This window comes from Triturus cristatus, chromosome 12 (genome assembly GCF_964204655.1).
Source record: "Triturus cristatus chromosome 12, aTriCri1.1, whole genome shotgun sequence".
Taxonomy (NCBI): Eukaryota; Metazoa; Chordata; class Amphibia; order Caudata; family Salamandridae; genus Triturus; species Triturus cristatus.
In genome coordinates this window covers 340,875,517-341,019,695 of record NC_140595.1, presented here as the reverse complement: position 1 = coordinate 341,019,695, position 144,179 = coordinate 340,875,517, and positions in this window count along the sequence as shown.

The window sequence follows — 144,179 nt, the reverse complement described above, 5'->3', positions numbered from 1 at the left end:
GATCAACTACTGTTGATAATTGACACATTTTTGGGGAATTTAGCAGATCCCTTACTGAAGGTATCAATGCACCAAATATATCACCTACTATTTCAGCAAAACTTGCTCTTTTATATCTAGTTAGTCCACTACTGTCATTATTGCTTCCAGTGATTCTTTTAACATGATAGACTTTAGGGAATACTATTCCAAAATAGCAACTCCCATACCAGTGATCAGGCAACCAATAATAGGCTTTGTTTCCACAAATATAATAAATTCCAGGAAATACTGGATCAGTTCCTCCTTTTAGTCCCCAACCCCCAGTTACTAAGAATTTGTGTTCACATTCACTGGAACCAATAAATACGTTGTTATATTCAATAGCAGCATGAGTCTTGCCAGTTTCTAAAATCTCTTCCTTTTCAGCCCATTTAGGTATCTGAGGTTTCGGTTCAGAGGCTCTTCTTTGGAAATCCTGTCTCCTATTTTCTACTAAATTCAAAAATATATTTTCTTCTTCGTGTAAGTTACATGTTAAGTTGCGGTTATGTGCATCAGCTATATCTATTGTTTTCATTGTTAGGAAATATTCACCCATGAGCTGTGAGTCTCTAGTACTAAGGACAGGGTTCATGCTCTTTCGCATGGGAACTTCTGAAAATATTACATCTACATGTGAATAATAATACTGCAACTTTCCAGTCCTATAAAATAAACTAGCTAGTACACTACATGAAATACCATAGGTCAATGGTAAATGATGATAAGTTACTCCTTCAGCTACTGAGCTTGGCAATTTCATGCAAACATAGCAATTAATAACTTCCATAGTTTCTACATAATGTACTAAAAGATTTGCAAATACATTTAAATCAGTTTCATTCGTATCTACAGTGTGATGTAAATCTAGCTCATCTGGTGTTTCTAAGTCTACTCTATCTCCTTTAAGGTTTGCAACTTCTGTGTGTGTGTGTTAGTACCATTTTGTTTGTCGATAACCATCAAATAGGGAATAGCTATTGCTAATACCACCCATATTATGAGGACTAATATTAAACTACATATACAGATCCTACAACACTTCTTTATACAGCTTTGTTTTGGTTTTCCGGCAACATTATTATCAGACATCTTGAGCAAGAAGATTATATCTTCTTAACTTCAGAACCTTGTATGAGATAACACCTTAGTTCCTTTTCTCTTTCAGGTCAGTCTCACTTCTTCTTTAACCTGTTCACCATTCAGTTCCTCATCACTTTCTTAATTTAAATTGCGATTTTCAAAGTCTTCAAGAATGACATATGTCCATTCAGGACCCTGGAACTTGTTAATTAATGTCTTTAATCTTTGACTCCTTTGCTTTGGTATTACTTTGGAAGGTCCAGATTGACTAGTTACTTCATTTACTTGGTCAGGTTCCTCGTTGATTGTCTTAAGTCGCTATCTGAGTCTTCTGATAATGTTTGGCCATTTATCACCCTTTCGACTTCTCTTAAATTTCACTGCACTGCCAGGTTCATCAAGACTCCTTTTATTTTCTTTAGATCTTAGCACAACTTGATCAGCTTCGTCTTCGGATTTCCCTCACTATCTGACCTTGTCCAGGGCTTATTATTTCAGCCTGTTCTTCCTGGATGGGTTCATCTACCTCAATCTGACCCTGTTCGAGATTAGTGATGTCTGTTTTTTCTTCTGTATCCTGAACATGCGTTTCTATGCCTATCTGGTCATGTTAAGGTATTTTTACCTCTTTACCTTCTTCTGCCTGAACGGTTTCTCTAATTCCTGACTGTCCCTCCTCAGACTCTGGAACAGTGCTTTGTCTTTCTTCTGTCTGAGTATATTGTTCCCTCCTTATCTGTTCCTGCTCAGGCTCCCTAACAATCATGTCCCTACTTTCCTGAGCGACTTCTTCTATACCTGTCTGGTACTCACTCTTTTCTTGTCTATCTAACTGTGTTTGACTTCTAGTTCTTATAAGTACTTCAGGAATGTCCACCACTGGGATCCAGTCATCCTGATAAGTGCTCGGTTGATCTTGGGTAGCTACTTCAGGATCTTCTATAGGAAGTTCTTCAGTTGCACAACCTTCAGCACCACCTATTTCTGGTTTCAATTGTAACTCTTCTTCTTTAGGAGCTGGCACCCTTTTGGTGTGGCTTGCATGAATCCAATTAGGCAACCCTGCAAATGTTACAGCTGTTGAGGTAGTCAGAATAACTTGATGAAGTTTATCCCACCTTGGTGCTAGGCACGATTCTCGAATGTGATTCTTCACAACTACCCAATCACCGAGATTCAGATCATGTGAGTGGCTCAGCTGTCTGTTGACAGCATCTTCCCCGACCTGATGAGAGATAGAACGCACTCTGTCAGCCAACTCTTTGCAATATTCCAAAACCAAGTCATCAGTTATATTCAACAGCTTGTGTCCTGGTACGCATGCTTGTCTCATTGCTCTTCCCATGAGTATTTCATGGGGACTCAATCCAGTATTTCTGTCTGGAATACTTCTGAGTCCCATCAGAAAAAGGGGAAAAGCATCAGGCCATTCCAGTGGGGTGGATGCACACACCTTTCCGAGTCTTGACTTGATTGTGCCATTCAACTGTTCTACCACTCCAGAAGCCTCTGGACAGTAAGCGCAGTGCAATTTCTGTTCAACTTTGAATGCTTCACAGATTAGTCAAATTATTTCATTATTAAAATGTGACCCTATATCTGATTCAATCGTTACTGGAAAACCAAATCTAGGAATGAGTTCTCTTAATAACAGTTTGGCCACTGTCAAGCTGTCATTTCTTCGGGTCGGGTATGCTTCCACCCACTTTGAAAATAAACAAACTATGACAAGTATATACTTCAACCCTCGACAAGCAGGCAGTTGAATGAAATCTAACTGGAGTCTCACAAAAGGACATTCTGCCTTTCCAATCTTTCCCATGCAGACCACAGTTTTCCTGCCAGGGTTAATTTTTTGACATATTAAACATCTCTGGCAAAAGTTCTCTGCTACATTCCTGAACTTTGTGTTAAACCAATCTTGTCTAAAGAGTCGAATCATTGCATCCCTGCCCACATGTGTGTCTCCATGGTACATTCTAGCCATGGGCGCAAGCATTACTGGTCTGCCATCATAACAAAACCACACACCATCTTCTGCCCTTCTCTGACATCCTATTTTCACCCACTCTTCCTTTTCTCTCATGTCTACTGCATCCTGCAGACCTTTCACCTCCTCTCAGGTTCCCACTCCTGCAAGTAGCATAAGTTGGCAGCTGATTCCACAAGTTTCGATTTTCTTATTTAAGGCAATCTTATGCCTGGCACAATGTTGGGCAACCTGGTCAGCACATATGTTACTGGCTGTCACATAGTCATTTCCTGATTGGTGAGCTGCACACTTGACCACGGCTACCTCTTATGGTAATTGAATTGCCTCCAGTAATTCTTTCACAAAAATTCCATTTTTAATAGGAATCCCTGAAGAAGTCAGGAAATCCCTCTGCATCCACAATTGGCCAAAATCATGCACAATCCCATAACCATATTGACTGTCAGTATATATGGTTACTCTCCAATTTTTCCCAATTTTACATGCCTTAATTAAGGCGATCAATTCAGCAATTTGTGCAGATTTGACTTCTGGTAAATAGGATGCCTCGACTATTCCAGTTAATGTACATACAGCATAAGCAGCACTCAATCCCCCATCCTCATGTCTCATGCAGGTGCCGTCTACAAGCAGCTCATATTCTGCATTTTTCAAAGGTTCTTCTTGTATGTCAGGACGTGGTTTGGTGCTAAGTTCAGTACATTCTTGCTCAACCTCATCTCTTACTTCCTCTTCATGTGGATCAGGTAGTAAGGTAGCTGGGTTAAGAACAGTACATCTTACTATTGTCACATTTTCAGCCTCTAGCATTATTCTTTCATATTTTGTCAGCCTACTATGAGTTAGGTACTGTGTTCGGGTTCTGGTCAGTAGAATCACCACTGCATGAGGAACATACCCCTTGACAGGGTGTCCTATCACAATTGACTCACTCTACTCTATGCTTACACAGGTTGCAGCAACGGCTTTTAAGCAACCTGGTAATGCGCAGGCCACAGGATCCAAGGTAGCAGAAAAATATGCCTCTGGCCTTCTCATTAATCCGTGTCTCTGTGTTAGGACTGAAAGTGCACAATTACCCGCTTGTGGCAGAATAATGCAAATTTGTTCGAATAGTCAAGAATTCCTAAAGCAGGAGCTTCACACAAACATTCCCGCAAATTTCTAAAAGCTTCCATGCTTTCGTTATCCCACTCTATGGGATCTTTCATTCTTTTTCTGGTCAGCTGTATCAATGGTTTGGCTAGTAACGCAAACCCCACGATCCACTGTCTACAGTACACTACGACTCCAAGGAACATTCCTATTTCTTTTTGAGTTTGTGGCAACTGCATTTGACTTATTATTCGGATTCTTTCAGAGGTCACCCTTCTAACTCCTCTCTCTATTTGATGTCCCAGGTATTTAACTGAATTTTTACAAAACTGAAGTTTCTCAGGGGACACTATATGTCCACCTTTTGCCAAATGATTTAACAATGCAATTAAATCAGTGACACAGTCCTCTCGTGTGTTTGACGCCACCAATAGGTCGTCAATATACTGCACCAGGAATGACTCTCTTGGCAATACGAGAGATTCAAGGCTTCTTTTGAGAATCTGATTAAAGACTGAAGGACTTTCTGTATACCCTTGAGGCACACGATTCCAAACATAAACATGCTCTTCAAATTTAATCAAAAATAAAAACTGGCTATCTGGATGCAGTGGAATGGAAAAGAATGCATGATATAAATCGATCACTGTGAACCATCCTGCTTTCCATGGTATCTGATAAAGAATCACAGCTGGATTAGGCACTACTGGGCAGCATGGTACAACAATCTTGTTAATCTTCCTATGATCTTGAACCGCCCTGTATTTTCCGTTAGGTTTCTTAATACCAATTATAGGTGAGTTACACGGGCTACTCATTATTTCTTTCAAAATGCCTTGTTCAACCAATCGCTCTATTTCTGCTGCAACACCTGCCTTTACTTCTGGACTCATTTTGTATTGTCGGGTGTTCTGGTAGACAGTACCTTCTTTTACAGTCACTTTTACGGGATCTACATTTGCCATTAATCTTATCTCTCTTCCAGTAAAATCCCATATTTCTGCATTTACAGTCAGTTTGACTTCTGCAGGTAATTCATTTTGTGTCATCATCATGTATTATTCATTTACTTCTGTTCCCTGTTTAGCGAACATGAACTTGTAAACCCCATCTTCATCTGGGTTTTATATTGCAACACCATCCGGTGTGCAAAATAAAGTGCAATTCATTTTGCACAACAAGTCTCTTCCAAGCAAATTTACAGGGCTTGAATCGCAGACCACAAACTTATGCATTTCTTTAAATTTGCCAATTCACACCTCCATGGGTTCTGTGATTGGAGTGCTAATCCGTTTATTTGAAACGCCTACTACTTGAATCTCTTCTCCCGAGAGGGGCAGGTTAGGAATGTCTGCTGTTCTCACAGTAGACCTGGTAGCGCCAGTATCCAACAAGAAGGTAATATCATTTCCCTTTACTTTACCCTCTATGTAAGACCCTGACTGATCTACCCGTAGGGATTCACCAAGTACGCACTCTCCTTCCTCCCCCTCGGGCACCGTCATTCTTGATCATAATCAATCAGTGAGTTCTGCAAAAGAAACAGATGTTACAAAATGTTTCTTACCACTTTCTTCTGGAAATCCGGCGTCCACACTGTACTTAGCTTTACTCACAAAATTTGATTTAGGGGCAGGTGGCAATTGACTCTGAAGATCTATACCCTGTTGCTGATGACTCATTAACACCTCATTCTGCTTCTGTGGATTTAAATTTTGATTCGGGGCATTATTAACTTGTATGGCTTTACACTCGTTCTCCCAATGTCCCAACTTCCCGCACCCGTGACAAGGGAATTTTTTCTTAGCCTTTTCCTGATTTAATCTTCACTGTGGCTTTCCCCCATTATTATCACTTTGACCTTGTGCTCTTCCCTGATTTTCTGATTGTTTACTTAATTGGAGCTCTTGCTGTTCAGCTAATTTTACTTGAGCCCACATTACTTTTTCTTCTAAAGCTTTTCGTTTGCTATCAATTTCGTCCCCACAATATATTGCATATTTTAAAATTTCATCAATGGGCTTTGACTGCCAGCACAGCATGTGCTGTTTAATCATTTGAGATATATCCAATCTCAGCCCAGACACAAACCGGTACACAAAATGAGTCATGTCATTATTTTTTAAACTTTCAAATCCACTATACTGTTTGAACACCTGTAAAAGACGTTCATAGTAGGCATGTACAGACTCATCCTTTTCTTGAGTTGTTCTGTCTATCTTTACCCAATCAGTTTCTTTCGGGGAATTTTACTTTTCAGAAAGGTGATTACCTGATTATACTTTTTCATTACATCCTCTGACGGGGCACCTGTTTTACCATCTCAGGGATATTCCTCACTAGGCCAATCCACAGTAATTGTACATTCTGTCCACAAATCTGCAGGTACTACTATTTCAAACAAACCATCCAGATCCTTCAATAAAACTTTTGAAACTTTCACAAACCTCTCAACTTGTCTGTACCACTCTACTGGTTTTTCTCTCAATTTTGGGAAATCATTTGTAAAAGACAAAATATCCTGTCTTGTCCATGGCACATTTATGTACCCCCCTCCGGGAACTTCTCTTATCGGATACAACCTCTCAGCTTTTTCTGTTTCTTTCATGACATATTCATATGTCGTTTGATTAATCCTGTGCTTCTTCCTTTTTCTTTGCCCATCTAATTCTCTATCTTTCAAGATCTCCCCATTTTTGTAACAAAAATAACAACTCTCTGATCTGCAACTTTATTCCCGACACATTCATGTTTTCCAAATCCTTATCAGAAAATTCTGCTCTATATGGTTTCGGCAACACCTTTGATTTCCCTATGTCAATTACCATTTCTGATGCCAAATTAGTCAGCTTTTCATGGAATACCTTGGTATTTCGTGTAATACTTCTACATATAAACAGTAATTCTTCTTCACTGTATGTGTTTACCTGTCCAGACCCACATTTCCAGCAACCATTTCTTCCAATTCCACTCTCAATTTGAAAATGTCTAGTATCTTTGGCTGAGACTTTGGCTTCTCTATTTCTTGAGACCATCTCGCTATATCTTCTGGGGTTACTATTGTGGCACTTCTAGTTCCTAATGATGTCTCTAATCTAACTTCCTTTGAACAACTGAGCAAAGTTCTTTTTGGGGTTTCCATTATTGGCTCACTTATAGACAAATTAATCAATGATATTACTGATTCACATTCACTGGCTTGATCATCTATGATTACCTTTTCTTTCCTAGGTTCTATGCTTGGAGTAGGCATTGCAGGAACTTTAGGACAATTTGATTTTTCTCCACAAATGGAACTACCGAACCTATGGTAACTGGTATGGTCAATGCTTCAGGATGTGCATTTATCGGAGCTATTCTCTGAATCAATTCATCTCTGTTTTTATTTATTGCTTCCCTTTCTTTCTCTTGAAGTACCCTATCTGCGGTGTCATGTACTATCTGTGGAACCAAGGGTGTTCCTATCATCGGGGCACTAGGGATCATTCTATTAAATCCTTCATTATAAGGTGTAGAACTTTTCATCAATACGTCCTCTAAATACCCTTCTGCTGTTTCTCCGCTATCTATCATGTTTAGGTGTTTAGTCTTCTCTGTACATTTACTTCCCATCTGCTCTTCTGATGTTAACACAGGATATAAACCTTTTGCCACCATGGCCTGTCTCCATTGTTTCATTTGACTATCTCTAATCTCTCTGGGAAGTTTTAGGTAATATTTGATTAAATGTCTGCTACTTCGTGGTCTGTCATGTTCAAAAGCTTGTATCTCCCATTCTTCTAAAGCCTTATATTGAGTCAGTCTAGGCCTGGGTACTAACTCATTCATTCGTGTTCTCAAATTGTACAGGATTCTTCCATTAAAGCTTCTGTACTCAGGAAATGGTAATATTCCATCATGTTTTGTGTATTCTATCCAATTTTCTGACCACACACAGGTATGATGATACCCTCTCTCCACCATCATGTATGATGCAGACGTATTTGAAGGAGGAATGAGAATCCCCTCTCTACTCTTAATGGGTTTATCCTTTTTGAAATAATTCTTAACTTTTTGCATGAAAGTAATTTTTCTCTTTTCTCTATACAATGCGTGCTTGTGCTGATTAAGGTATTGCTCGTAAGCAAACCCTACAAATCTTCTATCTGGTCGAGTCCGTGTTAAGGTTGGATCGAACATGCAAAATCCACTATCTATTATTATTCTCTGGATCTCTATTTTGATGACCAATCAAACGCTTTCTTTAATTCTAAATATTCTCCAATACCAGCACGTTTTCTAGTCTGCGGACCAATCAATTTTTACTCTGCTCGCTCACTCAGCCAATGCTTGCGCTGCTTTTCTGTGACTTCAGTATCGCTCTTTACAACTGATCCCTCCTTTACAATTTGCGCATCCACTACACGCCCGCTGTTTCAACCAATCCCAGCGCGGCTCTCAGTGATGTCAGTGCAGCACCCGCAACTGACCCCCCCTTCACAAGTTATGCTAAAACGTATTTTCCCACAAACTTTTCACACAATTTTCATTAATTAACAACGTATAAACATTCGCAATTGTGTCTGACCCACTAATTCAAAGAATAGTAAAATTTCTTTCACTGAGAGTAAAACCCTTCCGCTTACTCTTCACTCACTACGAGTACAACCTTTCCGGTTACTCTTCACACAAGCATCAGAGAACCTGCTACTCCTTCAGTATTACCCTTTCTAGGTGATATAATGCCAAACTTTCACCAGCGAACTCCTCGCTATCAATTATTCTCACTAGAATAGAAGAAATTTTCCCTAACTTAGTGCTTCCAGTCCTGCGTAACTTGCTGCACTTTCTCGATCCAGACCAAAAACCTCACTGCAGTGTGGCTTCCATTCGCCACCCGCTATTCAATATTCCTGGGAATTTCCAGACAACATGAAACAATACATAACGGGTTTTGGTTAAAACATAAATCAATAATTCAAAATTTCAAACACAATCCTCACCTAACTAACTATACCAACCATGCCTCTGCTACCAAGTAAAACTGATCCAGCGGAGTTTACCAGCTCTTCACATTCATACATACAAAACTCGTTTGGACCCATATACATTCATACACACAATGCGCTGGCAAATATCCACTGGTCATCAATTCTATCTTACACTAGGAAACCTTTACACCAGACTTTTTACCATTCCTGTCTCCTAAGTAAATTAACAGGGAGGAAAATACAAAAATGCATTTAACTTTTATTTTAAAGAGCCACAGACTCAGAAGGAGTTTTAAAAGTTTTTCTGAATTAATAATTTTGTAAGTCAAATCAAATACACATGAATATACCAGAAATCTCCATCAGGTAAAATAGTACAATTAGCTTATAATCTGTTGCATTAATAAGTTCTTGCAATGACAGCACCTGAGAAGAGAAAGGACAGAGAGCAAGTACGGAGCATTTACCATACAGATATATTTACCTAGAATGGTGTGAGGAACTGGACATCAAGAGTCAAGAACTCAGTACAGGTTCGGGGCAGGGAAAGGTGACCTCTTCTAGTGCAACGCCAGCGTTACACCCCTCTCTGGTGCTACTCTCTCCGGCTATGGCGCGTCCGGACCCTTCCCTAGATGTGCCTCCTCGGTTTCTTCTGCGAATTTTCCCTAGTGTTGGATTCTTCAGTCAGATTGCAGCAAAATCGGGCAGCATCTCAGCATAGCATCAGCATCTCAGCATCAAGTGTGTCTAGCTGTCTATAACTTACCTCTGTTATATCAAATTCAAGTGTATGATCCACCCCCAAATACACACCATAACAAGTGCAATATTTTTCTTTAGTCTATTGTCTAATCCCCCGCCCCTTAATTTTAATACCCACAAGCTTTATTCCAACCAGCATTTTATATGTGGATCGGAAAGTCTTTATACATTGTTGCCCCTTTTCTTCCTCTAGTAGGGTCAGAAGTTTGGCTTCTCACGTCCTTGTCGGCTTAGTGTTTGGCAGTCAGTCAACTTGCATCTCTTATTCCAGGGCAAGCAGTTATGTGCGCATGTGTAGAAATCACGAGGGAACAGAGACGTGGTCACCTTCCAAGGCCCAAATACAAACTATTAATAAAGTCAGAAAAGAACACATTAGAATGCAATCTTAAATGAATTCACTGTATAACACTTACTTCTACTCTAACCCCATTTACTTAATATCTCTTTTGCATTAATAGCTTAGTAGAACTTGCATGGGTTAGTTTCAGCTCGGCATGTGCATTAGTATGAAGCGGCCATATTAGAATCTATTGCGCAGCTGCAAGGATTTCCCCCCAAGCGACAGAAGAACGTCACACCACGTGATGTGGTAGACGCATGCGCAGAAGATTTCCCACGTTTTCGGCCGTCATTTTTAGGACACTCGGGTTACTTATTAAAACAGCACATAGACGAGCTTCCTCTATATATGATTATGTAAAATATGTTGCAAAATTAGTACTCACGGACAGATTGGTTATAGTATTACAGGTTATTTGAGAGAATTGCATACAAGCAAGTTTCTTTAGATGTGAAAACCTTGCTCCATCAGCAGGGGGTTGAAAATTGTGTCCTACCTAATGAATATTAATTAAGCAAGTGATTCTGTGAGCCCCTGCGATTTCCTATTTTGCAAACCAACCTATTTCTACAAAAGTCAGCAAGCAAAATCTGAATTGCAAAAAGTCGTTGCGCATTTTGTGACCACTTTTTGAGATTTGGACCACACTACAACTGGACCTACGTCTCTAAAAAGGAACAGATTACAGAAACCTAAAGTGTCTCTCAAAGGATTCTTAAGCAGTAAACATCGTTTGCAATGCATGCGATACAACACATGCCATTATAACGCCGTCATTGTAACAACCGTGTTGTTACATCGCACACCATTACAATGCAAGTATTTACAACGACTTACTGTGTTGGGAGTAGAAGGTGTTGGATTTTAAATCCAATACCTTCCCTACTGTTGCACGGACTGGAGTTGGAATAGTAAATTATACTATTTCAGACTCCAGCACCCCCTACAGCAAGTCCTTGTAATGACTTGCGTTTAATGGTATGCATAGTAGGAAGCGGTAGTTGTAAAGGCATGCATTCTAAACACGTGCGTTCTAACGTGTCCTATTTGCTTGCACTTAAGTTCAGCACAGGGATCACTAACAGGAAGAATAAAACTGCCTTAAATTAAATGTTAAAAAATCATAACCTACAAGTGGCAGCGAGGTCAGCAGTCAGTTTAGCTTTGAAGTTAATAATAGTGAAAGTATAGTACATTTTTTAAATTTAAATCTCAAATATTCATGAAGGCTGTGATGGGTGCTTTCCAAAGGATGTAATATCTGAGTGTCACCCTCTAACAAGGACATTTCAAACAGGTAATGGGCCCATTTTAGCTACAAAAGATGGGCATGCTGCCTTTCTGACTTTGCTTGAACATTGTTATTTCTGCAAACATTCCATCCTCGGATACAGATTGGCGCTGGAAATCTGCCTGAAAGTCCCTTCGCTGAAGCAGCTGCTTATTAAACTTGAAAAGAATTTAGATTGCGAACCATTTAGTGTGAAAAGATTGGTTTGTAATGTGCCCCCATTGATGCGATCCGCACAACAGAGGTACAGATTCCATTCAATAAAGTAGCCACACAGCAATCGGAAGATTACCCTGTTGCTGCCTCATTTAATCCACTGCTTTCTATTTAGGTACCATTCATGCGCTGAAATGCATTTAATGATATCCTTTTTAGGGCTGGTTTGCTTAATTTCTAACAGTTTAATATAAGACATGCAGGCTGCAGAATTCGGAAATCCAGTATACCTCTAACGAGTACAAAAAATGGGAAGCTATATAATCCTGTTTGGAAGTTATGGAAAGAAATGGTTGTCAAGCACAATTACATTTTTATTTTGATGGGATAAGAACTGGAAAGAATTTTAAAGCGTCTCAAAAGGCAGTGTCTAAGGAGATGACGGTGGAGTTCATGAAGGGACCAGCCTGACATAAATAAACCAGAGGTAAAAGTACAGAAAAGGAGTTTAAAGTCTTTATAAATGCCATTTTTCAAATAATTATGAATTGAAATCCATTGTGGATGACACTTGAATTTATATAGGTGAGAATGTGTCAATAGGGTCCAAATAAAACGAATGGCGTTATTTGTAACCAGTAATGGCGCAGCGTTATAGGAAAGGTCTGGTGATAAGAGTGTTGGATATTTTATCTGCTGGTACCAGTTACAAACAAGCCCAGAATTTACAGTTGTGGCGTTATGTTCATTTTCTAACTGTGTTTTTGCATCTTCACTCTTTATGTTAGATCCGTGCTTTTCTAGTCTGCTTCACTGCTTTGTACTAATATCCTTAATTTTTGACAAAGTATGTTTGGCATGTTTGTTTAAAGGTAATGATAATAATCCTACGTGCATACTTGTTACATTGATTATCTAGTTAACATTTAAGTGGAATGTTTTTTCCTTTAAAATGTATGATTTTATAAACTTGTTAGAATCAATCTACCTGGAAGCCCCTGCCTGATTGTTTAATTCGCAGTGTTTCCACTATCAACGTGTAAAAAAGTGTAAAGCATAAGAATGAGAATTTTGGCCAGATTAGTCTGTTGGAGGCACTGTTCATTCTCTGGGAATAAAAAATGTATGAGAGGGAAAATAACAAAGCTGATTCAAGACTCTCAAAGAGATGGATGCTTAATCTGTGCGCTCCTGCTCGGACTAGGGAGAGAATTATTAATACACGGAAGTTCAAATCCCCATGCAGGGAGCCCAGTAAGGTAAGGCAAGACTATTACTCCTGCTCAATACTCCTTTCACTGAGCTCCTGCATTTGAACATTAGAAAAAGCATTTCAAGTGCAACAATAGTCAGACAACACAATGATGAATGGAATGTCTGATTTCATGTCAGCCACTGATGTGCAAAATATGATTGACTGGGATATCGCCCAAGTAATTACCAGTGGCTGAAATTAATTCAAGCATTCCATCCGTCACTTTTTGTATACTTCAGTGTGTCGCCATAAGTGGCAAGAGTATGCAAGATGGGGGTCCCGTGCTCACTCTATCACTGGAACCAAGCTAAACCTGGCTGATGCGCATTTACAGGTTTTAATAACTAAACTGTAGCCCATGCTGGGCGATGGAAATTTTTGAACATTCAGCACCCACTAGGGGTTATACTACCAGTTTTGTGATACACTGCAATATCATACAACCTGTGAGACCAGTTACAGAGACTTTATAAACGAATTGGTGGCCTTGGTAGCTGTTTGTTGGGACCATGCACCCCCCCACATCCACGAGGACTGCCCCCTCCTAGGGCAAATTATGTTTTAAGTACTGGGGCCTATGCAGCTCCCTGCAGCCCAAGGGACCACTAACTTCCTGAGGCAATTTGTTCAAATAAGGTGGGCTGCCCCGGTTACCGCCACCTCCCTGGGCCTGAAATAAATTACTGCAAGGGGGCCAGTCACAGTGCCTGGGGACCATCACCTCCCCTGGGCAGACATTATATGACGGAGGGAGCCTGCTAGGCCCCCCTCGTGGATCCATTGATACCCCTGGGACCACATTCGCCCCCCCCCCGGGGCCGGCTCCTGCTACATTACGAGTTTCCCACCCTTGGAAGGTAGCTGTTTGCTTTTGCTTGGTGGGAACTGGCAGCTCCCACCAAACAAAAGCAAACCTAATTCTGCTTTCTGCAAACCAGAGCTGTCAAACAGCTCTGGCTTGCAGAAAGTGGAGGCTTCATCTTTTTGTCTGCACACAGATATGCATGCAGGGAAACAGATGAAAACATTTGCTCTGATTGACAGGGACCTGCCTTTAAACAGCATGTTAGCAGCTCCCTATGTGTAAAAGCAATGCCGTCTCCCACAAGACACGGAGTGAAGGCAGGGCCCATGGGGGCCGTCAATGGCAGTGGGTGCCCTGGTTTGGGGCCAGGGCACCTACAATTGAGGCCGGACCCAGGGGGATGGGGTCCCCGGGGCTGAATTCAGCTTGGTGAGGGGGGCCATCTGGCCCCCTCCCATATTCAAAATAGCCCTGGCCCCGGGGGATCCTGTCCCTGGGCCAAAATTGGCCCAGGGAAGAGGGGCCAAGCAGCCCCCTCTGAAAAAGAAAAAATATTTTAAAAAAGACTGGCAAGTTGTCTGAGGCCACTCACCGTTTCTTAACCACTCTGATTCACTGCAGGTTGGGGGATGAAGTCCTCTTAGGTCCAAAGGGTCCTTGTGGGTCAATAAGCCTTCCTGTTACTTCTAGCAAGTTCCACACAGTGGGATTGTTGAGAGGACTTCAGAGGCCATGCCCCCTTTTTCCACCACTCTGTAAAATTGTGTCTTGGTGCACTGCTGTTTGATGGATGAAGTCCCCTTGGCTCCGGAGGGTTCTTGGGGGCCAACAAACATTCCTGTTGCCTCCAGTAAGTCCCACACTGTGGGGTTGCTGAGAGGTCTTTGGAGGCCACGACTCCTTTCTCTACCACTCTGCAAATGCACCTCCTGGTGGGGGGGAAGAAGTCCACTTGGCTGCTGAGGGTCTTTGGGGGCTAACTAACCCTCCTGTTACTCCTGTTAAGTCCCACCCAGCAGCATTGCTGAGAGGATGTCAGAGGCCATGCCCCCTTTCTCCACTACTCTGCAAACACACCTCCTGGCATATTGGTGGTTGGGGGATGAAGTTCCCTTGGCTCCAGAGGGTCCTTGAGGGCCAACTACCCATCCTTCTACCTTCAGTAAGTTCCACAGGGCACAGTTGGTGTAAGGACTTTGGAGGCCACACCCCCTTTCTCTCTACCATTCTGAAAATGCACCTCCTGTTGCAATACTAGTTGGGGGATGAATTCCGCTTGGATGCTGAGGGAGCTTGGCGACCAAGAAGCCCTCCTGTTGCCTCCAGTAAGCCCCTTACACTGGGATTCCTGAGAGCTGGTCAGAGGCCCCGCCCCCTTTCTCCACCATGCTGCAAATGTGACTACCAGTGGGTGACAGGGTGGAATCTAGAAGATGCATTGTGACTCCAACACCAGCACATGTGAGAATATTCCTTTTTTCTCACACCCCCATGGCTCGCACTCTCGCCTGGATAGATTTCTATGCACGCTGGACCTACTTTCATCTATACCACCTATTTAGGCAAGACAATTTCAGACCACAACCCACTTGAATTGACCATTAACTGGGGTCAGGTCCCCTCCCTGATCCCGACTTTGCACCTCCAGCCTCTACTTTTGGAGGCCCCTGTGTTAAGAAACACTATATTTTTTTTTAACAAAATTATATAGGAAACAATTTATAAAAGAGCAAGATAATGTACAGACAATTGAACACTTCTTATGTGTACCCCCATCAATCAATTATGACTAATAAAAGACCTTTCTTTCAATAAATCTCTTTATTTGTTATTTTGTATATTCTTTTTAACAGTAGAGGGTCATTTCATCTTCCTTATTTCTTTATAGCCCTTCTTTCTGAATGTTTAATATCGTCAAAATTATATTATTTCATGTCCATTCAGACGAATGCATTTATATTCCACATTTCAGATACAAAAGAAAGGAAACAAAAAAAGGACAGAGGGTAATCATTAATTATGAATTATGGCTAATATTAGGTCTACGCGCGTTTCGGCGTTCAGCCTTCCTCAGGTGGCCATATTTTTGATAACTCTTCCAGATGCTCATGTAAGTCTAATGTTTGCTGGTTAATCGTTTCCGCCAAACTGAAGGCGTGTCAGTGAATGCTCACTTTCCGGGTTATGCTACCTCGCCATTGGAGAGTGTTAGCGTAATACGGGCGGACAGCAATTAGGTTATCCCACCAGAATCACAGCGTTTGGTTAAACCGCTCGTTCTCTTAAAGATGCAGTACCGCCATCAGGTCATCGTCATTTCGTCTGGGTTCCGAAAGCCGCGTCGAAGTGGGCTTTACGTCGACGCGGCTTTCTGAACCCAGACGAAATGAAAATGACGATGACCTGATGGCGGTACTGCATCTTTAAGAGAACGAGCGGTTTAACCAAACGCTGTGATTCTGGTGGGATAACCTAATTGCTGTCCGCCCGTAATACGCTAACACTCTCCAATGGCGAGGTAGCATAACCCGGAAAGTGAGCATTCACTGACGCCTTCAGTTTGGCGGAAACGATTAACCAGCAAACATTAGACTTACGTGAGCATCTGGAAGAGTTATCAAAAATATGGCCACCTGAGGAAGGCTGAACGCCGAAACACGCGTAGACCTAATATTAGCCATAATTCATAATTAATGATTACCCTCTGTCCTTTTTTTGTTTCCTTTCTTTTGTATCTAAAATGTGGAATATAAATGCATTTGTCTGAATGGACATGAAATAATATAATGTTGACGATATTAAACATTCAGAAAGAAGGGCTATAAAGAAATAAGGAAGATGAAATGACCCTCTACTGTTAAAAAGAATATACAAAATAACAAATAAAGAGATTTATTGAAAGAAAGGTCTTTTATTAGTCATAATTGATTGATGGGGGTACACATAAGAAGTGTTCAATTATCTGTACATTATCTTGCTCTTTTATAAATTGTTTCCTATATAATTTTTTTGCTTTAAAACCCTGAGATAGGAAACTAAATTAGGGGTACCCTTGTTATGTTACAATATATTAAGAAACACTATAGCCACGTCAATCACCTCCTACTTTTCTGACAATGAAGGCATGGTCACAACGAGATCCATAGAATGGGAGGCCCTTAAAGTGACAGTCGTGGGGCCTCAATGGGAGCAGTGGTGGGTGCAAGTTGGGAGGTCACCTAAGATATTACTGAGTTGGAAGTGACAATGCAATCACTAGAAGTAGCGCCCAGGCTGACGCACTTGAGGAAGAGAAGCTTCAAGATGCCAGAGTGAAATACACAGAACTGCAAGAGTGCCCATGGCTAATTGACTTGAATGCATAATCTATGCATTCGCACGCAGAAGCTGATAGATCTGGTACATTGCTGGCTTGTATAATATGGCCTCAACCTTCCCCCACGCCCATACTAACAGTACACACTAGGGATCACAAACTGGTTACCACACAGGTTGAGATTATTGAGGCGTTTTAGGATTATTGTACACATTTGTACGCAGCCCCTCTCCAGCGCTCGCTGGGGTCCATGGATGCGTTCCTTGTGTTCATACCACTTCCTATTATTCTGCATGCATCGATCGCAGCTTGGCAGCTCCTGTTACCCAAATAGAAATTCAATGAGCTATTAAAGGGCTCTCCCACACTAAAACACGGGCACTGGCGGCCTCCCTATTGAATTTTACTCCACGTTTGCGACACAATTGGTCCCCAAGCTGCTACAATTATATGAAACATCACTGGAGGAGGGAACTCTGCCCCCCACAACCAGGGAGGCGATAGTGACTTCCTTATTAAAACCTGATAACCCTCCTACGGACCTTTCCTCCTATAGGCCCTTGTCTATTCTCAACACATAATACAAGATACTTAGTAAGATATTGGCGTCACGTCTATTTCCCCTCCTTTCCGGGCTGATCCACACTGACCAATGCGGTTTTATACCACAGCGGAGCACTTCCTTGAATATTCTTCGCCTCTTCAGCTTAATAAATACGGCTCAGAATCCCTTTTCCTATGCAGGATGTTTGTCCTTATATATACGACAAGCTTTTGATACTCTAAGCTGGTCTTATATGCTCGCGACATTGGAAAAATATGGGATTCCCCCCAACTATTGTTGTTGGCTAAAATTGCTTTACACCATGCCACCAGCATGAGCAAAACAGGTTACAACATCTCCCCAGCATATCACATATTATGAGGGACATGCCAAGGTTGTCCCCTTTTGCCATTGCTATTTGTTTTGCCGTTAGAGCTCCTTGCCCAACATTTACACCAAGCAATGAGAACATATGGCATTTCAATAGGCCAGGTCACACACTTGGTATCTCTCTATGCCAACGACATTCTGTTGTATTATAAAGACATGCACATAGACTTGCTGCCCCTAGCAGCTCTTTTGACTCGATTCGGCTCTGTATCGGGGCTACACCTGAATGCGTCAAAATCTATAGCCTATTCCTTTTACAATAATTACAATCTGCCCATTTTACAATTTTGCCCGGTACAACTAAAGATAGAACCAGCCGCCTTTCAAAATACTTGGTCATTGAGATATATAGAACCACTCACGAACAATTGGAAGGAAACCTGGTCTATACAATTAACTCCCTAAAACCACAGGTTGCCTTTTGGATTAAATTGCCATTGACCAGTGGCCAAAATGCTAATGACTCCTATATCATTTTGTTCACCTCCCAGTGGTGGTTTCTGCTTGGATCTTCAAAGCTTAGACCCCTTATTGACAGGTCTGATATGGGGATCATGACGCCACCAGGTAGGCCTCGCTAGTCTACAGTTATCTTGGTCCATAGGCGGGATGGGAGCCCCGGACTTTAAGGCGTATTGCATAGTCGGACAATTGCAATGGCTGGCATATTGGCTAGTGGGCCATGATCTGTTTGAAATTTGGTATTCGGCTCAGAACACTACAGTTACTACTTTGCCCAGAAGCTGGCAGAATGAGGGATACCCCCTTACTTCTCCAGACGGCGATACACTACTGGAAAGTAGCACTGAAATACACAAACACACTCATCCCATGGGTTTTGGAGTGAAGGTACTGCTGGCCTGTCACACTTATCCAAACGTCCCGCTTGGTCCAATAGCGAAGCATGTCTCCTGGGCCTGTCCTCACTCTCCAAGAAAGCTGTGGTATTGCACTGCTTTATCGATCTTTCCCTAATATTGGACAAAATAATGCTCACACAGCACTGGAAATTCCTCTCAGCACCGAGGGAGGGAGCATGGGGGAGGAAGTCATTCATTGCGCAAAGGCGGAAAGGGAGGCCCTATAGAGGGAGGAATATAGAGGACTCCGGAGAAAGCCAATCTCAATGGACTGGGCCAACTTACTAGAACAATTTAAAGCTTATTCCACTGACGATTAGTGAATATACGAAACGACCCACCCTATCATACTTGATCACAACCAATGGGAAAGATCATAGTGGGTGCTTTGCTTCGGGGCTTTTGTCCCCTACTTTCCTTCCCCCTTCCCCACCCTCCTCCGCCCCCCAACATGTATATGGCCTCTCTTAGAGAAACACACATATCAATCCATCCAGACCACAAAAGCAAGTTTATGGGGGACAGAGTTGAGCATTTTGCTCGAAATAATACAACATGTCATATCTTTCTTATAATGGTTCCTGCTGTCGCATGTATATGATCATACATAAGTCATGTTCACGGTATACGATACTTGTACAGCTCCAAATTACATGCACAATATGTTTGTTTTAGATATAACTACTGTTGATCAATAGATGCAGATATATTACTGTAAATGTGAACAGCACTTAAAAACGAATAAACTATGTATTAAAAAAAAGTATGCCTCCGCAATGGACTGCTTATGACCTCACATATAACATCACTCATGACATGACATGATTCGTGTTGTGCATGGAATGTTTTGGGGAGATCTGTCAAGCAGGAGCTGAGAAAAAGGGGGGTCTAAACCAATTTTTTCCCAATTTTAATTCCTATAGAGATTTTTTGTCGTAACCACAGACTGAAACGCTGGCCAGAATTACACCAAATTGGGCATAAAGATAGCTATTGTTCCAGAAGGAACCCTTTATATTGATTGGTGTAAATCTGTTCAGTAGATTTTGAGATATTAAAAAACAAGTTTGTATATATAGGGACGCAGATCCTCCGTGCATTCAACATATCTGTGCTGAAATCTGATTGGCTGCCAACACTTCAACCAGGCCTGTTAAGCCATCTTGGGACTCAGTCCCTCAAAAAACTTTACAAAAAAAGAAAATGGGATAGGGTAGGAATACCCTGACCCCCCTGACTGTGATCCTGGGGTCTCCTAATGACCCCAACAGGGCCAAAAGCTATTTTTTAAAACAGATTTTGCCACAGGAATGCAATTGAGCTGTGAAACTACAGCAAAAATAAAAAAAATCAAGCTTGGGCTCCCGTGCTTTTTTCTCATGAAGTCAGGTCTCGGGGGCATTTATTAAAAAAAGAGGGGGTTGCACAGGGCTCTGGGGATCACCACCTCCCAGGGGCAAACAAACACTGATGAGGGGTCTGAGGTGATACCCCCGAGCCCCAGGGACCTCCACCTCCCTAGGGCTAAATAACACAACCTTTGGGGAACTGTGCATCCAACAGGGCCCGGGGACCACCACCTATGTAATATTTGGACCACCGGGGCCAAAAATGTTTTTAACTAATGGGAAAGGGGCCCCTCTCCCAGGTAGTGTTTGGTCCGTGGGACCACCATTTCCCTGGGGTGGCCGTGCACAAGAAAGGTGGGGGGCTCCATGGCCCCCAACTGGAGCCATATATGGCCCCAGGGACCACCACCTCCCAGGGCTGGCTTCTGCTATGTCCTGGGGTTCCCACACCTGGGACATAGCTTTTTGCGTTAGCTTGTTGGGAGCTGTTACAGCTCCCACCAAGCTAAAGCAAACACTGTGGTTTCTGTGGGCAGGAGCTGTCAAAGTGCTCATGTCCTCTGGATGCAGAGGTTTCATCTCCTTCCCTGCCTGCGGACATGCGGGCAGGGAAAGAGATTAAACAGATTGCTCCTTCACAGAGGGAGCTGCCTTTCCCGCAGCCTCCTCCATGCAGCAGCAATGCCAGCTCCCACAGGAGGGGGGAGGCAGCTGGGACCATGGGGGCTTTGAGGTTTCCCACGTGGTCCCAGGAATAGAGAGAACAAAGAAGCAGAACCAAGCAGAAAGAGGCAGAATAAAGGTCAGAAAGAGGCCGAAAAAAGGTAGACAAAGAGCAGAAAGAGGCAAGACAAAGGTGAGGAACAAGCAGAAAGAGGTGGAATAAAGGTCAGAAATGAGCAGAAAGAGGCAGTATAAAAGTCAGCAACGAGCAGAAAGAGGCAAAATAAAGGTCAGCAATTAGCTGAAAGAGGCAAAATAAAGGTGAGCAACAAGCGGAAAGAGCAAAATAATGGCGAGAGAGGAGAAGAAAAAAGCAGAATAAAGGTCAGAAGGGAGCAGAAATAAGAAAATAAAGGTCAGAAATGAGCAGAAAGAGGTAAAATAGAGGTCAGAAACCTGCAGCTAGAGGCAAATTAAAGGTGAGAAACGAGCAGAAAGAGGCTAGGTAAAAGTCAGCAACTAGCAGAAAGAGGCAAAATAAAGGTGAGTAATTAACAGAAAGAGGCACAATAGAGGTCAGAAACCAGCAGCAAGAGAGAAAAAAATGAGAAATTAGCAAAAGAGGCAAAGTAAAGGTCAGCTACACAAAGAAAGAGGCAAAATAGAGGTCAGAAACCAGCAGCAAGAGGCAAAATAAAAGTGAGAAATGAGCAGAAAGAGGCAAAATAAAGGCAAAAGAGGGGGAAAAAATGAACAGGAAAGACAATTGGAGGCAGACAAACGAGCAGGAAAGGCAATACAGATTGCAGAAAAGAAGAAGAAAAAACAAAACCGAATAGAAGAGGGCAAAACAGAGAGCACCAGACACTCACACACCCACTCACAGACATACTCAAACACTTGCACAATGACTCACAGACCCACTCAGAGACTCAAACACCCACATACAGACTTACTGCAACACTTGTGCACTCACTCACTGACAAAGGTTAGTGGTAACATTTAGGAAATAAAATTGAAAACACCTTAGAAATTCACTTCACAAAGCTTACAGGGATGTTATAATTAAGACATAGTATTAATAAAACCTTACAGAGTTTTGCCACTCTGCACTTTGCTTGGAACGAGGTGTTCTGCAAAAACTCGACCAACTGCCATATGAGCGGAGTTTACCAGCGCGCTTACCCTTAGACTTCATCCCCAAACAATAGGGTACTAGGAGGCCTGCCTCTGATGGGGTCTGAGCAACCCGACTGTGTGGAATTACTAGTGGGAACAATAGGGGTTCTTGGCCCCCAAAGACCCTCAGCAGACAAAGGGACTTCATCTCCCAACCAGCAGTGCACCAGGAAGCCCCTTTGTAGAGAGGATGAGATGGGGAGGGCTTCCGATGAGGTCTGAGCAATCCCACTGTGTGGAATTACTTGTAAGAACAATAGGGGTTCTTCCCCCCAATGACCCACAGCAGACAAAGGGACTTCATCTCCCAACCAGTAGTGCACCAGGAGGCCCCTTTGCATAGAGGTTCAGCTAGGGGTGGGATCTCTGACAAGGTCTGAGCAATCCCGCTGTGGGGGACTCACTTGTGGCAACAATAGGCGTTCTTGGCCTCCAACGAGACTCTGCAGCCAGGGGGACTTCATTCCCAACCAGTAGTGCACCAGGAGGCCCCATTGCAGAGTGGTTGATAAAGGGGGCAGGGCTCAGATGAGGTATCAAAATTAATTTGGCCCGTAGGTCCCCCCATTATGATAAATTTAGCCCTGGGGAGGTGGTGGTCCCCGGGTTGTCTGCAAGGCCCTCCTATTTCTAGGTAGTTAGCCCTTGGAGGTGGTCCCAGGGGCCTGGGGGGCTCTGTGCAGCCCCCCAATACAAACATAAGGCCCATGAGGTGGTTGCCACTGGGGCATTAAAATGCCCAAGGAGGGGGGCCCGTGCGCCCCTCCATTAATATATATGCACATGCCCCCACATCCGGGGATATTTCCAAAACATGAGCGAGCCTGCGCTTGTTTTTTTTCTTTTTTTAAAGTGCATTTATGCAGTGGCCCCGGGGGACCCCAAGAGTTGATTGTCAGGGTCCGTCTACCCTTTCTCCTTTTTTTTGCAAGTTATTTTTTGGCACTTGGTTGAAACTAAGTTCCAAGATGGCTGCAAACACTTCCTGGTTAAAGTGTTGGCAGTGAATCAGAGCTCTGTATTTCCCCACACAAGCTTGTGACTTTCAACAATTAACAAGAACCTGCAGCCTTAGATATCACTGTCGTGATTCTCTTACATTTTTCAACAACTACAGATTTACACCAATTAACTCAAAGCGTCAGCTGCATAACCAATCATACCTTTCTGCCAAATTTGGTCTAATTCCGTCCAGTGGTTTGGGCTGCAGGCTTGACTAAAGGTCCTATGGGAATCATCATGGTAAAACAAACTTTTTTGACTCCCCTCTTTCTCAGCCCCCGCTTGATAGATCATCCCAAAACTTTCCGTGTGCAACAGAATTCCCTCGGGCACTTTTTGGAGAAAAGGTTGTGAAGATTCGTCAAACGGTGCTGAATTTATAGGCATGTCAAAAAGTTATTTTCCTTTGGAAACATGGTCCTAACTATAACTACCTACTGGCGACTGCCAGTAAGTAATATGTATATGTAAGCAGAGGATACATCTGTACATTCCATCCATCAGGCCAGGTGACTATTTGGCATATTGGGGAGAGGAGTTGGCCTAACGGCTAGGGCGCTCGACCTCGGACCTGGGGAACTGGGTTTGAGTCTCGGTAATGACGCTGAACATCCTGTGATTCTGGGCAAATCACTTAATCTCCCCGTGCCTCACAAAAAATGAATGTGTGTCCTCATGTAACTTAACGGATTCGGATCAAGTTCGCGCTATATAAAACTCTGTAAAAAAAAAAAATATATATATATATGTTTCTAGAAGGAGATAAAATGCAAATGTGTGTATGTATTAATGCCATTGTTTCTCTCCTCGAAAGTAAAACCTGCAAATTTACAATTGATGCTGAAATATAACTATTGATTGTAAAGTATTTGTCATGATCCCAATAGAAAACTGCATCATGTGAATATTTGTCATATTTCTTTGCATTCAAATTTGAGACATTACAACTACTCACATGGTGGGTAAAAAAAAGCACAATTATAGATTTAATGACTTTTAGAGAAATGCAGAATAAAAGGAATAATGAACTATAGAGCTTAAGCATGAGCCAGACATGGAAAACTAATGGAAATCGCTGAGAAATAGAATGCAAAGACTTGCTTCTACCAGAGCAAGATCTAATCAAATGAGGGCTTCATCCAGAACTGGTGCATGAATTAAACTGATGCTCAAGCAAGTGTGCGACAATTCACATTTCTTAAGAGCCGCTGAATTTCTGCTAATGAGGAAATAGCACTATAGCATTACTTCTGAGGCCTGCAAAGGCAGGGTACGTGTCTACCACGGCAGACTGGTCAAGTGAAGCACGTTTATTACATTTCTTTTTTTTACAAAATACGTTTGACCTATAAATAGCATGGTGTGACGTAAAGCCCACTGGAAAAGTAGATGTCTGAAGCCGCAAAGAGTCCAGACATTTTGCGGAAAGATTCTGCTAAACAAAAAAAACATTTTTAGCTTTACAGATGGTAATTTACTGCAAAAATCTACATTCGGTGCTTACTCAGAATGTTCAGGTGCTTGTTTCCAGTCCAGGGAGTACCTGGCTTGGCAGTTCGGGCTGGACTGTACCCATGAGGCACAGGGTCAAGACTGATTTGCATATGGCTGGGTTCAAACTGGAATTGCATGGTGAGCACAAAAACGATGGATTTAGACCCAGATCTCTGTACTGGGGTAAATGTATGAGATTCTTCTGCATTCTGTCCATCAACTGTTGTTTTTGCATTTGTCACCCTGAGTGGGAAGGGTATGCCCAGACGTGGGTCCCGTGCTCTCCATGCCACTGGAATCAAGCTATCCTGGCTGAAGAGGGGTGAAACCCCGAAACCGGTACTAGGATGCTTGTTTCGAAACCAGGGAGGACTTGGCTTGGCAGTTTGGGCTGGACTGTACCCATGAGGCACAGGGTCAAGACTGATTTGCATAGGGCTGGGTTCAAACTGGAACGGCACGGTGAGCAAAAAAATGATGTATTTAGGCCCAGATCTCTGTACTGGGGTGAATGTATGACATTGCTCTGCATTCTGTCATCAACTGTTGTTTTTGCATTTGTCACCCCGAGTGGGAAGGGTATGCCCAGACGTGGGTCCCGTGCTCTCCATGCTACTGGAATCAAGCTATCCTGGCTGAAGAGGGGTGAAACCCCGAAACCGGTCCTAGGATGCTTGTTTCCAGTCCAGGGGAGGACCTGTCTTGGCAGTTCGGGCTGCACTGTATCCATGAGGCACAGGGTCAAGACTGATTTGAATATGGCTGGGTTCAAACTGGAATGGCATGGTGAGCAAAACAACGATGGATTTAGGCCCAGATCTCTGTACTGGGGTGAATGTATGACATTGTTCTGCATTCTGTCCATCAACTGTTGTTTTTGCATTACACATAATGTAGGGCATTACTGTTGTATTTTGCAGGTAGCATTTTTTTAAGAGTGTGATTTTAGGTTATTATGACAGTTTTCAGCAATATACTGGATAGGTTTAACATAAAGGTCCCAATTCACAATGACAGATTGTGAAAAAAAACATAGGTGCCGCTGTAGAAGAAACATTCACCTGAGGAGTCTCTTGAAGCTATCCAGAGATAGTGAATCTTCATTGCTACTCATTTTATTGACATCGGAAGAAAGAAAGACTCGGCAGACCACTGAAAAATAGTCAAGTGAACAATGATTAGAGATCTTTGGAGTGGATGTAGTTGGCCACAGCGCCAATTGGTCAAACATTCAGATGCAAAATTTGTTAATTTCACAAAGATTGGCAATTTTTTGAGTTTTAAGGAGAGCATTTTTTTAAATATAAAACCAAGCAGAGTTTATGACAACAAACATACTGAATTTATACACGAACAGTTCAAGATCACAGAAAAGAAACAAAAAAAGTGGTGGGTGTATCATTCCAATTGATCTTAGCCAATGGTACTAAATTTAGATTGGAATCCAGGCAATTGTTTTTTGCACCCCATGCCACCTCAGACAGGAACCAGCCATATGCAAATCAGCCTTGCACCTGCTCCAATAGGAACAATCCAGTCCTGAGCGATCAATTGTTGCTGAGGTTAATTTGGTGTTTATTGCAGTAAAACAATATAGAGCTATGGTAGAAATATTCCAAAGGATATTGTATGTACTCTATGCTAAACACTACACAGTAGTTGTTCTGTAAAGGCGAACCCGGGCACACATAGGCATGTGCACACACACACATCCCCCACATATAACTGAAATCCGCCATATATTATAAATGGCAACACTCTAATGAACCCTTTACTTATGTGCAAAACACTGTTAACAAGAACCTGCGCAGGAGTTGTAAAGATAATTTCCAAGGTGATGAAAAATGAGGCTCTGTATAAACTGAATGCAACTATCATGTAGAACACATGGCACAGGGTCACTGATGCTGTGAATGTGCTGGGTAAGGAATTGTACACAGGATCTAAGATCAAGAAAGGATGTACATCTTGAATATTGTGTATGCAACTAAAGTGTCTCTCTATTTCTGTATCTCTGTATCCATGCCCTTGGCTCAGTATCATTTTCTAATTTCCAACCTCCTATGACATCTATGTCCATCTCTCCCTCTCTCTCCCACCCAGTCTATGCTCTCTAACAATCTTGCCATGTTGTTTCAATGTGACTGTCCCTGTATATCTCTTGGTGTTATCTTCTTTCCTCTTCTTATCATTCCAATGCTTTTAGATCCTTGTCATCATCTCCCTCTTATCCATTCCCTAACTGTGACCCTGTTTGCTTCCCCCTGCCTCCTTATCTCTTTTTCTCCATTTCTGTTTCCTCCTCTCCCTTTGCTTTATTGTCTTTCTGATAGTCTTTTTTTAAGCACTAGTACTTCCAAATCGGGGCACTTGGCCCCAAGCATCTGTATGTTTTTCCATAGTGGTTATATTATTGGCAGTTTCATTAGGCAGTCAAGATAATTTCCTACTGCATTGATAAAACATGCAAGCACACATATTTAATGAAAAAACACAGTTAAAGTGCAGTTACGTTTACAAAACAAAATCTAAAAGCCACTGAAATTTGCCTGTTACACTGTTTTTTTATGATTTCACATATTATACCCCTAGTAATATGATAAATGACATAACTGATGAGTTTACTGAGTAAGTGAAGCTTGCAGCCAGTGCTGGTGTACATTGGTGGGTGATACTAGTACCTTGGATGCTGAGCTCCTTGAACTGATTGATTGATTGAGTGCCTGAGTGGGTCTCTTATTGGGTGTGTGATTGTCTGAGTAGATGCATGAGTGTCTGGGTCTGTGATTGGGTGTGAGTGGGTGTATGGGAATGAGTTCATCTGTGACTGGGTACATGAATGTCTGAGGGGATTCTGCTCATTTTCTGACTTTTTTCTCCTCACTTCTGACCTTTATTCTGCCTCTTTTCGTTCATTTCCGACCTTTTATTGCCTCTTTCTGCTCGTTGCTAGTCTTTTTCCACTCTTTCTGCTTGTGCCTTACCTCTATTTGGCCTTTCTCTGCTTGTTTCTGACCTCTATTTATATCTATATATATATATATTTATATATATATATATATATATATATATCTATTACCTACTGGCAGTCGCCAGTAGGTAGTTATAGTTAGGACCTATTTTCCATAGGAAATCCGCAACATTATATTTGGAATAACGTTGGCGCCGATTGACGAATCTTGGCAAAATTTTCCACACTTTTGGCCAGCTCCGGTCCGCTCCTATCCTGAAAATTTCACGGTGATTCGTCAAGCGGGGGCGGAGAAAAAAGGGGGGTCCCAAAACATGTTTTCCCCATGCATTTTCCCATTTCTCCTGAGGATCTGAATTGATGGGATCCTGATGGGCCTGTGGCGCTTGACGAAGATTGGTCCGTACTAGAGGGAATGTTTGGCTGTGCTTGGTTGAGCTCAAGGAAGAAGTGGAGCTTGTGTTTATGTTTTGAGTAGTGTGTATTCTGGGTAATACTCCCCAGTGCTGAGCCCCCTTTACTTTCCTTGGCCTTCAGTGCTGGTGGTTTTTGCTCTGCTCTCACCCCCTTGTTGTGTAGTGCCATCCATGACTGCTTTTGTCGAGCATGCCTTGGATGAAAGTTGTGAATCCACTGACGTCCTTGTAGAGTTTAATCATTGAGTCCCTTTGGGGTCACTGTTGGTGTTAAGATGTTGTACTGCTTTCAGGAGTGGTTTCTGAGGGGATTTCCCTACTAGTTTCAGCATTTCATGTGTTATGCTGAGTATAGGAAATATGGTCTGTTAGCCAGGTTGGTATTCACAGGTTTTTGTTTCAAGATGTTCTTTTTTGGCTCCTTTTTGGTGTTGTACTCTTTCTCATTCAGCCAGTTGGCACGTGGTCCTTTTGTTTGGTTAGTTGGTGTTGCAAAGGGGCAGTTATTTCTCTTCTAGGTCCAATGGTTGCTTCACTTTTTTTGTATGTCGAAGTCCTTGTCACCGTGTCTTGGCTTACAAAGCTGCTGTTCCCTGTGTGAGACTCTTCCTGGGTCATTCCTTGACAAATGACTGGAACTGGCTGAAGGTCTTTGTGAGACGATGAGCAGTCACTTCTCATGGTTGGACCACTGTCTAGTATTGTTTTGTTTGTAGCTTTCAGGTCCTCTAGGACTTCCCCCCAAGACTTTGGGGAGGGAGCCTAATGTCTCCAGAATTGGGGAGCATGTACATTTTGGGGTGAGGTTCATTGTGCTGTCTTGTGCTCTTTTAATCCATTTGTTCAGGTCTGCTATTTTCTGGTCTATCTCAGACACATAAGTTGTGTCTGCGTTCAAGACCTCGATTTGAATGTCATTTTTGAGTGAGTGGTATGCTAGCGCATTGACCATTGTTTGGATGGTCCTTAGCAGGGAGGACTAGGTACCATTACCCTGTTGGTCTGCTGGTTTCCCGGCGGCTGAGAGATGCGGACTACCCTGTGTAGGTTCAGTTGGCTCTGGTGCCTGGTTCTGCAATTCGAGATATGTGGGCTTCCCTGTGTGAGTGCAGTTCCCTCTGGTGCGTCTGTGCCTTCAGTTTGGCCCTTTAACCAATCAGTCTCTGCTGTGTAGGATGCCAGGAGGGCATCCCATTCGTCCTGTGTGAGGCTGGATAGTCAGATCTTGGTTCTATTTCTGAGTTGGTGCCCAGTTGTTTGGTTATTTCATAATTTGGACTGGTACCTGTCTTTCTTTTGCTCCATGTTCCAGGCCTTGTCTCATCCTTAGTCTTTTCCTGGGGTGAGTTGTGAGTCCCATTGAGGGGACTTTGCCTTGTGTTCAGTCCTGACCCTGGATTTGATTGCTGTTGGTTGGGCTCAAAAGGCAATAATTCTGGACTCCCAGGGGAGATTTGTAAGCACAGGCTGCTGGAGTCCAGGTAATTGCTTAAGGCTGCCACTGCAGGACTGATATAGCCATCCCCCTTTGAGACCCATTTTTTAATGTTCAAATTTAAACTGGTCTTGCATCATGGACTTTTACTTGATGCTAAGTCTTGTTTAATGTTGCAGGCCTTGTCGCCTACATGAGGGCTCGAATGTAGACTGGCAAGGATGTTCATAAAGGAATATAGCACATTAATACGCGATGCATTACACCGCGTGCTTTTACAACACAGTTGTTACAACGACCGCGTTGCTAGTACGTGATGTATTTACATTGCAAACCATTACAACAACGTCCAGTAGGGGGTGCGCTGGACTTAGGAATAGTATTATTTACTATTTCTACTCCAGTTTGCGCAACAGTAGGGAAGGTATTGAATTTCATTTCAAATACCTCAGCGCCCCCTACTGGAAGTCGTTGTAATGGTTTGCGATGTAAATGCATCGTGTACTAACAACGCAGTCGTTGTTACGACCGTGTTGTAATAGTACTGCGATGTAATTACAATACTGTAATCGCTGTTTCCCTTGGTTCATTAACCAATTTAATAATTGTCGGTGTGAGGGGGACAGGGAGCCCAATGGTTTGGGGGGTGGTTGACAAAATGACACCGGCTGTGTCTTTTAGTAGCTGGAATTGTTCTGTGATCCTGGGCTGGTCCCTTAAAGTCCTTGAGCCCGCGGGGCTGTGTCAAAATAGGTGTTATGCTGGTTGTGGTCTTTTTCTGTCTATTGTTGCCTTGTTGCGGTGTCCTTCTTTGGTTCCCTGACCTCATAATGGAGCAGTTCCTTATTGCCCGTCAGGTGAGCCTTTTCCCTGTTCTCCCTGCTAGGGGGCTATTGGGGTAGTGCTGAGCTTTTCTTTGTTAAGCCACGCTGCCCTTTATGTGCCTACAGCGCCTGGATTGCGTGATTCCTCAGACGGGTTAGAAGGGTGATAAAGCTGTATGGCTATAGAGTTGTTTCTCTAGGAGTCCTTATTAACCTTGTGGCTTGAGGCTCCTGTAGTCAGCAAGGTTAGCATGTTGTGGTGGCAGATTGAAGTGGGGGCAGGTTGCTGTGCCAGTGTTGTGGCAGTGTGGCAGGTGCTTCATGGTAGTGGGTGCGGACCTCTCCAAATGCACAAGCTCCACCGGCCTAATGCCAGCCACCTCCTCATAGACGGAAGGAGCCACACCCCACCCGCTGCTGCACCACCCGGGCCATTGCCATTGTATGCCAAGGTGGTTTTGAAGCATAGGGCACGGCTCTCGGCCCTCAATCTCGGCTCACCCGGCCATGACTCGTACAATGCAGCCTATTTCCAATGCCACCTCACATCTATGCGTCTCATGCCAGAGTACCTTCTTTGCAGGCTTCAGGTGTTGCAGAACACAGCAGCCCGGATCCTCCTCAGTCTTTCCCCAAGGACACATATGTTCTCATACCTGAAATCTCTGCACTGGCTTCCGATTAAAAAAGAATTAATTTAAATCCCTGATCTAGGTCCTGAAAGCTCTGCACAATTTGGGAGCTGGCTAGTTAAGAGAAAGGATTCATGACTACATCTATTTAGAAATCTACGCTTCTCCTTTGCGCATCTGGCTAGAGTGCCTCAAATTCATTGAGCCGGAGCTGGTGGCAGTTCTTTTTCCTATCTCAGGCCGGTCACATGGAATAAACTGTGGAGCTTCGAACCACAATGGAACTTTCCTCTTTCAAGAAAAAACTAAAAACATGGCTTTTCCAGCAAGCCTACCAGGACATGCACAGATATTGCAGGCTGCCGAAAGCAGCCGGCACTCTTTTGAGTAGCTGTGCACCATACAAACCTGCTAACAAAACATAACATAACATGTGTGAATACAGACGTGAAAGTCACTTTGCTTTAAGTTGAAGAGTTCATTGGTCATATAAAATTATGAAGCGTCATATTGAAATACAGCATCAGAAAAAAGCTGATTCATTATCTCAATATAATTGATCAGAATGCATGTCTTAACATTCCTTTGTCGGTATGACTAATACAATGGCCCTTAAATAAGACTGCCTCCAATATTCGCACTATAATGCATTCAATTAGAAGATGTGTATCAGTGATCATACTGCAAAACAAAGCAACATTACATTTTTTATGAATAAATGATAAAGCACAAAACGATACCTTGGAAAATTCTAAAAATCACATTAAATCATAAATAATGGCCTAATGGGCATATCAAATGAAGCAATGTGCATCATTTTCTATACTCACATTCAAATGATTGGCAGGGAGGACACATTATAAGTAAATATCTTACACTGTTTGAGGAATTCAATTATTGAATATAAAACCCAAGTGGACATACATTCCTAATATAAAGAGGTACTCATCTTAATTACTATAAAGGCATATATTGTCATCAATTAATCCCATAATCAAATGAATGAGTCATAGTTGTACTTGATGTAGAAGCTTTTTTCAAAGCATCTCCAAACCAAGATCTTCAGAAAATAGACAGGAACAGAAATATATATACAAAAATAGATATAAAAATAATGTTAGAGTTGCCCAAATTATATCTCATACATCTTAATCATTTCCAGATCGATGAATGCTCAATTCTTCTTACCAGTTTAGACCTGATGGACTTTTGGTCCCCGAATACATTAAATAGCTTGACTTCAAATGTCTTAGGGCCAATTGTCTGTCAACATGTCTAATGTGCTGCCTGATTTGTTCTAGCATTTAGAATCTTAGAAAATCTGGATGGCTACTGTGCCCCTTTTGAAAGACCTGGTAACCGGATAGGACCTACTATTCTATATATTAGGCCTCAGGTGTTCCAAAGTGCTCCTTTCTTTCCTGGATGTACTGTACTTCAAGCATATTTGATTTCACAAGAGCACTTTAGCAAATACAACCCATATTCTTCATTACAATTTTTCAATGGCTCACAGCATATGATTTCATGTTGCAGCTATTTCCGCATACCTTACAATTATTAAATGTGAAGAATACAGGAATTTGGGTATTTCTAGTCATTATATCTGTAGTAAATTAATTTCTTATTGGTCTATCTCTCAGTGACCTATTTTGCCTGAAGATAACACTGAGACTAGCGATGACAGTTTTTCCAAGGTCAAGTGAGAGTAGAATAGATTTTTCCAATTGCTTACAGACCTCAGAAGCTTGCAGAATGAAATATGCAATGCATTTGATATTGTTGTTTCCTTTCATACCAGAATTCCATACAAATTGGATATCTTATAAATTCCCAACTTGCATGAGGAGCATATGGACAGGGAAAGAAACCCAAAGGTTGCTTCGGTATCCACACCCTATCAGTATTTAAAACTGAAGGAATGAAACAGGGACTCGCTATTTCTTTGATAGTGCAACTCCTCCTATATATAATCAAGGATTTATTGGAAAGCAAATTTGTTAAGCCAGGTTCAGCCGAGAATAAATTCAAATATTTCTGCAAAACTTTAGAACTCTGTGCTGGCTCTTAAAGGAGTATCTCATAATGAAAGCCAAAAGGCTATTCTCAGACCTTAATTTTGTAGTTTTAAAGAGATTTGCTCTAGGAATTCCTTTTACCCTCTCCTTAGTCCTCTGTAAGACTCGTGGATTGTAACCTCTCTGTGTCATTCTTATTAACATAAGGTCCACATTGTGTTCACATTACTCCTCTTCACTGCAGTTTCTCCGAACCTGAACCTTATGTTTATAGGAATTATGAACTATAAGCATGTGTATCTGATATTGCAAACTAGACAATGAGCTTACACTTATGAGTGGTGTGGTCTACGACCTTTTGTTTGTGATCAAATGGAACATAACGTTGTCCTTGTTCAGAGTATATGTGAATTTCATCTATGTGAGCTGTTAAAATGGCCGATGGACTTATACATAATAATTATGTGGTCCACGGCTCAGTATCATTCAGCAAGATTTGAAATAATGTTTCCTTTATGAGGACTACACAGTAACCATATTCTAGTGAAGTAAGCATTTTAACAAAATTTGCATTACTTTAAGATGGCTGATGTGTTCAGTATTTAGAAGACCCCAAATCGCGATTCCAAAATTGCCCATGGATCTACACGTAAGAGTCATGGGGTTCATGGACTAATGGTTTTGACCTAGATTGGGTACAATATGTTGTTTAAGTCAAATACGCGTGAACCATGATTTTTTGGGTGTTTTATAAAATGGCTGGCAAACCGATACTTATTCTGTGATTCACTGTCTAGTGTTTGAGTCTATTTTGCAAATAGTATTTCTTTTGTGTTAATTTTACATGTATTACACCTCCAGAGCATAGAATATTTAAAGACAAAATTACCAACATGGCGCTTTTTTGAGACACAGCATTTTGAGCAAGTAAGATGGTGGTTTGATTGTTACTCAGGTACATGATTGCAATATATGTGTAAGACTCAGTAAGCTCATGAGAATTAGTATGAATTATAGAATGTCTGACAGACCAATGTATACGAGTTATGTCATTTGATTTTGGAAATGGTATTTATTTTGTGTTCATTTCACATTTACCACACTACTGGGGCATGGTATATTTAAGGACAACGCTACCACCATGGCGCTCCTTTGAGACACACCATGTTGAGGAAATGATATGTCGATTGGACTGTTATGCAGGTACAAAATGGCAATACATGCAGATGGAGCACTTAAATATACATATGAAGAGATATGAGACATGTTTAAACGAGTATGGTTAGTCTCACATGACTCACTTTTTGGCGTGTTAAGTAGTGTGAATAAGAACTTCTTGTGAACTTGTTGCAGTCAATATGACAGTGGGTATCTGGTTGCAACTGTTTGTATAACATCTTTTAGGACTAATGATAGAGAAATAAGTCGTTGTAATTATAGGGATTTATTTAGACGTTATGAGAGGAAACAATTTTGTCTTTCTTGGAGTAGTGCCATATATGTTCTTGCTATACCATTTAGCGTGTTTTGAATGTGCCGCGATGGTATTGATCTATTGGAGTGGCGTAAAATCAGTTAAATATGGTGCATCGTTTTTGGTATACTGCTGAATATGCTCAGAATGTGCCAAGAGGTATGAGTTGGCATTTGAATACTTGTGGGATAACTGAAAATGTGCATTGTCTGTACGGGTTAACTAGCAGAATCTTCTAGTAATGGAAGCCTGGATGTGGTTGCGCCATTGGTGTAGGATTGTCGGAACCCAATGAATGTTAAATGATCATGTGATAAGGTTTTTCTTGTAGGGACTAATGACTTTGGATATTAGGCATCAAAAGATTCTGATGCGTCAACTTTTGATGTAATTGTGGATACAAATGGTCCATATATGAAACAGGTGTGTAAAGTCAGAGACATTATTTATACTTTGTATTATTGATTTTTGGATAGCACATAACAATGTATATTGTAATTATTCATTTACAGAGAGCTTGGTGACCTGTGAAGATATTATCCAGAATTTGTGATATTATAGAAACTTTGCAGTGAATTCCTTTTAAATACATTTTTAGTTTTAAAATGAATGTTTATTTAGAATAATGTATTGGCCTGAGCTTTTCATATCTAAATAATTATAATTAGATTTCATTTTAGCTTGAGACCAATATTCTTCCTTACAGGAATATTTAATCAATTGTGATATGAAGTGTTAATTATGAAACAGTACAGCCCTGGTACATTGATACAAAACAGGATATGGACTCCTTGCATGAAGTATTACATTTTTTTTAAAATGGTAACAATGATGTTAATTTCATAAACTTTTCTGTGCAAGATGGAATTTTAATTTTAATAAAATTAGCAGGCCAAGTTTTCTACTTTTTTGATAAATGGGTGTATAAGCATTATCCTCATTCATTAATGAGAAGTAATGAAGTTTATATTTGTAATTGTTTCAATTACCTCTTAATATCAAAACGACTAATGCCACATAGTTTGTGTCTTTGGTTGTTATATTCACCTTACTGGTGACATATCTTTTAATAATGAGTTTACAGAGTTGTGTCATAAGGCACTTTAATTTCACAATTGTATTTTTAGGGATGTTCTGTTTCTGTTTTATAACAGACCAGAAGAAGTCCCTTCTGTTTCTTCAGGAAAAAACATTTGGAAATATACTGTGTGCATTGGACTCATGAACGTTTTGGATCAACTTTGTTTTAGATATATGACTGGACTTATTATGTGGTGTGCCATGTTTGCTATTTCTTTCTTTTATGAAAAGGGACTCTGGTAACTTTATTATTTAAAATTGTTACTCTGATGTCCAGATAATCAGTGGGGTTATTACCAATAATGCTAGCGAATTTCAAATATAATCATGAGATTCACCCACCATTTCCTGCGTCCCCAGATCTGCCAATTTGGTGATGGACTGGTGGCAGGAATAGATCGTCTGAGCATCCAATATGATCAGATAGAATGAGCACATCATCACGTGGAGGAGATACATTGATAATGCATCTATTATTTGGTGTGGTGAAAAATCCATAGCTATATAATTTATTGAGTTCTTAACTCTAATGATTATAAATGGAACTGTAAGTCTGAAATCCCTGGCCAACAGAAGATAGCACTACCTATCATGATATTATGAGAGGGCACCTTGAAATACACCATGGCAATCAATATTTATTGTTTTCAGATAAAAGCTATGGCAATATATACATTTAATGTATATATCACTAAAATATATCATAGCCAGTAAAAGTGCAAACTACAACTTACATACATGAATAACAATAAGAACAATTCTACCAACTCAAGCATCTAACTTTACGAAAAACATAAGATACAGTGCATTGTGCTTTATAAGGTATTAATTAAGCCTGGGCGGAGTTTGCAGAAATCGCTACACAGAACTCCGCCAACAGCAAAAATAAACTCTGCTGTGCTACGTGGAGCTCCGCAAGCAGCAGAGTGCGTTAGAAAAAATGCTGTTTGCAATACTTTTCAGCACCGGGTGTTTGTCTGCACTGTGAAATTATGGCAAACGGCACCATGCACAGCTCAAGTGGGTGCAAACGGATGCTGCTTCCTTTATACCACTCATGTACATTTTCTACTCAAGCAGCAGCTTTCTCAATGTGAACGGATGGTTTCCTCAACTCGAGCAGTCGCGATCATCCGCGGCCACTCGCATTGAGAAATCCAACCGCCCGCGTTGAGGAATCTTGCCAGGAGGTTGATTTCCCTCACTCATGATCACCAACTTGACGTTGACGAGGGCGAATCAGGAAAAATCTCGGCGGGAGGGGGATTTTTCTCGCTCACGCTCGCCAACTTGATGTTGATGAGCGCAATCTAGGAAAAATCTCACCAGGAGTTGGATTTTCCTTGCTTGAGCTCACCGACTTAGGTGCCGATCATGATCCTGTAAAAACCGGGTACGAACCGTCGGACGGAGCATATTCTCCGTCCGACGCGTACCCGGTCGTCAAAATATACAACCATGGAATTACGATTCGCACGGAAACACCATTTCCGTACGAATCGTACAAAACCCCGACCGACGAAAATAAACGTACAAATGCGATCCGGGAAAGCGCCAACGTGACGTCGGGACGCACGCAGCCTGCCATTCACGAACCAGGAATCACGATTCGCACCGACGTCATCCCGCACGGTGAATATTTTCCGGCTGCCAAAAACTGCCGGGAAATCAGGACGACGCGAACAAGGGGTACCTGTACGAGACGGACAGACATGGACCCGAACCTACGTGTCATCCCGGCCCTCATAGCAGTCGACCTCCTCTACAGGTTCCGACGCAGACGCCGCAAAAGGTCAGAACAACACCCAGGGGCAAAGGAGGGGGGGCCAGGGGCAGGACACAAAACACCCACCAAAGTCACACAGCACACATGCCTTGGACAAACCTGACCCCTCAGGCCCTGGTCACTACGAGGGGGTGGGGGCGTGTCCAGCAAAGCCAGCGACCGCCACAACGGAAGTGCTTGACGACGCGAACCGGCAACACAACAATACAGGTACGTCCCGTACCCACACCTTAAGAGCGTGGGTACCCACACCTACATCATCCCAACTATGGCGGGACAGCTGTACCCACGTGGCAAAGGCCTGGGTACGGCCCGCACAAGCATCACATAGCATGGGGGCGCATATGTACGGACCGTACCCCCACCCCCCGTATGCATGGAGCGTACCCCCAACCCCAAGAGTGTAAGTACGACCTGTACCCCCACCCGCGTACGTATGGAGCGTACCCCCCCTGCCAACAGTGTAAGTACGACCCGTACCCTCACCCGCGTACGTATGGAGCGTACCCCCCACCCCAACAGTGTAAGTACGACCCGTACCCCCACCCGCGTACGTATGGAGCGTACCCCCCACCCCAACAGTGTAAGTACAACCCGTACCCTCACCCGCGGACGTATGGAGCGTACCCCCCCTGCCAACAGTGTAAGTACGACCCGTACCCTCACCCGCGTACGTATGGAGCGTACCCCCACCCCAACAGTATACGTATGGACCGTAACCCCACCCGCGTATGCATGGAGCGTACCCCCCACCCCAAGAGTGTACGTACGGACCGTAACCCCACCCGCGTACGTATGGAGCGTACCCTCCAGCCCAAGAGTGTAAGTACGACCCGTACCCCCACCCGCGTACACATGGAGCATACCCCCCCTGCCAACAGTGTAAGTGCAACCCGTACCCTCACCCGCGTACGTATGGAGCATACCCCCCACCCCAACAGTGTACGTACGGACCGTAACCCCACCCACGTATGCATGGAGCGAACCCACACACGTGTATGTTCTAAGCGTACATATCCTGAAATAGGAGGGGTGTGTGCAGAGTCCTCCCAGCAGTGCCCAGACACAGGAGGGGTGGGTGCCTAACACTCCCAGCAGTGCCCAGAGACAGGAGGGGTGGGTGCAGAGTCCTCCCAGCAGTGCCCAGACACAGGAGGGGTGTGTGCAGAGTCCTCCCAGCAGTGCCCAGACACAGTAGGGGGGGGTGCCTAACACTCCCAGCAGTGCCCAGAGACAGGAGGGGTGGGTGCCTAACACTCCCAGCAGTGCATAGAGACAGGAGGGGTGGGTGTCTAACACTCCCAGCAGTGCCCAGAGACAGGAGGGGTGGGTGCCTAACACTCCCAGCAGTGCCCAGAGACAGGAGGGGTGGGTGCAGAGTCCTCCCAGCAGTGCCCAGAGACAGGAGGGGTGGGTGCAGAGTCCTCCCAGCAGTGCCCAGACACAGGAGGGGTGGGTGCCTAACACTCCCAGCAGTACCCAGAGACAGGAGGGGTGGGTGCCTAACACTCCCAGCAGTGCCCAGAGACAGGAGGGGTGTGTGCAGAGTCCTCCCAGCAGTGCCCAGACACAGGAGGGGTGGGTGCAGAGTCCTCCCAGCAGTGCCCAGACACAGGAGGGGTGGGTGCAGAGTCCTCCCAGCAGTGCCCAGACACAGGAGGGGTGGGTGTCTAACACTCCCAGCAGTGCCCAGAGACAGGAGGGGTGGGTGCCTAACACTCCCAGCAGTGCCCAGAGGCAGGAGGGGTGGGTGCCTAACACTCCCAGCAGTGCCCAGAGACAGGAGGGGTGGGTGCAGAGTCCTCCCAGCAGTGCCCAGACACAGGAGGGGTGGGTGCAGAGTCCTCCCATCAGTGCCCAGACACAGGAGGGGTGGGTGCCTAACACTCCCAGCAGTGCCCAGAGACAGGAGGGGTGGGGTGGGTGCCTAACACTCCCAGCAGTGCCCAGAGACAGGAGGGGTGGGTGCCTAACACTCCCAGCAGTGCCCAGAGACAGGAGGGGTGGGTGCCTAACACTCCCAGCAGTGCCCAGAGAAAGGAGGGGTGGGTGCCTAACACTCCCAGCAGTGCCCTAGAGACAGGAGGGGTGGGTGCCTAACACTCCCAGCAGTGCCCAGAGACAGGAGGGGTGGGTGCCTAACACTCCCAGCAGTGCCCAGAGACAGGAGGGGTGGGTGCAGAGTCCTCCCAGCAGTGCCCAGACACAGGAGGGGTGGGTGCCTAACACTCCCAGCAGTGCCCAGAGACAGGAGGGGTGGGTGCCTAACACTCCCAGCAGTGCCCAGACACAGGAGGGGTGGGTGCCTAACACTCCCAGCAGTGCCCAGAGACAGGAGGGGTGGGTGCCTAACACTCCCAGCAGTGCCCAGAGACAGGAGGGGTGGGTGCCTAACACTCCCAGCAGTGCCCAGAGACAGGAGGGGTGGGTGCAGAGTCCTCCCAGCAGTGCCCAGAGACAGGAGGGGTGTGTGCAGAGTCCTCCCAGCAGTGCCCAGACGCAGGAGGGTTGTGTGCAGAGTCCTCCCAGCAGTGCCCAGACACAGGAGGGGTGTGTGCAGAGTCCTCCCAGCAGTGCCCAGAGACAGGAGGGGTGGGTGTAGAGTCCTCCCAGCAGTGCCCAGACACAGGAGGGGTGGGTGCAGAGTCCTCCCAGCAGTGCCCAGACACAGGAGGGGTGGGTGCCTAACACTCCCAGCAGTGCCCAGAGACAGGAGGGGTGGGTGCCTAACACTCCCAGCAGTGCCCAGAGACAGGAGGGGTGTGTGCAGAGTCCTCCCAGCAGTGCCCAGACACAGGAGGGGTGGGTGCAGAGTCCTCCCAGCAGAGCCCAGACACAGGAGGGGTGGGTGCAGAGTCCTCCCAGCAGTGCCCAGACACAGGAGGGGTGGGTGCCTAACACTCCCAGCAGTGCCCAGAGACAGGAGGGGTGGCCCAGACACAGGAGGGGTGGGTGCCTAACACTCCCAGCAGTGCCCAGAGACAGGAGGGGTGGGTGCCTAACACTCCCAGCAGTGCCCAGAGACAGGAGGGGTGGGTGCCTAACACTCCCAGCAGTGCCCAGACACAGGAGGGGTGGGTGCCTAACACTCCCAGCAGTGCCCAGAGACAGGAGGGGTGGGTGCAGAGTCCTCCCAGCAGTGCCCAGACGCAGGAGGGGTGGGTGCCTAACACTCCCAGCAGTGCCCAGAGACAGGAGGGGTGGGTGCCTAACACTCCCAGCAGTGCCCAAAGACAGGAGTGGTGGGTGCCTTACACTCCCAACAGTGCCCAGAAACAGGAGGGGTGGGTGCAGAGTCCTCCCAGCAGTGCCCAGAGACAGGAGGGGTGTGTGCAGAGTCCTCCCAGCAGTGCCCAGACGCAGGAGGGGTGTGTGTAGAGTCCTCCCAGCAGTGCCCAGACACAGGAGGGGTGTGTGCAGAGTCCTCCCAGCAGTGCCCAGAGACAGGAGGGGTGGGTGCAGAGTCCTCCCAGCAGTGCCCAGACACAGGAGGGGTGGGTGCAGAGTCCTCCCAGCAGTGCCCAGACACAGGAGGGGTGGGTGCCTAACACTCCCAGCAGTGCCCAGAGACAGGAGGGGTGGGTGCCTAACACTCCCAGCAGTGCCCAGAGACAGGAGGGGTGTGTGCAGAGTCCTCCCAGCAGTGCCCAGACACAGGAGGGGTGGGTGCAGAGTCCTCCCAGCAGAGCCCAGACACAGGAGGGGTGGGTGCAGAGTCCTCCCAGCAGTGCCCAGACACAGGAGGGGTGGGTGCCTAACACTCACAGCAGTGCCCCTGCAAAGAAAAGGGTGGAGTACCCACAGATCCAATGCCCACAAATGTCAGTCAGGTGCACAAAGATCCTGCAGTACATCTACCACATGTGTGTGAGGCTGGAAGTATACATATGCATAGCGCCTAAAATAATACATGTACACATGAAGTCATGGCAACAGTCTACATACACAAGTACAGTGACCGCCAAGAACGCCACGAATGATGCAGGTGGAGACATCGCTCAGCATGCATGGGCCAAGTCTAACGAGGTTGTCACACCCAGCCAATGTAGACACAGCTCAGCACCACATATTGGAAAGTCAGGTTACACAGAGGAAGGAACACACCTTGGGACGATGTCACCATGCAGTAACTGCTTACATGAACAAAGTTATGTAGCCAACAGCTTGTGATGGCACACAGATACCAGGATCCACCCTATGACCAGCACAAGACGACAATTCCCACACACCCAACACATAATCACCACCCAAAATAATGGGGCAGGTCCACCAACAGCAATACCAGACAGACAGTAGTATACAAAGGAAAAATAAATAGCTTTAATCAGCATCCAAAACATATGTTTTTCACTTCAAAGTTCAAAAAGTACTATGCCCATAGGGCAAACCAAAGTTCCAATCCAGGTGGGGGACACAGTGGGACGCGTGTCCCCTAGCTTGCCTGCACAGTCAGACTCCATCGTCTTCCAGAGCGGGGAGGGCATCATGTGGGGGTGAAGGACCAGGCACCGCCGGGACATGAGGGCGAAGGGTAGGCGTCGTGGGTGCAGGGATGGAGGACTCCACCACAGGGGGTGGGTCAGGGCCAAAGGCGGAGGCCAGGATGGCGCTGCACACCTTTGCAAGGTCCTCCAGCGTCTCCCCTGCACCCGAAGGAACCACAGGCCCCAAGGAGGGGGGGGCAGAGGGATGGGTCGCAGCGCCACAGGGGGAGGGTGTGGACAGGGGGGGGGGACTCAACCACCCTGACCGGGGACTCCCTTGACCGCTTGCGGGGTGGTGTCACAGTGGGGCTCAGGGACAGAGCGGCCATGAAGGAGTCCTTGCTGGAAATGTGGCCAGGAGAGCTGAGGGGAGGGGATTTGGAGGGAGTGGATTGGGTGGAATGCGGACTCCCACTCTGGCTGCATGACTTACGTTTGCCCCCCGACCCAGTGGCTGTGCCTACTTCACCCTGTGTGTGCGTGCCAGGAGGTGTGCGTATGACCTTCCCTGCTGGTGTGGTGCCTGTGTCTGTTGTGGTGGGTGCATGCTGACGTCTGGGTGTACGTGGGACAGGCATGGGAGTGGGAAGTGTGGATGGGGCAGGGGTAGTGGGTGGGACGTAGCGCTGCAGGAGACCCACTGCTGCAGTCAGTGTCGAGTCTATGGACCTCAGCAACTGGCGTTGGTCAGCCTGCGATGAAAAAATGCCCTCCAAGTATGCCTCCATGTTGTGCAGCACTTGGCTGTGGCCATGGAGGACATTAAGGATCGCAGCCTGACCAATCTGCAACTGCCGCTGGATGTCCACAGACTCGGCATTGGCGGCAGCAGTGGAGACAGGGGCAGGGGGTGCGGTGCCTGGCAGGAAGGAGACATGTGGTGACCGGGCACGCTGGGAAGGGACACGAGCAAGTGGGAGGCGGCTGATGGCAATGGAGGGGGCGGGGTGCGATGTTGTGGCGCTGTCAGCTGGTGGTGCAGCCTCCGCCCACTCGGAGAGATCATCCTCGGACCCGTCAGCTTCATATTCAGTTGTGCCAGTGGACAGGTCCTCGGCCTCACTCTCCTCCGCCTCAGTACCACTCAATGTGCGAGCCACGATGTCAACGCTGGCACTGGTGCTCGGTCCCTCCGCTCCGTCTGTGCTCATGTCTCCCTTCGTGTCCCCCGACGATGCTGTGGGCAAGGTGAAGAGACAGCAATTAATCACACACCTGTATACATATGTCACATGAGTCCAATCTACATAGGTTACAGTGCATAGCCTGAAAAGAAAGATGAGTAACATCTACAAAACAAGGTACAGATGTAGGGCATGCAACACACAGTTGGTTCACCCACCATGCCACTGAAAATCCATGGAGAGCATGACACAATTGCAAATGACATGAAATGGAGTTTGACATAGGAGCCAGGCCCTGGGGACAATCCAGCACTGCATCTGCACCACACAGCGTTGCCGAAAATAGGGATGAGCAGGGACCATATCCATGAACTTGAGGCACATGCTACATAGGTAATACTGGAAACATGCCTAACATGACTGGCTCACTGCACCTTGAGTGTATGTCCAGACAAACATCACACACTGGCCAGATCTAGCAAGGAGATTTCAGGTTTTGACATGTAGGCTTTGCCCGCACCAACCACCCCCTACATGAGACAAGTTGTTGACACACAGGAAGCACTTACATCTCTTAGTCTGGGTGAAATACACAGGGGCTGCATAAATGCAAGATTGGACGCCAAATTCCCAAGGTGCGCCTGTCCAAAGAATCAGGTACAAATGGCCATCATCAGATGATTGTAACAAGACACACAGGCACTGGCCACTGTGACTATGAACAAGGGAAATCAGGTCAGGCTGTACAGTGGACACTTGTACTACATTTCACGTCAATATACATTGTGCCAGGGGACAATGGCACAGAGCACAACCTATGCTGTAGACACTGAGAGTGTCCACATTTTGTGATGACACACATGACACCTATGAAAATATGCCCCAGGGGACAGTAGTGGCCACACAACTCCATGGTCCTGAATGGGAATGACTGCAACACACGCCACCATCCCTGCACTATGCGTATCGCACACTCATGCACATCATGTCACAGGCCACAACATAGGACATGCGCGCTGTAAGGCATGACACTTGAGAGACTAACTCCCATGTCTGGACTCAGCATCAGTGCCAACTGACATGGAACCCACATGTACTGAACTGGACAGGGCACAGGCAAGGTCCCCAAACCTGTTACACACCACCCCTACACATGATGCTACAGGCATAGTTCACGTGGAGAAAGCGCCAGCCTACATTACCTTGTGAAGGAGTGACTACACACAGACCAGGGAACACATTGCAAGGAGGGGAAGGGAGGCAGGAGAGCACAGCTATACTGTGGGTAACTGGATCTGCACAGCACCTTTAAACCCTGGCAGTGAATCCATGCAACTGTGCACTTACAAATGCTGGTGACACACAACAAACACACATGTACCTACCCCCTTCCTGCTGCTGCTTCTCCTGTAAGCGCCTCTCCAAGTCTGGAAATACCACTGCCAGCATACGCTTGTGGATGTGGGTCAGACGGCGGCGCCCCCGGTTCTTATGGGTCTCAGGTGAGTTCCCCAGCAGGACCCGTGCGATCCTCCGCGTCCAGCACCGGATATCCTGCCAGCGTTTCCTCACCTGTGACAGGCGCCGCTTCCGACCATCCGCACTCCTCACGGCACTGACGGCGGTCAGCCATATCTGCTTCTTGGCAGAGGCGCCTACCTGTGAGGATGAACAAGTGACACTACAACAATACACCAGGCACATGTCACAGAGAGACATGTTAGAACAAATGTGCTGTGTACAACAAGGCATAGTATGCATCCAACGCATTGCACCTTTGTCATAGGGACATGATCCTCTGGGGAAGGGCAAAAGCAGTACGTGCCATTGAAAGTACACAGGTGGAATGAGGGCAACAACACAATCAATGATCCAGGCACACACTGTGCATCACAAGGTACACCAGGATAATGTGCAGCACCTCTAAGCAGTCACATGCCACAGGCCACTGACGCTACCGCAGCAGAGTACACAGACACACACAGGCACATGACATTCACCTTCCATTGCCAAATGCTGCGACAAAACTCACTCTGCACATGTGCCACTAGACGGGGGGGCTCACAGGTGTGGGGCTGGCTCTGCACGTCAGACACACAGCACTGCTCCCTGCTCACATCACATGGGCAGGGTATATCCAACCCTCATGCAGCCCGGGTGCCACACCCCACATATGCACCCACCCACATTACAGGGGACTTACACACACACCGATGTCCAGGGTACGAACACATCATGTGGACACTCTCAGCACAGGTACACAGAACTAACACACATCTGTGGGTACAGTCACCTGTCACACTGGGCTGACCACAGAATCACATGAGGACTGTAGAGGCTACATTCCCAGGAGGACAAGACAGGCAGAATGTGGCATGCACCATGCAGTGATTGTCACAGTAAACACAATACAAGTGAGGACGGCAGACATGCACCACAGCATGCACTGGCTGGGAGACATCAGGCATTCCCCCCCGGGACCCCCCCTACAGTACATAGCATGTGTGCCACACCTGGACACAATCCCAGAAGTCACAGTCACAAAAAAGGGACACAGTCTGTGCCAGTGGACTCTGCACTCACCTGATACCCTGGTCGCCCATACAGCATGGGGTACTGTGGGAGGATCACATCCAGCAAAGCCAGGTTCTCCTCCAGGGTGAAAGGCTGTGACCTCTCCACAGACCTTGACATGGTTCCAGGGAATCAGTAGCAGCAGCTGGGTCGTGGAATACAAAGATGTGCAGGCAAGTGCTCCCTCATGGGACCTGGCTGCCTTATATCTGCCTTGCTGGCCTGTTTCATGCACAGGAGTACAGAGGGATTGGTCACTCACATTTGCATCCTATGTTTCCTCCAATCCCTTCAAACCTAGCACAGTCAGTGGGTTCTTATTGTGTTTTTTTCTTCAGCATGATGTCAACTCCACAAACACATTGCAACAAAGTAGATTCATTCCAACTGACTTCTGCTGTACACCTTCCGGAAAAAATTCAAACTTTAAACTTGGTCTCCATGACAACCAGCATGCATGTAGGCCTTTATACTTGTCCCTCATGTGTCCCCTATGTAATTTTGAGATTCACACACAGGTACGGTGCGTTCCGCGGCCCTAGGGCACCCCAAATGCATAGCAACGGCCCGTACAGGCGTGTGAACGCTCCGTATCACTATGGGTGTTCTCGCGTATGCGTACTCATAGTGATAGTGAGCGTACAGGCGTGTGTACGCTCCGTCTCACTATAGGTGTTCTCGCGTATGCGTACTCATAGTGATAGTGAGCGTACAGGCGTGTGTACGCTCCGTACCACTATGGGTGTTCTCGCGTATGCGTACTCATAGTGATAGTGAGCGTACAGGCGTGTGTACGCTCCGTACCACTATGGGTGTTCTCGCGTATGTGTACTCATAGTGTTAGTGAGCGTACAGGCGTGTGTACGCTCCGTACCACTAAGGGTGTTCTCGCGTATGTGTACTCATAGTGATAGTGAGCGTACAGGCGTGTGTACGCTCCGTACCACTATGGGTGTTCACGCGTATGCGTACTCATGATGGTACGGAGCGTACACACGCCTGTACGCTCACTATCACTATGAGTACGCATACGCGAGAACACCCATAGTGAGATGGAGCGTACACACGCCTGTACGCTCACTAACACTATGAGTACGCATACGCGAGAACACCCATAGTGGTACGGAGCGTACACACGCCTGTACGCTCACTATCACTATGAGTACGCATACGCGAGAACACCCATAGTGAGACGGAGCATACACACGCCTGTACGCTCACTATCACTCTGGGTACACATACGGCAGCACTCCCATAGTGATACGGGAACGTACACAGGCCCTCTTTGCGAAAGTACGGTGCTTTTCACACATCACAGTGGTGACAGGCAGCACACAGGAAGGAATAGGGCTGACATACTTGTCCATGGATGGACATCAAGGCATTGTCTGGGCAGTACTACATGTGTGGGGCACAGGTGTGAAAGGCTGTGATGTGGCACATTACTCCTGAGTCGAGAAGGCACCAGATGTATGATGAGATGTGTACACATGTAATGTGTGACTGTGCAATGTGTGCCAGGCATGCCCTTGAATCCTTTGACATGTGTGCATGTCGTACTGCACACTTGGGATGAGCGTCACTGGCATGGCACGGACAACAACACACGCAAGTGTCCCCTGAGGCCTGGTACAGGGGTTACCCCACCAGACATGTCACCACCCACGGTGCACGATGTGACTATGTCATGTATGTGTGGGGGGTTCCCATTAGGTTGATGTTGGAGCTCCCTCAAAAGCAGCAGCTGTTGCAGCAACCAACATGTGTGTGTGTGTAGATTGACATGGCACACTGTTCCGCACACCATGCCACATGTGGTATCGGATGTGAGGTGCGTATGTATGCATGGGACACGGAGTAACGTAACAAGGACATGTCTGCATCCTCTCTATGAATGTGTGGTGAGTCATCACATGTACACCTTCATGGCAAGGTGTGTGGGCTGTCCTAGTGTAATGTCATGTGACCTGTGGCTCTAGTGTTCCGCTACCAGTCTCTGCAATCGACATCCTACTTCTGCTGATGTGTGGATGTATGTCACTCCTGTCTTGCGTCTGGCTGTTCACTTACACTGGGACACAGCTAATCCCATGCCATGGCATGTGGAGGTTCACAATCTCCGTGTGTAGCTGGGTCTTGGTAGGAGTGTCACCTGGCAGCCATACGTGTCCAGGGCATGTGGCACATACCTGACTCCGTATGTAGCATATGTGTATTGACAGATTAACATGTGCTCAGTACAAATAAATTGTTGTTGTGGTGCACTCACTCTTCCTTGTCACTTCCAAATTACTGCAGAGCGCCGCCTCTTCCCCGACCAATTCCGGACTTGGCTGCCATGCGGGAGAATGATTGTATCCGGTGCTACCGCTTCCCCCAACCGTTGATTCTGGAGTTGACGGCGAGACTGGCACCACACCTGCAACCGCTGCACAGGTATCCTACGGCACTGACACCCAAGCTGAAGGTAATGGCAGCCCTACATTTTCTTGCCACGGGTACATTTCAAAATACCATAGCTCATGTTGGTGGCATGTCCCAGAGCATGTTCTGCTGTGTGCTGCATGATTTCTTAGAGGCCATGTTGATTCACCTGGATGACTTCATCCATTTCCCAACCCCTGATATGTTGACTGGGGTCAAGCGTGGATTCTATGTCCTGGGAGGGATGCCCCATGTCATTGGGTCCATAGATGGGACATATGTGGCTTTGGTACCACCACAGGCACAGGAGGTAGCGTACAGGAATCGCAAGCACTACCACTCCATCAATGCCCTTGTGGTGTGTCTGTCCAACATGGTGATTTCACATGTCTGTGCTCGTTTTCCAGGATCAGCACACGATGCCTACATCATGAGGCGTAGCAGGATGCCTGAAATGATGACGCAGCTGCGCAACGAACGAGCATGTGTTGTTGGTGGGTACAGTCTGTCTGTCCTGTATTTTGCGTAGACTTCCAGCACGACCGCTTCTCCTGTCCTACTTATGTCCATGTGCTTTCCATGTAGGGGACGCTGGCTATCCCAACATGCCATGGCTGATCACACCTCTCCGCAACCCCATCACGCCGGCCCAGCTCCGCTACAACACCGCCCATGGCCGGACAAGGCGAGTGATAGAGAGGACGTTTGGCCTCCTGAAGAGCCGATTCCGATGCCTCCACAAGACCGGCGGCGCGCTCCCATATGCCCCGGCGAAGGTCTGCAAAATCTTCATGGTGTGCTGCATGCTGCACAACCTGGCAGTTGAGAAAGCTGTGCCACTCATCCTGGATCAAGATGATCAGGACCATCCACCCGTGGAGGACGAAGGTCTTGGCAATGGGGCTAGTGATGTGGAGGACGTGGTTCCGCAAGAGGACATCCGGACTCGGCTCATACGCGACTTCTTTGCTTAGTGGTGAGTACCAGTGTCTGTGTGTGCATGCATTGGTCCCCGTGTGGCATGTGTTGCGATGTGTGTGTCCATCTGCATGTATGCCACGTGAGTCAGAGGAGTGTGTGGATGTGTCACTGGAGTGATGGTGGCAGTGATGTGTATTTCCCCAGTCATAATTGTGACCTGGCATGTTGTCATCCTTACATGTGTTGAGTACATGCACATGCAAGTGGTTGTGCTTTTTGTGGCTGACTTCTTGTGTGTCTCTCATCCCCAGGTACTTGCGCATGCCGTCTGCTGGTTGCATTGTTGTGGCACTGCTATTCCTCATGGACACGTCATTGTGTGCTGACTCAGCGTTACAGGCACGGACAAGTTTGGAAGTCTCCTTAGGGTAAGGGATGCATCAGGGGTGTATTGGGTGTGGCAGTTGTTCATGATGTATGCACACTGCCCCTGTCGATGTTTGGTTCCTCTGCAGACATGTCGCATCACCATGGTACACATTACATGCAGCTGGGTACACCTGAATAGATGGTCAGACAGTCATCAGTGATGGGATTGTGGAATGTGATGATGGCATCAATGTGTGTTACACTGCCCTCGGACACATACGGTTTGCCTTGGCTTGACATGCTGTGGGACTTCCACATCAGCGGATCAATGGTGTATGGCAGTCTCTCCGTGAGCAGCAGGGGGGTGTTTAGCTGTTAGCCGAAACTTGTGTGCCAGTTCCATGGCTATCACGCATTTGGGCTGCAGAAGGGGGGTTCCAGTGTTGGACCCACATGTTACTCCACATGACCCGTTCATGTGTACTCCGAGTTGCCTCTGCAATCCCGAATACATGACTAATAAAGGTGTCCCTATGCCTCCAAGGTGCCTCTTCTCAGTCAATGCTGGTGTGTTGCCACGGTGCATCCGGCATGTGTGGCATGGTTTTCCGTGATAGTGGCTATGTGTCTATGTGTAGAGTAGCAAGATGCAAGCTGTTTGTGTGGGATTAGACTCTGTATTGTGCATGTAGTCCATGACTGTGTGGGTATTGTGACATGTACCATCCCCATGCATCCAACGTTGGCCAGGCCACCATTCACTGCATCCACCTGACTCAAGCTTGCAGGACATGATTCTGCCACCTGTCCACACATACCTGGGTGCCCCCCAGGACACTCCACATGATCCCTGACCTCTGCGCATGGCTGTCGCTGTACTCAATATGTCAGTCGGCACGGTTGTGCGGCCACCCCCTCAGCTGGTTGGGCCCATCACGGGTGTGTATGGTGCTCCATGTCTGTCTTGCCTAATACAATGTGACCCATGTGTGTCCTGTGCCAGACTCAGGCCCCAGGGTGTGGATGGTTGAAGTCAAATGAGAACTCAGGCATAGTTAGACTTTACAAGACACATGTAAGGTAATAATGCAATCAGTAGGCATCTTCTCTTTATGGTGTGACTTTTTATTTTGGTTGGGGGGGGGGGGTTTGACATGAGGGGCAGTCCGGGTGTGTGGAATCCAAAGTTCACTAGGGGAGTTGGTGTCCTTGCCATTTGAAATCCTCAGAGTCCATGCCACAGTCTTTGTCAACATTGGTCAGACAGTGACCAGCAAGTCCATGTGGCAGAGAATGTCTTTTGATGCTGTGCTGCTGTTGCTCCAGTGGGCCAGGTGACAGGCCAGGTGTCCTGGGAGATGGTGCTGTTGCGCCGACCCTCACGGTCTTTTCCGTGGACGACCCGCCCTCCTGCGGGGACCCTCAGAAGCAGGCCGTGACGATGTTTGGGATGCTCCGTCGGATGTCTCCTCCTCCTCCTCATCCCTCCCTGTGGGTGGTGATGTTCTACACCTGATGGCACAGGGAGGGTTGCCCATGTTGTCGGCCATCCGACGGAGTGTACTGTGAATTCCCGTGAACACCGTCACGAGCTCAGCCTGTCTGTCCTCCATCCTCCGTTGGTGTTGCAGTAGACAGGCATGTTGCTCCGCATGTTGCTGGGCCTGCTGGGTCTTGATCCCCTCGAGGATGGACATAACCTGGGCCATGCCCGTGGTGTCCTGCCGGTATGTGTCCAGGATGTTTTGGACATGGGAATATACCGGTTCCCCAGCCAACTGGTCAGGCTCGCGCCTCCGCCGTCCTCCACTCCCACCACCCCTGCCTTGTGGGCACATCGGGTCTCCGGGACCCCTGAGGGGTGGCATTGGCGTTGTCGCCTGCCTCCTCCTGGGTGCCCGGGACACCGTGTCCCTCCTGGCCAGCCTGGCTGCATTGTGGTGGTGGGGCAGGGATCCTGGGTGTCTCCTGGGATGTGGCAGGAGTGGGGGTGGTGGTTGGCCCAGTTGTACCTGACGCAGGTGCTGCAGGTCGTTGGACACCAGAGGGGCCAGGTTGGTCGGGGTCGGGTTCGTCCACAGAGTGGTGAGAGTCGTCGCTGCCGGTGGCTCCGTCATCCCGCCGAGCCGGATCCTGTGTGTCTTCCCCCCCAGTGTTGGGGGGTGATAAACGACGTTGACCTGTGTGTGAGAGAGACAATTTTAATTTTGTTCCATGCAACATCCATGTTTCATTGTTTTGAAAGTTGGCACATTTCCTCTGGGAATTTGTATATGTCTTGCATTCCACTGACAGTGCACTTGTGCATGGGTATGTCCCTTGGCCACAGCTTTTGAGACTTTACCTATGTGTGGCACAGTCTTACTTGCTGCGTCAATTGTGACAGCAGTCAGCAGTGGAGTGGGCAGGTGTGGCGAGCCATGCATTGGCGCCTTCCATGTAGCACTGTACGTGTGCACATGGAGTGGTTCCACACACTTATATGATGCAGGTAGCTGTCGTTGTGCTCGTGCACAGGTTGTGACATGGCCCTGTGTTTTGCCATGGAGAAGAGGGGGGGTTCTGGCACTGGCCACCCTTGTCTACATGCACGCAGTCCACCTGCTGACGAGCAGACATCCCCACACCCCTCAAGGCTGATTTGCTCTCCCTGTGTGTCCCTTTCTCGCTCCTTCTCTGTCCCCATCTCCCTCCCTCTGTGTGTCAGCCTCCTCCCTCTGTCTGTCTCCCTGTGTCTCCCTCCCTCTCTGTCCCCCTCTCCCTCCCTCTGTGTGTCAGCCTCCTCCCTCTGCCCGTCTCCCTGTGTCTCCCTCCCTCTCTGCCCCCCTTTTCCTCCCTCCGTGTGTCAGCCTCCTCCCTCTGTCCATCTCCCTGTGTCTCCCTCCCTCTCTGTCCCCCTTTCCCTCCCTCCGTGTGTCAGCCTCCTCATTCTGTCCGTCTCCCTGTGTCTCCCTCCCTCTCTGTCCCCCTCTCCCTCCCTCCGTGTATCAGCCTCCTCCCTCTGTCCGTCTCCCTGTGTCTCCCTCCCTCTCTGTCCCCCTCTCCCTCCCTCTGTGTGTCACCCTCTGTCACCTCAGCCCAGCTTCCTGTGCACAGACTGTTCGCAGATCTTTGAATGGCCCTTGGATTGTTGATGTGAGTTTGTTTCTGATCTCCAGGCACCCATTGGGTGTAGTGTGTGTGTCTGCACTGCTGCTGTGGTGGTGTGTGCTGCCACTCTTACACAGTGTTGGCTGTTCATTAGCTGCTGTCATGTGCAAGAACATGCCGTCACCCCCATGTGTTGATGCAAGGCGTCCGCCATTTGCTGGCGAGTCTTTCCTGTGTGGGGACACAGTGTTTGTCTGGCTGTGACTTAGGCCATATGGGCAGAGGGCATTGTTGTCTGCTTCTGAGTTGCACTATGTGATTTTTGGGGCCCACACTCCCACCATCTGGGTTACCGTGTCTTGTGTTGGTGTTTTCTGTGGCCTGTGACTTGACATTGTCCAGCTGGGTGCATGGGGCATGGTGGCGCTAGTGGCATGTGCGTGTTCATGGAGTGTGGTTGAGTCATGCGATAGCTTGGGGTGGTTGCGTGCCTGTTTGTGAGTTTGGTTGTGGATGACGTTCCCCCCATGTGAGGTGAGTTGTTTGTGTACTCACCCGGGTCTCGGAGTCCTTCTAATCTGTCCACTGCCACCACTGGCAGTATGGCCATCACCCTCTCCTCCCAGGGATGGTATTCTACGCGTCTGCGGGGCAGCCCTCCTCCAGTGACGTTGGCCTGGTTGTGTTCGTCCGTCATTTTGGCTCGGACCCTCCTCCGCAGATCGTACCACCTGGCTTGGCATTCATGCCTGGTCCTTCTGGTGTCCGCAACAGCATTCACAGCATCGACGATGGTCTGCCACATGGATGTTTTTTCTGTAATGGTGGTCTGTCTGACCAATGTTCCAAAGAGGTGTGGCTCAACTCTGAGGATTTCATCGACAAGGACCTCCAACTCTCGGCTAGTGAACTTTGGATTCTTGTTAGTGGGCATGGTGAGGGGTGTGGGTGTGGATGGTGGGGGGGGTGTGTGGATGGTTGTGGGTGTGTGGGTGTGGTTGTACAGGTGTGTGTGTGAATGTGATGTGGGGGTGTTTGTGAAGGTGTGTGTGTGAAGGTGTGCAAATGTAAGGTGTGGTAAGGCTTCTAGTATGGTGCTGTAGGTTGTCTGTGGGGTCTGGCAGCAGTGAGTCTGTTGCAAAGGCTCATGGTTTGTGTGTGTGGGCCCTTTTTATTGGTCCATTGGTGGGTGTGGCTGTGTTTGAACTTTGGGTGGGTGTGTTATAAGGAGTGGTTGTGTTTTGGGCCTCTGTTTTGGATTTTGGCAGTTGCAGGTCAGTGATTGTGTTGTTTTTGAGCTTGTTGGACATGTTTAGTGGCTTTGTGCCATTCGAATGGTGTATTCTTGTGTTATTTTGCTTTGTCCTGGTTGTGTACGTGCGTTTTTAGCGTGTGTACGGTGTGTACTTCGGGCATTTTGTTGTACAGTGCTGTCCTTGTGTCTGGCTTGGTACGACTCGTACATGCGCGATGTTGTGTGGAGGTGCTGGTGTTGGGGCCTGGGGTACGCTCCATACGTCAGCGGGTGAGGGTACGGGTCGTACATACACGGTTGGGGGTACAACACGTACACAGGTGTACATACAAGGGGGGTATGACACATACACGGGTGTCCATACACGGGGGTACGACTCAAACGTACACGGGTGTACATACACGGGGGGTAGGACATGTACACGGGTGTACATACACGGGTGGGGGTACGACTCGAACGTACACAGGTGTACATACACGGGGGTAGGACACGTACACGGGTGTACATACACGGGGGGTACGACTCGTACACGGGTGTACATACACGGGGGGTACGACACGTACACGGGTGTACATACACGGGGGGTACCACTCGAACATACACAGGTGTACATACACGGGGGTACGACTCGTACACGGGTGTACATACACGGGGGTAGGACACGTACACGGGTGTACATACACGGGGGGTACGACTCGTACACGGGTGTACATACACAGGGGTAGGACACGTACACGGGTGTACATACACGGGGGTACGACTCGTACACGGGTGTACATACACGGGGGTATGACACGTACACGGGTGTACATACACGGGGGTACGACTCGAACGTACACGTGTGTACATACACGGGGGTACGACTCGTACACGGGTGTACATACACGGGGGTACGACACGTACACGGGTGTACATACACGGGGGTACAACTCGTACACGGGTGTACATACACGGGGGGTACGACTCGTACACAGGTGTACATACACGGGGGTACGACACGTACATGGGTGTACATACATGGGGGGGTACGACTCGAAGGTACACGGGTGTACATACACGGGGGGTACGACTCGTACATGGGTGTACATACACGGGGGTAGGACACGTACACGGGTGTACATACACAGGGGTACGACTCGTACACGGGTGTACATACACGGGGGGTTCGACACGTACACGGGTGTACATACACGGGGGTACGACTCGAACGTACACGGTTGTACATACACGGGGGTAGGACACGTACACGGGTGTACATACACGGGGGTACGACACGTACACGGGTGTACATACACGGGGGGGTACGACTCGAACGTACATGGGTGTACATACACGGGCGGTACGACTCGTACACGGGTGTACATACACGGGGGTACGACACGTACACGGGTGTACATACACGGGGGTATGACTCGAACGTACACGGGTGTACATACACGGGGGGTACGACTCGTACACGGGTGTACATACACGGGGGTACGACACGCACACGGGTGTACATACACAGGGGTACGACTCAAACGTACACGGGTGTACATACACGGGGGGTAGGACACGTACACGGGTGTACATACACGGGTGGGGGTACGACTCGAACATACACGGGTGTACATACACGGGGGGTAGGACACGTACACGGGTGTACATACACGGGGGTAGGACACGTACACGGGTGTACATACACGGGTGGGGGTACGACTCGAACGTACACGGGTGTACATGCACGGGTGGGGGTACAACTCGAACGTACGGGGGCTGGGGGGGTGTTCGGCACGTATGCGGGCACATGTCTCCATGGTTGCTATGGGTGTTCGGTGCGGACGGTTGTAACATCGGACGCATGGGATGGATCGTGATTCCGCGGTCGGACTTGACTTTTCACATTTGTACGGTAAATCGTCCGGGGACGTGTCGGACACAATTTCCGACCCGAGGACGTGTGGGGAATTGTTCCCAATGCGATTCGTATGGTCTTTTTCCCATGCGAATCGTAATTGGCAGTTTGTACGGCACTTGTACGATTCGTACGGTAAAAAGACCGGATACGAGTCGTACGGGCCATTTTTTTACCGGATCGTGGTCGGCACCTTAATGTTGCCGAGCACGAGCAAGAAAAAAAAAAAATCTCCTCCACATAGCGGATCAGAGTTTTTCAGAACTCCTTGAGCTCCTCATAACAAGGAGTGTGGAAAACTCTGCAAACTCTGCAAGCGGAGAGGAGTTCACCTCCCATGCTTAATATTAATCGAAGCAGAACAACAGTCAGACATGACTGCACAGTTAATTGATGCCCTATAATACAGATAGTGTGTCAGTATACATTATAAGGACATGATTCTGAGATGCTTGGTCCAGCAACTAGAAACATTCCCTGTTCTGCTGCAAAAAGCATGAGATATAGGAAGGGTTCTCTGCCACCTCCCCAAATTACGGTCACAGAGGACAATACAAGACTGTTTAGAAAAAATAGGACTCTAATGAAAATGCCATATCATCATCATCATCATCATCAAAGACTTTATTTTGGCCATGCGGCCATAAAAGTACAGTGTCCAATACAGCTCAAATGAAAGTGTATTAAATATACTAAAACATATGGTACACGATAAAATCGAATATAGTCTAGGAGCAGATTTTTTTAAAATTTCATATCAATATCTGTGGGATGTTGTGAACAAGGGTTTATTTTGTTCCATAATCATATTTGGCATTATGGACAATGATGAGTGAATTGTGCAGTGATTTTCACAGAAATGTTTATCTGATTTTCATTGTTATTGGCCTTGTACTGCCATTGAGTTTGTCTTACAAATGAACTGCCAATTGTTTCCAGCTGTTGCAGGCCGAAGAGTTCACACTAGTTCTTGTTTATGAAATATTTAACACTTGCAGAAGACATGGAGATATGAATAACCAGATTGTACTATTTTTAGCAAATGTATACATCTTGGTTATCTAAACATCTATCTTCTATGTCTAGTCAAGTTTTTCACGCAAACATTTTCACAGTCGGATTTCTTTCTTCTCATGTAGGTTGCACAGCTTCTATTCCACATTTTACCATATAGTATTTGTTTTCAATCCATTTTTTGATTTTAAGAAATGGCTGCCACATGCATCTTATAAATATGAAATATGATGTACTTTTCATTGACTGCTTTTACCTGCACTTACCACACTACTAGGCACTGGTCGTGTAACAAAAGGGTTTTTGATACTTCTCAAACATTTCTGGTGGGCATTGGTAAGCTGTGCTCAAACTTGCAGTTTTGGAAATTAGGGAAAATATTTTTCAAACCTTAAGGACTCATGAAGTGTGGCATTCAGCTTTGCTGTTGGAATGCTCTTTATCATTTTAAAATATTATTAAAAATTGCTTCATCACTCCACATCAAAATCCTTTTATGTTACCTTTGAATGGCCTGAACACTGAGGTCTTGAGTGGGCCCAAAAGTTTTTAGTCAATGTATTTCCCAGAAAATGTGGACCGTCACCTACCAGGTTTATTAGCAGATATAGATGAGCAGTCTATGTCTGAAATGTACTGTAGTAGTAGTAAAAGTAGTAAAACTCTTTGTTCTGTTAAATAAATAATCATAAAAGATATATAAACAAGATAAAAACAGGATAAATAGATCAGATACACACATGATGTGAAACTTCCTCATACGCAGACCTTGAAGTTCAAATAGCAAATCAGGCACAATAAACAGCAATAAAACAAATGTAGAGTGTAAATACGAGAGCACACGTCATTATGTACAAACATTATAAGATACTCTGGATAAGGCCAAACCCACTAGATTTTTACAACATTACTTTAAAAATAGCCTAGGTTAACACAAGTATGAATATCTCCCAACATGGCAAGAAAAAGCATGGCAGGCCTCACTTGAACAGGCTGAGCCTCTCTCAAAATTGGACCCAAAAACCATTTCCTTGGAAGGGTATGTACATTATAAAACATGACAACATGGAAAATGGACTGTGCTGAAGTTTTGTCGCACTCGCAATTTCCTAAAAGGCCATCTGCAGCCCAATCTTTAGGGAAGCTTACCATTTGGATAACAAAGTTCAGCCTGAACCTGAATAAAAGCTGACAATGGTAGATATTATTCACCCGAGTCAGGTTTATCTATGGAGCTAACTGTTTTGATCAGATAGTAGTAGCGAACAGATGGTTTTGTTTTCGAAGTTCAATGTCCTCTCTAGTAACCCAGAGTCCCAGCAGGAAATTATGTTTGACCCACCAATAATCATCTGTAGTGATGTCCACGGGCTGTGTAAAAAGACTAGTGAAGCCCAAGGCTGAGAATGCAGACTTAATATAACTCAGCCATGGGATGGCTTTATGATTATCCATGGAAAGGCAGTCCTGTATTATCAATATGTTAAGTATAGGCTTGCTCTTAAGCCTAAATGAAATCCAACGTAATAAAGGCCTAAGTTTAAGAAGGTCTTAGATGTGGCTGATACCAAGTTCCTCATGCACTGCAAATGTAGATAAACTCTGGGGAACACCCAGGAGTCACCTGAAAAACATATTTCCCACCAACTGTATTAAGCCACAATCCTCATACCCCCAAAGGCCTCTGCCAAAACTAGTGGCAGAGACACACTTGGATTTATACACATTGGTCAATGCTTTAACAGGCTTCCTGCCCACCCTTGAACTAAGGTTCAAGACTGTTCCACACAGTCTGGCAAGTATGAGCTTCTTAGATTGAACAGAAGGACTCTAGGAAGATTTGTCATCAAATAGGATGCCCAAATAATTAAAAGAACTGGCCTGGTCACCCTGGCTTTGAGGCAAAAATGACTCCTTGGTTTGGAGGGCTTGACCCCCAACACCATTGTGAATGTTTTAAAAGTGTTCACATACAAATCCAGTCCCTCCATAAATGTAATGTATGAGTCTAGGAGACATTGAAAGTCTAAAGCTGAACTCAACATAAGAACAGCATCGTCCACGTATAGGAGGACTCTTAAAGCTTGTAAACCCACCCAAGGGGTGTCTCCTTTGGCATCCCTTAGTGCGGCCTCCTGACAATTGATATGTATAGTAAATAGAAAAGGAGCCAAGATGCACCCCCGTCTCACCCCTCTGGTAACAGGAAAGCTCTTTTTTACAAGTGCCATCATTCATAAATCTAACAGACGCAGGCATGTCCATATGAAAGTCTGCCATGAAGAAAATTAGAGCTGACTCAACCCCCAGCGACAGTAATAGTGATCACAGCTTTGATCGATTCACCCGATCAAAGGCTGATAAAAGGTCCATAAATCCCAGGAAACGAGTCCCCTTTTTTAGCCACCATGTATTTTTGAATCAAAAGATGCAAATTTAGGCATTGATCGATAGTGCCCAATGCAAGCGTAAATCCATACTGGGAGTTGGAGATGATTTCCTTCTCATCCGCCCAATCTAACAACCTTTTTCAGACAACCTGATCCAGGATTTTCACTGTACTGTCAATGAGTGAGATAGTCCTATAACATTTTGCCTTTGCACTGTGACCAGATAAGGGATAGGTTAAAGCAGCTGCATTTAGGATATTTGTCAACAAGGGTAGCCAGATGACTAATCCCCCTTAAAAAGGTTGGCTAGAACACAGCCTGGGCTGGGGGCCTTATGATAAGGGATGTATGATGCAACAATGAGTGCCTTTATCAGGCACTGCTAAACCACACTGTGTTTACAACACACGAACTACTACAATGCATGCCGAAACTACACTGTTTTTCAATGCACTAACTACTACAACACGTGTTTACTACAAAACACACTACCACGCATATACATGGGGTATTAAAAGTGTCATTAACATGCATACTGTTACCACGAAGCACATCAGCACGCATACCGTTACAACACGCTGTACAACAAATACAGAGCACTTTAATTCACAAAATATAAAAAAATTAAAAGAAATTCAAAATAACAACAAAACATATACAAACATTTATCTTCCAAAATACATTCCACAAATAAACATAATAAATGAAATGTGAGACAATGCAACTGATATTGAAAAAACTAATTCCCAAATACGTTTGCATCATATTCCTACCTTTATTTTAACCCCTTACTTTCACAATCCCCAAATAAAAATGCTATCATTTTAAAATAGGAAGTGAAATAAATGTTTTCGTTTTACGAACAAAATAAATAAACAACACATAAACAATAAAACTCAGTGAAAAATGGATATTCCAACACATATCTTTGTTTAACTTTTCATCTACCACACCAAACGCATATAAAAAGGGCCACCCACCATTTCACATCCACTACTATAGTGATTAAGTTCGACAGCACACAGAAATGTTACCAAATTGAGACTTGACTACCACAAACTACACCATTAACCTTTCCAAGTACGTACAACGTTCACAATTAAATGCTTATGTTTGCATTGCCTACTTATACAAGACATCTATTCATTTAAATTTTGGTAAGTTTACAACGTTCGACCATAAACTTTTCAAAAGTTGAACCAACAAAAACAATCTGGGTTCGTATATTTAAAAATAATTTTCATACAATAATTTTCAGCTTGATTAAATATTATCTTTCTAACTCAACTAAATACTAAACTCAGGGCACTTGCTGGTCAGTAACTAAGGGGCAACATTAATATTCTAGCTCCCGCAAGTACTTACCTCAAAGCAGGTGCTGGGCAATGACTAAAGACCAAAATGACTATTCTCCACCAGGTAATTCCATCAGAGCAGGTGCTGGACACTAACTATGGGGAAAAGTATATTCTAACTCAAACAAGTATTTACCTCAGGGCAGGTGCCAGACAGTGACTAAGGGGCACAATTACTATTCCAACTCTACCTAGTAATTACCTCAGGGCAGGTGCTGGGCACTATCTAAGGGAAAATTAACGATTCTAAATCCACCAAGGGGCCGATTACGATGTTGTTAGGATGGGCTCAGAATGGGACTCGGCTCTGTCGAATCCAATTCCAATTCGGAACCCGAGTCATTCGGAGCTGAACGTACAGCCCAATGGGGACGGTTTCAGAACGAGCGAGTACGACAAACCGATTCATTCAGCCGTTCCGTATACGTTTGACTGAGACAAAACAGCTTTCAGAATCAGTCTTTGGGGGTCCGTTGCTGGCCCCCTTTCACTAGGAGGCATCCAAATGTGGCCTGTGGGTGTAACCAAGGGACCCCTCTTTCCAACCATTCACTATGTGGCAGGCAGCATGTGGTGCCCGCCACAGGGTGCAAGGTTTTCCCTAACCACTCCTTTTTCATTCGGCTCGCAGGCGCCCATTGAAATCATTGGGAGTCTAACCAAACAGGGTATGTAAGCATACGGACACATCGTAACCGGTCAGTTGGACTCCCAGACTACAAATCATTTGGAAAGCATTCCTAACCCGATTCGGTGTGAATGCTTTCCTAATGACTTTGTAATTGACCCCCAAGTATTTACCTCAATGCAGGTGCTGGACAGTGACTATGGGACCAAATTACCATTCCAACTCCACCAAGTGATTACCTCAGGGCAGGTGCTGGACACTAAGGGGTCTATTATTATGTCGGGTGGATCACCACCGCACACATGGCGGTGGCGATCCGCCCAACATTATCTCCCGACCGCCTCCCATTTCCCCCTGCCACATTATGATGGCGGGGGTACCGCGGCGGACAGGGAGACTGTCCGACGCTTTTCTGCCCGGTTGACGAGTCGACCGGGCGGAAAAGGGTTGAATATGGTGGCGGTGTCTGCTAGACACCGCCATCCATATTACAATGCATGCGGGAAGCAGACTTCAAGGCAGCCACGCAAAGGCATGTCATTTTCGCAGTTGGTGGCCTGTTGCGGGCCCCCAGGATGTTTGGGGTGTGGGGGGGCACATGGGGGTACCTATGGTACCCTCCTGCATTTGCATGCACAATGTGGCAGGCACCGCACGGTGCCTGCCACGTTGTGCATGCAAATGCACAATGTGCAGCCACAGCATTGTGGCCGGCGGTGCTGTGTGCACCGCCCACCACAATGATTTGGATGGGGGATGCCACCGCCACCGTGGTAGTGGCATCCTAATTGCTGGTGCAGGAATGCCGCACCACTGGAGGCCGGTCCCAGCACCGCTAGGGTGGCGGGCAGACGTAAGTCTGCCCGAAATCCTAATAGGCCCTTAAGTAGGGTAAAAATGACAACTCCACTAAGTACTCACTTCTGGGCAGGTACAGGATAGTGACTAGAGAGCAAAACTACTAACAAAGCTTTATCAAGTACTTATCTCATAAATTGCTGCTAGACAGTGACTAAAGTGCAAATTGAATAGTTTGAAAGCACCAAATATTTATCTAAAACAAAATTCATACAATACATATTTTTCTAAAAAATAATAACATGTATTTATTTTGTACCTTATTTAAACTGATACACCTAGCTACTAAACAACTAAACATAAACCCAACTATGTGACTTATCCTAAACAACAAAAACAAAAATGTTCACATACATATTGTTAAAATCAACAGTAAATATTAAGAAAAACACCATAAACACAAAAGTTGCATTTTTCTTTTCCCAACAGATGCCAACAAAATTGACAAGAGAAAAATTAACCTAGAGAATACTAAAAAAAAAAACTCAGAAACTAACAAATTACCAATAACAAGGTAAATAAATAGAAATTTGTCTAACAATAACAATCATTTTTTTCACAGGTGAAAACTAGTAACTAGCAAAAAATATTTTATATTATCAGAGAATATAACCTTTTTTTTCTCTCCACAGAAAAAAAACACAGAATTAACAAAACTTTTTTTCAATTTTAGAACAAGAAAACAACCAAAAGCAAAAATATAATACAATAGCAAAAACATAAATGTACACTTTTTTATTTCACTTTTTAAACAGAACAAACACCAATGGCATCCCCAGCTAATGACGCTAACTGCATAAAATCCCAAAGAGTCAACAGACTGCTAAAGTATGCTGCCTACCTTTATTGTCCCGACCGGTACAGTGAACCCATGTGTCATTGGAGGTGCATACAGTATTTCTCATCCCATTGCACAGACAGAGTGGTTGCTCTGGAAGACACCTGAGTTAGGACAACTGAGCATAACCACTCTGCCTCTGCATGGAGATAGAAGTACATGAAAACATACAAAAACATTAAAGATCTTGCATCCACCTCCATTGAGCCCTGATGCTCAATTTTAAGACAGGTATCTGAAACCATTCCAATGCACATAGCCAGTAGAATGCCCACAATTCCCAATATGAGGAGAATGGTACAGAGCCAAAAACAGGCAAGTAATCCCTAACGAATTACACCACAAACATATTCTGACATTGACATCCCCCAGAATTAACAATCACTTTCTCCAAAGAACCCTTTCTACTCCATGGCAACAAAAACCCTCAAAAAAGAATACGTAAATTTAGCACAATCCTTAACCGTTTAACAATTGAATATAAGGAAATTTAGGTGATGGATGGTATTTTTTAAATCAACACCACATCCATTCACCCAAATTTACACTATTCACGCTAGCATAAATAACACAACTGTCCCATTAGTATATAGTTTGCTCCTTGATAAGCAATCCTCAACATACACTGAATTATTACCAATTGTAAAAAAAAAAACCAATGAATAAAGGTCTTCGAAAAGTAATTTGACTTTGAATTATCAGTGAGTAAAACACTAACAAAAATATACCCTACTATCCAAATTCAAGTATTTTCTTTTCAATTTTCTGAAGCATATTGGTGTGAAATTCAAAAATCATCCTTAATTGAGGATTACTAATCAAACAGTAAATTTCAGTTAAAATTTTAAAAAACTGCCTGCCTTATGCTTCATACCTCCTGACAGTGTAGATTAGCAGTACACAGTAATTTCTGAATAACAGTATTTTACCCAAAATGAAGATAAATTGGCACCACTACAAAATTATTTTGAAGATACATGGAATGGACATCTTTGCAGGCCAGATCACAGGAGGAGACCAGGATTTCCTGCTGAATGATGGAACTGTTACACAACCTGCTTAAAGGACTAACTACAAAGACTAACAATGCCATTGAGGGGTGGCACAATTCCTTCAGCAAATCAATTTGCAAACTTCACCAAAACATATATCATTGTTTCCAAATTCTAAAGAAGGAACGTTTCCAAGAAATGAGACTTGCACAATCATTGTCATGTAGCCTGAACCCATGTACATCCAAAAAGAGTGTCTGAGAGACTATTGGGTCAAATTCAACAATTTTCATTAATAGTGGCTTTAGACTACCTGGACAGTATTGCATACATATTACATTACTAATACGAACTAATATTTTCCCTAAAAAATTTGCCTCTTTTAACAATTCTATACAATTCAATCAACATTTTTTTTTTTTTTACAAAATTATATAAAATTTGAATTCATACCTGCAGCTATCTTCTTTCTTCAACTCTCGGTTATTTTGTGTCACCAAGAGTCAACAGTAATCCAGTAATCCATGTATGTACAAATTAACATCCATAGTAAAACAATTTTAATCCCAAAAACGCATGGTTTTAAATGAAAAACCATCCCCTGCAATTCAATTGTTACAAATATATTAACTGTGAGTCTAAAACAACTCACTGTAATAACGGAAAAACAAGCTGACAACTTATCTTCTGTTATCGTATATATTTAAATAAATCTATTCACCAAAAACAAAATCATTCCCTGAAGAAGCCAGTAGTATTATTTTGTAAGATGATGTCTTTATTAATAGGGTTTCCAATATGGATGTTCTTTACTGTTTCCAAATTGTAATATCCCAAAAATAACGCTGTAGTATTGTATTCAATATATCCATCTTCACCCTAAAGCCAAGTGATCTTCATTTCGAGAGAAGTACAAACAGAATAAAAAAGACGTAGGCAAAAGAATAAAAATGTTGATTTTATTTCAAAGAAATTTTACTGACTTATCTTATAACTTTTCTAAACTTACTTTGAAAAAAAGCAACAATCCCATCATGAGCATATGAACACAGCCTGCATAGGAATGTAATTATGATAAAAACACATAAAACACACCAGATGTTTTTTATCTAGCATCTAACTACCTTCCCCCTGTACCTTACAATAAACATAGCCACCTATATCCTGAGTAATGTAAAGTAAATTGTTCTTACCTGACCACAGCTCTTCCTTGCTTCCGATCTTGACCATGATGCTCCACCGACTGTAGAAACATACATACAACAACGAGCGTCAAGCAGAAAAGTAAAAACAGAACTTGATGCTAAACCATGGGATAATAAATTATAAAATGTAAAAAAATATAATACACATTGCAATAAATATGTTGATATTTTTCAGAAATGTGTTGTATTGTTTACTATTTTTGTACATTCTTTTGTTGTTTAAAGAAATAATATTAATGATAAAAATGTGTATTACATTTACATTTCTTCAAATAATGTGTTAAATATAATTTTGAAAAATATTTGTAAATTAATAATGTTTTAGAAATTCACCAATATATTTTTATATGATCTATTTTTTTAATTAACATCAACTGTTTTTACTAAAATTAATGTATTTTTAATTGTTAATATTCAACTACTGCAATTAATACCTAAGTATTAATACACCTCCCCAACAAATGCCTCTATATCGATTACATCCCATCCCTAAATACAAATTTTACATTCAAATGTTTAATATTAAAACTATTTTGACTAAATTCCTAATTTTACATATTAATATTAAAGCGTTAAGATTAGTACCCAAGAATGAATACACTTCCCCACCCAAAACCCCTATATCCATTGGATCCCATCCCTAAAAATGATTTTACAATTTTATAGAATATTTTTCAACTTAAATAATGTATATCAATTGCAATTAATAAACAGCAATACTACAGTATTAAAATAAATACCTAAGTATTATTAAACTTTCCCACCCAATACCCCTATGTCCTTTACATCCCATCCTTAATAATAATGTTGAAATACTATTAAATATTTTAATAATTTAAATTATCATTAACTTAAAACAATTATAATTCATAAATATTAATGCTGAAATATTAGAAATAATACCTGAGTATTAATAAGCTTACCCACCCAATACGCCTATATATCCCTAGCATCCCATCCCTAAATACTACTTCTGCATTGTTATTACATTTTTTTAAATTGTAAATTATCATTCATTTAAAGCAAATAACATGCATAACTATCATTACTAATGTATTAAAATTATTAAAACGTATTATCATTGACACAAATATAAAATTAATTATAGAATTAATATTTACCAAATACCAATACTCACTTATATAGTTATATACTTACCATATACTTACATATTTGTGGTAATGACACTAGCGATAAAACACATAAGTACTGATTACACTAGAAGTAACACAAATGTGTGGTAATGACACTAGTTGTAAAACACATAAGTAATAATAATATTAGTGGTAAACAAATGCGTAGTAATGACACGTGTGCTAAATATCTAACTCCAAAAATAGTTGTAAAGTCCTTTGTGGGAATGACACTAGTGTCAAAGACATAGGGGCCGATTCCGATTCCGGCCGTAAAACGAACCGACCGACACGGACCTGGACTGGATACCGACCGACACGGACCAGCGCCGTATGACCCGTGCAGTATGATGCAACGCATGTGAATTACAACCGACACATACGGAATACAAGCAGTATGACCGAGCCGTAGGGAAAATAGTGATCAGGCTGGAAAACTGACGCGAATTTCACCGACCGACACGAACCTGGAATGACCCCGACCGACCCGTACCCGCGATGTCCGATCCGCGCAGTACGATGCAATGCCTGTAAAACCAGACTGACTCGCACGGAGACCAAGCCGCATGACCGACACGCACAGACAACTGGAGCCACAAGCAATAGAGACCTTCGCGACCGACGCGTATGAAACACAGAAGATAGGCAGCCTGAACGAGGCGGAGAAGCCTGCACGAGACAACATCAGCGTCCGTTTCTGTCAGATGAACGTCTCCTTCATGTCTACAAAACCCAAAGGAAAAAAGACAAAAAAAGGACCAAACAAGCAATGACAAAGCCAATAAATATCAAATAAAAAAAATTGGGACAAAGACACACCCACAACTCCAACTACATAAAGGACTACAATCACTACCATCATCCCTTGCAAACAGGAGACACAGCCAGCAGCAAACAGCATTACACAGCAACCACAGACACACTCACAGCTCACCCATCACACAACCCACACACCATCAGCACCTCATCCAAAAGCACACACACATACAGCCAGCAAAACCAACACCAACCCACCCTCACTTGCACCCTCACACACACATCCCTCACCACCAACACCCATCACCATGCCCCCAAAGAAGAATCCAAAGTTCACAGATAGTGAGTTAGAAGTGCTGGTAGACGAGATCATCAGAGTAGAGCCACATTTGTTTGGTACATTGGTCCAAAGGACCCCCATGTCACAGAAGACCAAGATGTGGGTGAGGATTGCGGACAAGGTGAACGCTCAAGCACCAGCAAGCAGCACAAAGGACGATATCCAGAACAGGTGGTATGACGTGCACAGGAGGGTCCAGAAACTCATCGAAAAAGATCACACCCTGAGTCAGTGCACCGGCGGTGGCCCTCCTGCCAAACCAGTCTACTTCAGGACCTGGGAGGAGAAGGTGCGGGACATCCGACCACCAGAGAGCGTCCATGGGCTAACATACATACCAGAGCCTGGTTAGTACACAAACAAAATACCCAAGATTGTGTGGCAAGGGGACAGTGAAACCATGCACCGCAAGCAAAGCTACAGTAACCAATAGATAATCATACCAATATGTGTATGCCAGTCAGACAAGCACAATACCTGCCATCTCATAGTGACTTGGAACTGTGTCATGACATGCACCAACCTACGAACAAATAGAGCAAGGCAGTGGCACAAAGCTAAATAGACACTCCCAGACAGTTTGCCACCACAAACACACTACCTCACAGTGCAGCTGACTGACAGGAAGGAATTGTGGGGATGCAGGTGAAGTGAGTGTATCCAAAAGCATGATGAGGCCTGTAGTCACAGATAATGCTCCCCCTCCTGATTGGCCCATCAAGACCTCTCTGAAACATGCCCACATCACAGGGAGTGGAAAATGACTGACAAGATGGTTGACACTGGCTCCTGCTGTGGGGAGCACAAGGCCCTGCTAGGGCATGTGCGCAAATCAGAAGCAGGACACCACTGACTGACATCCTGAAAGACAACTTGCACGCCCCACAATGGAAGTACGTTTCATGGTGGGATGTCTGGCCGGGTGGGAAGGAGGACTGACAGCTCTGACCATACTTACCAGCATGTGGAGACACACACACCCCTCAACACAAGCTCCACACAACTCACTGGGTAGAATGCATTGACCCACACCTCTGTGAAATATCAGCAAAAGATACACCATACTGGGTGCAGCTAAACAAACACCAGGATTTCACAGGCAGCCATCTTGCCATTGCTGTCACCCCCCCTCACAGGGAAGCAGAATCAAGAGGGAGGAAGTATGGGCATGCTGGGAAGGGGGGTATAGCCAAGAGCATGATGGGAGTCGCAGTCACAGACAATCTACACCCACCCAAATGGCCCAGCAAGTTCTAACTGAACCATACTCGCCCCACAGGGAGTGGGAAGGGACTGACAAGATGTCTGACACTGGGCTCTGTTGTGGGGAGCACAAGGCCATGCTGGGAACCGGGCACCAACAAACACCAGGACTTCACAGTCAGCCATCTTGCCATTGATGTCACACCCCCTCACAGGGAAGCAGAGTCAAGAGAAAGGAAGTATGGGCATGCTGGGAAGGGGGTGTAGCCAAGAGTATGATGGGAGTCGCAGTCACAGACAATCTACACCCACCCACATGGCCCAGCAAGTTCTAATTGAACCATACTCGCCCCACAGGGAGTGGGAAGGGACTGGCAGGATGTCTGACACTAGGCTCTGTTGTGGGGAGCACAAGGCCATGCTGGGAACTGGGCAACAACAATATCAAACTCTGTCCGTGATAAGCTGGGAAAAAGCAGTGTACATGCAGGTATCTGTTCGTAAAGTAAAAAATGTCATGTTTGTGAACCATCGATGCATGTAGAAACATAACTCACATCGTGTGTCTCTTCCAAACACAGGTGGTTCTGGGCACCCAGCACCAAATGAGGAGGATTCCCAGTCCCAGACTCTGGCGGACACTGAGCTCTCTGGTTTGACTCTGAACACCCACAGCACAGGGACACAGGGCCCCCCGGAAGCTACAGCAAACACCACCAGCAACACCACCCAAGGGGTCCCAGTGTCACCAGTGCGTCCCACCGCTGGTCCTGCCCATGTGGATAGGGGTGGTGGGAGGCAGAGGGCATGCCTTGCAGAGGGGTCTGGACTGCATGATGACTCCCACCTGGCATGCATCATAGATGCGTACCAGGATAGCACCGGAGGATTTGGCCAGGTAGTGGGGATCCTCAAGGACATGCAACAGGAGCAGGCTGCCCACCATGCCTGCATGGAGGCCAAGTGGGATGCCCTTAGTGCGGTGCATCGGGACATACTCCAATGCCTCCGCCAGATCAACACAAACCTGTCCACACCTCCCTGTGTTGCCACAACATCTGTTGCAACACCATCTGCCAGCGCCACAGGGAGGGAGGAGGACTCTGGCGGAGAGTCCCCTGCACCGCAGAGGCCTGCACCTGAGGATCCCCCCCAGGATGAAGAGGGGTCGTCCGAAGAAGGACATGTGAGAGGCAGATGTCCCAGCACATCCCCCAGGGCCTCTAAATGTGTTCTGGACAATGTTCTTTGTGCGCAACACGTCCACCTTGTCCAATCGCCCTCAACTCGCCCACATGACATGGAGGGTTCATGTTGGGCCAATGTAGCAGATGACTGTGGACTTTACTCTGGACATTTCATCTACCAGCACATCCAACTCTAATGTGAACTTTGGATTCCAAAACCAATGTACAGCTCCTATCATCCTGTGCACTTTCCTCACACATGTTTGAAAATAAACTCACCAATACACCATACTTGCCTCTGTTGTGATTCCAACTTGTAATGTGTCATGGAGATGTCAATCTGCTACACAACACAGAGCATGCCAAATACTGTAACAATGTGACCAACGTAAGGTGAGTCATGGTGATGTGACACATGTGAGGGAGACACACCACTATGGCACCACAACACATACTCATCATGGCCATGTTACTCATCCCACACAATGATGTTGACCTGAAACACATTGGCATGTACAGACACAACACCAACCCCAGTCAGTGGTAACAAGTCCACAGATGAGGTAAGCAGATGTCAGTCAGATGTTGGAAGACAGACAACGCACATAACAAAGCGTAGCACAAGTTCATTACACATCAGCAACATGTTTATTCCACAATAGTTGCAAGGTAATTCTACGTAACAGTGGACACACGCTCACAAAGTGTTGGAGAATTGAAATCCAGGGATGTGTGGTACATCAGTTGATTGGAATTGACAACTTCCACACTGGTGTTGGATTCTGGGTGTTGGGGGTCAGTGTTGACCAAACAACAGGCAAAGTACCCTGGGAAGGACAGACACAAGACACAGTCAAAAGCACAGCAGAACAGGAGAGAAATGCAATACCCATGCACAAAACATGTCGCAAGAAACCAACAAAAGCAAGTTAGCAGTACTACCCTATTGTAGAGTATACATCACCTGAATGGACACATCACTGCACGCTTCCAGTCAAGTGGCACACAGACACACTCAGACAGCAACAGAGCAGCCACAACACATTCCAGGCTACCTCCATACATTAACATAACAACCCTGGAAACTCACATTCAGGTAAAGAAGTTGTTGATGAGCTGTGAGCGGACGTCATCCTCATCCTCATAATCACTGGCATCTTGGCCCAGGCCGGGATCCTCCACAGGTGCTGGAGGTTGGTCATCGTCATCCTGGATGAGAGGCACCTCCTTCCGCACTGCCATGTTGTGTAGCATGCAGCATACAAGGATTATTTTGCACACCTTTGCAGGCTCATATGGGAGGGCCCCTCTGGTCTTGTCCAGGCAGCAAAAGCGGCTTTTCAGGAGGCCGAATGTCCGCTCAATCACCCTTTTGCTCTGACCATGTGCCTCATTGTAGCGCATCTCGGCTGGTGTCACAGGGTTCCGGAGGGGTGTCAGCAACCACGGCATGTTGGGGTATCCGGAGTCACCTACACACACAAAAATGAACAAGTAGCTGAGTTTTGTAGGAGTGCGGAATACAACATTGACAAACACACACGAGAAACAATACACACTGACAAGCCATGCATGATGAGCTGGCATCTGTGACATCAGTGTTGCAATGAGACTACTCCTCATTATGTAGGCATCGTGCGCCAAACCAGGGAACCGTGCACACACATTTGTGATAGACATGTCAGCAAGACATACCACCAGAGCATTGATGGAGTGGTAATGCTTCATGTTCTGGTATGCCTGCTCATGTGCCTGTGGTGGTATCAGGGCCACATGTGTCCCACCAATAGATCCGATGACGTTCGGCATCCTCCCCAGTGTATAAAAGGCATCCTTTATTTCAGGGAGTTCAGCTGGGCTCAGGACCTTGATGTACAGGTCAAGGAAATGCAACATCCCCTCCAAGACATCGCGTAGCAGCCGACTAAACATCATTTGTGACATACCACCAGCAGTAGCCACAGTGTACTAGAAGGTACCAGTAGCAAAGAAGTGCAGGGCTGCCATCACCTTCACCTATGGGGTCAGTGCTGTAGGGTATGTCCGGCCAGGTAACAGATGTGGCGCCAACTGCTCTGCCAACTCCTCAATCAGTGGCCTGGTGAAGCGGTACCGTCTGATGCAGTCGCGTTCCTGCATGGTCGTAAGGTCTGGGAATGGTCTATGGACAGCTGGTGCCCTGCAGTACAGAGATGCACAAAGGAAGATTGTCAGTTCATCCACCCATGTGGCCATGACCAGGCTGAATATCACATGATAGATCATGACATTACACAATGTACTGAGGTGTGTGCTGTTGGGCATGGACACATATGTCACCTAAATGACCATCACCTCACATCTCAATTCCACATGAGTCCCATGTAGTGCAATGGCCAATCATCTGGCTGTGTCACCCAACCTATGAACTGCTGTGACGTTCCAAACACACACCACAGTGACAAGTGAGGCTTGATATCTCCCAGGCATCAAAGATCTTTGCCATGCAGAAACCCAGGGTCCCTGTATTGCCACATCGACACTGGCATGGACATAGCGTATCACGTACACACCACAAGGCAAGCGTAAGTCCCACAGGTAGTGGCCACTGTTGTTCCTGCAGGCCCTACATGTACGTCTCTTAGACACACACACACCATCAAGGTTGATGCATATACCACATGGATGAGGAGACTGTCACCCATTGGGCACATTTGATCAGACACAGCTGAGACACAACATGCACACAGACTGTGGGTGCACATCAGTATTGTGGCTACAGGTCTCACTGTGACTTACATGTCATCACCCCCTGGACTCAGGGTGTATGTGACATGCCCCAAACATATCCAACATGAAACTGTGTCCGTGACTCATGCCCATTACTGTACAATTGCACATCACAGTGGTAATGTGCACAACACACAAAGGATTCTGCCCCCATGTACACGTGCACAGCCTGGGAGTGGCTGTGCAAAAGTGCCACCCAACAAACCAAATGTGGCCCCTCAAACACCCAGGGAATGCAGCCTTACATGCCATGGGACACTGTGTGGCCAATGCTGTAGTGTGGTAGGTGTGCACAGGTGTCCCTGGCAAGTAATTGTGTGTTGAATCCATAGAATAGTCACACCATGAGGTCCGACGCGGGTGACAATGCGTACGCATTGCACGGTTCATGACCGAGCCGTGCGTACGCTTTGCCATTGAATGCAATGAGGTCCGACGCGGGTGACAATGGGTACGAATTGCACGGTTCAGGACTGAGCCGTGCGTACACTTTGCCATTGAATGCAATGAGGTCTGACGTGGGTGACAATGCATACGCATTGCACGGGTCATGACCGAGCCGTGCGTACGCTTTGCCATTGAATGCAATGAGGTCTGACGTGGGTGACAATGCGTATGCATTGCACGGTTCATGACCGAGCCCTGCGTACGCTTTGCCATTGAATGCAATGAGGTCCGACGCGGGTGACAATGCGTACGCATTGCACGGTTCATGACCGAGCCGTGTGTACGCTTTGCCATTGAATCCAATAAGGTCCAAAGCGGGTGACAATGCATATGCATTGCACGGTTCATGACCGAGCCGTGCGTACGCTTTGCCATTGAATGCAATGAGGTCCGACGCGGGTGATGTAGTGAAAGAGCCACTCTTGTGGTTTGGCACCCTATGATGACCTCCAACTACCACCATTTTAACTGACATTAGTGTGTTATTTTACCTAGCCTTAATGTAGGATGGTCCTGCATACATCTGCTTCTCTTCTATCCTGTAATCTTGCTGTCTTTCTTTGACATGGCCTCATGTCATCCTGCTTTCTGACTTTACCTTGCTTCAAACTTTTCTGTGTGCACAGTGGTGCTTGTAAGTTGTGTGGATGAGAATTATAGGTGCTGACTATTGCCTTTGACAGGGCCGCATGTCTGACTCTGCCTTGCTGCTGCATGCACAGCAGTGCTTGCAAGTTGTTTGGGTTATTCACATTCAAAGTCTTGCTGTTTTCCTGAGCGATTGGTTTTTTTTTTTGTCCTCATTTGCCTCTATCACACCATTTCGCTTATCTTGCGAGCCGAAATGTCTATCACCTCATTTGCTGATGTAAGATTACCAGAGGTGGAGTCACTGGGAAACACCCTGGAATGGTAGCTCCCACCATCCAAAATCCAAAACACACCCAAACCAAGTGGAAGAAATCTACCACAATGGAAAATGTGCTATTAGCCGAGGCAGAAAAGGGGCTTAATCATAGGACCCAAGATGGGTTGGGAGTGGAGTTCTTCCATAAATTCAGAATAAGATCGGTGCCCAGAATACCTGCCTGGATTGGCCCTTAATTGACCTATCTAGATTTGCCACACTCTTTACAGACGATAGCCACTCCTGATAACTTGGTGGAATCGGGGATACCCTCAATTTGCAGATCTCCCTGCGGGCGAATAGAATCGCATAGAAGATCAACTTCGCATGGTCCTCGGTAATTACATTTTCAGAGTCCAAAAGCCCAAAAATAACTAGTAGAGCGCTTACCTTCACTTGGATCTTCAAGGCATCAGAAAGCGCTTTACTCACGGCCCACCAAAAGGGCTAGATCTTTGGGCAAAGTAGAAACATGTGAAGATCGTCTTCCTTCATGCTGCCACACTTTGGACAGGCAACATCTCCTCGTCGACCAAACTTCGATAGCCTCTGGGGACACCAGTAGGCCCTGTGGAGGGTGAAAAGATGGTTCCTTTTCAGGTATGCAGGTTTAACTATTTTGTATAATGTACACATAGATACTTGCCATGGATCTTCAAGCGTAGCTGACGGCAAGCATCCCCCATAGATGACTTGGGAGGCTGAAAATTCCATCTTCCAACACCACATTGGACCAATACCAGAATGCAATTTCCTTGACTGGAGACTGTCTGGAGATCAATTTCTCCTCGAATTCATTGTAAGCCCCCAATTCTGTCCTAGATGCTTGAAACCAGCTGAGAACTTGGAGATATTTAAATCTTGATATTCTTTGATTTGTTTTCTGCCTACAATCCTCCCAAGAGATTAATTGATCTTCATACAAGCAAACTGCTATGCCCGCTTGCCTTAATGGTGTGGCTAACACATCTTTAACCCATTCAGGGGACCCTGGAGAATCCCAGATAGGAGCGAAATGACTGAAGTATGGCAATTTCACCGCTCTTCTTACTCTGTACCATGTCTCAGCCATGCCTCTTAAAATTTTTAATCTGACCTTTTTGTAATATTTTGGGTCTGCATACTTAAACATAAAACCACCTCCCCTCAAGTTATGACTTCTCAGCTCGACCTCGAAGAGTCTACCCATTTCTGAGTTTGATGGATTAACTAAAAGCATCCTGCCGTTTTTTAACAAAAAGGACCAGGAATACATAAGCAAATCGGGTAACGCTAGTCCACCTTTTTCCAGCCTCCTTCTTAACTTCTTCCATGAAATTCTAGGCCCCTTAGAGGCCCAAATTGAAGAGGTGATCTGACCCTGGAGTTTTAAAAACCAAGCTTTGCAGAAAGGGAGGGGAATAGCCTCGAAAAGGAAAGTAAACTTCGGTAGGATTACCATTTTTATGAGGTTGACCCGACCGAACAAAGTCAGCGGGAGATGCCCCCAGTTCTTCAACAGGGTAACCACTTCCTTCTTGACTATCTCGAAATTTACTTCCGTGAGCTTAGCAATGTCCTGTGTAATCCTTATCCCTAAATACCTCATATCCTTAGTGCATCTTATACCATCTGCTGTTTGATTATAGGTCATCACCTCAGTTTTTTGCTTGTTAATCTTATACCCAGAGATTTTTCCGAAGTCCGTAGTGATTGTTAAAACAGATTTCAGTGCAGTATGGATATCGCTAGTAAAGACCAAGATATAATCCGCATATAACCCAATCTTTTTACTCCAGCCATTATATTGGAATGCTAGGATTTCTGGCGAGCCCCTGAGCCGTCTAGCTAGAGGTTCTATATATAGATCGAATAAAAGAGGGGACAAGGGGCAGCCCTGTCTTGTTTGCCTTGATATATGTATTGGTTCTGTCAGGGCTCCATTAACAAGAACTCTAGCAAAAGGTGCAGCATAGATTGCCTCCAGAATTTTTTATATATTTGGGCCAAGATTAAGAGACTTAACTACTTCTTTTAAGAAAACCCAATTGACACGGTCGAACGCTTTAGCAGCGTCAAGTGCCGTAACCGCTAGAGGGAGATTGTACGTGGTAGCCAGGTCGATTGCCCCAATAAGATTGAATGTCAGTTCTTTAAGTATTCTACCACGAATAAAGCCCTTTTGATCTTCTTGGACTATCAGGGGAGTGACCCCATTAAGCCTTTCTGCTATAGTTTTTGCAAATAGCTTGTAATCACAATTTAAGAGTGATATTGGCCTCTATGAATCGCACTTTTTGGGGAATTTACCAGATTTCAAAATTAGAGCAATGGTAGCCTCGTTCCATGAGTTCAGAAAATCCTGACCAGAGATAAAAATATCATTAAACATGCGTAGGAGAATCGGTGCCAGAATTTCCTCCAGGGCCCTATAAACTTCATGGGGAAGACCATCCGGCCCGGGGGCCCTCCCTTTCTTACCCTTGCTTAATATTATCTGTAATTCCCCTATACTGAACTCTTCGTTTAGACGCAGAGACTTCTCCATTGGTAGCTGAACATACGGATCTTGTGCCAACCACCTGATAGCTTCTTCGGGGGTCACAGCTAGATCCTCCTGATAAACTTCCCCAAAATATTTAAAAAATGCCGATTCAATAGCCTGATTATCTGATAGTAAAGCCCCAATTGCTCACAACTGATCTCTTTTATTATGTTTTTAACCCGATCACTCTTAACTTTCCATGCTAGTAGCTTACTGGAACCCTCCCCATACTCAAAGTGCTCTAAGTGGCTTGTTTCCCAGCGTTCCCTGAACTTAGCTTGAATAATGGCTGACAGGGATGTTTTCTGTGACTCGATTTCGGTCAGCTTAGTGTCCTGCTGTCCCGGGTTCCCTGTAGAGATCAAATCAGTCTCAAGCGAGCGAATTTGCTGCTCTAAGTCTAAAATCTTTTGATAGTATAGTCTTCTTCTAGCTGCTGCGAGAGTACCTAATCTACCCCTTAAATAGGCCTTGTAAGAGTCCCAGACTATTCCCATTGAAGAGGAACCCACATTGTTATCAAAAAATTCTACAGTCTCCTTTTTCAAAATATCAAGAGACTGTGGGTCCAACAGGATAGAACGGTCTAATGTCCATCTAGATTGGGGCCTTATCTGGCCCAATTTTATACTGTGTACTACAGCAGAGTGATCTGAGATATGTATGCCTATATGCTGGATATCTGATACCAAATCCTTTAATCTGTTATCAATTAGAAAGTAGTCAATCCTAGAGTGGTGTTTATATTTCTTATTATGAAATGTATAGCTTCTAAGGGAGCCCACTGTTTGTCGCCAAATATCGCACAGACCCAGTTGTTTAATCAGGTGATGTAAGAGTGCGGACATTTTGGGATTGACTACTGCTCTACTATTTGATGGTCTATCCAGCTTATAGTCAATCACCACATTGAAATCTCCTGCTATAATGATTGGATCGGGATAATTCAGTAACTCTGCATAGAAAGCTTCAAGGGGACCTGTGTCATCCTGATTTGGGCCATAGTAGCCAACCAGAGTGAATTTATGACCATAGACCTTTAACTTTGCTACCAACCATCTACCCGAAATAGTTGAGACATTACCTTCTACCATTATATCCGTCCCCTTTTTTATTAGGATTGCAACACCTTTGGTAACCGCCGTCTGCTTTGTTGCGAATGCACAGGAGATCCACTTTTTAGCTTTAAAAAAATCTTGACTCTCAACCTATGTCAAGTGAGTCTCCTGCAAAATTATGATTTGTGCTCGGCAGTCCCTCAGGTATTGTAAAATTATCTCCCGTCTAGCTCTAACCCGCAAACCATTCACATTCCAAGAGAGTATTCTTATTTCCTTAGCTACTTTCTTGGACATGATCTACGAACTTCATAATGAGTCAGACATTGGATGAAGATTAAAATATCTCTGAGGCAAATGAGGATATTTTTTGTTTTTTTCCCTTGATGCTCCCCACCCTGTGCTAGACAACAACAACCCCTCCCAACCCCCAGGAAAACCCTCCCCTGACTTACCAAGTAGGAAAGCCCTATGGGTGCCTTTCCCCCAGAGTTGCATCGGATTATAACAAAGTGAAAAAAGAATAAAGGAAAAGAGAAGAGAAAGAAAAACGGGTATGGGTTAGACCTATATAGGTAATCATTCTTAGGATTTTTTGAAATCATTATAGATTCCGGAGCTGATATTCGGAGTTCCGCAAAGAATAACCAGAAACATATATTCCTTACAGGGAGCCTGACTGAGCCTCCTCCATGAACTTATCTACTTCTTCGACGGAACGGAAGGAGTGCATCTTATTATTGAACATTACTTTTAACATCGCTGGAAATTTTATTTGTACAGATGCACCTAACTTCTTAAGAGGATCGATTCTTTTGCCCAATTCCCATTGCCTGTTAGAAGTCTCGATTGAAATATCTGACCTAATTTCGAACTTTGCTCCATCTATTTCCATGCCCTTTTTTGACAGGGCACGCGATAGGTTCTTCTCCTTAAGAGAGTATGATTGAAAGTTCACCAGGATTCTCCTGGGTTTAACTCTGTTCAGGTTAGATCTGTAAGGGTCCCTGTGTACCCTTTGAATATCCTTACTGATCTCCTCTTCCGATTCCTCAATCAATAACTCTTTTTTAATCAGCCGAACTATAAAGGATTTAATATCCTCTCCTTCTTTGCCCTCTGCTACTTTCAGGAACTTCAGATTGTTTCTCTTTTGAAAATGTTCTAATCTCTCTAACCTCTCCTGTTGTTCTCTATCCTTCTTTTATAAGGCCTCAAGTTCAACTGCATTGCCCTCTACTGTCTCTTTTAGAACCTTTATTTCTCCTTCAAGGATCACAGTTCTTGAACATAGGTCGTCAAATTGTTTCTCCAAATTATCACAGACACCTCTAATGTCTTTCTGATTGCCCTCCAAAATTTCAAAACGGTTTTTTATCTCCTTCGTGACGGTTGTGAGGAGGTTAGCGATAGAAGTATCTTCCTTAGCAGAATTTTCCAGGGGAGAAGGTAAGTCCTTACCAATATCCTCAGTAGCCAATTCATTTCCGATCTGACTTGGCAGACCTATAGAAACTTCAACCAGGCCGGAGGGGCCTTCGACGGGAGCAAGCTCTGAAGCCAACGCATGATAGCGATTTATAGAAACATCGTTTGCCCAGTCAGCCATACTAGGGGTATGTTCAGAAAGAGAGGTAGAGACCAAGGCCGTAGGCAAACCGCTATCAATCTTCTCTAGAGGAGACTTTTCAGTCCTCACATCCATATTCTTACTTACGGGCGGAAGGGCATTACTCGGAATGATAGTTTTGGGTAGAACATTAAAGAAAGTCCTAAGTGAGGGAGTAACTTTGATTTTATGTTCGAGGCTTGATTTCTTTTCGGTTGATTTGTTAGATGTTGTTGTCCCCCTAACAGCTCGCTCCTTTACTGTTCTAACAGGTCTCTGGCTCTCCCCTGTTGCCTGTGTCTCTGTTACTGTGGTTGCAGAGTCTACTTTCTTCTGGGTTACCTCCGCTGTTTCAGCCGCAAGATTCGTAGCCTGGATGCTTCTCAAAGTATACCTGGTTAGGCCAGGGCCCCCCCTGGCTCCCTCCAACCCCTACCTTCCTCCCCCTCTCCGTAATTTGGAGCTCATAGGATTCAGATTCAGATCCGGGTGAGTGGGGCGAGTTGGATAGGTGGGGCAAAAAGATTCAGGAGAGAGACCAGATAAACTGACATCCAAGGCCCCCACCTTATTCAAGAAATTACCCCATACGCTCAGTTCCACAGCATGCGCAAACACCAAAGAAATGCCCAGAGATCTATTCACACAGTTCTGTACCTCAATCAAAGCCTCCCTCCCTCCCTTCCGCGCGTATCCTGGAGTCGAGCTCGGAGGGACTAGAGCAACTCTGCCCGTCCCCAGTGCCCCTCCCCGGAAGGGAATTCGGGAGGCGGCACGCCTTCCTCTGCGGAGCTCTAGCGCCGCAAGCATCCATGGCTGACCTCCCGCCGTACTGCCGATCCGAGGAATGCCGCCGAGAAGTGGAAAGGGTAATTTATTTTTATTTAATCCTCTGTTAATCTCCGCCTAATCTTAGAGGGCTGTATAGATTTTATTTGTGCAGGGCAGCACAAGGACAGCATGAGAGGAACTGCCACATCAACACAATTGCGAATTGTTGTGTTGCCGTTCCTGCAACACCGTCAGAATGAAGCCTGACCAACCCCTCCAGGCAATCGCAAACCTGCTTTCCTCCGTGCTCCATCTCCGGCCATTGACCCGCTTCTTTTCCCCTCCTCTCCGAACTGCATTACCAGATTGCTAAAAGAAAACAGATCTAAAATCAACGAACATCGCTCCTCTGGGTTCCGGACTCCTGCGACCTGCACGCTAGCTGGCCGCCATGTTTTCCGCGAACCCTGAGCGATTGTTTTTGTTTAGTGTACTGTGGAAGGCCTTGTGAGAGCTTCGTCAAGACAGAGCTGGAAGAAGTGCGAATGGAGGAAGAGACTTGAGAGCTCCTTACTGCCATGAGGATGCTTGCTTGGAACTTGGCCAGTTCTGGTAAAATTCCTCTGGTGGTGGGAGGAGGTCTTTCACAAATCTTCTAGTGTGTTTAAAGCTGAGGGTTTCAGGCTGAGAAACTGGGAGTTTGGAATCCGAGCGAGGGCAGACGTGTCTATCTTGGTGTGACCCTGGTTTCTGAAGCTCTGATCCCCGGCTGTGTGAAGGCTCCCCTGGCTGGAAGTGGGCTAAGATGCTAGGTGATGTATTTAGTTATGTGGTTATTGCTATTGTGATGTGAGCCAGTGGCTTTGATCATTTGAGGTGTTTTCTTTGTGGTGTGGGAGGTGCACATCCAGAGTGATCCTCTACTGTGTATATATATATATATATATATATATAACACAGCAAACGATTTCGGATAAGAAATCACACGGACACCCAGGAGATTTGCAGTTCAGATTGGTTTAATGACTGCAAACACAACGCGTTTCGGCTTTCGCCTTGTTCACGCTCATGGCGACATTTTTTGCATAAAGTTAAATACATTTCAAACGTGTAAACATAGAAAACAGACTGTTGAATCCAGTCATAGTGAAAGTAATAATAACCAGAGTGGCGGCCATCTTGGCACTGTCAACTTCATACACAGACCAACTGAAAATAAAGTAACAATATTTACAATATTTACAATGTGTTTGTGATGTTTGTCCGCTGCCCAAGTGGGCATTTTGACCCAAATATTTAGACACTGTAAAAATCAAAATTGGCCCAGCTGGGTGAGTAAAAAATATATATCACAATTTTTCGAAAAGTTTGCCTCTTACTAGACTCTGTTTGCAGTCATTAAACCAATCTGAACTGCAAATCTCCTGGGTGTCCGTGTGATTTCTTATCCGAAATCGTTTGCTGTGTTATATTTAGGGGCTGCCGATTACCCCTGCATGGACCGCCCTACATGACAGCCTTCATCTTTATCGGGATCGAGAAGCTGTGGATTACGGAACGAAGGCTGACCTCGGCATTTTTACCCTCAACCATCCCGGATAACCAAGCAGTGCACATGTCTTAAGGAATCAGAAGAAACTCACTACGATCATCAGGCGTCCGTTGTTCGCAACGTTGATTTCAGCGCCTGACCGGATCAACAAAGTGCAAGCGGTTACGAATTCCGGCTTAGCAGCGAATCTTTGTTTTCTGATTAGGAAACGTCTGCTGTGCTGTCACTGGGACCTCGACTCTCTACGCTGCGGGATGTGCTTTGGTGTCTGCTGACTCAACCCACTCCAGCGGCTGTCTGTGAGTCCGGTCCGGGTTTTACGTTTACCGTTGCACTGGCTGAGCAAGTAAATTGACGAGAAGGGAGCTGTATCTGTCTGTGACGGATGAGTTTCAGGCGAACGGCACTGGAGATTTGAAGAGACACTTGGAAAATTATGGCTGCGGCTTTGGAGGCGAAACGCAAGCTGACAGCGAACAAGCTCTTTTTTGCACAAGGCATGGTCAATGACGAGACAACCAACTCAGGGACGAACATCAATGAGGAAATCAAGATACAGCAATTCTATGCCCATCTGGAAAAGCTGCATAAAAAGGAACTTTCCAAATGGTGGGAAGCAGAGTCTCTACAAAGATACATCGATGTGGCGCGAGTACCACGAGGGTTGCGAATATTTACAATACCTACTTATGAGGACCCAGATCCGGAGATGCTAGAGGAATGGTCTAGTAACTCAGCGGCCTGCTCGATTACGATGATGAGGATCCTTGTAAAGTTTGCATTGAAAGATCGGAGCAAACTTTTATCCGAGATTGACCAGGTTTACGCTGAACTTGAGAACCTGGTGGCCAAAGATGTCTTGGAAAGCTTTATGAAATCCCTACTAGCACGGATGGAGAAGCTGGAAGAAGAAATTACGGCTAAGAAGCAACGTAAGTTCCTACGGGACTACAAGGATTACCTAGCAGGCCGCACCCTTACCTTCCATAAAAAATATGACCATTTATTTACAAAGGATGGAAGTGTATCCCTACCATTGGTTACTGCAACACCGGCTGTGGATATAATTGAAAGTGATGTCTCTGATGGAAGTTTGTCAGATGTACCTACATCAGTAGCTTTGAGCAGTATCAGCTCAATTACTCAAAAAAAGTCAAGTAATTTTTTAGCACAATTTCAGGCTATGAATCAAGGAAGGACAGAACAATATCAGGAGCAATCGGGGCAGAGGGGCCGAGGACGCGGCAACAGAGGAAGAACAAGAGGAACAAACAGGCCAAACAAAGGAGCAAGAAACGAAACAGGAAGCCCGATGGGAATGACAACAAGGGGCAAGAAAGTACAACCATGACTGTCATGAACTTGTCCAATCGACATCTATCACGGGATGAGGAGGAACTTCTTGGCCTAGGTTTGTCTTTTTGTCCAACCTCTAATTTTAATTTTGTACAAACTAGGATAGACCTGTTTTATTTTTCTCGTAAATTAAAACTTAAGAAATGGTTTGATACAAAACATAACAAAAGTGATTTGACTAAAACTGGAATATCTTTGTGTAATCTTGATACCGATGATATAGAAATTCTGCATGCCTTATCATCTATGAATGAAGAAGACAGTGGTGATACTAACTTAAATTTGGAGGAGTTTGCTATTGATTCCAATGTCAATCCAGGGAGTCATTTTAAACCAAAATCGGTCTTTTTACCCAATATCGAATGTGATGCGATTGAGGTATTTGAGAGGGGCGTTCTTAATGATTTGAAAAAACTTAGGTACACCAAAACCCCAGCTGTGAATAAGAACTTAACTAAGGAACAGATTGCAGCATTAAATAACCTCAAAACGGACAATACCATCGTTATCCGACACTCAGACAAGGGTGGTAATGTCGTTATCCTCGAGAAAAAGACCTATCTGCAGGAAGGTTATAGGCAGTTAGAAGATCGATCATGTTACTCCATTTCTGACAAAAATTCAATTTTGCAATCTAATCACCAGTATGGAGAACTTTTGGTGGAGTGGAGGGAAAAAGGATTATTGGAATGGGAGGAATACAATTACCTCAAGTGTCCTCATCCAAGAATCCCAGTCCTGTACCTACTCCCAAAAGTACACAAGGATCCTGTTAATCCTCCAGGGAGACCTATAGTCTCATCCATTGGCTCCCTGTTGGAAAATACATCCCATTTTATTGATCACTACCTACGTCCATTTGTGGTCAGTTTACCATCATACCTACGTGACACAACCCACTTCTTAACCAGCATTGATGGGATTTACTGGGAGCCACAATACACCTTGGTTACCCTTGATGTAGGTAGCCTATACACCAGCATAGAACATCAGCTAGGTTTAGGTGCCATAAAACATTTCCTGAAGGCACGATCGATCTCTCTGTTGAATCATTCACAAATGATCTCAGACATGATCGAGTTCTGTCTAAAGAACAATTTTTTCCTTTTTGATGATGTCATCTATCGGCAGTCACAGGGCACGGCCATGGGCACCTGCTTCGCCCCCAGCTATGCCAATCTATTCATGGGCTGGTGGGAGGAGCAGGTGGCCTTTCAATTGGCCGAATTTTCCAACTGTGTCCTGTGGCTCCGATATATTGATGACATCTTCTGTATCTGGAATGGTGATACTGATTCAGCTATTTCGTTTGTAAAAAAACTGAATGACAATACTCTTAACTTGACTTTCACAGAGAATATAAGCAAAACATCAGTGGAATTCCTTGACATTGTTGTACAAATCGAAGGACACTCAATACAAACACAACTGTATCGTAAAAAGACTGCCGGTAACAGCATTCTCAATGCCTCTAGTGCACATCCTCGTAAACTAGTTTACAGCATTCCTTACGGGGAACTATTGCGTGCTAAACGCAATTGCAGTACTGAAGGAAGCTACCATAAGGAAAAGGCAATAATGATCCAACGCTTTAAAAATAGGGGCTATCAACAAACAACTATCAGTGAGGCTTGCAAAAGAGTAGAAGGGATGTCACGGAAAGATCTATTACTCCCTACGAAACGTACACCAGACTCAGAGAATTTGCGGTTCATTACCACTTATTCAGGACAAGCGTACAAGCTGAGAGAGATTTTGGATAAATATTGGCACGTACTGCTCACTGATAATCATCTGCAAAAATATTTGACTAGTCATCCACAGGTCACATTTAAAAAGAGCAAAACACTGAGGGATGAACTAAGCCCCAACATGGTTACTGAATCGGTTAAACCCACAGTGGGCGGCCGCCCAGGGTTTAGATGCTGCAGAGGCTGCAAGGCATGCAAATACAGCTCTGATTGCACGGTGGTGCAATTTTCTAGTATGAGTAAGGAAAACAAAATCAAAAAATCCCTTACTTGCAACACAACCTACTGTGTATATGCTCTGATATGCCCATGCAACTTGGCATATATTGGCAGCACTATCCATCGTGCCAAGAAAAGAGTGCTTGAGCATATCAGAGCTATACGTCACAACAATAGGCAATACCCTGTTGCCAGACATTTTTTCAATAAACATCAACAAAATGAAAGGTTATTGAAGATGGTTGTTGTTGATGCAATATACGACAATGTGCGAGGAGGTAATAAGCTACTACAGTTAAGACAACTGGAATCAAAATATATAGTTGATTTTGAGACTATGTCTCCTAAGGGTCTTAACTCAAGTGAAGAGCTATCAGTACATTTACATAACTGATATGTGATTAACTGTTGAAATGTGCAACATTGAGTGTTATCTGTTGGCTTGGGCAATTTTAAAGTTTACACAGATTTTATTATCTTTCAGGGAGTGGCACTGCGGGCCTGAACAGACCACTGATGTCATTAAGTATTTTGTTATTATGTGTGGCCTATCTGCTTTATAAGTTGCCAATTATTGAGCCCATTTAGATATGTGCCGGAACTCTTTATAGGATATGATTTGTTTGCATGGATATTCATTGATCAATTATCACTTATATTTTGTTCTAATTGATTTACACTGGTCGGTATATATTTATATTATTATATTATGAGTCCTTTTGAGCTTTGGCAATCTATTTGTGCTTATCTGCCCACTTGGGCTAGAGTCTAGTAAGAGGCAAACTTTTCGAAAAATTGTGATATATATTTTTTACTCACCCAGCTGGGCCAATTTTGATTTTTACAGTGTCTAAATATTTGGGTCAAAATGCCCACTTGGGCAGCGGACAAACATCACAAACACATTGTAAATATTGTAAATATTGTTACTTTATTTTCAGTTGGTCTGTGTATGAAGTTGACAGTGCCAAGATGGCCGCCACTCTGGTTATTATTACTTTCACTATGACTGGATTCAACAGTCTGTTTTCTATGTTTACACGTTTGAAATGTATTTAACTTTATGCAAAAAATGTCGCCATGAGCGTGAACAAGGCGAAAGCCGAAACGCGTTGTGTTTGCAGTCATTAAACCAATCTGAACTGCAAATCTCCTGGGTGTCCGTGTGATTTCTTATCCGAAATCGTTTGCTGTGTTATATTTAGGGGCTGCCGATTACCCCTGCATGGACCGCCCTACATGACAGCCTTCATCTTTATCGGGATCGAGAAGCTATATATATATATATATATATATGTCTTTCTGATTTCTTGCAGGACGTCCAGTGTATCTTACCTTACATCAGTAATTGCTTGTTTATTAATCAGTATTATAGTTTGCTCAGTTATTGTTTCATGCCTTTAGATTATAAGTTTCCTACATATATTTGAATCTTATGCATTTGGTATCTGAGATAGCCTTTGTTTGGAGAGTATTATATAATAAACCCCAAGCCTTATTCTTAAAGTGATAGAGTCTTTGCATTTTGTTAAATAAAACCCCTTTTCAAAAGGTGCTGTTTGTTTTGTGTTGAAGTATTGCTGTGCCAGGGGTGGTAAGACATGCTCAAAAGTGTAAATTATTCAAAGATGCAGTGGTATATTTGCCTCCCAGGTGGGAGTGCAGGGATTGGGTGTGGCTTATTGGTGAGAAGCCGCATTCAAAACAGGTGACAATGCGTACGCATTGCACGTTTCATGACCGAACCATGCGTACGCTTTGCCATTGAATGCAATGAGGTCCGACGCGGGTGACAATGCGTACGCATTGCACGGTTCATGACCGAGCCATGCGTACGCTTTGCCATTGAATGCAATGAGGTCCGACGCAGGTGACTATCATGCATACACGTCGGGCAGGCATGGTCCGAGACAGGCATACGCCTTGGCCATTGAATCGTATGGAGACGGGTGCATGTGTATTTTCAAAATCCGCGTTGTACAGTCAGTTGACTGAGCCGGGCGCACCCATTGGCTCTGGACTGTCATGGAGACAGATGCGGATTCAAAACTTGTACGAGTTGTGCACTGGAAATTCAGTTGGATGCCTACAACAATGTTGCAATTTCAAGTGTTTCATGAAGGTGAAGATTTGAACGATGCGGAGGGCGTGTACGGGTCGTACATTTCCATGGATTGGCCAGATTCATAGAATGCAACCGTGTTGGACCTATCACTTGGGACACATGGCACAGATTCTGCCTCTGTAGCACAGATATAAGGCTGGCTGGACCCCAGGGAGCTTACTTGCCTGCACTACATGCTATTGGACCACATCCCTGCTACCACTGCTGCTGTCTCTGCATCCTCTGGCTCCTGCTATGGCACATACTCTGGAGAGGGCCCCAGCCTTCACTGAGGAGGAGAACCATGCCCTGCTGGACGGGCTCCTGCCACAGTACAGCAAGCTCAATGGGAAACCAGGGGCGCAGGTGAGTGTGCAATCCACTGCCTTCCTAATTATGCATGTTGTCTGACTAGCAGTACTAGCAGTGTGTACACCAGTGGCAAGCATTCTCACTGACAACTTTCATCCCCCAAAGTGTGTAGGTACATGTAATGAACAGGTGTCCTGCTGCTAAAGTGCATTAGTGCAAGCTTAAACTATCCAGGCATTGTTAACATGTCAGACATGCAGGTGATTTGTCCTTCCCCATGGTTGCACTACCTGTGTAACTCATTTCCCTTTGTGATGATGACATGTATATCCAAATGTGTGCAGCACAAATATGGGGCATGTGTGTTAATGTACTTTTAACTTTGTCATCCTCACAGGTTGATGCCCACCAGAAGCAGGAGATATGGCTCACCATCGCCCGGGCTGTTCGTTCGGTGGGGGTCTACAAGCGCCGGATCCGCAACTGCCAGAAGAGGTGGCAGGAACTTTGGGGCTGGACCCGGAGGATAGCTAGAGTCCAGCTGAAACTGGTATTCCAAACAAACCCATGCAGCAGGGGACTCCAATTTTGGGGCCTCAGGAGTATGCATATCAAGTATGTCACACTTGCTTATTTATTTATTTATTTATTTAGTTGCGTGTTTGTACCGCGCTAGAATCGACTCCCTAAGGAGTATCTCCGCGCCCTTTAGCACCAACAGCCTCAAGAACAAATAACAGCCATATAGAATGTAACCAGAAAATATCCTAAACTTGAAAGAGGAAAGTTTTCAGACGTTTCCTAAAAGGAAAATGTTCTCTGAGCAGTCTGATCTCTATGGGAAGGCTGTTCCATAGTGTGGGACCCGCCACGGATAAAGCTCTAAACCCTTGTCTTGTTTTCCTAGCTCTGGGGACCACCTGACTACTGTCCAAGACCAAACACTGTTTCATGGAGACCTGGGCAGTCATGCCTCCTCAAGGGCATTTAGAAACACTCTGTAATCCCACTCCTGTGTATTAAATTACAGGTTGTGCTTAGTGACATGTGCCCTCAGGTGTCTGCCTCTGTGTCATTAGGGTGTGGCTTGTCGTTACATACAACTGGGGTGTCCATGATTCAGAGGGTCAGTAGGACATCTGAGATGTGACTGTGAGAGAGAAGACCTGTGTGACATATAGGTGTGTGATCATCTGACAGCGCACAATGGTGTATGCAACTGCGTCCTTCATGCAGCTGGGTTACATGCATGGCAGACTGTGATGTGTTAATGTACAGGGAGTTGTGTTTGCAGAGACTCATATGTCTGATTTGCATGATGTGGGGTCTTCTGGATCCTGTATATGTTGTTTGCAGGGGATGGGCAAGTGCGCCGGTCATCTACAGAGTTAGCTTTACCCCTGAGCTAGGATTGTGAGTCAGTGAATATTGTTGTTGTCTGGATGCCCTGTCCCTGTGACAGGAGACAGTGTTGACTGACTTTCCAGGCATCCCAGTGCCATGGCATTTAACTTGCTATGAGTGATCCTGCATTGTGTTCAAGTGTGCACCATGCACCCCATTGTGGCATTGCCCATCAGGACATGAGAACATCATAGGTGTGTTGCTGACATGCATCACAAACATGTGAAATGAGTCTCTGCCCATCCCTTCATCCGGACACCTATACTGAGTCAGTAGCAAGAGATGTGCTGTGTGTATAGTGACATACTCCTACATGTTCACTTGCATGTCCAAATAATGTGTGGGTGGTGCATGTCGGCACATTGGGGTATTAGCATCCAACATGCAACAGACATATGTGTGCAAGTCAAGGAGGCATATGTGTGCCATGGTTGATATTGAGAATGACAATTGGCTTATTCTAAACAGTGTTGGCACTTTGAGCTGTGTTCAGCTGCTGATGCCAGGGCTTGCCCTGTGATGTGATGTACTCACTGTGGTGTGTGCAGTTGGTGCAGGTGACTGATGTTGTTCTCTTACTTCCTATTCCTATCCAGATACATCCACGGCCACAGGAGGGGACAGCTCCATGGACCAGGAGGAGCCACAGAGCCTGCCAGGGACAGAAGGAGAGGAGTCGGGGGGGACCCAGTGGCACGGAGGGCGAGTGGAGCCACACAGAGGAGTCGTCAGGACCATCACCCCCAGCTGAGGGCCACAGCAGCTCTGAGGATGACTCCCTTGTGGAGACGGGTGTCAGCAGCCACCAAACCCCAGCTAGTGAGGCTGTCCCCGCCGCCACCACCACCACTACCACCACCACCACCACTTCCACCACCACCCTCCCATTGGCTCCCATCCCAGAGGTCCCTGTAGGCTCCCATGTTCGTGATCCCCCTGCCCCTGTGTCCTCTGCTGCTCTGAGTGAGGAGTCTGTGGACTTACTTAGACAGATCCATGTAAGGAAGATGTCGATGCTGAAGGTCCTCCATGCACACACAAGTCTGTTGACACAACTGGTGTCGTTCATGGAGGGCATTTCATCGGGCATGTCTGCCCTACAGAGGACCAATCAGTCCATGGCCTCCTCCCTGACAACAGCAGTGTCCCTCCTCTAACAGTCCCGCACCCCTCCTACCCCTGAAGCACCCACAATTCCTATCAGCCTACCTGCCCCAAGCACACACACACCTGCACATTCTCACAAAGCCACAGACACGGGCAGCACACAAGCACCCAAACCAAGATCGAGACGAGCACACAAGCAAGCGCAGGGGACTTATACCACACTCACAAGGGATGGTTTGCAGACACACACACAGTCATCCACAACCACTCCGCAGTCCTCCGAAACCTCTCCCTCCCAGCCCCCTTCCCTTCCCTTGCCTCACCTGCAACCCCATCTCCCCAGAAGCTCTTGCTCTGTGACCTTGGCCTCTTCCCCACCGACCCAGCAGATCCTGATTACAAGGGGAAGAGGAAGTCCCCACACACAGAAGGGAGTGCCCCTCACACCCGGACACCCTCCCCCAGGTGCAGTCAGACTGAGACCCCACCCGCAAGTCCCCCCGGAGCCGGAAGGGCAAGACCCCCCGCCACCACGCAGCTCCAAGGCAAAGTAGTGGGGGGGGGTAGTATCTCTAGATCAGGTCTCATACCTTCCCGGGCCTGTTGCGGGAGTCTTACCACTTTTAAATAGTTTTTTGCCACTAACACAATTGGAGGGTAATGATTGACTGGTGGGGAAGAATGAGTGTATGCCTGTACCGCCCCCTAATAGCCCTGGCATTGGTGATATAGGAGCAGAAACTCCCCTCAATTGTAGTATTATCAGCTGGAATATTGTGGGCCTTAGATCGAAAAGAGATGACCCGATTTGGCTAGATTTTATTAGATCATATGATATAATAGCACTTCAGGAAACTTTGGATCTTGGGACAACTTTTGGCTGGATGGATTTAGTTCTTATTTTCAATCAGCTCGTCCAGCCACGGCAGGCAGAGCAATAGGTGGCCTAGTGCTTCTCCTTTCTGTTAAACTAAAGGGTTCTTCAAAAAGGATAGAGGTAGGCCATCCCAATTGCTTGGTAGTAGAAGTTAGTTCCCCCTATCATCCCAATCTATTACTTGTAAACTTTTATAATTCTGGGGAATCCGATTTTTGGAACCAAGATTTGTGTTTCCTGAACTCATTCTTAGAAGATTATAAGTCAAACCAATCCACTTCTTATTATATATTACTTATGGGTGATTTTATTATACATTTGTGTGGTTTGAATTGTTTTATTGATGATGATCTAGGGCACAATTATTCGGTGACTCCTCATTTTGAACATTCACCTCAGGGGTAGGCCTTAGAATCTCTTCTGGCTGAAGCCGATCTTTTTGAACCTAGTTTTTTTACTCAATCCGATCGGTGCCCCACGTTGAAATCGAAGAGTAGTGATACTATCATCAATTATATATTTTTGTCCCCCCTGTTGTTAGATAAAGTAGCGTTTAAAAATGCAAGATTGTCTCCTTTCAGTGACCATAACCCTGTTATATTAGTACTAGATAATGGTTGTCGCATTATGGATACGGGAGGAAAAAAACAGGGAGGAAATTCGATGGTAACGTTTGACCAAGGGAGGAGGCTTAAATGAGCTCAAGTAACGCCCAATTCCTTTTTTAAAGACTTGTGTTCGAAGGCGAAAGGGGATCTTGCAATATGCGCAGACTCTTCAAATCCCAAAGATGTGGTTCTTACTGCCTTTGATGGTATATGTAGACAGATTGCAGCAGATCTGTCTGCTGCCAGCAGACCCAGAGGAACCTGTGGAAAAAGGTGGTTCGATGAAAAGTGTTCTTGTGCTCACCATTCCCTTGTTTTAGCTTTGAAAAGCTTACCCCATGATAGGTTACTGATAGCGAGCCTACAGAAGCAGTATAAGATAGCTGTTCACACACGGAAGTCAGAGATTAAGATAGAGGCATGGAATGCTCTTTTATCCATTGAGGTTTTAAAGGATAGCTCCAAATTCTGGGCTATTATTAATACCCCCTTTTTTTCGGACTGGAGAATGATATTCAGGATAGCAACATCACAGAAGCACAGTGGCTGGCCCATTTTGAAGCAATTTATGGCTCTAATGAGACAATGTACTCTTCCCCCAGGCCATTACCTCGGTTGGAAGCAGCGCCATTTGTCTTTAATGAGGCGGACATCGAGAGAGCTATACAGGAGACATCTAGTAACAAAGCCCGGGTCCCGACGGTGTTCCAGCAGACCTATATAAATGTGACCCGAAATTTTGGGCGAAAATACTGGCAAATGTATTTAATGCCTCTGGGTCGCAAGGGTTTCCTGTATCCTGGTGCCACTCAACTATAGACCCATATCACTGATTGATTCAGTGGTAAAAATTTTAGGCAAGGTGGTCTTAGCTAAAGTTACCAATTGAGCTACTGACAACAAGCTTTTATTCAATTTACAGTATGGATTTAGGAAAGGTAGAAGCACCATGGGCCAATGTCTTCATTTATATCTCTTAATTAATAAATATACTATAGCTAAAGAAGGTTCCCTACAGATGGCGTTTATGGATTTATCCTCAGCATTCGACCTGGTTCACAGGGCGAAGCTGTGGAGTATCCTGCTTGAAATGGAGATTGAGCCGTGTTTAGTTTATTTTTTGGCGGACCTTCATCGGGACCTTTTAGCATCAGTTAGGATTTCCCAGGATGGCAAACATACTAGGTCTTTTAAATCAGAGAGGGGCATCCGTCATGGGTGCATACTGGCGCCCTTGCTTTTCACACTCTACATCAACGCCCTGGATAAATCTCTAGTAGAGGCGAGTCCGAATATCCCACGTGTAGGAGAATGCCTAGCTCCGGTTCTCCTATACGCGGATGATGCCGTACTTTTAGCACAGACCGCGGTAGGCCTTCAGAGACTATTGGATGCCTTCGGTGCCTACATGCAATCCTTGGACCTGATTGTGAACACTGGGAAGTCTCATATTATGACAACTGGCAAAAGTTATAGAAAAAATAAATCCTTTTACTGTAATGGGGTGGAAGTGACCAGGGTGTCCTCTTTTACATACTTAGGGGTACTATTTGACAATAGAGGTTCATGGGCCCCCCAAAACCAAAAATAATGCAGTTACTAGATCCACATCAGCTTTACTACGGTTTGCCCAGTGCCTGGGGGCTAGGCTGGTAGAGGCCATTCTTAAGATATATAGATCAAAATGCCTTGCTATTGCGGCCTATGGCTCATCCATATGGGGATTTAAACAGCAGGTGGGGTTGCAGACAGTCGAAAATAAATTCTTGCGTAGCCTCCTGTCTGTACCCCAATCAACCCCAACCTTTGCCATACACCAGGGATTAGGGCAGGGCTATGTGACAGACATCTTGAGTACCGCCCCGTTACTGTGTTGGCTTAAAACCTGGCTTAACCCAGGATTGACCTTGAATCATCAAATCCTGCGGGATCGTGTCAAACTGGACAAAGCTAGTAAAATTAAGTGGTTGTCTTACGTTAAGCATATGCTATTTAAAATGGGGCGTCTGAACCCCCAGATAGGATCAGTAAGGAGGACGTGAAGTGGGTCAAAATGAATTCTATGAATATATTGATGTTGGAACGGGAAGAACAGGAGCTACAGAAACCCTTAGTTAGGGCTCATTTTTTGACTAAAACGACCTTGTTAATTGAACCCTACTTGAAAATGGTGACTAAGCCTTTCCATCGCTGGCTCTTGACCAGGTTCTATTTTAATCTGATCCATTTCACACTGCGTGGTGATCTTCCGGGGTGGTGTAAACCATGAGGACGCAGTTCCCTGCCAATGTGACAACTATTCTGCACAAGACACTTTGCATTTTATGATGTTTTGCGATTTTTATAATGATATACGCAGGAAGTTTTTAATCCCTATATTGTCTGGTAAGGGATTTCTTCAAGTCAGACCTGCGTTACTCCATCTCAAATGCTGAGTAACCCTGGGGATACTTTTAACATTTCTTGTTTTCCTGTTGCCCCTGTACGAATCAAGCAAAAAAGATGCTCTAGATCAGTTAATGTATACATTTCCTGTTTAATACTGTATGGATTTTTTTAATTCTGAACTACCAGGTAACTCTGATATGGATATAGGATAACGTTTTTATATACATAGCGCAAATGTTTTAATTGGGATTTGTTCTCTGTATAAATGTATTTTGTACTTTTATGATTTTAATTAATTGAATAAAGTGAATTTGATTGATTGATTGATTTGATTTCTAATGTTGCCTAATTTTGGTTCTTATGGCCATTAATGTATTGCTTGTTGTTCTAGATTCTACGAGGAGGATCAGATTTATTGGAGTGACACACTTTTAATGACTTATAACAATTGATTCAAAATACTACTTACCTGATATAAGTACATCTGCTATTAATGGTATAATACACCTCACCTAAAGAGAATAGATTTTTGAGGAGATGTTATCCTAATTTTTTCAGATCAGATTTGTAAGAAGAATTGAATGTTGTTCTGACTACCATATGAGATATTACATAACACTGCACTGAGGCTTCAACCATTGTTAAGAGATACGTGGCTTGGCATGAATTTAGCTATATAAGTTTGACGCCCAACTGTTTGATGATCACACTGTATGGAGTAACATAGGCAACACTGAGGCAGGACCTCATTCATTATAAATAACATTATTTTGGGGAAAAACATTTTTGTTTTATCTGTCATACACGGATGTACAGATAATTTAAACATGTATTTGTCCATACTTTGGAGTTAAAATATGCATGTATTGTTGGCAGTATAATGTTGGAGTCACGTTTCATGTTTTAGGTCTAGTTGTAGAAATGGTATATGTCTATTTGTATGTGTATATTTGTACGTAAATATTACCTACTGGCAGTCGCCAGTAGGTAGTTATAGTTAGGACCTATTTTCCATAGGAAATCCGCAACATTCTATTCCCAATAAGTCTGGCGCCGGTTGAAGAATCCTCGTGAAATTTTCCAAACTTTTGGCCAGCTCCGCTCCGCTCCTACCGTGGTGATTCGTCAAGCGTGGTCCGAGAAAAAAGGAGGGTCTCAAAACGTGTTTTCCCCATGCAATTTCCCATAGGATCTGTTGTCGCAGCTACAGCCCGAACTGCTGAACGGAATGACACCAAATTTGGCAAAGAGGTAGTCCTCAGTTCAGACTCGTGCCTTTTGCATAAATGGTGTGAATCCGTTCAGTAGTTCCTGAGAAAATTAGAATTAAAAGTACATAAATATCTATGGCCGGAGAGGATCCGCGGACCCTACCCGCACCGTAAGCGCACCCTCCCCGAACCGAGCGCACACCCTCCTGATCGCGCGCTGAATGCTAATTGGCTGTCGAGTGTCTGTCTGCATTCGAAACCAGGAACTGTTGGCGGCCATTTTCTGCCTCGGTGGAAGCGAGGCTGAAGGAGCAAGGGGAATAAGTGTGTAAAACATATAAAGGGGGCAGTGTGGAAATACTCTGACCCTCTAGAGGTGCTTAGGGGGTCCTAGAAGGACCCCCTGGGGTCCCATTTTTTTTTTTTTCAAACAGCGGAATGCGCGCACGGTGCGCGCATCCTACCGCATTGGGTGCACGGACTCTCTCGCATTGGGTGCGCGGATCCACTGAATTTTTTTTAAAAAAAAGACAAGAAATCATTGGTTGTATGACTACTTTCTACACTGAAAGGTTGGGTGTATATTTCAGTTTTTTAAAGGTATGATTCTTATTAGTTGACAAAAACAGATTGTAAGGAACATTATATATGATAAGCTGATATGTTGAAAAGTCAAGCACACTTCCTGTCTTGTTTAGCAACATTGTGTGCTGAACTTGTGACCTGTGTGCTCAGTGCAGTGTTCCATGAGCTGTTTCTATGGTAACAGGTAGAAGGCAGATTGGGGGAAGGGTTGAAATGTATTTCAGTTGGAAAGGGTTGAAATGTTTAACCAATAGAAATGTGTGTTTGCTTTTGAGTTTATGTGTGAAGGATTGTGTGAAATGTTCAGCATACATTGAAGGAGAAAAATGCATTTTCTCATTGTTTTTGTGCAGGAAGGTGTGTCTTCCTGTAGAAAAACAAACAGCACATGACACAGATATCCTTGCACTATGGTGCAAGGGTGCCTTTGTCACATATGGCTGCAGTTTAAGTAGCCGTGCAGACAGAAGCATAGATTTGCAACATATTTATGTACACATGTTGCATCCCTGTGCTTCGGAAGTACTACAGCACACTGCAGTTAAAGAGGTTACTGTGTGATGCTGCAGCACTTCCTCATAGTTCTGCACTTATACATTCACCATACGCTACTAATGCATTCATTCAGTCAATTACGTACTACACATACATTCATCTAAACTAACACTAACAAAGAAATTTAGCTCTTTTTTTAAACCAGGAAAGTTAGTTCTTACAAGAACTTTTTTTTTCTTCTTTCTTCTTTTATAATTTTTTTTGAGTTTTTTGAACAATTTTTAATTTTTTTGGGTTTTTCTGCAAAAAAAACCCAAAAAACAAAACAGGAGAAACCAAACAATGAACTTCAGGGAGCAATAAAAATAAAAAACGAGCAAATGTGACTTTCTTGCCGGCGGCAGATCAGATCGATCGACTGCTCACCATAGCACAAAGTCGCATTGCACTTAGTGCAGAGCACTTTTAAAAATTGAAATTGAGGACGGATGTCCAAGGTTTGGGTTGATGGATGCACTCTTGAGGTGCTCGGCTGCGATAAGGTGGATGGCGCAGGAGCAGGAGTGTTTCTCATCCATCGGCACTCTTCTCGTGCAAGATTGTTTGGATGAAGGGTCCTCATGTGCTTCATCATACTTGCCGTGCCGCACGAGTATTTCTTGTTAGGATCCCCTCGCGACAGGACTCTTTTGCAAATCTTGCATGTGACCAAGGTGGCATTGGTCTTATTCTGCCCCTCAGGAAAAGTAAAAAATGTCCACACCACTGAAGAAAAACGTTCTCTGGGTGGTGCCTCCACCAAAAATTCATCCTCAGAAGTATGAGGTGATGCAGGTGACGCCTGCTGCTCTGAAGCCATTTTTGGTTGAAAAAAGTTAGAGCTAAGTGTAAACTTAGTCTAAAAAATCTTCTTCTCTCCAAAGAGATGGTGCTCTATAGAAGGTCAAAGAAGAATTATTGAAATGGGTGGGGTCTTTCAATAGTTAGAAGAGGAAGTGTAATGAACCAATCAAATCTCTTTTTTTGCAGGTCACATGGGATTCGCGCACCCTTTGCTTACGCAGCACGCACCCAGCGCGCATCCGCGAAATTGAATAAAAAAAAATTATAGGATTGGATGTGAAAATATATTAGTTTTAAGATTAGTTTAGAGTTTGTCTTCAATTAATATTCACATGAAATACATATATATATGTTTTTTTAAATGTTAAATATTTCGCGGGATCCGCGCACCTACCGCGTCATAGACGCAGATGACGCATCGCGGAAGCGCGTAAACGTAGCGTTAAGTACATCGAACGTGTTGCGTATAGGCTAGGAGTCATGTACCGGTCGCATTGCAATCGCACACTAAACACGTACCCAAAGCTTACCATGCGCGGATACTATCGCGTAGGGATTGAGAACGGTGCGCTTAGGGTGCACGGATCCAAAAACATAGAAAAAATATATATAAAATAATGTTTTGAACATATAGTTAAAAAAATATGTTTGAAAAACCCATTAAGTTCAAATAATATTTTTGAATTTTTAAAAGAATTAATTGAAAAAATAAGTTTAAAAAATGGTGATAAAAAAGTATTTTAAAAAAACCGTAATTAATGAAATTGACACACTGAATTTGAAAAATATACAAATCCAATGAAAATCATTAAACATGATATCTTCAGAGATAAGTTATAGATAGGAATTAGCATTTAAAAAACCTTTGAAATTCACTGGAAAAAACCATAGGTTTCATGCACGTTATAGTTAGAAATTGGCATTTAAAAAACCTTTGAAATTCAATGAAAAAACCTAAAGGTTTCAGGGGCGTTATAGTTAGGAATTGGCATTTAAAAAACCTTAGAAATTCACTGAAAAAAACATAGGTTTCAGGGGTGTTATAGTTAGCTGGACATTTCCCTCGTACAAAACCCTAGAAATTCCCCTGTTATAGTTAGTTCAGCTAACTATAACTCGCGCCCCCGCAATGCACTGCTGATGATGTCACATATTACATCACTCATGACATGGCCAGTGACATCACTCATGACATCACTGATGACATCTCAAATGACATCACTGATGACATCACTGATGACATCATCCATGTGATAAATTACTGCATCTTCTCACACCCTAATTTAACCTTTGATACACCAACTCAAAATTTCAGACGTCCATTCCAAAACTATAGATACTCCAATACCAATAGCTACATACCCACTCATTAACTCTTAGGTCTGGTATTGTATCTCCTCAATCACACTAATACCGGCATTTGGATAGTGAAGAAACTTTAAGGTGAGAGGGTTGCTTTGAGTTTTGGATATTTTAATTATTTTTAGACATTATTTGAAATATGGCCACTTCCACCAGCATGTCTCAACCCCCAGCATTTTTATCCGAGAAGGGTGAACCCCTTCTTCCTTGGAAAAGGTGGAGAAACTTATTTGACTCTTATCTGGTGGCAATTGGGGGTGAAAAATTCTCTGCTGTACGGAAACAAGCCATATTATTGCATAATCTTGGTGTTGAAGGCAGGAACACTTATGACAGCATGGATCCCCTAACTATTGGTAGTGGAGATGGAGAACCATCAGATGTCTATGAGATGTCCATGACAATGTTAGAACAATATTTTGGACCGCGTATAAACGTTGTTTTGGAACGTCATAGATTTTTCACAAGGGTTCAGGGTCCTGCAGAACGCGTTGGAACTTACGTTGCTTCCTTAAAAACATTAGCACGCACCTGTGACTTTGGTGAATTGTCGGATTCCTTGGTAAGGGATCAACTTGTACGGTGCACAAATAGTTCAAGAGTACAAGGGAAGTTACTGTCGAAAAATCCCTCATTGTCTGAAGCAATCGCAATTGTGGAAGGTGTTGAAAACACTTCCTCTTGGGTGAAAGAAATCAGGAAAGACAAAGAGGATGGTAATCAAACGCATAATGAAAATACCAAGAAAGGTCAGGGTAGTGTCCACTCCATGTCAGAGTGTGACGATGAGACTGATTTTCCTGAGGGGATTGCTAAGGTGTCGTTGGGATCGAAGAATAAGAATACCTTGAGGAACACTCAGTCACATACCGTAACGAGTAGGGACAAAGATATCCAACAGAGAAATGAGCGTGATCCTCGACAACAGCGTGTTTTTGATAGGGAGAAGATCAGCAATGATGTTAGGAGAGTACGCTGTTATAGATGTGGAAGTTTTTCACATTCCTCAAGTTTTCCTAACTGTTATGCCAGAGACTCAATATGTTTAAATTGTGGTATCAAGGGACATTATGCCCGGGTTTGTAAATCCTCGAAGAGAAGTCACAATGTAGATAACCCTTCTGACATGATTCGTACTTTAGTCATATCCAATATTTCAGAAGTGGAAGACAAGGTGGACTCTGGAAAGGTCACCATGCCTTTTTGTGACATTTCTGTTGATGATAACAACTTCACAGTCATGGCTGACTCTGGCTCTCCTTTCACGCTGATTGGAAATAAGATTTGGGATGAAATGGTTGGGTTGGAGAGTGTGATGTTACAGCCTCCGGATATTGCTCCTTTTAGTTATGGAGGTTCCCGTGTGGACATTGTTGGATATGTTACTGCTAAGATTGGATTTAAACAAAGAGTAATAAAGGGCAAAGTTTATATTGCTGTAAGGGGTGACAATCTTCTGGGGTGGAGGCATCAACGTGATTTGGGTATAATTTTAAATCCCAATGCCACTGACCCGAGGGATCAAGTCATGTTGATGGATGAAATGTGTGAGAGGTTGAGTGGAAAGATTTCAAAGATTGATGACGTGGATAGTAATGAGAAGTATGTCAAGGACTTCCCAGAAGTGTTTTCGGATACTCTGGGTTGTTTAAAAGGTTTTGAACATCGGATTATTTTGAAGAACTCGGCTAAGCCTTGTGTACATAAGGTGCGCAGAGTGCCAAATTTGATGATGGAACCTTTGAAGTTGGAAATGAGGAGATTGCTGGATTTGAAGGTGATTGAGGAGATTGAGGCATCAGAGTGGCTGGCCCCAGTGGTTTTAGCACCCAAAGATGGTGGGTCGGCTGTGAGGATATGTGTGGACTTGCGCGGATTGAACGAATGGATCTGGGTAGATCGGCAACCTCTTCCTAACATTTCTGAATGCATCAGTTTGTTGAAGGGGGCCAAGGATTTTAGCGTGTTGGACTTGTCCTCCGCGTATCATCAAGTCAAACTTCACAAGGATTCCAGGCATCTAACGTCTTTTGTTACTCCTTTGGGGGCATACCAATTTTTGAGAATGCCTTTTGGGTTGGCTTCGGCGGCGGCTTGTTTCCAAAGGATAATGAAGATGGTACTTGGAGATCTTCCCAACGTCTTGTTCTTCCAAGATGATATCTTGGCTTATGGGAGGTGTGAGAGTGAGCATGAAGAGGTTTTGAGATCTGTGTTGTGCAAATTGAGGGAAAGAGGGCTCACTCTTAAGAGAGACAAGTGTCGAATAGGGTTGAATTCTGTGACTTATCTGGGACACGTTATTTCTGGAGAGGGTATACAACCCAAACTCAAATTAGCAGAGAGTATTGTGAAGGCTCCTGCACCGCAGGATAAGGAACAGGTTAGGTCTTTTCTGGGTATGGCGGAGTTTTACTCTAAATTTGTGAGAGGATTTGCTAGTGTGGTTGAACCAATTAGAGTTTTACTAAGGAAAGGGGTGCATTTTGCTTGGACACCTGAGTGCGAAAGAGCTTTTGAGTTGGTCAAGTCTGAGATTGGATTGATGCCCACATTGGGTCATTTTGATGCGAAGTTAAGAACTATTCTTACGACTGATGCGAGTCTCAAGGGGTTGGGGGCAGTACTTTCGCAGGTTGAGGATGGAGAAGAGAAGGTTGTGGCATTTGCCTCCAGGGCTCTTAGAGATGCGGAGGCTCACTATTCTTGTATTGAGAGAGAGGCGTTGAGTGTGTTTTGGGCTATACACCATTTTAAGTTTTATTTGTGGGGGATTCCTTTTGAGGTAAAGTCTGATCATCGCCCCCTTGTTCAAATTTTCTCGAGTCGTCACAGTGACCATTTGACTCCTAGGCTTAAGAGATGGAGTGAAGGGCTACAAGAATTTAATTTTCGTGTGCACTATATTTCTGGCATGAATAACAAGTCAGCTGATTGTTTGTCTAGGTTACCGGCAAATGGTGAAGAACTGAATGATGAGGCTGTGAATGTGTGTTGGGTGATGGAAGATCTGCTCTCAGAGGAAGAGTGGTTGGCTGGTGTTGCTAAGGATGAGGCATTTATTTCCCTGAGAGAGATCGTAGCTAAAGGCTGGCCAAGCTACAGGGATCTTGATCCTGTTGTGGAACCTTATTTGTGTGTAAGAGATGATTTGACTTTTTGTGGAGGTAAATTGATGAGGGGAGATAGGATGGTTCCGCCTGATATTCTTATGGATAAGGTGGTCAATCTGGCCCATGAGGGACATCTTGGAAGAAGTCTCACGAAAGCACGTGTCAGGGAGAGGTACTGGTGGCCAGGAATGGATCGAATGGTAGAGTCTGTAGTTAAAGATTGTCACTTATGTGCCATCAATGACAAGTCTCATGTGACTAATCAGGTTCCTCTTTCTCCTGTGGATGTGCAGGATGCAGTTTGGACTAAGTTGGGGTTGGACATCATGGGTCCGTTGGAGTTGATGCCTTTTCATGAGAGGTTTGTTGTACTTTTGGTGGATTACACTTCAAAGTGGGTGATTACCAAGTGTATGGGTACGGTCAATTCTAAGTCAATAATTGAGTTTCTTAAAGATGTTTTTATTTCTGAAGGGGTACCCAAGTTTCTGGTCACCGACAATGGTGTGCAGTTCGTCTCCCAGGAGATGCAGGATTTTCTTGAGGGTCTTGGGATAGTTTATCAGAAGACTGCATTATATTCTCCTCAAGCCAATGGTCTCACGGAGAGGATGAACAGAGTTGTAAAGAGTTGTGCTCAAAGGGCGCTTGATTCCAAAGTCTCTTTGAGTGAAATACTGAGGGAAACTTGGTGGGCACATCGAACAGTGCCCAATGCGATTTCTCAGAAGTCTCCTTTTGAAGCCTTAAGGGGGAGATTGGCTGTTTCAAAATTGAACCCGGTTTGGCTTCCTAAGTGGGTGAGCAAGGGTGTGTGTGAGGAGGAGAGGAAAACTAGACTTTCTGAGTATCAGAAGAGATACAAAGCGCGTTATGATGACAAGAAGTCTGTGAAGAAGAGGTTGTGGAATGTAGGAGACAGAGTTTGGGTGAAGAGGGTGAAGCGTTGTCATAAAGGGGTGTCTAATCTTTTAGGTCCTTATGTCATCATTACTATAAAAAGGAACGTTGTGACCTTGGACAATGGCTGTACTTGGAGTATGTCTAGGTTGGTTAAGTCTGATGGCATAGATCCAGGTGCAGCCAGTGTTCATGGTTATGTTCCGGAAGAGAGGAATGGGGGTTTTGTGAGTTTGAATAGACGGAGGCACATGCCTTCGAAGTTTAAAGATTATATTTTGTATTAGTGTTTTTTTTTAGTTTTGAGCATTCTTGAATTTTAGATTATTTGTGTATATGCTAGAGATATTGTTTTCTTTCTTTTTATTTGCTGGGGGTGGTGAGTTCTTTTGGTTGTTTGTAAAGGGGATGTGTTGTAATTTACTTGTATTCTGTTGTGCAGAGCCAATGTCAGTGGTCGTCCTGGTGACAGAATGTTTGTCTCATGGTTCTATGATGAGACTGGCATTCTGACTGAGGAGACGTTGGAGAGCTGACCTGTTGGCTGAACCTGTCGGTGGTTGAAGATAATAAAGTCTTCCTTTGGATTACAACTACTCTGTGGATTTATTACCCCCCTTATATTCTTAGCCATGTGTTGGTGCATGATATATAACAAAGAGGTATTGTTGCTTTTTATGTGGTAGGCTCAAGACTGTGACTACTAGTAGAATGGTGATGATGCAGCACAAACGTGTGGTGTAAAAGATGGTGACATGAGGTGTTATTAATTAGGCTTCTTTTTTTTAAAGTTTCTAGAGAGGCACAGTTGAAGTATGCAGCATAATTTTGATGTTGGCTTGAAATCGGAAATTTGTTCTGTATTTATTTTAGTTTTGGATATTGTTATGGTGCAGACATATTCATGTATGGTTTTAGTATTGTGGTGAGACTTTTAATAAAAGATATGTGAAGGGTTCCTACTTTCTATTTGGGTAGGTGTAATATTATAAGTAGTTGTAGAATGGTTAAGCAGTAGCCTTAAAGTGAGGTTCGAGATGTTATTTATTAGAGTAATTTGTATGATGTGAAATGAGTTATAATTCATATATACCGCATAATTTTCAGTGTCTGATTGAAAATTGAAGTGTACTCTGTGAAGTTTTGAGCTGTGCATGAGATATTTGTTTACTTGCTCATACACTTATAGAATCAGCCAGGCAGTACCTTTGCACTCCTGTATTCACTCAGGCAGAACCTTGGTACTCCTGCAATCACCAAAATAGTACCTATGGAGTTATAAAATCACCCAGTTACTTTCTATGTATTCCAGTAATTTCCCAGATATTACTTCTGCAGTCATGCAATCACCCAGGCACTTGTTTTGTACTACCGTACAGTCATGTAATCATGCAGGCTGTGCCTATGCAGTCATGTAATAACCCACACACTACCCTTGCAGTCATAGAATCCTGTCAATACATATGAACTGCTGTAATAATTCAGACATTAGTGCTGCACTTATGCAATCATGTAAGCACTATCTATGCAGTCATGCAATCACTAAGGTATTACCCATACACTCTTCCAATCATGTAGCCACTACTCATGCACTTATATAATCACCCAGGCCCTACTGTTGTACTTGTTCACTCACGGAGGTAGTACATTTATAGTTTTGTAATCACTCAGCCAGTAGTCATGCTGTTATGAAATCACCCACGCACTATCTTTGTATATAGACACTATCACTCATTTATAATCCATAGACTACGCTTGCAGTCATAGAATCCTCTAGGCCCTATTGTTGCATTGATGTATTCACCTAGGCATTATTCAATGAATGATCTATGCCTTCAGGGGCTATTCATACAGTTATCCATTCACTGAATTCTGTGTGTGCACTCATGCAATTAGCCAGTCACTATCTATTCTCTCCTCTAATTACCCAGTGACTACCCATGCACTCATACAATCATCCAAACACTACCCATGGAGTTATTCAGTCTCTTAGGCACATCTATTGTATACTTATTTCTTTTAGATGAAGTTATAAAAAAATACCTAAGTAGTACCTATGCAGTCTTTGAATGATCCAGGCAGTACACATACACTGCTGTAATCACTCCGGCATTACTGCTGCACTAATGCAATCAAGTAGGCACTATTTAGTCATGCAATCATTAAGGTATGAGCCAAGCACTTTTTTAATCATGTAGCTACTACTTATGCACTTATATAATCATCCTACCACTACTGTTGCACTCTTTCAATCACGTAGGTACTAACCTTGTAGTTATATAATCACTCAGCTAATAGTTTACTGTTATGAAATCACCAACACATTAGCTTTGCACTTGTTTATTAAGTCTCGCCTATGCAGCGCACATGCGCTGCATCGGAGGACCTTTAGCCATCGTTCAGCTCTTTTTCGAAGCACATACTAGTGCTTGTGGTGGCATACACCTTGCGGGAGTGTGCAGCGGCGCGCCACAAGCACGAGTATGTGCTTCAAAAAACAGCAGACTGCGTGCACACGTACGCAGCACTCCCAGGCACATGAGCTCTGTAAGCTTGTGTTTTGTACCTCTGGATCGGATGCTTGAATTGGAGTCCAAACACTTTTAGAATGTTAATTGCCTTTTTTGGAACTATGGTCAATTGCAGTGCTTGGCACGGTGGGGTGATCTTTTGCATTGTAGACTCCAGCAGGTCTCCTCTGTGCCATGGCGGTTGTGTCATTTGCATTATATTTCTTCACGCCGCTTCCCGGGTTACGTAATTTGCCTGTGGTGTGTGTTGCACAGGTGGGTGCAGGGTTTCAGGTTGTACTAAGGAGAGGCTTTGGTGCCTGCGTGAACCCACGGGGAATGGGCACGGCCTGGTTATTCTCGTTTGCTGTGCACTCCGCCCGGTTGCCAGCCGCCCTCTAACTGGCATGGCCAGGATTTCTGAGCACGAAATCTGCCCAGTGGCAGAACAAACTAAGCTGACAGAAATAAAGAGCATCAGTCACACCGCTGTATTTAGCTCCTCTCTCCTGCCAAGGCATGTGCTGATGACAGGATTTCTGCCCAGTGCAGCCACCTCTTCAGAAAACGACGGGCAGGATTCCGATGTACATGATTTTAAAATGTGTTCCAGTGAGCTCTGCTTTGTGGGAACGGTACTGCCCGCCTACCTACACATTCTCCGGTACCTACCTACACATTCACCGGTACCTACACCTACCTAAGCATTCACCGGTACTTACACCTACCTACACTTTCACCAGTACCTACACCTACCTACACATTCACTGGTACCTACACCTACCTACATATTCTCCGGTACCTACACATTTTCCTGTACCTACATCTACCTACACATTCATCGGTACCTACACCTACCTACACATTCATCAGTACCTACCTACGGTACCTACACGTACCTACACATTCACCGGTACCTACACCTACCTACACATTCACCGGCACCTACACCTACTTACACATTAGTTGGTACCTACTTGAAGTCTTTCTGTCTTCTCTGCATTGGGTGACCCCTGTCCTGGGTCCGCACTGAGGGAAGGCCGGGTTTTGGAATTATGGGATACCGTTCGCTTTTTCTGCCGTCTTCGTGCAGATTGGGTGCACTGGCATTAAACGTGGTGCGCACTCTTGTATCCACTAAAGGTCCCGACGCCCTGATTACTTACTGTCTTGCAAAGGCTGGCCTCGCTGTGTACAAATGAAACGGTCACAAAAAACCCAAAATGTGAGCAAGGACTGTTGATATAAAACCCGCACTTGGTTTTACATCTATAACACAGTAAGCACGAGTTCTGCCTTCTAGAGTTTATACAGTTCAGTGCTCCTTTTCATGGACTACTATGTGGTGGCCAAAGTGTTCATGGCTTCAAGGGTACCTACTGTCTTTACTAAGATACCCAGTTAGTGAAGAATTACTGAATCTCTTTGCGTACCAAACAGGTCTCGGGGTCTGGAGGTTGAAGGACACTCTGTAGGCTTGGCTCCGCTAAGGGCTTTAAGTGGGATGAAAAAACTGGGGGGATCTCTCAAAGGGGCGTGGCCAATGTAATTAAGAGCGTGGCTTAAAAACACGTAAGCTAAAAATCTGTTCTTAGCATAGTGTGCCACCAACTTGTATTTTGCTGTTTGTCATTGCATCCAGATATGATACAACAAGTAACATCATACCTACAACAAGTCAGGACTATTGGCGTTGTCAGTGGTTGTTAGTTGCATAAGATAAATAAGCAGCAACTATGGCTTGTATATAATTTTGAAAAAGCTTCCACTTAAAGCACTGATGACACCATGACAATGTTGCTGCTCCTGAGTTTCAAAAACAGAAGGGAAATCCAGAGAGAAAACAACTCTCTAAGTTATTTCCATTCCCCTACAACGCTCATCTGGCATGATGTCATGCCGTAACTTCTCCACTAGTGAAAAGTGAGCAGTGTGAGCCCGCGCACATTGATGTGCCTGCTGTCACTGCAGTCTGGGAAAAAACGGACCGCCTGTGCCAGGGCACAAAACAGAGCCCAGTAGAGACCCGTTTCCAGGCCCTCTAAAAAAACTGCTGGTGCTCAGCACCGGTGAGACCTTGCCAACTTAAAGCCCTGGCTAAGCTGAGGTTTATACATGAATCTACAGGAGTTCACCTGGCTGAGCTATTTGAGGTGGTCTAGCTGGCCCTGCTGCTATAGTCTGTGCTGTACTGTCTTAATAGTCCAATCCGAAGTGGCTCAGGTAAACATATACTATGTTCCCCCGCTGTTGCCCACTTAGATGGAACAAGCGGACTTCAGCAAAACATGCTTCTGACCTTCAACCACCTACCTCCCTTCCAGGACATTACTTATTAAACTTGAAACACCTGTTGGAGATTCTCCGAAGGGTAAGATGGTTGAAGTGGATGCAAGATGGCCTCTACCAACCGGACACAGGCATTGATGCATGTGGTCTGCAAAATGTCTGCCCGCCTCTAAATAAAAAGTGGAGACCAGACAGTCGTTGCTGAATGTTTCACCACTTGGTACAGCCCTTTTCTCCAAGGGTCATTATGCCTGCCACCAACTGTTCCATCACATTTTCAGCTGTAACCAAAACTTTGAAGGAAGGTGCTTCCCTTGTCTGGTATAGAGTGAAAATATTGATGTTAACAATTACAAGCAGTGGCATAGCCAATAGGTCTCGCCTTTGGGACCTTATAAGTGTTTAGTTATCCTGCACAATATCCTTGGTGCAACAACATCAAGTGATGCATGGATAAACACTTATAAGGTCCCAAAGGCGAGACCTATTGGCTATGCCAATGCTTGCCAACTGAGGCACTACCTCATTAAACCTGCAATCACCCAAGAAGTACACATAGTCTTATAAATTCACTCAGTCATTTTCTGTGTAGTGATGTAAATTTTCATTTGGGGCTGTTGTAGTCACCTGTCAAGCACTGTACTCACCATACAGTCTTACAATGATGCAGGCACTAGATATGCAGTGTTGAAATCACTTAGGTTTTACTGCTGCACTGATGGAATGATATAGGTACTATCACTCATTTATAACCTAAACACTACCCTTGCAGTCATAGAATCACCCATGTCCTACTGTTGTATTCATCTATTCACGTAGGCACTTCTCAATTAATTTTCCATGCCTTCAGGTGCTATTCATATATTTATCTTTGCACTGAACCTCTATGTCTACACTCTATCCATCCTCTACTCCAATTACCCATCATCCAAACACTATCCATGGGGTTTGGAATTACTTAGACAGATCTATTATATGTCTCAATGTCTAGGTTTCACTCTTTTCCAGCAATATGGTATACATATTTCTTTTAGATATGAAGGTGATTTGAAAAGATAGAGACGTATGCATGCATGTATTTAACAATATGGAGAGACTTATGGTTGAGTTATGTAATAGTGTGCTCGTTTTTCTTTTGCTAGGCCCAACACTCATGCATTTATAAAAAAGATCCAAGTACTGTGCATGCAGTGTTTGAATGATCCAGACACTACATACACACTGCTGTAATCAGTCAGGCAATAGTGCTGTTCTCATACAATCCTCTAGGCACTAGGTATGCATTCATTGAATAACCAAGATATTACCCATGCACTCTTTCAATGATGTAGGCACTACTCATGTACTTATATAATCACACAGACAGTACTGTTCCACTCCTGTAATCCCAGAGGTACTATCCTTGTACTTATGTAGTTGCTCAGCTAGTAGTCATGCTGTTATAAAATAACCAACGCACTACCTTTGCACTTCTTTATTCACTCAGGCAGTATGTCAGTAGTCTTGCAATCACCTATGAAGTAGTCATGCACTTATAAAATCACCCAGTCACTTCCTATGTAGTCATATAAATCCTTCGATATTAACTCTGTAGTCATGCAATCAGCCAGGTGTTACCTATGTACTGCTTTAATCCCCAGACGTTACTGCTCTACTCATGCAATCACCAATGCATTAGTTATAAAGTACTTCAAATACCCAGGCATTAACTTAGCAGTCTTTAAATCACACAGGGACTACTCTTGTAGTTATGTAATCACTCGGCTAGTATTTATGCACTTTTAAAATCATCCAGGCACTATCTTTGAAGTCCTGTAATTATTCAGGTTGTATCTTAATAGTTATGTAATCTCTTAGGCAGTATTTATGGACTTATAAAATCACCCACTCACTTTTAATGTATTAAATAATTCCCCAGATATTACCTCTGCATTCATGTAACCTCACAGCCACTAGTTATGTAGTACCCCTACAGTCATGCAATAATGCAGGCTGTACCTATGTTGATTTTTCACTGTTTGAATCACTCAGGTGCTACAATATTACTTGTTCAATTAACAATGCAGTATCTTTGCACTTACAAAATCATCTACGAAGACTGTATATATTTGTGTAATCTCCCAGATATTACTTGTTCAGTCATGCAATCACTAGGTATTACACATGTATTCCACTATTCCCCTAGACATTATATTGCATGAGGTATAGACTAGTTTAACCTCATAGGCTGCACCCTTGCACTCCTCCAATCACTCGGTGAGGATAAATGCACTACTTCTACCACTTACCAAGTGTGCATGCAGTTATAAAATCACCAACTCCCTTTAGTTTTCTCCACTGACTGAGCCACTAGCATTAAACTATTTCAATCACTTAGGTAGTACCCATGCACTTTAAAAATCAATTAGACACTTTCCATATAGTGTTCCAAGAACATAGGCAGTATCCATACACTCACACTTCTCTAATCTCTCATTTTGTAGTGGTTATTTACTAGGCCTGGCCGGTAAATTCCGTTCCACTCGCTGAATTTAGGTAATTTTGCGTTCCACGGAGAGCGCGGTATTGGCCAAAATTCTGCGTTACGCGGCTTCGCGGAATTTTTTGCTTGTTCGTGTTCTCAAAATGCGTTAGCGAGATATTTCCCCCCCCCCGAGCATGCAAACAGAGATTGCGAACATGAAAAAAGCATCGCGAACACGCAATTCCGCATGTTCGCAGAATTTCTGCGTGTTCGCGGAGATTTTTTACCGTTTCGCAGAGCTTTGCGTAGCGCGACTATGCAAATTCCGCCCAACCCTATTATTCACCATGGTACTCATGGCAAAGGTGAGGGTATTGGGCCTAGGAAATATAAAAAAAAATTGGACAACATATCTAAGCTGTAAGTGTCAGAATAGTGTGGAAATTATATATGGATATGTTTGTAGTTTTGAAATTGTATGTATTTTTATATTTATACATGGGAATATTTGTATATCATTATTTTAATTATATTAAATAGTTTTTAAAACTTTTCTTTTTTTACAGATATTCTGCAAAATTATTAAGACAGAGTTACAATGACAAAAAAAGACGAAAGGAAAAGACAAGAAAGAAAGGAGGCTTATTTATAGAAAAGAAAAAACGAGAAATTAGATGAACTACAACATGGATCATTAAAGAAAAAATCTTCTGGTGAGAGAACAAAACAATTTGTTAAAAAAGTTTTAAAGAGTCTAACAAATTTTCAAAATGAAGAAAAGAGAAACAAATGTAGTACAACCAAACAGAAGGAAAAGAAAAATGAACAAAAAAGTGGAAAATTGGATCATGAGAAAACAAATTATGTTGAAAGAAGGATGAAACAATTTTTAGACATTAGAAAAGGATTGTATAAAACTACTACAAAATTTGTTTAAAAATTGCAACAAATACAAAAGATCAGCATTTTACACAGAAAGAGTTTCAAAGTGTCGTTGAAAAAGCTTTTGAATTGAAAAGATAATTGTTTATCTTAGTTTTAAACAGAATGAAAACTTTAAATAAAATAATGCAGTCTATGAAGGACAAAAGTAAAAGAAAAAGAATTGTAACTAGAAGTAACTTGTGTAAAGTATTTTCTGGGGAATGGAAGCATACTTCTAGTACAGAACCTTTTTTCAATACGGAAAGCTATTTTCAACAAAATACATTAGTTCACGTAGTTGATAACTGTGGTTGTTGTTACGGAGGTAAAAATGGTTGTCCAATTGAAAAAGAAAAGATGGTTCCTAGAAATGTGGAAAAAGTAATAGCTGAAGAAGTTCAGGGGAGACGTACACAGGCTTCAGTGTTTAAATGGGATTGTAGTAGTATTTGTAGTCTACGACAGGAATCTATTGATATATTACTACATTTCTTAAGAGATTATGGAAAAAAAGTGTGAAACAGAAGATTAAGATGTTGCATTGGATCATTGCAAAGTGAGAAAACATACTAACTTGCAGGGTCATTCTCTGGCTTGTCTTTCTAGGAAAGTGTGTCAAAGTCGTTTTCATTATTTGAGAATGTTAGCAGTACATCATTCAGAAATGCGGAACTAGGTAAGAAGATTATACTATTTAAATAGTCCTGCATTATGTCTAAATGAAATGAACACAGCTCTTTTGCATGGTTCAGTGTTGGATGTAAAAAAGTTGCTGATGCTCAAGAGGAGTGTACAGAAAGTGAGAGTTTGCTAAGTGTAGATGTTGAAGAAGAGATGGAAGATTCTACTACTGTGAAGTTTGAAAAAGAAATAACAAAGTTTAAAATAGTTTCTGGTGAACATTTGAACTATGTTTGTATTTGTTGCCGACGTACTCACTATAGAAGAGAAACTAGGAATGTAGATGTGTTTTTAAAAAGTGAAAAGGAAAACAATGATAAATGGAGGAAATTTGCTGCTTATTTGTTTATGGAAGGTCGTTTTGAGTTGGGTACTGATCAACGTATTTGTAAGTATTGTTACAATAAATTAGTGAAGAACAAAATGGTAGCTAGAGATTTACATAACAACCTAGAATTAGTAGCTATACCTCCAGAACTGGTAGATTTAAATACATATGAGTCCATCCTTATTCAATCTGTGCACCGGTTTCAGGGTATAATTCGTATGGAGCCTAACACAGGTAAGCTGCCTCCAACAGATCTACAAAGAGTTTTAAAAGGAAGAGTTGTGCATTTACCTTTAGATTTTAAGAAAAATATTGAAACTATTGGTATAGATAGAGAGGAAAGTAACCCAATATACTAACCCGGAACTCGTTCGTTGGTTGCAGGGAGGCCGGATTGGCGCGTGCTGGTTTTTAATTCCTGGAAGCGCAGAAATTAAAGCGACTATATCAGCCCAGGTACCCTACAAATTTTAATTAAGAGGGTGAATATCAATAGGTGAATTTTATAGTAACTACCTTACAGCCAACCAGTGGGTATATATACTGACCTGCCTCCTTTAAGACTTTTAATTTTAATCGGTGGCACCAACGAACATATTCAAATTCATTGGCCAATATCTGAAGGACTATTGTTGAGTGGACCATTCTCATTCCCTCAAATTTGACAACCTTGATGTCATGTGGACATCTTTAAACGATTGAATTTTGCATCTCAGCAAGGGTGCCGGATACTGCAGGACTCAGTATCCCAGAGGACCGAGGGGCTGACTCACCTGGCTCCAGAATCGATCTCTGCCCACATCACCTTCAAAAGAACCTAGCGCTTCCCGTTTCGCGGGAAATGCGTCGCAGCAAGGGTGCCGGATACTGCAGGTCTCAGCATCCCAGAGGACCGAGGGGCTGACTCACCTGGCTCAAGAATCGATCTCCGCCCACATCACCTTCAAAAGAACCTAGCGCTTCGCGGGAAACGCGTCGCAGCAAGGGTGCCGAATACTGCAGGACTCAGTATCCCAGAGGAGCGAGGGGCTGACTCACCTGGCTCCGGAATCGAACTCCGCCCATAACACTATATATTGCGTTGCACGCGCCACTACGCGGAACGCGAGCGGGAGCGCCGGACGAAGCCCGGACAAAGGGCAGGCCGTCTGTGGCCGTCGGGGGCTGAAGGAGGCTGGACTGGGCCACCCCCTTTCAATTCGCCTGTTGTTAGAACTGCGAGTTGTAACCGTCCCATTGTCATCGGAGCTTCGTTCCTTGTGGGTTTTATTGAGTCTCCATTTGTTGCTATTGCTAAACGCAAGTTTATAGAGAGCCATGGAGCGGGGAGTGAGGGTAGCACTGCATTAAAACCTCGTAAGAGAAAGAGAGCTAGGAGGGCTGCTAAGGTCCCCGACCCAGAGGGGGCATTGGATCGCATTAATCTGTTGGTGGGGGAGTGTGAAGCTATACTGGAGTCTGATGAGGGAACAGATGGAGCTCCATCTGATGTGCCTGTAGATGCTCCAGTGTATACGAATCCTAGTTTATCCCCTACTGTCCCGGCTATGTTTCGCATTAAATAAAAAAAAGTTTCTAGGGCACAAAGTTGCGTTGAGGTGGGTGTCTCATCTGCCGAAGGGGCTGATCCGCCATCCGGTGCCTCTATTTACTCTGTGGACGCCGTCCCTGCTGTTCAGTGTTCTAATAGATTTGCACCATTATTGAACGAGTTGAGGGAGAATAGTGTAGAACCTACTGACTCCTCTCCATCTCCTCTATTAAATCCCTCATGTAATACTGCTAAAGTATATGAAGATTCTCTTCAAACTCTTATTCAGTTAGTCTATTCACTGCAGGAGGAAGTTAGTGCTTTGAAAGTTGTGATTAACACCTTGACTGTTGCTGTTGGAAAATGTACATTAGACCAACATCCTCCTCCTTCTATCCCCAAGAAAGTAACTATGACAGCCGGGGATGCTAGGTTACACTCCCAGGGTAATCCTTTGGGGTTGTTAAAATCAGGTACCCAAGCAAGTAAGGAGGTAATGTATAGTGATGTGGTAAGGGGGGGAGTGTACGTCGCTCTGGGGGTATTCCCGTAGTTGCTCCACAGTCCAACCTGAACTGTAAGAGGAATGAAGATGTGAGAGGGGTCCCTATTAATAACATCCAGAGACCCCGTGTAGGAAGGGAGCTGTGTGAAGAGCAGCCTACGACTATTGATAACAGTTGCACAAATAATAAAACATTTATGACTAATGTCCCGAAATTGTGTAATAGCCAGGGTTACGAGAATGCTGACTCGCTGAAAAATAAGGCGATTCATTGGCTGAGACACGTTAGAGGTTGTCGCTCTGTTATCAGAGACGACATTATTAGAGCTACTAGATTGTCTTCCCCATTGTCCCCAACTGATTGGATCGAACTAAGTTTAATTACTACTGAACTTGTGGTGAATGTTTTTACCCTAGAGTTTAGGACATGTCCCCACAATGGCTCTCCTATCCAGCTAAGGAATTCTATACTGTATGGCTCAGGGTGGGTAAAGGGTGATCAACAGAGTCATAACAGAGAGGATGGGTCTGCACTGGATAGTGTTGATTAACTGAATGCCTTGGGAGACATAGATTTTTGTTGCCCTACTCCAAAGGAAATAGATGAGGGGACCCTATGGCATAGTGCTAATAGCTCTTGTATTGGTTCTTGTACTATTTCTGCCCCATATACGGGTCCAGGTTCTAATATCTGCTCTAAAAATTGTTCTTATATTACTATCCCAGAGCAAACCCTGGACCTTACTCTCCCGATGAACACTGCTAGCCTTGCTCCTCAAACCCCTATTCCTATTAATAAGTTTTTATCTGAGGGGGGTGGCTCATTATTATCTTGGAATATAGCTGGATTGAACGCCAAGTTGTCCATTGAAGAATGGTTTGTATTCATTATTAATATGGATATCTGCTTATTCCAGGAGACTTGGTTGTTGGAGCCAAGATTTTGCGTAGGTTATTTAAACTACTATATTCCGGCTACAAAAGGGGCCCATGGCCGTCCATCGGGGGGATTGACGATATGGCTTCGACAAGACCTAAATTTAAATAGTAAATCTATTCCTACTGGGTGTAGAGATATACAATTGCTCATATTAGAACTAGCAACTGTGGGCAGAATAGATATCTACAATGTCTATGCTAGGGGTTCGGGTGGGGTTAGATCACCAGTTTTTGATGAGCTAATGAGGCTGCTTGATCTTTATTCAACTGGTACCCAGGTGGTAGTAGTAGGTGATTTTAATGTTACCTTTGATCCCCTGGTACTCTTTGAGGGGGACGAATATGAGAACGAAGATGCATTTTGGGGTATCCCCGCACTAGAATTGCCTCCGGTAAAAAGGTGGACGGAAATAATAATCCAGATTAACTCTCTCTGTATGGAGAAGAGTTTGAGGGCTCTGAATGGCAGGATGCCTAGTGACCGTAATGGTGCACATACATTTAACAATGGGCAAAATAGGAGCCGCATTGAGTATATACTTGAGGCTGTGAGTTTGTGGCATACTCTTGTTGACATGAAGGTTTTTGAACTGCCCGAGAGTGACCATAATCCCCTTTGTTTATCCCATAAGTGGTGGAAGGGGGATTGTGGTCTTCAGGCGGCTGGAGAGCTGCCCGCCTCGAATGTCGTGTTATCTAATGATGTGCGACGTCTGAGGTGGTCTTGTATACTTGAGAATTCCCTTACTCTTCAGAGTATTTCAAGAGAGGTTAATAGTTCTATCAAAGAAATGGAACAGATTTTTTCCTCAAATGGGGATATAGGGGATATAACAACTATCCACACAAGTCTTTTTGCTTCCTTGAGATCTCATTTTATAAAGAAAAGGAAATCTGACCCAAAAGTGGCTTCGAGCCGAGTTAGCTGGTACAACGAGGACTGTAGACAGTCAAGGCTATTGCTGGGGAAAGACTTAAAGGAAGGTGATGTAGGTGCTGTGCGCGTTAGTAGAAATAACTATAAAAGTAGCATTGCTAGGGCTAAACGACAATGGGATGAACTTAAGTGGCTGGATCTACTAGAAGCAAGTACTAAGAATAATAGTAAATTGTTCTGGGGTATCGTGAAGTGGGGCTACGGTGGCCAACCAGAGAGGCTGCAAAACAATGTTGCCCCGGAGAGGTGGGTAGAGTATTTTCAACCTCAGTATGCTTACCACCTGGATATAACAGCTAGTGTAGACACTGCTGCTGTGATTCCCTTGGTACCTGAATTCAGTAGTGCGGAAGTGACTCTGGCCCTTACCGGTGTAGCTCCAGGAAAGGCCCCTGACCTAGATGGGGTTCCTGCAGACCTCCTTTTGAACGATAAAGTTAAATGGGGGAGATATATCCAACTGGTTGTTAATGCCCTGGTGCATGGTGCACCCATTCCCAGTGCGTGGAAACTGGCGGAGATAATTCCGGTCTTCAAAAAGGGGGACCGATCGCTCCCGTAAAATTATAGGCCCATTAGCCCGATTGATGCTACCCAGAAGATTGTAGGCAGGTTGATTTGAAATCGTGTTCATCTGTGGGTAGCCTCAAACAATATTCTGTCTCCATTTCAGGCGGGCTTTCGTCAGCACATAAGTACAGTTGACCAGGTATTCCGTTTTGTCCTCCTATATTGGAAGACTGTGATCCTGGGTAAGGGGAGCCTTTATGCGGTCTTTGTGGACCTAAGGGCAGCCTTCGATTTAGTCCCTCGTCTTAAATTATGGAAGGTGCTGAAAGATTTGGAACTTCATCCAGGGCTGTTGTCTTTAATACAGAGGCTCCATGAGGATAATACCGCCAGAATTAGGTGGGGAGGCCAGAGCGAGATAACGGAAGCCTTCCCGTTAGAACGGGGGGTTCGCCAATGGCCCCTACCCTATTCTCTTTATATATTAATGGTATAGCCGATCATCTTTTAGCAGAGAATATTGATGCCCCTTCCCTTGCGGGTGTTAAAATCCCGATTCTAATGTTCGCGGATGACACGCTTTTTAATCGCTAAGTCTCCAAGTGGTCTACAGCGAGCATTAGGTATTTTTGAGAATTTCTGTGTGGAACGTGGACTTGAAGTAAATGTAAAGAAAACCAAGTTCATGGCTTTTAATCCCCACAGACATTTTAAACATTTGTTTTTATTGTTTAACCAATCCCTAGAACAAGTACAGGCCTTTACTTATCTAGGGGTTAATATCCAAAATAATCTCAAGTGGACACAGCAGAAGGAATTGGCAGCTCTAAAACATAGACAGCTCACTGGAGCAATAAGTGGCGAATTTAAGAAATCATTAACGAAGCCAATTAAGCCTGTGCTCCAGGTCTACAGTGCCAAAGCAGTTAGCGCATCATCATATGGAGCTGAATTGTGGGGCTTCGAGAGCTTGTCCTCTTTAACCATCTCAGAGAACAGGTTCTTTCGAGGCATTACATCACTTCCCCAGAGTACGCCTTTAGTTCCTCTTAGACACGATCTGGGGAAGAGCTCTATTGCAGATGTAGCTAGATTACGACCAATTTTATATTGGTGCAGACTGTGGACAACCCCGGCATTAGCCCAGTATGCAGCGGGTTTCATGGATGTTTTGTCCATGGTTGGATCTTGCAATATTGGGTGGTTTAAGGAACTTAGAAAATCTCTTGAGGCGCTGGGTATGAGTGATTTATGGGTGAAGCCCTCGGATGTTCCTTTCCCGACAAAATCCTTATTGAAAGAAAAATACTGGGAGTTGATTAATACAAAGTTAATGATTGATTGTAAAACCCCTTCTTTAACTGATGACTTTCTGAATATAAAATCTGTCCCAAGGTTGGAGTTCTTTTGGGATCTTGTTACTAAAGTATTAGACAGAAAGTTGTATTTCCAGTTGCGGGTGGGATCTTTGCCCTTGAATTCTTTCACTACCCGGTGGACTAGTAATGCCAAGAGCCAAGCTAATTTATGCCCATCGTGTAAGTCTCAAGATGAAACAATAAGTCATATACTTTTTGTATGTCCCGCTTATCTATCTCCAAGGCGGGTGTGGTTGAGACCAATCTGCAAACAATTGGGCACTAGGCAAAGTGGTGAGGCAAGAAGGATTCTATGTACTAGCACAACACCGGTTATTGTTGTAGCTGTGGCAAAATTCCTAGGATGGGTGTGGATTATCAGAAATTGCAGCATTCGAGAATGATGTGCTAGCTGCCCCTGGATGTGTATTTGTATTTACCCTGAGTATGGCTGTAACATGTATCTTTTAACTCATGTATACATTTTAAGGATTGCTTTTTTAACTCTAATTTTAAGTAAGTTGTTTTTTGGGGTGGTTTAGTGATTATGAACTGTATACATGTTGACTCTGTACTTGTTTTTTTCTTTTATTGCTTTTATGACAAATGTCGACTAAAGCTGTATTTGGATTGGATTGGTAACCCAATAATAATTCTAGTTAATGGTGTACCAACAAGCAGTTGGAAAATTTGGCAGGAGATTGTAGATGTCTTGAAACTTCAAAAGGCTACAGTATATCTGGTACAAAACAATGTTGACTATAAAACTGTAAATGTAGAAGAACAAGAAATATGTTTAGACGATGAAACAGACATTTCAAGTGGATAAATAGAAAAAGTGGAGAACTCCAGCAAAGAAGACATTTATAAACATTACACTATACACCCTCTACATTCAAAAGAAGTGATAGGAGACAGTATTGAATTATTCCAGATTAATTAAGCAAAAGGAACTCCAAAGAGTGTATCGGAAAAAAGTTTGGGAGGTCATTGTTTTCCACAGCTGTTCCCTACTGGAAAAGGTGGACTATATGATGAACGACGAGTCAGATTCCAGCTTCAGAATATCGTACTTTAAGACTGTACTCAGAAGATCCAAGATTTCGACAGTGTATTCCATATCTGTTTAATCTTTTATTTGAAAGTGACCTGCCTGCACTTTCATATGCAGTGAACCACATATCAAAAACAGGAGTTCATCTTTCATATGTTTCTGCAAAGAAATTCATGGACAAAGTTCAACAAAGAGACAAACATTTAGAATCACAGTTAATTAATTTGATGGCTTGTCAACGTGGTACTAATGAATATTGGTATCGACCTCATGGAGAACTCAAATGTATGTTAAGGAACTTAGGAACCCCTACGTGGTTTGTTACACGTAGTTGTGCTGAGCATGCATGGGATGGTTAACTTGATTTTCTGCGACAAACAAATTCAAATATAAAAAACATTAAATTGAAGGCAGCTGGAGACTGTGTTCCTTGGATCCTGTAAATGTGTGCAGATATTTTAATCATATGTTTGAAGCTCTGATGTCTTTTAATTGCAATAAAAATAACCCACCTCTTGGAGAAGTTATTGATTTCTTTTGTAGAAAGGAGTACCAAGCCAGAGGTGCTCCACATACACAGGTGTTATTATGGATCAAGGATGCTCCTAAATTAAGAACCGATTCTGATTAGACTGTTTTATCTTTCATTGAAGACTATGTTACCTGTGCGATTCCAAAAACAGGAGGATAAAATACCTTAAGACAACAAGTTTTACGGTTTCAAAGTCATCGATGTGGGAAATATTTTCGACGGAAATGCAAGTCAAGGAAAACATTTTATACAAAATGCCGATTTGGATTTCCACGTCCAGTAATTTCCAAAGGAAGAGTCAACAGTTTCATGTCAGCAGTGTGGCATACTATCACTCGAAAATCTCCAAAGAATACTTACAATATAAAAAGAAGGGAAGAATCAAAATATATTAATGACTACAATCCAGTGATTTTGACGATGTGGAACGCAAATATGGATATCCAGTATGTTGCAGATAATTTGATTGCTGTAGCTCGGTATGTTACGCCCTATATAACCAAATTTGAAAAGACGGAGTTGAAAGAAATGTGGGAAGAAATTTCACAAGAATAGACTCTAAGTAAAAAATTGTACAGCTTTAGTTTGAAAATGCTTTCGCATCGAGAGATTGAATCCTACGAATGTTAGGATCGGTTGACATCTGCAAGTTTATATTCAAAGTCAAGAGGAATCATTTGGGTAAGTCTAGGTCTTAACCTCTTCTGTGCCCATGATGAGATAGTCTCGTCATGGAGCACGGTCGTGCTGTGCCCATGACGAGACTATCTCGCCATGAACCCCACCCACTGATGAAACGCCCGGCACAGGAGGGGGAAAGGGCGTGGCACAGAAGGGGTTAATGCAACACAAAATTGAGTATTGAAATCTGTACAAGAAATTGAATACATAGCACTGAATGAACCAGAAAGTACAGCTATTGTTAAAACAAATATGTTGGATACGTACTATCCTACAAGAAGTCTGCATATGGAAAACATATATCTCTATGAAGTACTGCAACATTACAGCTTTAGGAGAAATGCTACAGAAAATATAAATGAAGGAAAATATGCTGTAATTGGTTGTAAACGATGTTTAATAAAACATGCAATAGGAAACCTTATTAATCACATGAAACTCAGTTGCGATTCTCCAGATAAAAGGGAATTTTTCTATTTAGCACTTCTGCAACTCTTCAAGCCTTGGAGGACTGAAATGGAATTACTTGGACATTTTGAGTGCTATGAAGATTCTTTCAATGCATGTAAAGATAGCGTTGAATGTACAATTTTTCCAAATTATCTGCAAATGTTAAACGGAGAGATTAATCAAGAAACTATTGCACCACCACTGTCCTGAGGTAGGCACCTTTGTAAGGGACTCATTTACCTACAAGTTTACCTACATGTTTATGCCCAATCCAGCCCCTGACCGTGAACTATTACTATAATAACTGAAAAATATAAGATGTAAGGATCAATAAATCAACCTTACGATGGTCAAATCAGGGAAACAAGAAATGGGGCAGTATGTGGATTTGTCCATATTGAAGAATGTATATCTAACGAACCCCTTCATTTTCCTCTGTAAAAAACATAGGAAGAACAGGAGAGAGAAAGAGAGACAGAGAAAGAAAGAAACAAAATAACTGATTAAAAACAGTTGATTCTATCATACAATACATCATACAAAATGTATAACTGTACAGCAGGTAATACAAATGCACAGGGTTCTTTCACAAATTGAACAGAATAAGACTACAAAATAGTTTACATTGAATCTCATCATTGTTTGCAAATCAACAAAACAACAAGTCAACAAAAACAGCCTTATGGCTAACACTGTCTTCAAAACCACCAGTCAGGGGCTGGATTGGGCATAAACAAGCCTGATAGGACACATTACTGTATGCTGCAGTGTTGCCTTTTGCCTTCTTGTGTGTAGGATACGTTAAGACAGATCAGTGAAACAACATGGTGATCATTAATGATCGAGGGGCAGTGGCCCATCCTATACAGACAGCTTATAACTGCGACAATAATACCCATTATGGTAGCATGTTGAGGCAACATACATATTTTATGGTATAATAGTTTGAGATCAGCAGCATATAATTTATGTATCATATCTTTTGTTGATATGGTGTCCCGTGCTTCTTAAAAAAACTCTGGCTTATGGACCACTAAAGTTTTTAGCATTAGGTATTTTACCTATCCTAGTGAGCCATTACTGTTTCAAATCACGACAGCTTAGCTCAATTTGGGTGAATCATAATTTTTGTGAACTATGATTTATTTTTGACACACAGTCTCGTTTCGATTGCAACAATACTGATTTTAGCCAATATTGATACGATGCGTTGTGCCATCATACATTGTTTCACAATGATTGTCGTGATTATGTTCCACTAAAATGAATACTACATTATTATCTGTTGGTCATTGTGAAACAACACAATTTGGAATTCTATGTATTATTCATCTGTGGCTGATACACTTCAGTAACTTTCTTGTAGAGGAACAGTATTACATCTACACCACTTCAAAATGGATGCCATAGTCACATTAGTGAACTGTGTCCTATGTTTATGTTTATGCTTTGTAAGAGATCAAGCTTTATTAAGGTTTGTAATGCTTTGCACCACTACACGTGACCAAGGCTTTCGCCGAAACGCGTTGTGTAGAGTAAAGATTTGGAAAACTCTTCCCTGTGTGTCGCCTCCTTCCTGAGAGCGTATTGACATTTATTTTGTTTCGCTTTGATATATATTTATATATATATATTCACTGAAAAAACTATAGGTTTCAGGGGCGTTATAGTTAGTTGGACATTTCGCTCGTACAAAACCATTGAAATTACCCCGTCATAGTTAGTTCACCTAATTATAACCTGCGCGCCCGCAATGCACTGCTGATGACGTCACATATTACATCACTCATGACATGGTGAGTGACAACACTCATGACATCACTCATGACATCTCAAATGACATCACTGATGACATCATCCAGCGAATGTGTGTTTTTCAGAAAATTAAATATGTTTTATATATGTATATCTCAAGGTCGATGGAAGAATAAATGGGTATATGTTTCTAAATGGATGTTTTTTAAAAAAAAAAATTGATTGTATAACTGACTGATTACGTGTATCTTAGTGAATACATGGGTTAGTGAGTAATGTTTAAATATATACATTTCTGCATCAGTCTCTCACTTTGTGTATAAGTGGCTGCATGGGTTGGTGAGTAGCTACATGAGTGTCTATATAGGTTATTATTTGTTTTTTTGAGTATCAGTATGAGTGTCTGAGTGTCTGTATGGTTCATTGGGGGTCTTACGTAGTGCATAGATGTATGAATGAGTGACTCACTGCTTGTATGTGTTGAAGACAACATGTGTACAGGACTGTATGGGTGGATGAGTGTGTGCATGGGTGTGTTAGTGAATGAATGACTGCCTCAATAGTGTCTTTATGAGTAACTACATATGTTTTAAACTAGTATATGTGAGTATTGGTGTATATAAGTGAGTATATGTGAGAGTGAGAGATTGGAAGAGGTCCTATATAAATTAGAATGTGTTTCTATAAGTGATTTCTTAAGAGAGTAAGTATGTGTACGTTTCTGCAGCAGTAAGTGTGGTGGTGTCTGTATAACTGTATATGCAATTTAATGGATGTTTGATACTTTGTTTGCATGTGTGACTGTGTGTGATTAACTATATGGATGAGTGTCATTGTGTAACAGGATGTATAGGTGTATGAGTACATATGATGAGTGAGTACATGTATGAGTGACTGTATAGGACTGTTGCTGAATGAGTGGATGTGTGTGTAGATCTTGGAATTACTAAATAGGTGTGTTGTAAGTGGTATTAGAATGTCCATTGTTTTGAAAAAGTTAGTTTCTATTTTTGAGTGTGTGTATCAAAGGTTATATTAGGGTGCGAGGAGGTCTGCCACTCTATCACAAGGATGTTGTCATCAGTGATGTCATTTGAGATGTCATCAGTGATGTCATGAGTGACGTTACTGACCATGTCATGAGTGATGTAATATGTGACGTCCTCAGCAGTGCATTGCGGGCGCGTGAGTTATAGTTAGCTGAACTAATTATGAGATGGGAATTTCAATGGTTTTGTGCGAGCGAAATGTCCAACTAACTATAACGCCCCTAAAACCTATGGTTTTTTCAGTGAATTTCTAAGGTTTTTTAAATGCTAATTCCTAACTATAACGTGCCTGAAACCTATGGTTTTTTCAGTTAATTTCAAAGGTTTTTTAAATGCTAATTTCTAACTATGTCTACAGAGATAGGACATGTGAAGAAAGAAGAAAAACGCACAGAAAGAGAAAAAAGAAATGCAGAAAGAAGCAACAGAAGTCCTCAAAGATGAAGAAAAGTACAGGAAGAAGGAAAATGTGCAGAAAGAACAAACAGAAGTGCAGAAAGAAGCTTTGTTGCAAAATCATCCTGAACCCTCACCTTTTTCAGAAGGATACTGGTGGTAACTGAGTCTGACTAACCAGTCCTAGGGCCAGTGCTATGTTAAAAGACACTTAGAATAAAGTGAAAACACCTACATACACTAGGGAACACTATGCGTTGGGGTCTCCCTGTGATTACCATGACCACCTCTGTCAGCCACTAGTATATAATAGGGCAGGGGTATTAAAACTACCTCTTAAAACACGACACAGGGCGTTTTTGCACACATCACCTCAGGCCCTGTCCCTTCCCTTCCCCACTGTGTAAACGCGCCCTGTGGCCGTTTTAAGTTGGAAGATTAAGTCCCCATGAATCCTGAGGGTCCCTAGGGTCTAACTAGCACACTAGGTACCTCCAGTTAGTGCCACAGAGCTGCGTTGCAGAGAGATGTAAAAAGGGGCACTGCCTAGTCCACCTCTCTGCAACGCAGCGTGGTGGGGCTTAATGGAAGCACCTGGTGAGCTACTTGCCCCCCAGGGGCCCTCAGGATTTAAGGGGAATTATTTCCCCAACTGAAAATGCGCCACAGGGCGTGTTTGCACACGTCACCTCAGGCCCTGTCCCCTCCCTTCCCCACTGTGTAAACACGCCCTGTGGCCGTTTTAAGTTGGAACATTAAGTCCCCTTGAATCTTGAGTGTCTCTAGGGTCCAACTAGCCCACTAGGTACCTCCAGTAAGCGCCTCAGAGCTGCGTTGCAGAGAGATGTAAAAAGGGGCACAGCCTACACCACCTCTCCGCAACGTAGTGCAGTGGTGCCTACTGGAAGCACCTGGTGGACTAGTTGGCCCCCAGGGTCCCTCAGGATTGAAGGGGAATTATTTGCCCAACTTAAAACGCACCACAGGGCGTGTTTACACACATCACCTCTGGCCCCGTCCCCTCCCTTCACCACTGTGTAAACGCGCCCTGTGGCAGTTTTAAGTTGGGAGATTAGGTCCCCTTGAATCCTGAGGGTCTTTAGGGTCCAACTAGCCCACTAGGTACCTCCAGTAAGCGCCACATAGCTGCGTTGCAGGGAGGTGTAAAAAGGGGCACGGCCTAGACCACCTCTCTGCAACGCAGCTCAGTGGTGCTTACTGGAAGCACCTGGTGGGCTAGTTGGCCTTCCGGAGCCCTCAGGATTGAAGCGGAATTATTTCCCCAGCTTAAAACGCGCCACAGGGCGTGTTTGCACACGTCACCTCAGGCCCTGTCTCATCCCTTCACCACTGTGTAAACACGTCCTGTGGCCATTTTAAGATGGGAGATTAAGTTCACTTGAATCCTGAGGGTCCCTAGGGTCTAACTAGCCCACTATGTACCTCCAGTATGCGCCACAGAGCTGCGTTGCAGAGAGGTGTAAAAAGTGGAACGGCCTGAACAACCTCTCTGCAACGCAGTGCAGTGGCGCTTACTGGAAGCACCTGGTGTGCTAGATGGCTCCCAGGGTCCCTCAGGATTGAAGGGGAATTATTTCCCCAACTTAAAATGTGCCATAGGGTGTGTTTGCACACGTCACCTCAGGCCCCGTCCCCTCCCTTCCCCAGTGTGTGAACACGCCCTGTAGCCGTTTTACATTGGGAGATTAAGTCCCCTTGAATCCTGATGGTCCCTAGGGGCAAATTAGCCCACTAGGTACGTCCAGTAAGCGCCATTGCAGAGTGGTGTAAAAAGGGGCACGGCCTGCACTACCTCTCTGCAACGCAGCGCAGTGGCACTTACTGGAAGCACCTGGTGGGCTAGTTGGCCCCCAGGGTCCCTCAGGTTTGAAGGGGAATTATTTCCCCAACTCAAAACACGCCACAGGGTGTGTTTGCACACGTCACCTCAGGCCCCGTCCCCTCCCTTCACCACTGTGTAAACCTGCCCTGTGGCCACTAGGTACCTCCAGTAAGCGCCACAGAGCTGAGTTGCAGAGAGGTGTAAAGAGGGGCACACCTGTCTGCAACGCAGGTCCCTGGTGCATACTGGAGATACCTGTTGGGCTAGTTGGCCCTCAGGGACCCTCAGAATTGAAAGAGAATGAATTCCCCAACTTACAACTCTCCACGGGGCGCGTTTGCACAATGGTGAAGGAAGGGGGCGTGGCCTGAGGCGACATGTCTGCAAACATGCCCTGTGGTGCGTTTTAAGTTGGAGAATTAATTCCTCCTCAATCCTGAGGGTCCCTGGGGGCCAACTAGCCCACCAGGTACCTCCAGTATGCGCCAGAGAGCTGCATTGCAGAGAGGTGTTCAGAGTCCACGCCCCTTTTTACAACACTCTGCAACACAGCTCCATGGCGCTAACTGGAAGTACCTGGTGGGCTAATTGGCCCCCAGGGACCCTCCGGATTGAAGATGAATTAATTCCCCAACTTAAACCGCGCCACAGGGTGTGTTTGCACACATGTCAACTCAGACCCCGCCCCCTCCCTTCACCACTGTGCAAACGCACCCCGTGGCACATTTTAAGTTGGGGGATTAACTCCCCTTGAATACTGAGGGTCCCTGGGGTGCAATTAGCCCACCAGCTACCTCCATTAAGTGCCACAGAGCTGCTTTGCACAGAGGTGTAAAAAGGGGCGTGGCCTCAGAACACCTCTCTGCAACGCAGCCCCCTGGCACATACTGGAGGTTCCTGGTGGGCTAGTTGGCCCCCAGGGATTCCCAGTATTCAAGGGGAATTAGTTTCCCTTCTGCAAAAGCCTTGGGGGGCGCGTTTGCAGAGTGCTGAAAGGAGGGGGCGTGGCCTCCGGTGCAATGCGGGTCTTTTTGTTTTTTAAGAAGGGGGCTGGGTGGCCCCCCTTCTTTTACTAATATTCTTGGCCCTGGGGACCCCATCCCTGAGGGCCTGCCTCCAAAAGGTTTTTTTTAAATAAAAAGATTGGGAAGGGGGCCGCATGGCCCCCCTCTCAAGGCCATAATCTGCCCCGGGGACCCCATCCTCCAGGGCATGGCCATTATTTTTATTCTTTTTTTTTTTAAGGGGGGCTGCCTTGCCCCCCTCCTTTGGCCATTTATGGCCCCAGGGACCCCTTCCCCGGGGCCGGCCTTTGATTTTAATTTTTTTTAATTTTTTATATTTGAGGAGGGGGGCCGCGTGGCCCCCCTCCTGGGCCTCTAATAGCCCTGGGGACCCCATCCCTCGGGGCTGGCCCTCTCCATTGGGAACCGTGGGGGGGTCCCCAAACCCCCCAGGGTCCCGCCGGCTCCCTGCGTCCCTTGGGAGATGGCATTGCTTTTCCACATGGGGAGCTGCTAAGATGCAGCTCTTCGTGTGGAAAAGCAATTTGGTTTGCATTTTGAAAGAGAGAGCAGGATTCCCTGCTCTCTCTTTCAAAATCCAAACAAAGTTTGCTGTGGCAGGACGGAAGCCGCGAGGCTCCCACCCTGCCATGGCAAACTACAGTGTCCCGCTGGGCACCCCGGGACACTGCAGGAGCCGGCCCTGGGGGGTGGCGGTCCCCAGGGCCATCGAGGGCTCCAGGAGGGGGGCCACACGGCGACCCCTCCCAACATTTTCAAAGCCCTGGGGGGTGGTCCCCTGGGCTTGGGGGTCCATAACGGAACCCCCAATTTAAACTCTTAGTGCCCCCCACACAGGGTTTTTTTAAAAAGCCCCGGGAGGTGGCGGTCCCCAGGGCTGCGGGGGGCCGTGAGCCCCCGCATATATTCTCATAAAGCCTCAGGGGGTGGTGGTCCCCAGGGCTTGGGGGGGCCTTGGATACCCCCACCCATGTGTTTTGAAGCCCCGGGGGTGGCGGTCCCCGGGGGGCTGTGAGCCCCCCACACAGATTCTCATAAAGCCCCGGGGTGGGGGTCCCCGTGGCTTGGGGGGGCCTTTGAGCCCCCCCACCCATGTATTTTGAAGCCCCGGGGGTAGCAGTCCCCGGGGCTGGGGGGGCTGTGAGCCCCCTGCACATATTTTCATAAAGTCCCGGGGGTGGCGGTCCCCAGGGCTTGGGGGGCCTTTGAGCTCCCAGCCATGTATTTTAAAGCCCCGGGGGGTGGCGGTCCTTGGGGCTGGGGGGGCACGCATATTTTTTCATAAAGCCCCAGGGGGTGGCGGTCCCAAGGGCTTGGGGGGCCTTTGAGCCCCCCACCCATGTATTTAGAAGCCCCAGGGGAGGATGCCAACACTTCCAGATTTGGAGTGTTGACAGCCAATTAGTATACAGCTCATGATCGGGAGGGTGCGCACAGGGTGCGTGGATCCTCTGCGGCCATATATATATATGTGATTTTAATTTTGTTTTCTCAGCAACTACTGAATGGATTTACACCATTTAACAAAAAGGCACCTTTCTGAACCAAGGCTACCTCTTTGCCAAATTTGTAGTAATTCTGTTCAGCAGTTCGGGCTGTAGCTGCGGCTAAAGTGCCCTTTGTAAAATTGCATGGGGCAAACAAGTTTTGGGACCCCCTTTTTTCTCTGCCCCGTCTTGCCGAATCACCCCGAAACTTTCAAGATAGGAGCAGACCGGAGCGCCTCACGAGTTTTGAAAATTTCGTGAAGATTTGTCGACCGGCGCCAAAGTAATTGGAAATAGAATGTTGTGAATTTCCTATGGAAAATAGGTCCTAACTATAACTACCTACCAGCGACCACCAGTAGGTAATATATCTATATATGTGTGTATATATATATATATATATATATATATATATACATATATATATTCACAGAAAAAACCATAGGTTTCAGGCACGTTATAGTTAGGAATTAGCATTTAAAAAACCTCAGAAATTCACTGAAAAAACCATAGGTTTCAGGGGTGTTATAGTTAGCTGGACTTTTCACTTGTACAAAACCATTGAAATTCCCCCGTTATAGTTAGTTCAGCTAACTATAACTCGCGCGCCCGCAATGCCCTGCTGATGACGTCACATATTACATCACTCATGACATGGTCAGTGACATCACTCATGACATCACTGATGACATCTCAAATGACATCACTGATGACATCACTGATGACATCATCCAGTGAATGTGTGTTTTTCTGAAAATTAAATATGTTTTATATATGTATATCTCAAGGTCGATGGAAGAATAAATGGGTATATAAGTGTCTAAATGGATGATTTGTTTTTGAAAAATTGATTGTGTAACTGACTGATTAAGTGTATCATAGTGAATACATGGCTTAGTGAGTCATGTTTAAATATGTAAATATCTGTATCAGTCTCTCACTTTGTGTATAAGTGGCTGCATGGGTTGGTGAGTAGCTACATGGGTGTCTATATAGGTTATTAGTTGTTTTTTTGAGTATCAGTCTGAGTGTCTGCATGGTTCGGTGGGGGTATTACGTTGTGCATAGGTGCATGAATGAGTGACTCACTGTTTGTATGTGCTGAAGACAGCATGTGTGCAGGACTGTATGGGTGGATGAGTGTGTGTATGGGTGTGTTAGTGAGTGAATGACTGTCTCAATAGTGTCTTTATGAGTAACTACATATGTTTTAAACTAGTTTATGTGACTATTGGTGTATATAAGTGAGTATATGTGAGAGTGAGAGATTGAAAGAGTTCCTGTATGAATAAGTATGTATTTCTATCAGTGATTGTTTAAAAGACTAAGTATGTGTAAGTTTCCCTAGAAGTAAGTGTGGTGGTGTGTGTATAACTGTATATGCAAGTAAATGTATGTTTGATTCTTTATTAGCATGAGTGACTATGTGTGTGAGTAACTCTATGGATGAGTGGCATTGTGTAACAGGATGTATAGGTGTATGAGTACATATGATGAGTTAGTACATGTATGAGTGACTGTATAGGACTGTTGGTGAATGAGGGGATGTGTATGTGGATCTTAGAATTACTGAAGAGGTTGTTGTAACTGGTATTGGTATGTCCATTGTTTTGAAAATGTTAGTCTCTATTTTTGAATGTGTGTATCAAAGGTTATATTAGGGTGAGAGGAGGTCTGCCACTCTATCACAAGGATGATGTCATCAGTGATGTAATCAGTGATGTCATTTGAGATGTCATCAGTGATGTTATGAGTGATGTCACTGACCATGTCATGAGTGATGTAATATGTGATGTCATCAGCAGTGCATTGCGGGCGCGCGAGTTATAGTTAGCTGAACTAACTATAACGGGGGAATTTCAATGGTTTTGTACAAGTGAAAAGTCCAGCTAACTATAACACCCCTGAAACCTATGGTTTTTTCAGGGAATTTCTGAGGTTTTTTAAATGCTAATTCCTAACTATAACGTGCCTGAAACCTATGGTTTTTTCTGTGAATTTCAAAGGTTTTTTAAATGCTAATTTCTAACTATGCCTACAGAGATAGGACATGTGAAGATAGAAGAAAAAATGCACAGAAAGAAAAAAACAGAAGTGCAGAAAGAAGCAACAGAAGTCCTCAAAGACGAAGAAAAGTGCAGGAAGAAGGATAACGTGCAGAAAGAACAAAACGAAGAGCAGAAAGAATCCTTGTTGCAAAATCATCCTGTACCCTCAACTTTTTCAGACGGATACTGGTGTAAACTGAGTCTGAACCAGTCCTAGAGCCAGTGCTATGTTAAAAGACACTTAGAATACAGTGAAAACACCTACATACACTAGGGAACATTATGCGTTGGGGTCCCCCTGTGATTGGCATGACCTCCTCTGTAAGCCCCTAGTATATAATAGGGCAGGGGGATTAAAACTACCTCTTAAAACAGGCCACAGGGCGTTTTTGCACACGTTAACTCAGGCCCCGTCCCCTCCCTTCACCACTGTGTAAACGCGCCCTGTGGCTGTTCTAAGTTGAGAGATTAAGTCCCCTTGAATCCTAAGGGTCCCTAGGGTCAAACTAGACCACTAGGTACCTCCAGTAAGCGCCACAGAGCTGCGTTGCAGAGTGGTGTAAAAAGGGGCTTGGCCTCAGAACACCTGTCTGCAGCGCAGCTCCCTGGCGCATACTGGAGATGCCTGTTGGGCTAGTTGGCCCTCAGGGACCCTCAGTATTGAAGAGGAATTAATTCCCCAACTTACAACTCGCCAGGGGGCGCGTTTGCAGAGTGCTGCAAGGAGGGGGCATGGCCTCCGGCACGATGCCAGTCTTTTATTTATTTTAATTTTTTAAGAAGGGGGGCTGTGTGGTTCCCCTTCTTATTCTAATTTATTGGCCCTGATGACCCCATCCCCCAGGGCCTGTCTCCTAATTATATTTTTTTGACCCCAATCCCCAGGGCCGGCCACTGTTTTTTATTATTTTAAAAAAATATATATTTATAGACACACCTAGGACATGCTGGACAAACCGTACGTACCTATCACCATGACGATTTGTGTGATATTCATTAAAAGGCGACTATGCATACAATGAATCCACGTGAAATGTATTTACACCAGTAGTGAAGCTCTGACATGTCTGATGCCCTACTCTGCCTAATCCCGGTAGACACCCTTGTCAGTTATTTATACAAACATGGGTAGCTATTGACGGGCACATTTAATACACATGCACACCAAGCCATTCAAAGGGGATTCGACAAAAATTCGACCAAAACTATGCAAGAAACCCCCCTCACGGTTAATAAAACACACATCCACTGCCGGATGTGTAATACTTTTTATTTTACGCTCTGGAAAGGGGACGAACATCACTTGAGAGTCACAGCGCGCTCCTGGCAGAGCCCAATGCTGTGTTACACCCACCATTGCCTGCCGAGTGCCACACACCTCTGTGCTGTATTCCACCAGCTAGTGCATATGCTATGACACTCTCTAGGCCATGTGCACTATAACACCACCCCGTGAATATGTCATGCCGCACTTGTCTTCGCACAGGTTATATTGCCCCATCTAACGTGCCTTCCTCAATGCCTATGTTATAACGCACAGTGCTATGCCATACATATTACAATCTGGGATCCATATCTTTGTCACAGTGCATATGCAACGTTACACTCCCCAGCACATATTTTATATTACAACTTTAGAGACTAGTTAGGTTACACAACACTACCCTGTGCATATTACACTCCAAGGCGCATATCGCATAGCACTCGGTAGTGCCTGTGCTATCTCGCACTCTCCAATGAATCTGTCATTGCGCACAATGTATTGCATATTATATTTCACGCCCGGTTCATCTTATATCACACTTTTTGGTGCATAGTTTATACCATACACTATATCTAGTTTTCATTTTCAATTGTGCTCTCAGGACTATGTTCTATATAACACTGTGTTCACCTACCCTTTTCACGGGCATTACATTTTGCGATAGGGGGTGGAGGGTCAGGGGGTGTTTCTGCCAAGTGAGCCCGGAGTCACAGTCACAAACGTCCTCTTCTTCCTAAATAAAAGTGAGATTATGCTGCATACTTGTTCATATTTTAAGTAGTTCGCACAGACACACGTTTTAAAAACAATAAAGTTCCTAATACCCGCCTTCTCTCAACAGTTAGCTTGCTGCCCCATCCCCCTCCTCCCTATCCTCTGTTGTGTGAATCCATGGACTAGCCTCCTCCCTCCTGCCATGCATGGTCTGATGTGCTGCCACTGCCCTCAATTTAGTATGATGTACCAGTCCACCCCTCCTGTCCTCCATTGCCCAATTCTATGCCCCATCATTGAGCTCCTGCTTAAACTCTGTGCTTAGCTTGCTGCCCCTATTCTCCTTCCCCCTGCCCTCTGATGTCTTTGTGCATGCCCCTGCTCCATCCTTTTTGCCCACCATGTTCCATGGACCTGCCACTCCTATCTACTCTGAGTGTTCTGTTGAGCTGCCACTCCCCTCCCACCTGCCTAGCATTGTCAGATGACTGTAACCTGTCCCTGCCACCTCCACCCTGCCTGTCCACATGCCATGCCCCTATCCTCTTCCTCCTGTCCTACATGGTCCATTGTACTGCCACACCCTTCTGCCCTCCCTGGTCTGTTGTGCTGCAACTGCTCCTCCTGCCTGCCCCGTTCGGTCTGTTGTGAGGCCCCTTCCCCTGAACTTTCTTTTCTGTGCACAGGTCCTGACCCTCCCTTCTATCCTCCATCGTCCTTTGTGCATGCCCCTGCACCCTCCTTCTTGCCCATCATAGCCATTGTGCTGCTCCTGCCCTACCCCCTTGCCCCCAGCCCTCTGTTTACATGTGCAGACCCCTACTCCCTCCCTCCTGGCTTGTCTGTTCCATTGTAATGCCCCTGATCCGTCCCTCTTGCCCTTTATGGTCTGTTATGCTGCAGCTTTCTCTCCTGTCTGTACATTATGGTCAGCTAGCTACCATTGCCTCTTGCCCCTCTGTTCTCTGTTGTCCATGTGCATGGTCCTGTCCCCTCCCTCTTGCTTTCTATGGATTGTTGTGCTGCACTCCCGTCCCGCATGCCCTGTGTGGTGTATTGTGCTGCTGCAAACCCTGATGCCTGCCCTGCAGGGTCAGTTTGGTGCACCTCTCCATGTCCCTCCTGTCCTCTGTTATCCAAGTCCATGTCCCTACCCCATTTCCTTCCATGATCCAATGTACCATACTTGCGAACATTTTGAACTTGGTAAGAGGGAGATTTTGAAAAAAAACTGGGGTATTGATTTTCCCCTTTGAGTTACATTGAAAAAGAGGAGATTGTAGACAGGAGACAGATCAAATAAAGCCCATTTGAGCTTAAAAACATTGGACGTTTCCTGGCTGAATCGGGTATGTTGGCATGTATGGTTGTACTACCATTGCCTCTTCCTTCTGCCCACAATGGTCTATTACATTGCCACAGCCTCTCTTGCAAGTTCTGTATTGTTGGTTTGTTGCCCCTGCCCCCCTTTCCACTGCCCTCCATAGTCTGTTGTGCTGCCACGGCCCTTCCTGCCTGCTCAGTGTGGTTAAATTGTTGCCTTTGCACCCTCCTACCTGCCTTCAATTTTCAGAGTCCGTGCCCCTGGCCTCAGCCTCTCAACAGAATCCTAATGAACAACTAGATTGCTAACATTCTATATTTATTACAAAAGTGTGGAACGCCTGACGTCATCTTGATGTAATCAAAACTGTAATACCTAGAGCATTTCCTTTAGAAATTACATATATGAGAGGGTCTTATTGGCATCAAAATTATGGTTAGTGCTCTAAAAGACTAAAATAAGGACATATTTTCTGAGTTTTCAAATAGCGACAAAGCACTTTTAAATTATTTGTTATCTTTATGTTTTCTTATCCAGTTGACCACTTGATTAAATGTTGCACTTAGGGGAGAGGATGTGGTGTTACTTCCAGAACTGTAGACTTTGCAACTGGGGAACCAGGTTGGAGTTTCTGCTTCAGCTCGACATTCTGTGATTCTGGTCAAATCACTTAGTCTCCCTATGTCTACAAGCAAAATGAATTTGTTCTTGTATGATGTAACCAATGCTCATGTAAAGCACTCCAATACCTGACAAGTCTGCACTATATAACACTGCAAAAACACAAAATAATAAGTGTTTTGCACACTTCTGTCTTTGGGCTATATTTGGGCTACATCTGGGTGATTTTGGGCTACATTTGGGCTCTTTTGTCTCCGGTGGCCATCTTGGGAGATTTATTTTTTATGAAGTTTCCTCATTTCCTCATGTACTGCAGTCTCCTCAGTAGGAAATTCTTTGAGTTTTTTACTTTGATTCCATCATGAAGGTATTCAGATATGTCACACATTTGCCATAAATTCTGAAAGTTAGCACTCTAGTTGCTCATTAGATCACTGTAGTAAAACTACTGTTCACCATGGAAGTCTGCTCCTGGTATTAAAAGTGCATGTTTCAGTCTGCATGTCAGAATTTTTTAATGAAATAGAGGAGGATTTGAGAAGTCACTCAAAATGTGCCCTCATTTTCTTTCTTCAGCATTAATCATAATTTCTATGGCAAAATGAACCCCCTCATTGTGTTCCTTTTTAAATTAAATGTTTTAAGTGTTACCAGTTTATTCCAATCAAGATGGCTTCAGGTGTGCCATACTTTTGTCATAATGAAGACAGTAAGCGCTCTAGTCGTTTTTAAGAACACTCTGGGACATTCTGTCATTGGGCTATACTTGGGCTACATCTGGGTGATATTTGGGCTACATTTGGGCTCTTTTGTCTCTGGTGGCCATCTTGGGAGACTTTTTTGTTATGAAGTTTCCTAATTTCCTCATTTACTGCAGTCTCCTCAGTAGGAAATACTTTCAGTTTTTTACTTTGATTCCATCAAGAAGGCATTCAGATGTGTCACACATTTGCGATAAATTCTGAATGTTAGCACTCTTTTTGCTCATTAAATCACTGTAGTAAAGCTACTGCTCACCAGGGAAAACTACTGCTGGTATTGAAAGTGCATGTTTCAGTCTGCATGTCAGAATTTTTTAATGAAATAGAAGAGGATTTGAGAAGTCACTCAAAATGTGCCCTAATTTTTCTTTCTGCAGCACTAATCATACTTTTTATGGAAAAATGAACCCCCTCATTTTGTTCCTTTTTAAATTAAATGTTTTAAGAGTTACCACTTTAATCCAAGCAAGATGGCTTCAGGTGTGCCATACGTTTATCATAAGTAGGACTGTTAGCGCTCTAGTTGTTCTTTGGAACACTCTGGGAAGCTGCAGTAGAACACAAAGGAATCAACTGACAGTCTCTGCCCTTGTTGGATGTACATGTTTTACTGAGAATGTCAGACTTCATTCTCACATGACTGAGAAAGATAATGTGAATTTACAGAAAATAAGCTCTCAGTTTAGCTTATAGATCACCTTCCAAACCTCTGTGGGAAAAGCATGAGAACATATTTTTCTCTCAATCATGATATCCCAGCAGAAGGCTTTTTCACAAGGTGAAATCACCTTAGAACATACCACAATTCCTAAAATGAGTATGGTACCATCAACAAATGATTTATAATGTAACTAAAGTCTAAAAACCTTCTATTAACTGCAATGCTTTTTAATGAGGTGCTATCATGTATATTGGTCCCAAGATGGCTGCCAACACTTCTTGGATGAAGTGCTGACACCCAATCAGATCTCAGGATGAGATGTGTGGTTAGGCTCCGCCCACATATATATATGATTTAACTTTTGATTTTCTCAGGAACTACTGAACAGATTGACACCACGCCTGCAAAAGGCACTTCCCTGACCTGAGGACTACCTCTCTGCCAAATTTCAAGTAATTCTGTTCAGCCGTTCGGACTGTACCTTGGACTAAAGGTCCCTATGGAAAATTGCATGGGGAAAACGCGTTTTGGGACCCCCCTTTTTTCTCAGCCCCCGCTTGATGAATCCCCCCGAGACGTTCAGGGTAGGAGCGGAGCGCCCCACCTATTTTGAAAATTTCGCGAGGATTCGTCAACCGGCGCCAAAGTTATTCCAAATAGAATGTTGCGGATTTCCTATGGAAACACGGTCCTAACTATATCTATCTACTGGCGACCGCCAGTAGATAATATATATATATATATATCCTTCAATTGTTTTCTGCACTTGCACGCTGTCACCTAACCGAAGGGTGCATCGTCGAGTGGGATCTCTGCAGTGAGGGTCCATTCAATTGTGAAAATCCTTAAGAAAGGAGAGACGACGCCATGTGCGATTATACTTGTTTATTCTGTCAAGCCGCCATCGGACGCGTTTTGGCTGATGCCAGCCTTGTTCACCAATCACGCAATTGTACAGTATTGAAATAATGTTTGCTTACAAACGCATGTTATGTTTATACAGTAGTTGAAATTTGGTGTTGTAGCGTGAGTGTCCACTGGGGCTCGTAAAACAAACAATGCTAAGAAATCTGTCCTAATGAACTAATGCCGAAATACCAAGTGTATAGATATGTTCACTAATTCACTGTTGCAATACATTGCACTAGGTGAGTAGGCAATATGAGGCTTGAATATTTAAATAAGCTGAAGAGCATTTATCATAATTTATTGTGGATTAACCCGATAAATTTGTTCCGCAAAAACTACAAATCTGTTGTTTATGTTTATAACAATGTAGTTCTACCTCTCGAAAAGGATAATATATTTGTAAAACTACGAGTCTTTTGTTTGTGTCTATGCACATGTAATTTGAAAGTGGTCCTGGATATAAGCATGCCGGCAATACTGCCTCGTGATTTGTGAACAAGGCTGGGATCAGCCGAAACGCGTCCGATGGCGGCTTGACAGAATAAACATGTATAATTGCACATGGCGTTGTCTCTCCTGGTTTCAGGGACATTATAGTTAGAAGTTCGCATTTAAAAAACCTTTGAAATTCACAAAAAAACATGAATTTCAAGGATGTTATAGTTAGAAATTCTCACTTTAAAAACCTTTCAGATTCACTGAAAAAACCATAGGTTTCAGAGACGTTATGGTTAGAAATTAGCATTTAAAAAACTTTTGAAATGCACTGAAAGAACTACAGGTTTCAGGGACATTATAGTTAGAAATTCGCATTTAAAAAACCTTAGAAATTCACTGAAAAAACCACAAGTTTCAGGGACGTTATAGTTAAGTGAACATTTCACTTATACAAAACCAGAGAAATTTGGCTGTTATAGTTAGTTCAGGTAACTATAACTCACGCCCCCACAATGCACTGCTGATAACATCACATATTACATCATTCATGACATGGTCAGTGACATCACTGATGACATCTCAAATGAGATCACTGATGACATTATCCATGTGATAATCTGATGCACCTCCTCACACCCTAATATAACCTTTGATACACCCACTCTAATTTACATACTACCATTTTCGAAACCATAGACACACCAATACCAGTTACTACATACCCACTCACTGATTCCTAGGTCTACACACACATCCACTTATTCACCTATACAGTCACTCATACATGCAGTCACTCATCAATACAGCACTATCATATGCACTTATACACCTATAGAGATACTCACACACCGCCACTCACCTATAGAGCTACTCACACACCTAGTCAGTCATGCAACAAATCAATCACACTCTCATTTACTCAGCTATACAGTTATATACACACCACTGCACTTATTCATACAAATACTAACACATACTTACTCTCTTATACAATCACTGATACAAGCACACACTCATTCATACAGCCACTCTCACAATCACTCACTCTCACATATAGTCATTTATATACTCCAACACTCACATATACTGCCTTTCACATATGTAGATACTCACACATGTACCAGTGAGACATCCATTCACTCACCAACACAGCCATACACACACTCACCCACTGAACCCATACACCCACTGAATCACCCATACACACATCCATGCAGGGAGTCATACACCCCCACCCACCCACACAGACACTCAAGCACCCATATACTCAGACAACCAGTCAATAACCCATATAGACACTCATGTAGCTACTCACCAACCCATGGAGCCGTTTACACACCAACTGACAGACTGATACAGACATTTACACAGTTTAGTCACTAACCCATGCATTCACTAAGACACGTTTAATCACTCACTTATACAGACAGTCACGCACCTACTAAATGATACATTCAGACACTTACACACCCACTCATTCTTCAATACACTGGCATATATATAGAACATATTTAAACTTTGCAAAAAAACACAGTCACTGGATGATGTCATCAGTGATGTCATTTGAGATGCCACCAGTGATGTCATCAATGATATCACTGACCATGTCATGAATGATGTAATATGTGACGTCATCAGCAGTGCAATGTGGGGGCGCAAGTTATAGTTAGGTGAATTAACTATAATAGCCAAATTTCTCTGGTTTTGTACGAGTGAAATGTCCAACTAGCTATAACGTCCCTGAAACCTTTGTTTTTTTTCAGTGAATATAATATTATATGGAGGATAAGTAGGTCGCACACCGCTCGTCACACCAGCAAGTTGCCCCAAAGGACTGTGGGAAATGTAGTGGCGACGGCGGGTACGCCTATGCCACAAAAAGTAAATAGAACAGTATGTGTATGCGTTAGCCATCCCTGGACACGTGTTTCGAGGTAGTTGCCTCTCGTCAGCAGGGAGCAGGTCAGTGTAAAGGGGTGCCGCGTGGACTGCCAAATGTAATTAAAAGCAGGTCAAGTACCTCTCCTGGCGCGCAGGTGCAGACTCAAGGCTCGTCAGCCCGTTGGCTTAAGGAAGCCGTTTAAATTGAGGATAAGTAGGTCGCACACCGCTCGTCACACCAGCAAGTTGCCCCAAAGGACTGTGGGAAATGTAGTGGCGACGGCGGGTACGCCTATGCCACAAAAAGTAAATAGAACAGTATGTGTATGCGTTAGCCATCCCTGGACACGTGTTTCGAGGTAGTTGCCTCTCGTCAGCAGGGAGCAGGTCAGTGTAAAGGGGTGCCGCGTGGACTGCCAAATGTAATTAAAAGCAGGTCAAGTACCTCTCCTGGCGCGCAGGTGCAGACTCAAGGCTCGTCAGCCCGTTGGCTTAAGGAAGCCGTTTAAATTGAGGATAAGTAGGTCGCACACCGCTCGTCACACCAGCAAGTTGCCCCAAAGGACTGTGGGAAATGTAGTGGCGACGGCGGGTACGCCTATGCCACAAAAAGTAAATAGAACAGTATGTGTATGCGTTAGCCATCCCTGGACACGTGTTTCGAGGTAGTTGCCTCTCGTCAGCAGGGAGCAGGTCAGTGTAAAGGGGTGCCGCGTGGACTGCCAAATGTAATTAAAAGCAGGTCAAGTACCTCTCCTGGCGCGCAGGTGCAGACTCAAGGCTCGTCAGCCCGTTGGCTTAAGGAAGCCGTTTAAATTGAGGATAAGTAGGTCGCACACCGCTCGTCACACCAGCAAGTTGCCCCAAAGGACTGTGGGAAATGTAGTGGCGACGGCGGGTACGCCTATGCCACAAAAAGTAAATAGAACAGTATGTGTATGCGTTAGCCATCCCTGGACACGTGTTTCGAGGTAGTTGCCTCTCGTCAGCAGGGAGCAGGTCAGTGTAAAGGGGTGCCGCGTGGACTGCCAAATGTAATTAAAAGCAGGTCAAGTACCTCTCCTGGCGCGCAGGTGCAGACTCAAGGCTCGTCAGCCCGTTGGCTTAAGGAAGCCGTTTAAATTGAGGATAAGTAGGTCGCACACCGCTCGTCACACCAGCAAGTTGCCCCAAAGGACTGTGGGAAATGTAGTGGCGACGGCGGGTACGCCTATGCCACAAAAAGTAAATAGAACAGTATGTGTATGCGTTAGCCATCCCTGGACACGTGTTTCGAGGTAGTTGCCTCTCGTCAGCAGGGAGCAGGTCAGTGTAAAGGGGTGCCGCGTGGACTGCCAAATGTAATTAAAAGCAGGTCAAGTACCTCTCCTGGCGCGCAGGTGCAGACTCAAGGCTCGTCAGCCCGTTGGCTTAAGGAAGCCGTTTAAATTGAGGATAAGTAGGTCGCACACCGCTCGTCACACCAGCAAGTTGCCCCAAAGGACTGTGGGAAATGTAGTGGCGACGGCGGGTACGCCTATGCCACAAAAAGTAAATAGAACAGTATGTGTATGCGTTAGCCATCCCTGGACACGTGTTTCGAGGTAGTTGCCTCTCGTCAGCAGGGAGCAGGTCAGTGTAAAGGGGTGCCGCGTGGACTGCCAAATGTAATTAAAAGCAGGTCAAGTACCTCTCCTGGCGCGCAGGTGCAGACTCAAGGCTCGTCAGCCCGTTGGCTTAAGGAAGCCGTTTAAATTGAGGATAAGTAGGTCGCACACCGCTCGTCACACCAGCAAGTTGCCCCAAAGGACTGTGGGAAATGTAGTGGCGACGGCGGGTACGCCTATGCCACAAAAAGTAAATAGAACAGTATGTGTATGCGTTAGCCATCCCTGGACACGTGTTTCGAGGTAGTTGCCTCTCGTCAGCAGGGAGCAGGTCAGTGTAAAGGGGTGCCGCGTGGACTGCCAAATGTAATTAAAAGCAGGTCAAGTACCTCTCCTGGCGCGCAGGTGCAGACTCAAGGCTCGTCAGCCCGTTGGCTTAAGGAAGCCGTTTAAATTGAGGATAAGTAGGTCGCACACCGCTCGTCACACCAGCAAGTTGCCCCAAAGGACTGTGGGAAATGTAGTGGCGACGGCGGGTACGCCTATGCCACAAAAAGTAAATAGAACAGTATGTGTATGCGTTAGCCATCCCTGGACACGTGTTTCGAGGTAGTTGCCTCTCGTCAGCAGGGAGCAGGTCAGTGTAAAGGGGTGCCGCGTGGACTGCCAAATGTAATTAAAAGCAGGTCAAGTACCTCTCCTGGCGCGCAGGTGCAGACTCAAGGCTCGTCAGCCCGTTGGCTTAAGGAAGCCGTTTAAATTGAGGATAAGTAGGTCGCACACCGCTCGTCACACCAGCAAGTTGCCCCAAAGGACTGTGGGAAATGTAGTGGCGACGGCGGGTACGCCTATGCCACAAAAAGTAAATAGAACAGTATGTGTATGCGTTAGCCATCCCTGGACACGTGTTTCGAGGTAGTTGCCTCTCGTCAGCAGGGAGCAGGTCAGTGTAAAGGGGTGCCGCGTGGACTGCCAAATGTAATTAAAAGCAGGTCAAGTACCTCTCCTGGCGCGCAGGTGCAGACTCAAGGCTCGTCAGCCCGTTGGCTTAAGGAAGCCGTTTAAATTGAGGATAAGTAGGTCGCACACCGCTCGTCACACCAGCAAGTTGCCCCAAAGGACTGTGGGAAATGTAGTGGCGACGGCGGGTACGCCTATGCCACAAAAAGTAAATAGAACAGTATGTGTATGCGTTAGCCATCCCTGGACACGTGTTTCGAGGTAGTTGCCTCTCGTCAGCAGGGAGCAGGTCAGTGTAAAGGGGTGCCGCGTGGACTGCCAAATGTAATTAAAAGCAGGTCAAGTACCTCTCCTGGCGCGCAGGTGCAGACTCAAGGCTCGTCAGCCCGTTGGCTTAAGGAAGCCGTTTAAATTGAGGATAAGTAGGTCGCACACCGCTCGTCACACCAGCAAGTTGCCCCAAAGGACTGTGGGAAATGTAGTGGCGACGGCGGGTACGCCTATGCCACAAAAAGTAAATAGAACAGTATGTGTATGCGTTAGCCATCCCTGGACACGTGTTTCGAGGTAGTTGCCTCTCGTCAGCAGGGAGCAGGTCAGTGTAAAGGGGTGCCGCGTGGACTGCCAAATGTAATTAAAAGCAGGTCAAGTACCTCTCCTGGCGCGCAGGTGCAGACTCAAGGCTCGTCAGCCCGTTGGCTTAAGGAAGCCGTTTAAATTGAGGATAAGTAGGTCGCACACCGCTCGTCACACCAGCAAGTTGCCCCAAAGGACTGTGGGAAATGTAGTGGCGACGGCGGGTACGCCTATGCCACAAAAAGTAAATAGAACAGTATGTGTATGCGTTAGCCATCCCTGGACACGTGTTTCGAGGTAGTTGCCTCTCGTCAGCAGGGAGCAGGTCAGTGTAAAGGGGTGCCGCGTGGACTGCCAAATGTAATTAAAAGCAGGTCAAGTACCTCTCCTGGCGCGCAGGTGCAGACTCAAGGCTCGTCAGCCCGTTGGCTTAAGGAAGCCGTTTAAATTGAGGATAAGTAGGTCGCACACCGCTCGTCACACCAGCAAGTTGCCCCAAAGGACTGTGGGAAATGTAGTGGCGACGGCGGGTACGCCTATGCCACAAAAAGTAAATAGAACAGTATGTGTATGCGTTAGCCATCCCTGGACACGTGTTTCGAGGTAGTTGCCTCTCGTCAGCAGGGAGCAGGTCAGTGTAAAGGGGTGCCGCGTGGACTGCCAAATGTAATTAAAAGCAGGTCAAGTACCTCTCCTGGCGCGCAGGTGCAGACTCAAGGCTCGTCAGCCCGTTGGCTTAAGGAAGCCGTTTAAATTGAGGATAAGTAGGTCGCACACCGCTCGTCACACCAGCAAGTTGCCCCAAAGGACTGTGGGAAATGTAGTGGCGACGGCGGGTACGCCTATGCCACAAAAAGTAAATAGAACAGTATGTGTATGCGTTAGCCATCCCTGGACACGTGTTTCGAGGTAGTTGCCTCTCGTCAGCAGGGAGCAGGTCAGTGTAAAGGGGTGCCGCGTGGACTGCCAAATGTAATTAAAAGCAGGTCAAGTACCTCTCCTGGCGCGCAGGTGCAGACTCAAGGCTCGTCAGCCCGTTGGCTTAAGGAAGCCGTTTAAATTGAGGATAAGTAGGTCGCACACCGCTCGTCACACCAGCAAGTTGCCCCAAAGGACTGTGGGAAATGTAGTGGCGACGGCGGGTACGCCTATGCCACAAAAAGTAAATAGAACAGTATGTGTATGCGTTAGCCATCCCTGGACACGTGTTTCGAGGTAGTTGCCTCGAAACACGTGTCCAGGGATGGCTAACGCAACACATACTGTTCTATTTACATTTCGTGGCAGAGGCGTACCCGCCGTCGCCACTACATTTCCCACAGTCCTTTGGGGCAACTTGCTGGTGTGACGAGCAGTGTGCGACCTACTTTTCCTCAATTTAAACGGCTTCCTTAAGCTAACGGGCTGACGAGCCTTGAGTCTGCACCTGCGCGCCAGGAGAGGTACTTGACCTGCTTTTAATTACATTTTGGCAGTCCACACGGCACCCCTTTACACTGACCTGCTCCCTGCTGACGAGAGGCAACTACCTCGAAACACGTGTCCAGGGATGGCTAACGCAACACATACTGTTCTATTTACATTTCGTGGCAGAGGCGTACCCGCCGTCGCCACTACATTTCCCACAGTCCTTTGGGGCAACTTGCTGGTGTGACGAGCAGTGTGCGACCTACTTTTCCTCAATTTAAACGGCTTCCTTAAGCTAACGGGCTGACGAGCCTTGAGTCTGCACCTGCGCGCCAGGAGAGGTACTTGACCTGCTTTTAATTACATTTTGGCAGTCCACACGGCACCCCTTTACACTGACCTGCTCCCTGCTGACGAGAGGCAACTACCTCGAAACACGTGTCCAGGGATGGCTAACGCAACACATACTGTTCTATTTACATTTCGTGGCAGAGGCGTACCCGCCGTCGCCACTACATTTCCCACAGTCCTTTGGGGCAACTTGCTGGTGTGACGAGCAGTGTGCGACCTACTTTTCCTCAATTTAAACGGCTTCCTTAAGCTAACGGGCTGACGAGCCTTGAGTCTGCACCTGCGCGCCAGGAGAGGTACTTGACCTGCTTTTAATTACATTTTGGCAGTCCACACGGCACCCCTTTACACTGACCTGCTCCCTGCTGACGAGAGGCAACTACCTCGAAACACGTGTCCAGGGATGGCTAACGCAACACATACTGTTCTATTTACATTTCGTGGCAGAGGCGTACCCGCCGTCGCCACTACATTTCCCACAGTCCTTTGGGGCAACTTGCTGGTGTGACGAGCAGTGTGCGACCTACTTTTCCTCAATTTAAACGGCTTCCTTAAGCTAACGGGCTGACGAGCCTTGAGTCTGCACCTGCGCGCCAGGAGAGGTACTTGACCTGCTTTTAATTACATTTTGGCAGTCCACACGGCACCCCTTTACACTGACCTGCTCCCTGCTGACGAGAGGCAACTACCTCGAAACACGTGTCCAGGGATGGCTAACGCAACACATACTGTTCTATTTACATTTCGTGGCAGAGGCGTACCCGCCGTCGCCACTACATTTCCCACAGTCCTTTGGGGCAACTTGCTGGTGTGACGAGCAGTGTGCGACCTACTTTTCCTCAATTTAAACGGCTTCCTTAAGCTAACGGGCTGACGAGCCTTGAGTCTGCACCTGCGCGCCAGGAGAGGTACTTGACCTGCTTTTAATTACATTTTGGCAGTCCACACGGCACCCCTTTACACTGACCTGCTCCCTGCTGACGAGAGGCAACTACCTCGAAACACGTGTCCAGGGATGGCTAACGCAACACATACTGTTCTATTTACATTTCGTGGCAGAGGCGTACCCGCCGTCGCCACTACATTTCCCACAGTCCTTTGGGGCAACTTGCTGGTGTGACGAGCAGTGTGCGACCTACTTTTCCTCAATTTAAACGGCTTCCTTAAGCTAACGGGCTGACGAGCCTTGAGTCTGCACCTGCGCGCCAGGAGAGGTACTTGACCTGCTTTTAATTACATTTTGGCAGTCCACACGGCACCCCTTTACACTGACCTGCTCCCTGCTGACGAGAGGCAACTACCTCGAAACACGTGTCCAGGGATGGCTAACGCAACACATACTGTTCTATTTACATTTCGTGGCAGAGGCGTACCCGCCGTCGCCACTACATTTCCCACAGTCCTTTGGGGCAACTTGCTGGTGTGACGAGCAGTGTGCGACCTACTTTTCCTCAATTTAAACGGCTTCCTTAAGCTAACGGGCTGACGAGCCTTGAGTCTGCACCTGCGCGCCAGGAGAGGTACTTGACCTGCTTTTAATTACATTTTGGCAGTCCACACGGCACCCCTTTACACTGACCTGCTCCCTGCTGACGAGAGGCAACTACCTCGAAACACGTGTCCAGGGATGGCTAACGCAACACATACTGTTCTATTTACATTTCGTGGCAGAGGCGTACCCGCCGTCGCCACTACATTTCCCACAGTCCTTTGGGGCAACTTGCTGGTGTGACGAGCAGTGTGCGACCTACTTTTCCTCAATTTAAACGGCTTCCTTAAGCTAACGGGCTGACGAGCGTTGAGTCTGCACCTGCGCGCCAGGAGAGGTACTTGACCTGCTTTTAATTACATTTTGGCAGTCCACACGGCACCCCTTTACACTGACCTGCTCCCTGCTGACGAGAGGCAACTACC